Source organism: Protopterus annectens, chromosome 6.part1 (genome assembly GCF_019279795.1).
Source record: "Protopterus annectens isolate FY-2018-M chromosome 6.part1, PAN1.0, whole genome shotgun sequence".
Taxonomy (NCBI): domain Eukaryota; kingdom Metazoa; phylum Chordata; order Ceratodontiformes; family Protopteridae; genus Protopterus; species Protopterus annectens.
In genome coordinates this window covers 236490971-236635149 of record NC_056738.1, presented here as the reverse complement: position 1 = coordinate 236635149, position 144179 = coordinate 236490971, and positions in this window count along the sequence as shown.

The following is a 144179-nucleotide window of genomic DNA, read 5'->3' as shown; positions in this document are numbered from 1 at the left end:
CCAGGTTTCTAACATAACTAAAAAAAGCCTTATGATTGTCTTTGGTGTCCTGTGCAATTTTTCTCTCGAAGTTGGCCTTGGAGGATTTTATGAGGGATCGTAATTTTTTGCTAGTACTGATCAAAGATGACTTCCCTATTAGGGATTTTGCTCTATCATGTAGTAGCTTCCTCCTTCTGTTGTACAGTTTATTTATGGCAGGGGTCCACCAGACTGGATGCCTGCCTTTGGATGATTGGGTCTTGGTTTTGTTTGGGATAGCATGATCCATGCATTCCTGGAGATGCCCGTAGAATGCATTTATATAGGATTCTGCAGTTTGGGCTGTAGTTTCCACTGTCCCTGGGGCCTTGAAGGATTCCCCTTCGGTTTTGAGAAGTGAGAAGTTTGCTTTTGAGAAGTTTTTCACTGTGGTTTTCTGGGCTGGGGGTGGGGTCGGGATATGGACATCCAGTGAAATTAATTTATGGTCTGATCTTACCAATGAGGGATATACTTCTGGTGTGGGGCATAGAGTCCCCATGTTGGTAATGATCAGGTCTAGTATGTTGTCCCCTCTTGTGGGAGTGGTGACTAGTTGTTCCATAGCATTTGAGTTTATAATTTCCAGGAGTCTTTGGGCTAAGGTGCTGGGGCTTGAGTAGTGCTCCCAGTCAATGTTTGGGTAGTTGAAGTCGCCTAATATAATGGTGTTTGGAGAGATCTTCATGTTCTCCAATGTTTTCAGGAAAGCTGAATGGGATTCCTGACTTTGAGAGGGTGGTCTGTAGGATGCTATAAACTGAAAAGCAGTCTTGCCCACTGTTAGTTGCACATGGATGGTCTCCGATACTTCGTGCAATGCCACTAACCTGGAGGTGCGGATATCCTTGATAAATATGGAAACTCCCCCTCCTTTTGTGGTTTGGTCTGGGTTTTGGGGCCGAAAAGCATGATACGAGGTATAACCTGGTAGTGCTGGGGTGCTCTCTGGAGCCTTGAACCAGGTTTCTGTCACTGCACAGATATCGATGTTCTCCATACTGAGGAGGGTTTCGAGTGCGTGCATCTTGAGGTTAAGACTTCTGGCATTTAGCAGCATTACCCTTAGTTTCTTGTTCCTTGTGCTGTCTATGGGGGTGGGTTTGACTTTTGAGCCTTGCCTAAAAAAGGCACTATGGGGGTGGTAAGAGCCTTTGCCAATATCCGAAAGCCTAGTGGTGACAGGTGCAAGCCGTCCCTAGTGAAGCAATGTGGCTTGTCGAGCATGTCATCCCAGGCTGACAGACACTGGATCCCCTTTGAATGACACCAAAATTTTAGCCAATTGTTAAAATCGATCATTTTGTCTTTGTACTGTGGCATCATTCTAGGTGAGGGTAAGATGCTGCTCAGGGTCAGCACTTTTCCTTTATATTTATCTGTGTATCTTCTTAGTTGTTCTGCTTGTGCTGAATTTTTTAGTTTATTTGCAATAGTGCATGATAGCTCTTGGTCAGTTCTAATACTGTGCATTGCATTAATCACATCTATCTTTCATAGTATTTTTCTTGATCAATTCCCCCTTCTATAGTCTTCTAAGAGTGATACTTCTTGTCTTAATTGTGTTATAATTTTCTCTATTTGATACTTCCAGGATTCTATTTGATTTCTCCCCTTCCTTTCCCTCACTACCTTGTGTTCTTGTGGTAGAACTTTATCAGTTATTAATTTAGCAGCACAATAATATATCCTGTTTATTTCTGTTATATCACACGGATCTCCATGGACAGTTCTAATTACTGCATTCATTTGTTTTATAAGACTTCTGATTTTTTGGGTTTTATTGACCTTCTGCAGTCTATTTCACTCATTGATCTTAATATATCTATCCATGTATATTAAATCAAGCAAATCTTCTCTTAGCTCATTTTCTTCCAAACTGAGGGCACATCCCTTGTTTTCCATTTCCTGTGGGCATTCTATAGAAAGTTCTATAGCATCTTCCTGTGGAACCTTCTCTTCAATTTCATCCTGTGCCATCTGTTGTTCTGTCATATGGGAACTCACTGAAATATCACTCCTCAACTTTGACTGCATCAGAGTTTCCACAGTTTCCTGTTCCTTTGCTTGCTGTCTAGCTTCAAGTGAATGTTTATACTAATTTCCTGAGGAAGGCTCCAAAGTATCTTTGATATGGCACCTGACCAATTGCTTTCTGTTTCACTGATTTCCCCTTAATTTGGATATCCATTGTTCTATCCTGTTGTGGTACTTTCTGTATTCAAATTTCTACACTGAATCCTTCACTTTGTAGGTACTCCATAATCTCAGTTTCTGTTCCTTTTACTTCTCCATTACTAATCTCCTTTTCTACTTTTCCTCTTTGTCTTCTTATTTTTTGTTATGTAAAGTTAGTTTTCCATGTCCGGATTCCTTTTCTTGTATTTCTCTTCAAATATCTTTGGTGCTGCTCTTTTTGGATTGGTTAGTTTTGCTTTCTCATTTGCATACATATTACACCATAGTAAATCTCCATCATGCTGTGGTGTAACCAGTATTAGACATTCTACACCAAATCCTTCACTTTGCAGCTACTCAATAACTTCAACTTCTATTTTTTTAACTTCTACTTTACTAATGTTGCCTCATAGGAAGAGGTTCTCCTGTTCAATTCAGGGCTGGAGTGCCTTCTGTGTGGAGTCTGCATGTCTTCCCTGTGGTCGAGTAGTCTCTGAAAGACATGCGTGAATGGGTGTGCCTTCACTGAAGGTTGGGGGTTGGGCTGGCAACTAGGCACCATAAAAAAATCTACTGCCAATCATTAGCAGACCAGAGTTCCGCTGTGGCAACCCCTAACCAGGAAAAGCCGAAAAGACAAACAAACTTTAGTAATCTTCTTTTCTACATTCCATCTTTGTGATTTTTTTTATTGTAAAATGTTCCATATCTGGATGCCTTTGCCTGTATTTCTCTTCAAATATCTTTGGGACTGCCTTCTTCATATTGATTAATTTGGCTTTCAGCTTTGCATAACTATTGCAATATATCAAATCTCTTTCTTTCCCATGTCCTTATTTCTTTTTTATATTGTTCAAATATCTCTAGGTTTTGTTGTTTATATTTTCACACTTCTTCAGATGCTTCTTTGTCCAAATAGATTAACGTTTCTTGATCTATATACTGTTTTTCAGAAATATGTTGTAGTAATGAACACAAATTTTTATTTGAAGCTTTTGACAGTTTTTCTTGCGGAAGTATTTTTCCCTCCTCTAATTTCTTTCTTAATCATTTTGTATATCTTGTGTCTGGTAATTCTTGGCTTTTTGCATAATAGTAACAATACATAATTTCTTACTTGTCCTTAATAGTTCACTCTATCACCTTTATGGATCTTCTTTGGCCTATCAGTTTTTGTGATTTTTGTAGACTGCTACTTCTTTCTACAACAGGGGGGCCATCCTCCCCTAGTTCTCTATGTGGTACATCTAATGATGTTGTAGGTTTGCTTTAATTGTTTTTGTACTTTAATAACAGAAAGGTTAACATGTTGATAAAAACTGACAGGAGGATTTAGGGAAAGGCCTAGAAATTTTTAGGGGGTTACTTGAATAATAGTAACACCTTAATGGTCAGAAAATTGTCAGGAAGAATAGGATACCGAATAGTATAGAAGCAGTTCTAGAGACATTAATTTAAAAGTCAATATCAGAAACTGTGCACATCCAAAAAGCTCATTAGGTTCATTCAGTACAAGTCTATGAATATTGTGTATTACATCCTCTTACTGATGAATATTGTGTATTACACCCTCTTACTGATAGTAATTCAGCAGTATAATGGGCATGTTTCAAAGAGTTTAAGTCAGTTGGTAGATCATTTATTTATTTGTTTATTTATTTATTTATGCTTTGTTGACTGGGTTAGTCCCACTAGGCTAATAACCTCTTTTCTGGGGAAACCCAAGGTTGTATTTATATTACCAGGGGGAATTTGGCCAGGGCATCAGAGAACCCCAGAGGTAGCCTGGAGAAACAGGAAGAAAACATGAAGGCTGTAAGCCAAAGTGAAATGTTGATGAAAAGTATGGAAAATGATAGACAAATGGTAGAATCGCTATCAGAAATGTTCTCAAATAATTTAGGAGCAGAGAAACTGTTTTCACATGGAGAGGAGGTTGAAAAAGAAATGGAGGTGAATGCAGAGCTGGAAATGTTTTCAAAGCAAAATTTCTAGAAAAATATGTTTGAATTGACAGGAACTGTGGAAAAATGCATTATTTCAACTCTTCAGTTGGAAGGGTTGCAGGATGTTTATCTAGAGGAGATGATAAACCAGAGTGAGCTGGAAAGTGTAGCTGCAGTATCTTGAAGTGAGATTATGGAAAGAATAGAAGAAGAAAAGGTGCCAGAGGAGGTTCCAGAGACAAAGTCTTATGATGAAACAGTGGGAAAAGTGGCCAAAGAGGATATGAAAATAAAAGAAACAAAGAAGAAATTTGTTGTTTGGGTGAGCAGTAAAAAAGAAGAAGGTTTGGACTGATATGAGGTATGGGACAATGTTATATTACTGTTGAGTGTTAAAATGGAAGAGGTAAGAGCTTTCATTTTAATTAACAAAGAAACATTTTGTATCTTGATATTTGAAACTGGTCAGGCTATGGACAATTTGGGGGGTTCATAGAAAAAGAAAATAGACTTTCCATGAGTAGAATATGTTGTGCAACTTTTTTTAGACAAAAAAAGGGTTTTGATTCAATTTAGAACAGAAGTTGAAGCAAAAGAACTATAAGACTATTTGCTGAAAATGTCGAAAAAAGTGATGGCCACTACTAAAATATATGATGAAAGAGGACTATGGACTGGGGGATGGGAATGTGGAGTAATTTTAAAAGTGGAAATGACAATGTGATACATATACCTAGTATTATTAATGTTCGTGGTTATAGTGGATTTGTTAATTGTAAAGGACAACCTAAACATGTTATTCTTGTGGAAAAGTTGATTATTAAATTAATGAATGTGATAAAATATGTTATTTATGTGGTCAGACAGGTCATAATGCAAACAATGTGAATTAAAGTGTAAAAAAATGTGGTAATGCATGACATTCATTGTTAGAGTGTGAGATAGAAACACACAAAAATGAAAATAAAAAAGAAACTTTGAATGAAGAGAAACATATAGAAAAGGATGCTGTATAGGAAGATATACCACAACTGAAAAATGTAGAAGGTGTTTTTGAAATTAAAGAAAAAGATAAAGAAAAAAGAAAAAGAAGCAGATGAGACAAGTGAAGAAGAAACAGGGTGGCATGTAGTAAAAAGGCAAGAAAAAATCAAGAAAGAGATTGAGTGAGGGAGAGGAAAAAGAAAGTTAAAAATATAATGGTAAGATAAAATAAGAAAGGGAAGGGATAACAATTTATTTTATATTACTGTTCTATAAAGCTGAAAATGTTAGCTTTAAATGTGAAGAAGGAGAATTAATATTATATATTGGTGTGCTGCTGTAGATGCTCAAATAATTGTGTTAGACGATATTAGATTGTCAATGGAAGAAGAAAGGGTTCAAACAGAAAGGCTTTAGAATGGTACTTTTATTTGGAATATAGGTAAAGAAATGTGTTCAGGTATATGTATGTTATGTAAAGAAAATATAAAAATATTAGCTATAGCAATGGTAGAAATAGGGCGAATAGCTGTAGTCAATATGAGATGGGAAACCATGTATATAGGGTTATATTCTTATCTGCGTATGTGATAAAAAAGAGAGAGAAAAAAATCTTTAAAAATATACTGAATTATGTGTGATTATGGATATAATAATGGCAGATGACTTTCATTGTAACCTAAGGGAGAAAAAGACTGTGATGTTAAAATGGTTATAGAAATTATGAGACATGGACAATTAAAAATATGGTAAAATAATCACTAGACTTATAAAAGAAATGAAATTAAGACAGAAAATGATTACTTCTTAGTATCAGAAAGTTTAAAAATTACTCAAAAAGGAATAAAATACACAGGATTTTCAGATCATGTGGCTATTCAGATTAAACAAATTAATGAAAATGAGGAGCACAATAAAATAGGAAAAGGAATTAAAATAATTAGTGAAAAAGAATTAGACAAAAGAGAGAGAATAGAGCTTATATAATTATGGAAACGGTATATTAGTATGAGACATTTTTTTATGAAAATTGGATTATCTGGAGGAAACAATGTAAAAAGAAATATAAAACGTCTTTTTAAAATGTGTAGAAGAAAAGAGAAAAGAGGAAAAATGGAATATAATGTATTCAAAGAACTTTTTAATGGTTTAGTAGAAAAAGATAGAATATTATATAAAAAAGAAAGAGAAATACATAAAAGAAATCAAGAAAAAAATATTTGTTATATAAACAAAAGTATTGCTTACAGGGAAAAAAGAGGAAGCTGCACCATTTTTATATAAAATAATGAAAGAAAAAAGATTAATAAGAGAATTAAAATAAAGAAGGGAAAAAGTTAAGAATCAAGAAGGACTATATGAAATAACCAAGAGCTATGTACTAGATTTATGTAGCAAAAAGAAGCATATTTGAACAAATTTATAATTGTGAAAAGTTTAATAAAGAAGAAAATGAATATTTAGAGGAAAAATAAATATAAATGAATTGAACGAGATTATGAAAGACATTAACATAAATTCAGCCACAGGACTAGATGTGATAGAATATAATATGTATACAGAGATGAATGACTGGCAATAAAGGTATTTATACAAGTTATGAATGAATGGATGGAAACAGGGATTAAGTACAAGGAAATTTGTATGGGCTGGTAAAATTCAAGTTAAAGAAAGGAAATAAAGATGAGATAAAAACTGGAGACCTATAACTTTAAATAATACAGATTATACAATTGTATGAGAATAATAGCTAAAAAGAGTACAATGTAAAATGGAAAGGTTATATGATCAAAATTTGTTTTCAAGAAAAGGAAAAGGAAGTAGGGACTTGTGGTTAATAAGAGAAATAATTGATGACATTATTAATAAAAAAGTAAAAGTAAACTTTATGGTAGGTGATGTAAGTAAGGCATATGAAAATATCCAACATGAAGCTTTATGGAGAAATTTGGAGGCATATAACATAAGTGACAAAATATCACAAATTATTAGATAACTATATGAGAAAGATTATGTGAAATTAAACATAAATTGTTGGATTGGGGAAGATGTGAAAATAGAATGTGGAATAAAAGAAGGATGTCCAGCCAGTAGTGTGATATTTTCATTAGTCATGAATATAATGGTTATGGAAATAAATGAAATGACAAGTATTGGAGGACATAAAATTATAAAAGAGCTACAAATACCTATAATGCATACTTATGCTGATGACATTGTAATAATTGCTAAAAATAAATTATATATGAAAGGAATAAATGAAAATTAAGTATAATATTAAAAATACTGGTTTGAGTATAAATAAAGAGAAAAGGAAAGGATTTGGTTATGAAGGTATAATAGGAAGTGTAGAATATAATCAAAAGTGTATGGATACATTGGGCATAGTATTTGGTAGAAGTGACTATAAACATGAGCAACAAGAAAAAGTTATTAAAGGAATCAAACATACGATTGCCTTTTGTGTTAGATATTATGAATATAAGGCTGAAATTAATTCTGTTGTAAATATGCTGAAAGAAAAAGTTTGCTTGGATATATGTATAGATTTTAAAATGTGCATTCATACTATATGTATAACAGACAGGCTTCTGTTCACAGCATCAGAATTGGAAAACAAGCATTACATGATTTCCTCATGTTTACAGAACAAATATCTATTAACAGACATCCTTTTTTATAAATTCAGCAATACATGATGTTTTTCCAGTAGGAACAGAACAGACATTTCCTTTCATTCTTCTGTTATTCTGATTGTGTGCATTTGTGCATTTTCACATCAGCAGAACTGCTGACAGGACAATAGATGTGACTATACTAAGAGGAAATAACAATCTATGTGCATGACTAGCACTCTATATAGCAATTGTAGTAGTTCAGTTCTGTGACAGAAGGACAGAGAGAGGTATTTTGTATTTGTCATCATTCATATCTGTAATGAAGGAAAACTTTGTAAATATATGCTACAATCTGACAGAAATAGTACGTGTCATTTGTTATAAAATAAGTTATCTGTAACTGTGCTTATAGCTGCAAAATATATTTCTTAATCAGTATGCAATGTGAAAGGCTTGGTGCTTTAAACAGACTACAGATGGAGTCATGCAAAGCTCTGTGTCTCTGATTCAGCAGTAAACAGCCAGCAAGACTATGTGTCTTAAAAACACTTTGGTTCCAGAGCAGCATAGGAGCAGAGCACTCAAATTAAAATAAAATTTTCATTTTGGAAAACATATACGTTTTCATATAGAAAAAAGCACATTTTATAAATGCAATACTATTGGGTAAAATAACCTATGTATCAAACATTTACATGATACTGGTAAAGTATAAGAAAAAAATAATGACAACAATATTTTCATTTATCTGGGGGTCAAGACTGAACCCTGTAAAGAGAGGAATATTATATATGAAGGAAGATCAGGGGGGACTGGAACTGATAAATCCAACTGTATATGTAGCTTCTTTAAATATCTATAAAGTATTAAAAGGAGTGATGAAAGATGATAAAAATTTGGTGGAGACAATAATATATAGTAAATACAAAGAACTGTGAGAACAAATGGGAATGAAAAAAGAAATAGAAATGCTATTAATGAAGAAAGGAAAAAAAATTGTAGCAAAATTGTGTTATGGAAAATAAAAAGAATGTAACATAAAAGAATGGTATGTTAATATTATGAAGTCTTTTTATTTTGTTGATCCATGGGAAGACTTAGAAATAAGTAAGAAGAGGCAATAATGATGAGCTATAAAAATTATAAGAATAAAAGAATGTAATGATTTTTTTTTTTGGCAGTTGTCCATAGGTAAATTACCAGTAAAAGCAAATATGGCATACAAAAGTAAACAGGACAGAACATGTAATAAATGTAAAGAGTTTGAAATTACAAAACATGTTTTTTTTTTTGTTTGTTTTTTTGAAATGTGAAAGAATTCAAGAGTTATGGAAAGAAGTATGTAAACATTATTTGGTTAAAGCTTATTTGAAATTTGAAATGTTAAATATGGACATGCTAGAATATGATTATTATGAAGTGACATCTCAAAAGAAGGTAAATAAAATGGAGAATTATATTTTATATAACACAGACAATATGGAATGAGAGCTAATGAGATCAAACACAATGAAAAATGGACATTGACAAAAATGGAGAAAATATGGTTTTGGTTGTGGGTAAAAGGGTGGGGGGAAATAGTTAAAAAGAAGTTGATAATGTATTAAGTGATGTTTTATGTAAATAGTGTAAACATGTGAATATGTAAATAACATGAATTGTATAAATGATTACAAATATTAAAAAAAAACTAATCCTTTCATTGTGAGAGGGAGCATTTTTGTGTTTGCAATTCCTGCTTTTGTTTCTGGTATGGAGGATACTCATAGAAGCAGAGAGTTACAGCAATAGAGTTGAAAGAGTTGTTTGATGGTGATTTGGAGCAGAAAGAGGCTGAGCCTTCAAATCAGCTTAAAATATGTTGATAGATAACAGGAAAGAAGAGAAGGTAGTCAAGCCTTCTATATCTGTGCCTGAGGTTGGAGAGTTGAGACAGAAGGAATATATGCATTCTAGTGGAGTTCCAGTGGTTGTAGATGATGGTAGGAAGAACGTCAAGTGTTCTATTGATATTTTTCAGCCACTGGATAGGTGCATAGTTGGAGAAAAGGCAGGTGAGTCTTTTCCAGATTTAGAATAGATTTTCCAGCAGCAGCTATAGAGTCAAAAGAGTTGTTTGATGGTGATTTGGAGTAGAAGAAGGAGGCTGAGCCTTCAAATCAGCTTAAAATGTGTTGAGAGATAATAGGAAAGAAGAGAAGGTAGTCAAGCCTTCTATATCTGTGGCTGAGGTTGGAGAATTGAGACAGAAGGAATATATGCCTTCTAGTGGAGTTCTAGTGGTTGGAGATGATGGTAGGAAGACAGTCAAGTATTCTATTGATATTTTTCAGACACTGAAAGGGTGCATAGTTGGAGAAAAGGCAGGTGAGCCTTTTCCAGATTCAGAATAGATTTTCCAGCAGCAGCAGCTATTCCAGAAAGAGAACCAGCACAGTGAGGGATGTATTATTACAGCTCCCCATTAAGGAGGGTTGAAAGATGTTTAATTAGAGTAATTCCATGAAGAAAGCAAACCTGAGAGTGGCAAGGATGTCACATGAGGACATATAATGGACAAAATTCAAAACACAGAAGTACTTTTGATACAAAACACAGGAGGTGGCAAGACAAAAACTTATGTTATCATGGTTAAGGAAAAAGCAAAAAAGGAACAGCAGAAAAAGAAACTGCTGTGAAACCAAGAAGAAATTATACTGTTAGGATTTTCTCAAACGAAGAAAAAGAAATCAAAAGATATGTGTCCCCATGGTATAATGGTAAGACACTGGCCTCTGAGCAGTAGGTATGTGAGTTTGAAACTGTTTTTATGCATGTAGATAGTACCACAGTGGCCACAATGGTGAGGAAATCCTTTTATGTTGTGCAACTTATAAGTAAGAGCATGGCATCTGGGTCCAAAGAGGTCATTATTTCATTGTACTCCACCCTTTTCAGGCCAGTCATAGAGTACAATGCTCCCTTTGGTATGTACCTGACCAGGTATATGCAGCAACTACCTCAAAGGCTCCTTACAAAAAGAATGCAAGGCATAACAAACCTGCCTTATGCAGAGTGCCTTAAAGCCTTTTCCCTCTATTCAGTCTCCTATAGCTTGCTGAGGGGTGATCTATGCCTGACTTGCAAGGCGTCCATATTCCCCACATGTATGAATCTCCTACATATTCATAAGTCAAAGAGTACCAGAAATACAAAGTCTAGGGACCTGAATTTTGCCTTTGACATAAACCGAACATACTAGAGAGACAAATATTTGGCCCAGAGACTGCCCCTCCTATGGAACAAGCTTCCCATCCATATGAATCTGAGTTTGTTTATTACCCGGTTCATGCACAACCTAGACAAGTGGATGGGGAATAGAACATTTACACTGGACCTGGCACCCATGTCCCTTATGGACAGAGGTAGCTTATTAATGCTTGTCCCTCAATGCCCTATTTGCATGCAGGACATCATTATTCTTTCAGGAAATTTTGGCTAGGCTTAGAAAGGCCCCTTGTGTTATTAACCTAACAGTCTATGAATCTATGATTATATGAAGTATGGGGCAGTATTATTTCACCTTTAGGAACTTCTGCAGCAGAGGTAAGAGCTTTCATTCATATAAGCAAAGAACATTTTTGTGGTATAACTTTTGAAATGGTCAGGCAATGGAAAATGTTTGAATCAATATGAAGATAGTAAAGACTGTACTCCCTGGAATGCTTCTATAGCTAAAGCTTTTTTAGAGAAACTAAGAAGAAAATTCATGTTCAATTTAGAACAGAAATTGAAAAAGAGACTTTGAAATTATATTTAAATAGCATACAGAAATATGTATTGGACATTTCTAATGTTTTTAAAAATCAACACCACAATCCACACCAGCAGCTGATAAACTCCCCAACACTCGAGTCCTTGGATACCAACGAAACAAAGTATTTATTTACATAAAAAGAATAACACTGGAGCTCTTACACAGGGTTAAGCGCTTTCATCTGTCAAATCGCAGATTTCATCAGAACCATTGTGCTCCTACATTTCATTGTATTTAAACACATTTAGGCGCCAAAATACAATTAGATTCAATTAAATTAAATAAATTGAATTGAGTTAGAACCCACTCTGATTTTTTAAAAACATTCTGATATGAGAAACCTTGTATATGTTAAAAACACAGTAATACATATAAAATATAAAATATAAACCTTGGTGGATTTCTACACAATACTTACTCCTCTTTACACTTATACATTATAATATAAAAATGTAATATAAAAATATTTATAAATTTGATATGTTTTATATAAATAATTAAATAAAAATCAAAGTCCTAATTCAATTGCAATCAACCTATAAACTACATTATAATGTTATTATACTGTACCCAATGTACTACTGAATTGAATGAATGAATAAATATAATGAATCATACATATAATTAGTTCTATAATATCTAAACACATATTTGATGCATATAAACAAAACTGTACAAATTTGTGTGATCATACTAAACATGTGTATTATATTGTAAACAGGTTGTTAAATGATTTATACAGGAGTGTATTGCTAAAGGAAGCACCCCTAATAACATGCATTCAGGATGATGCCTGTAGTGGGAATTATGCAATATGAAAAATGAATTTGTACAATATTAATTTAATTCCAAAAAGGGTTTGATACTAATAAAATCATTTATACCAGGTAGTGTAGTTGCATCAGTACATATTTGCCATTTACTTTCTATCCATGACAGGTATGTCTTCCAGTTCCCTCCTTTGTCACTAATCTCTACCTGGTCAATGATAGCAAACTTGAAACTATGCTCATTCCCTTTTTCTATAATGTGTTTACATAAGGCATTTTTTGTATCTCTCTTTTTTATCCTGTACAAGTGCTCATAGATACGTGTCTTCAGCTTCCTCTCAGTTTTGCCTATGTAAAAGGCTGGGCATTTTGTACAGGTTGCTATATAAACTATGCGTTGTGTGTTACAATTTCCATTTTTGTAACGTATAGTGGTGTTCATAATGTTGTCTAACTTAATTTTATGTTGAATGTCTATGTGCGCACATTGTTTACATGTACCACATTTAGTTGTTCCTTTCATTCTTTTGTCACTTATATCTCTTCTTCCATATTCCATTATTCTCTTAATGTTACTCCCCATTTTGAATACTGTATCAATACTTGTTCCAACTATATTGCCTATTGCTCCAGCTGTGTTGATTAACGGCCAATGTTTATTTAATATTTCAATGATAGCGCTGGAAAACGGGTTGTAAGTAATCACACATACTCTTCTATTTCTTTCGTCATTTTTGTTGTTAATAGACACTGTACCACACCCCAATAAGGGGGTATACTTGTGACCCCATTGAGATTTTACATATGAAGTGACATTCTCCAGCAGTTTCTTTGGGTATCCTCTATCCAAGAATAATTTTGTAATTTTGCCCAACTCGTTAGTCATAATTTCCGTAGTGGAGGACATTCTTGCCGCTCTTATGCTCTGTCCCTTGACTATATTCTTGAAAATGTGTTTAGGGTGACAACTGGTATAATGTATATAGTCGTTTGAGAAAGTAGGTTTCCTGTATATCCTTGAGATAAAACCTGTTCCTGTGTTACCAATCCAAGTGTCCAAATAGGCGATACCTTCCTTATCATGTTGTGAAGTGAATTTCAGAAAATGTGTAGTATTATTGAGATACTCCATAAACGAGGAAATAAATTCTTGTGGTCCTGTCCAAATGATAAAAACGTCATCCAAAAATCTAGTGTATAGTCTGATGTGCTTGTAAAACTCACTAGGGAAAATAAATAAATTCTCCCACTCGGGCATGACCAAATTAGCAAATATGGGAGCACAAGAAGCTCCCATGGCTACACCTCGAGTTTGACGAAAATAATCACCTGCATGTGAAATGTAATTGTGTTCGAGAACAAGCCCCATCATGTCCATAATAAGGTTCACTCTATCCCAACTACATCCAGAATATTTACTTAAGCTACTTTGAAAGTACTCCAAACCTATGGATGCTGGTATACTTGAAAATAAATCCTGTACATCTATGGTGAGGAAGGTCAGTTCTTTGTCCCATACATCCACAGTGAGTTTGCTTAAAAAATCCCAGGAATCCTTGACCAAGTGATCCACCCTGGTGTATATCTGCTTGGTCCATTGGTCTATGGTGGTCCCTATTTTGAAGGTTTTGGACCTTGATCCTGAAATAATAGGTCTGAATGGAGGTTTGTTCTTGTTCTTGTGGATCTTAGGGATACCTATGATATGTGCCATAATTGGATATTCAGTTTTCAAATAATCGTATAACTCAGAAGTGATACGATTGTCAATGAGATATTCCTCAAGAGCTAAATCAATTCTTCTATATCCTATGTTTATTTGATTGATGGATGTATGCTCATAATTCCCTGACTCAAGTAATATTTTATTAATTTCGTTGAGGTATAGTTGGCTGTTGTATATCACTATACCCCCACCCTTGTCAGGTTTCATTATTCTAACCTCATTGTTCAATATGAGTTCATCCATACATCTTCTTTCCCCTTCGGTTAGGTTGTCTGCTGGGAATAGGTGACCCTTACGTTTGTTGTTTGATTCCTTATAGAGGTGATAGATGTCTTTGCAAACCATTTTTTCGAAGCTAGCTACATTACCATTCATGACAGGAATGTATGTACTCTTTTTAGCAAGTGTAGTTCTACTCTTTGTAGGGTTGTTCTTGTTGGAATCATCATTGAATTGAATAGCTAGGTTCAACCGTCTACAAAATAGTTTAATTTCTTTAATTAGATCAAATAAATTAAACTTGACCATAGGAATAAATTTCATTCCCTTACTGAACAGGGATATGATATCATCTGTAACTTTAATATTAGTATAATTATACACATTAAACCCTTGATAGCTACTGATTGTGAGATTTCTCTCAGCAGTCTCCCCCAACCCTGGGGTTTCTATTATACATTGTACTTTATCTGTCCTGTTAACATAATTGTCTGAAGATTCACTAATATTAGTAGGGGTGTTGGTAACAGGTGTACCTGGTAACTCAGATGAGAGGGATGGGCACATACCAACTGTAGGATCGTTGTCTATAAAAGCCACCTTTTTCTTTTTCTTAATCTTAGATTTTTTAACATTCAAAATCTTCTTTGTTGTTTTTTTGGAGCTGGGTAATAACGCCCCCCCTGAAAATTTTCATCCTCATTAACTCTGTAATTTCTCTTTCTACCCTTTGTGGATACCACCTCAAACCTATCCTTATCATCATTGTCAAAACGTGGCCAGATGTAAGCTCTATCACAACTATAGAGTTCCAAGTCTCTCTCTATTTTGTGCATTTTCCTATCATACACATTCCTAACTTTCCCTTTCGCTAGGTTGAACTGGTTGGAATAACAATCATACCAGTGCTCAAACATATCATCATGTATTATGGTTTCATTTAAACACTCCACTTCCTGTAAAAGTTCATTCATCCTCAATTCATTACATTTGATTAGTTGTTTCATGTAAGTAAAACCAAAATCGTCAAACATTTGGTTAAAGTCCGTAACAATATTGGGATTTAACTTAATACCCAAAGGTAATTTAAAAAATCTCAATCCCTTAGGAACTATATGTAAACTGAGACACTTCTCAAGATATGCGTTGTCTATCCGCACACTCTTTAATTGTACTAATTTTTTGCCCAACAAATAAATTCTATCTTTAATATCGTCATGTTTGTTGTTATATTTATAGGGTCTCTCATTATGTTGCGATCCAGCCGCTGACACTGGTTTGCTTTTAAAATCAAAATCATCCAACAAAAAATCATTAACCATATTGCCATTGTCTTTATCATTACAGTCCATGGTTTGTTTGTAATTTCTTTTAGGACTAGATAAATATTTGTTAAAACCAGTACCTGAGTTTTTATTTTTTGCCATGTTGGCAACAGATGAATAAGTGCGTATTTTGTCCTGATATAATTTAGGGCGTGCACCCTTTCTGATGTTCTCGTCATTGGTGTGGAACAGACTAAAGTCAAATGTGAAGTCTGCTTCCATAGAGACATCTGCGGTGTTCTCACCTAAGTCTAGTTGTCGCCTACCTCCATCAATAGAGGTCTTGCCCTGTCCATTAGGGATATCGCTCGTGTTCGCACTGTCAATCGCTTCATCCACAAGCACCAACTGTGCTGTGACAGTGCTGTTAGAGTTCCTAGATTTCCTGGAATGGCCGATTGCCCTGCCGTCCGCTACGGTCTCCGTTATGCTATTGTTGGCAGTTTTAGCGTTACCTCCGCTCACTAAAACCGCTTCAGTAAGCTTGTTGACTAGTTCTAAAAGTCTATTGACGTCACCTTGTAGTGATGTCATCTCGGTCCGGAGAGTACGGTATTCCTCAGAGCTCAATGAAGTGCTCGGGGTAGCCTCTTCTGCCATGTCAACGACCAGATAAAACAAGTAGTAGAAAAATCAACACCACAATCCACACCAGCAGCTGATAAACTCCCCAACACTCGAGTCCTTGGATACCAACGAAACAAAGTATTTATTTACATAAAAAGAATAACACTGGAGCTCTTACACAATTACAGAAATTACAAACAAACCATGGACTGTAATGATAAAGACAATGGCAATATGGTTAATGATTTTTTGTTGGATGATTTTGATTTTAAAAGCAAACCAGTGTCAGCGGCTGGATCGCAACATAATGAGAGACCCTATAAATATAACAACAAACATGACGATATTAAAGATAGAATTTATTTGTTGGGCAAAAAATTAGTACAATTAAAGAGTGTGCGGATAGACAACGCATATCTTGAGAAGTGTCTCAGTTTACATATAGTTCCTAAGGGATTGAGATTTTTTAAATTACCTTTGGGTATTAAGTTAAATCCCAATATTGTTACGGACTTTAACCAAATGTTTGACGATTTTGGTTTTACTTACATGAAACAACTAATCAAATGTAATGAATTGAGGATGAATGAACTTTTACAGGAAGTGGAGTGTTTAAATGAAACCATAATACATGATGATATGTTTGAGCACTGGTATGATTGTTATTCCAACCAGTTCAACCTAGCGAAAGGGAAAGTTAGGAATGTGTATGATAGGAAAATGCACAAAATAGAGAGAGACTTGGAACTCTATAGTTGTGATAGAGCTTACATCTGGCCACGTTTTGACAATGATGATAAGGATAGGTTTGAGGTGGTATCCACGAAGGGTAGAAAGAGAAATTACAGAGTTAATGAGGATGAAAATTTTCAGGGGGGGCGTTATTACCCAGCTCCAAAAAAACAACAAAGAAGATTTTGAATGTTAAAAAATCTAAGATTAAGAAAAAGAAAAAGGTGGCTTTTATAGACAACGATCCTACAGTTGGTATGTGCCCATCCCTCTCATCTGAGTTACCAGGTACACCTGTTACCAACACCCCTACTAATATTAGTGAATCTTCAGACAATTATGTTAACAGGACAGATAAAGTACAATGTATAATAGAAACCCCAGGGTTGGGGGAGACTGCTGAGAGAAATCTCACAATCAGTAGCTATCAAGGGTTTAATGTGTATAATTATACTAATATTAAAGTTACAGATGATATCATATCCCTGTTCAGTAAGGAATGAAATTTATTCCTATGGTCAAGTTTAATTTATTTGATCTAATTAAAGAAATTAAACTATTTTGTAGACGGTTGAACCTAGCTATTCAATTCAATGATGATTCCAACAAGAACAACCCTACAAAGAGTAGAACTACACTTGTTAAAAAGAGTACATACATTCCTGTCATGAATGGTAATGTAGCTAGCTTCGAAAAAATGGTTTGCAAAGACATCTATCACCTCTATAAGGAATCAAACAACAAACGTAAGGGTCACCTATTCCCAGCAGACAACCTAACCGAAGGGGAAAGAAGATGTATGGATGAACTCATATTGAACAATGAGGTTAGAATAATGAAACCTGACAAGGGTGGGGGTATAGTGATATACAACAGCCAACTATACCTCAACGAAATTAATAAAATATTACTTGAGTCAGGGAATTATGAGCATACATCCATCAATCAAATAAACATAGGATATAGAAGAATTGATTTAGCTCTTGAGGAATATCTCATTGACAATCGTATCACTTCTGAGTTATACGATTATTTGAAAACTGAATATCCAATTATGGCACATATCATAGGTATCCCTAAGATCCACAAGAACAAGAACAAACCTCCATTCAGACCTATTATTTCAGGATCAAGGTCCAAAACCTTCAAAATAGGGACCACCATAGACCAATGGACCAAGCAGATATACACCAGGGTGGATCACTTGGTCAAGGATTCCTGGGATTTTTTAAGCAAACTCACTGTGGATGTATGGGACAAAGAACTGACCTTCCTCACCATAGATGTACAGGATTTATTTTCAAGTATACCAGCATCCATAGGTTTGGAGTACTTTCAAAGTAGCTTAAGTAAATATTCTGGATGTAGTTGGGATAGAGTGAACCTTATTATGGACATGATGAGGCTTGTTCTCGAACACAATTACATTTCACATGCAGGTGATTATTTTCGTCAAACTCGAGGTGTAGCCATGGGAGCTTCTTGTGCTCCCATATTTGCTAATTTGGTCATGCTCGAGTGGGAGAATTTATTTATTTTCCCTAGTGAGTTTTACAAGCACATCAGACTATACACTAGATTTTTGGATGACGTTTTTATCATTTGGACAGGACCACAAGAATTGATTTCCTCGTTTATGGAGTATCTCAATAATACTACACATTTTCTGAAATTCACTTCACAACATGATAAGGAAGGTATCGCCTATTTGGACACTTGGATTGGTAACACAGGAACAGGTTTTATCTCAAGGATATACAGGAAACCTACTTTCTCAAACGACTATATACATTATACCAGTTGTCACCCTAAACACATTTTCAAGAATATAGTCAAGGGACAGAGCATAAGAGCGGCAAGAATGTCCTCCACTACGGAAATTATGACTAACGAGTTGGGCAAAATTACAAAATTATTCTTGGATAGAGGATACCCAAAGAAACTGCTGGAGAATGTCACTTCATATGTAAAATCTCAATGGGGTCACAAGTATACCCTTATTGGGGTGTGGTACAGTGTCTATTAACAACAAAATGACGAAAGAAATAGAAGAGTATGTGTGATTACTTACAACCCGTTTTCCAGCGCTATCATTGAAATATTAAATAAACATTGGCCGTTAATCAACACAGCTGGAGCAATAGGCAATATAGTTGGAACAAGTATTGATACAGTATTCAAAATGGGGAGTAACATTAAGAGAATAATGGAATATGGAAGAAGAGATATAAGTGACAAAAGAATGAAAGGAACAACTAAATGTGGTACATGTAAACAATGTGCACACATAGACATTCAACATAAAATTAAGTTAGACAACATTATGAACACCACTATCGTTACAAAATGGAAATTGTAACACACAACGATAGTTTATATAGCAACCTGTACAAAATGCCCAGCCTTTACATAGGCAAAACTGAGAGGAAGCTGAAGACACGTATCTATGAGCACTTGTACAGGATAAAAAGAGAGATACAAAAAATGCCTTATGTAAACACATTATAGAAAAAGGGAATGAGCATAGTTTCAAGTTTGCTATCATTGACCAGGTAGAGATTAGTGACAAAGGAGGGAACTGGAAGACATACCTGTCATGGATAGAAAGTAAATGGCAAATATGTACTGATGCAACTACACTACCTGGTATAAATGATTTTATTAGTATCAAACCCTTTTTGGAATTAAATTAATATTGTACAAATTCATTTTTCATATTGCATAATTCCCACTACAGGCATCATCCTGAATGCATGTTATTAGGGGTGCTTCCTTTAGCAATACACTCCTGTATAAATCATTTAACAACCTGTTTACAATATAATACACATGTTTAGTATGATCACACAAATTTGTACAGTTTTGTTTATATGCATCAAATATGTGTTTAGATATTATAGAACTAATTATATGTATGATTCATTATATTTATTCATTCATTCAATTCAGTAGTACATTGGGTACAGTATAATAACATTATAATGTAGTTTATAGGTTGATTGCAATTGAATTAGGACTTTGATTTTTATTTAATTATTTATATAAAAACATATCAAATTTATAAATATTTTTATATTACATTTTTTATATTATAATGTATAAGTGTAAAGAGGAGTAAGTATTGTGTAGAAATCCACCAAGGTTTATATTTTATATTTTATATGTATTACTGTGTTTTTAACATATACAAGGTTTCTCATATCAGAATGTTTTTAAAAAATCAGAGTGGGTTCTAACTCAATTCAATTTATTTAATTTAATTGAATCTAATTGTATTTTGGCGCCTAAATGTGTTTAAATACAATGAAATGTAGGAGCACAATGGTTCTGATGAAATCTGCGATTTGACAGATGAAAGCGCTTAACCCTGTGTAAGAGCTCCAGTGTTATTCTTTTTATGTAAATAAATACTTTGTTTCGTTGGTATCCAAGGACTCGAGTGTTGGGGAGTTTATCAGCTGCTGGTGTGGATTGTGGTGTTGATATTTCTAATGTTTTTGACAATAGAGGATTATGGTCTGGGGGTTGGGATTATAATGTTGTGCTAAAAATGGAAAATGATAAAATGATTCATATCCATAGTATTATAAATATAGAGGGTCAAAAGGGTGTTGTTAAATATTGGGGTCAACCCAAAACTTGTTTCTACTGTGGAAAATCAGATAATTTGATTGTTGATTGTACAAAAAGAAAATGTTATAAATGCAAAAACTGTAGGTCATATATGGATGGATTGTAAGGAAGGGACAGCAGAAATACATGAAGCTACTGTGTCTGAACACATTCAGGTTGTTACAGAAGTAGTAAGTGAAGAAGAACAAGGACAAAATCATGTAGAGAAAATACAGAAGAAACTGCTGAAAAATATTGATTAAAGTATGACACATAAAAAACAAGAATTAAATATAGAAGAATGTATTGAAGTTAGTAACAAGGAATATATTACCTTGACTATAGTAAAAAATAAATAAATCTCCAGGTAAAAGAGTGAGTGAGAGAGAAAAAGAGAAAGAGAGAGAGAGAGAGAGAAAATACTAGATTAAACACAAATGAAAAGAAGAAAGAAAAATTGTAAAGGTTTTATTCTTTTTCCTTAGAACATTTTCCTAAATAGAAATAATCATAATTTCAGGATATTAGCATTGAAAGTTAACAGTTTTAAGAGCATAGTTAGAAGACTAGCTATTATAGACTGGTGTAATACATGTGATAATGATATCATTATACCAGAATATGCAAAAATTTTAAGAAAGGAAGAAAGATTTCAAACAAAATGTCTGTAAGGTAATGAGACATTCTGGAATTTCGGACAAGATTTATGTTCAGGAGTAGCAATACTTATGAAAAAGACAGTTAAGGTGCTTGATGTTACTGCAATGTTAATGGGTAGGATTATAGTTATTGATGTTAGATGCAGAGATAAAGTCTATAGAATACCTGCATTATATGCATATGTAACTAGCAAAGAAAGGGAAGATATGTTTGCCTTAATACTGAATTACATCACTATTAGTATGAAGCTATTATAGTAGGAGACTTCATTTCTACCTTGAGAAACAAAAATAAAGGGAATGATATAAAAAAAGTTATAAGAATTATGAGATGTGGAAAGTTAAGAATATGGAAGAACACGTCAGGGACATATAGAAGAGGAATAAACAGAACACAGATAGACTATTTTTTGTTTTCAGAAGAATGTGAAATAAAAAAATGAAGGTACATTAGACACGGGTTTTGCAGACCATAAAGCTATCTAGATAGAATTCAGAGACACAGTTAGCAATGTTAAGCTAGGAAAAGATCTAAAAATAATTAATGAAGTAGAGTGGGTAGGTGTGAGTGAAAAAATAAAGCTAGAATTATGGGAAGATAACATAAGTATGAGACAGTTCCATAAAAATTACTCTGAACTGTGTGTGTCTTTTAAAAAGAAATATAAAAATGTTACCAAAGATAGAAAGTTAAAAAGAAAAATTTATTTGTATTTTATTTAACATTCATTTACCAGGAAAGTCCAACTTGGAATGGTCAATTTTCAGCAGTGGCCCGGGGAGAAACACTCCAGACACATGTCTTTGTAAAAAGAAAGTGTAAAGGAGTTATAATAAGTTAAGTGATGGACTTCTTCAAAATGTAAAAAGGAATGAGAATGAATATTTAAAGAAAGGACAAGAGTTATATGCAATGAATCAAGACACAATAAAAAAAAATCTGTTGTATAAACAAAAATATTTCCTAAGGGATAAAATAGAAAAAATAGCTCCTTATTCAAATAAAATAGTTAAGGAAAATAGTATAAGGACAGAATTAATAGACCAAAAAGGGATAGTACAGAAAGGCCAAAGAGTTATAATGTGTATTGTCATAGAATATATAAAATATTTATTTAAAGATACTATTAGAGAACAAAGGATATCATGGACAGAAAGAACTTTCTCTGAGCAATAAAATATAGATTTGGAAAAAATATACGATTAGAAAACCTGGATACACATACAGCAGGGGGTCCAGATGACTTAGAATGTTAAATATATAAGAACATGACAGTAAGTGAAAATATATTTCAAAGAAGTATTAAATGAGTGGTTTAATGAAGGGTTTAAATATAAGGAATGATGTAGTAGAATTTTTTAAATTTGTATGGATAAAAAGGAGAGAGAAAAGATATAAGCAACTGGAGGCCTATTGTTTTGAATAATAGTGATTATAAAATCTTTATGAAAATGCTATAGAAATGAATGGAGTCAAAACTTAAGAATATTCTATTATATTCAATATATAGTGTTAAAGGGAAAGAATGTCAAGAATTATTAATGATTTTTAGAGAAATTGTAGATGGCAAACTAAACAGAGACAAGAAAAGACTTTAATTATGGTAGACAATCTAAGCAAAGCTTTTGACACTATTCAGTATAATATGCAATGAGATATAGTCAAAGCTTATAATTTAAGTATGAACATAAGAAATGTGTATGTTACAGCATACACACTGAACAAAACTAAAGTTTAGATTAATTGATGGCTGACTGAAGTAAGTAGTAAAAGAGGTATAAGGTAAGAGTGTCCTTAACGTAACATTATATTTTCACTATTTACAAATGCAATAACTGGTTATATTCATTCAGTAGATGATAATGTTAGATATAGAACAAAGGAAGATATTGATATACCCATGATGGTATCATATGCAGATGACATCATTTTAGTTACTAAGCATTTGAATGGAATGGAAGAAGTTATAAGTAAGTTGAATTTGTGATTATATAAAATGATGTGTTTGAATGCAGAAAACGTAAAGGTTTAGGGCATGAAGGTAGGATTAAAGATATTGAATTCAGTACTCATAAAATAAGGTTTTTAGGTATTACACTTGAAAAACAAGATGTATTACTACAATGGGAAAATATTATGAAAAAAATCAAAATATGTGTTATTTTGGAAGTCTTTTAAACTTTACTTTGAGAAATAAAAACTTTATTTGTTTAACTCTGTTGTGTTAGGAAATATTTCATATAAAGTTAGTGTGTTTAGTCATTTTAATCCTGTAAAGAAAGGTGTATTACATGTAGCAAAAGAGGATGGTTGTTTAGGACTTATAAATCCAGTGGTATTTGCAGTTTTGTTACATGTATATAAAATACTTAAATGGTTAAAGGAAAAATGGCAATTTAATAAGTCTATTATTGGAAAACAAATATAAAAATATGGGATATGAATATGATGAAAAGTTGTAAAAGAGTACACGAATGAAGAAATGAAAGCATATCAAGAGAAAATTGTAATGTGGAAAATAAGCATAGTGGATTTAAATGATGAAAGTAAACAGTTTTATAAAAAAGTAATGGCAAAATATTTTTATGTATACCCATGGAATGAATTGGAGGAAGTAAAATCAGAGCTATAAAAGCAAAAAATGATAGATTAAAAAGAGAGTAGAATGTCATGATTTTGTATGGCGACTGGCAATAAGGAAATTGCCAGTCAAAGCAAACATGCCATATAAGACAGTGAAATCATATGTAATTATTGCCATAAAGAAGAAATTACTGAACATGTCTTTTTTGAAATATAAAATAAATGGTACATTATGGACTAAGTTAGATGAGAATTATTATTTAGATGAAATTAAAGGATACAAAAATATTAATATGGTTATGACTGAATATGGTTTTTATAATGATAAAAGTATTCATTGAAAAGGTTGATAAAAATATTTAATGTTATGTGGATAATTTGGAACCAAAGAGTGAGAGAAATTATCTATAATGCTAAATGGAATTTATCAGAAATGCTAAAAAAAAATAAAATGCCGGTTGTAGAAAATAGAGTGGGGGTCAGATATAAATGTATTTTGAATGTAAAAAAGTGAATAAAAGCTCAGTGTAAATAGTTTGAATCTAACATTATAAATAATGTTAATATTATTCTATTCATTCAATTTATATTGTAAATACTAAAGATTTGTTAAATAAAGGACCCCTACTCTTTTCAATAGGTGCCATGAGATCTTTTACTTCCATATGAGCTACCCCCAGTTCAAGCTTATGGGGCCACAGTTTAACACCTCATCTGAAGGACAACACATTCAGGGGTGTAGTACTCCCGATATACTGCACTGTAGTATCAGCAATCAATCTATGTAGTGTGAGAAGAAAACCAACAGCCTTCTGCACCAAAGGCAAGTTTGCTACCTGTTTCACCACTGGCACTACAAACATGTAAAGCAATTGTATTGCTCCAGGGACTGATCCAGAGAACAGGGTACCAAGAGTAGACGTGTCATAACTGTGCATGACTCAGTTGGACAGGTAGTGATGGAACCATCAGAGGAATATTATCTAAAACAGAAAAGTTGCCTCATTTGGGTATAACTTTGAGATGATTTGCTTAATAAAATGCCATTTTTGTCTGAGTTTGAAAAACTCTTGTCTGTGTTATGGAAAAAGGCAGTGATAGTATTAAAGGGATGGCAAAATTCATGATTTTAATTTGTCTAACATACAGCAATTATTAATGAAAGTGAATATCAGTTTGCGCACCAACTTCTTCAGCATTTTTCAAGAGGTATGGTTTGGTCAAAGGGTGAAAGGCCCCTAGGATGAAATATTACTAACTTTTGAGAAAGAGATCATTTTCATTCATTTTTTTCCTGAGGGATAGTAACAGAGCACCAGTATTACTATTTTTTTTTGTGAAGAACTTGCATGGAGAGTTATATACATTACATTCATATTACCTAAGTTTACATTAATGTGAATGACTAGTACATTAACAAGATCAAACAAATTATATGTTTTCTAAAGGTAAATTACAGCAGCACATAATTTATTTCAGCAATCAAGGGAGGACTATGGGCAGAAAAGAAAAACAAATTTTGCACTTTGATTTTTTAGGAAATGTGCTTTAATTATGATGGGGCAGTCATTTTGATGTGCTCCTTTTGTTTAGATTAGGTAATTGGATATGCTTCAAAATGAAGCAGTTTTGTTTTTCTATGATTTATTTCCATTGGCTTAGAGTAACCTGGAGTGGAGATTTCCCTCCATAGGTTGAGGCAGTTGTTACTGGACTTTGAAAAATGGTACTATTTTATTATTTACAGGCTTTTGAATGGTGCTTTGCAATGTTGATTTTACAAGTGAGAGTATATAATTTAGTTGTTTTTGTGTCAACTGGTATCCCCTATTCCATGTCCTCCCTCTCAGCTATAGACATGACTTTAAGCTTATCCTTGTTTTGCTAGGTTGGCAGCATAGCAGATAACCAAGGATATGAGTTAGTTATGAACTTCTTCCAGTGGATCAGATATAGAGTCCCAAGTCTGTACTTATCTTCCTGTTGTTGACCCTGAAGTAAGTTAAGTATATGTGAGAAAAGGTACATCTGACTTAGTTTGTAGAGTTGTCCAATTGTTTTTTTTTTTTTTTTTTTTTTTTATTTAAGACTGTGACCAGCATTGTTCTGTTGTATGCATTTTTTCACTGATTTTATCTCGTATGCCTGTTCCTTAAGCAACATGTTCATTGTGCTAATTCAGGAAGCAAGGTGGTAGTCCACAGAAAAGTATTATACCTTTCATTGTATTTAACCTTATCATAGTGTTATTTTTTCTGCCTATATTATCACATTTGTTCAGTTACTGCCCAGAAACCCTTTGTTACCTTTTCACTTATTTAGTTTTGCTTCAGAAAGGCATATGTCTCAGCCAGCCTGCATGACATAGTAGATACCAGGCACTTTTTGATGATTGGGCTGTTAGTCACTATCTACATTTTACTCGCTGAGAATATCCCCGGGATTCATGAAGCCTGCGCCAGGCACAGGCGAAATAATGCCAAATATGGCCGTCGAGCAATTCAGGTACGATCCAATACCACGTGCACTACCGGCGTACGCCAGAACTGCGCAGCCCTCGGCATAGGTATGCTAATCACCCCATGCGCAGTGTCGCACCATGCAAATGAAGGCAAAGAGTGATTCATGAAGTGGTGCAGGTGTAGCATAAGCCCACGGAAATGTAAACCAAAAAACACGGTTTACATTTTCCCAAACAGAACATCGGAGCTATGGAAGTGGACCAGACTCATGTATTACAAAGTTAACATATGCTAATGGCGAAATACACAGCCAATGGCATAAGAAAAGATGCACAACACCTAAAAAACAACATTTAATGTCATGTCCACAGTAACGCACAGTACAACCGCAGGGCATGTGCGTGCAAACTGGAACATAAAGAAATTATATAAAAATGTCATAAAATCGCAATGTAATACAAATCAGGTTTATACCATAATACACAATGGTAGGCATGGAATACCACAACCAAGGTGCAAGGGTTGCTAAGGACCTGCGACAGTGTTCGGTGTGGTAACTATGAATTAGTAGTCAATGCCATGCAAATGAGGCAGATAATACTGAATTTCAAATGTCCCACTGGATGAAGGTTGTACCATACGGCGCAGCGCTATAACACCGAGGAGTGGCTCAGAGGAGATACATGACAGCAGCAGAGAGGTGTGCCACTGTAGCAGTAAGCACATTGGAGCAATGCAAATCTGGCCTGGCCGTTGCTAAGCAAAGCTGCAGGACAGGGGTGGGGAGGAAGGTATAGAATCGTTTAGCTGTGAGCACCCATGGTGCCCAAAAGTGCATGTGTACGGGGATGAAAACGTGCCCAAAACCCAGTAAGCAGATGCACGAGCTGCAAACAAAGGCACAAACAGGAAGGTCAGGGGAAGAAAAGAAGGAAATGCCAAAGTAGGGTAATTGGAGTACTAATGAGCAATCAACACCAATCAACTCACGGCAGCCAATCGATGGCAACTGACAAGTCTGCTCGCAGAAACCTGCAAAACAGGATAGGGGAGGCATTGGAATGCAAAGAAAGGAGGGGAGGCATTGGATTGCAAAGATAGGAGATCTGTCATAGCAGAGCAAAGCAAACCGACAGTAGACCGGCAATAGCACACAGTACGCAAGATACGCCAGGTCTAGGAAAGTACAAATGAAAGCAGGCTGCAGGATACATGCCAGAAAATGGTAGGTGGAACGTGCAGAAATGTAAAGGGAAGGTCAAGATGTAATCCACGTCAGCCATATGTAATTCAACACCAAAGACACCACAATAGTAGTTCCGGTAGTAAAACACATAAGATACCCTGTAACTACGATCGTACATACACACCCTATGACATCATCGGTATTCACAGCACAATTGTATAAAGTGTGAAAGCACCCTACACACACCTGTGTATTCCCAAACACTGCACCATAGGTGTAAACACATGGGGAACTTTTAAAATGTACATGTTGGGAGCTGCCATAGCTGTGATTCATCAACATGTGCTAGAGACTGACGGTGTTGTGGAGGATGATGCCGACAACCACCGTAGGCCCTGGAGGAGGAGAAGAGTGTTCAGACCAAGGGTAACCTACCAGGGACTACATGATCTGGAGATAGTAGAGCGTTACAGGGTGGACAGGGACATCCTACAGCAAATAGTGGAGCTGTGCCGGCCACGCCTGAGAACCAGAAACAACAGAGGGGAACCCATCCCAGTGGACACGAAGGTATGTGTAAGCTTGCGAATACTAGCCACAGGTACCTTTCAAAGGCCAACTGGGGATATAATGGGGATCTCACAGGCATCAGCATCCAGGGTACTACACCAGTTCCTGGATGCCATGTTACCACATGCCAATGAGCATATGTACTTCCCCCGAACACAGGAGGAGTTGGCCAGCAATATGTGTCACTTCCACCATGTGGCACACTACCCGGTGGTACTGGGTGCGATAGACTGCACGCACATACAAATCAAGTCACCACCCGGTGAGCATGGTAGGCGCTACATAAATCGCAAGGGATTCCACTCCATCAACTGCCAGGTCGTGTGCAATGCCCAGAGCATTATCATGGATGTGTGTGCTGGCAGCCCTGGAAGCTACCATGGCACCCATATCTGGCATGCCTCACAGCTGTATCAGGTATTTGTCAGGGGGGACATCCTACATGGCCACCTTTTGGGGGATGCTGGCTATGCACTGGAGCCATGGATGATGACTCCCATCAGAAATGCACACACACCCATGCAAAAACGCCATAATGAGGCACACGCGCAAACCAGAATCATCATAGAGCATGGGTTCGGGATGCTGAAATCACGGTTCTGGTGCTTGGACACATCTGGTAGAGCCTTGCAGTACTCTCCAGGCACATGTGCCCACATCGTCATAGTATGTGCCATGCTACATAATATGATCCTGCGGGAACAGCTGCAGCAGGGACAAAATGGTGAAGGCCCTCATAGCCCACCACAATTGCCAAGGCCATCACAGGCACAGAGGGATTCAGATCATGAACACACTGTGCCAGCCCCAGTAGGCAGATGGAGGCGTACCCAATATGCCTATGCCTTGGCAAAGAGGGAACGTATAGCACATACTCTGACAGTGTAGGCCCCTACGGACTGACACACCACTCCACCTGCACACACAGCAAAATGGATTGCACACAAGCACGACCACATGTAAATTGCAATGTATAGGTGGCCCACTGTGTGAATCCTACATAGGCAGCCCTCAAACATTGTACACACAACAGCTATTGGAACATGGAATGTCAACACCTGAACAGTACATGCGCCTATCAGCATATGGTGGTGCTGTGTGTATAGGTTCCCAGGTATATCGGTAGGTACACAGCCGATTGTCAGAGGCCATACACCAAATGGGGCAAACAGTGTCCGCTATTGCCACAACATTGAGTAACCAACTGTCGCTTAGTGGAGCAGAGGAATTGTGGGAGCACATGTGTGTAAGCACTGTTCTGCACACACTCAGCATGGAGACCCTGCTGTGTTAATGAGGGGCTCCACATATAATCATTGATGTTGTGTCAAGGGATGGGGTGTACCCATGACAGGTATTCGTCACCCCAGCATGCTCCACTTATGGTCGTTTGAAGGTGTAGCACAGTATCGTGTGTGGCTCACTGTGATATACATACCCAATGCCAGAGCACATCCAGTAAACATCACATGGACATACCATTAACTGTACTCAGCAATATGTAAACTAACTGAGTTACCCATACGAGTGCAGTATGGAGTAAGAGCCATAGTATACTCCACGTACAAAACGACATAACACGTGTACAAATCCCAGATGGCTATGTGTTAAATGCAGTGACCGTCATGCATGTTCCTGGTCCCACATCCTGCAAGGGATGTAACGTAATCCCGAAGGCAGGCGGATGCAGGTCATCAGATCATATGTGTAGCACACGTTAGCGGGAATATGCATTGCCCACTGCTGGTAAGCGACGTTTAAATATGACTATATGGATATCCACGAAACAGGGATAAGCTTCACCGAATATCGCGCAGATCGTGGTCAATGATGTCCAGAGCAGATGAAACCAGCATTAATCACCCCTGTACTAATAGCGCCTGCTCTGAAGGGTAAAACTACCACTGCCAGGAGTAGAACATGCAATCATGTATAGAATCACCTACCACTATTGCTAGCCAAGATGTACCTATGGTAGGGTTGCCACCTCTTCAAATGACCAGTGTGGGACATACATCAGATGTCTGCAGGCCGACACATACACCCGGCCAGTACGAAATTGAGAACTTCACTGTTTTGCCTAGATAAAAGCTCATCCTTGTAATGTTTACTTACTTATTATGTTTCTAGAACATATAGGTGGTTCAGATACAGAATAACTGTTTCATGCAGCTATTACATAAACTATAGGAAATAAGTATGTTCCAAAATGTCAGGACATTTTCCATGTTTACAAATATTATGCAGGACATAACTGCCCAAAGAGGGACTGTCCCTTGCAGAGTGGGACAGCTGGTAACCCTAACCTACGGCAGGTGTGTAATGGGACAGGTACAGACACAAACGTGCGGAGTCCTGGAAACAGTATACACCAACAAGTACACAATGGAAGGTGTAGCTTGCCTGTCACTTTCTCTGTCAGATATATATATATATATATATATATATATATATATATATATATATATATATATGTACACATATGTACATATATATAATACAGATAGAAAGGACGATAGAGTAATATATGTTGATATATACAGATTCAGCGATATCTGCAAATATATATAGATAGGTCAACGACATTCATAACACCTCGGAGGTACAAATAAATAGGATACCACCAACTATGGAATGTGTAACATACCGACATGCATAACCACGAGGCTGAAAGACTGAAAGAACACAATACCGGAACAGTACAACCGCGAGTAATAGTATGATGATATGAAGGGACATTTAGTTTCCGCTGCTGGTGCTGCGGTCCATGTAGGTACTGTGTTCAACTGTGTTTGTGAATGTCGTAGTCTGTGTATGGGGTGCCATGTGCGTCCCCGTGTGATTGTAATGTGTGTGTGTGTGTCCGCATCATGTGTCTGTTAGTGCCAACCCGGAGGTAGATCATTACGGTAGGTGTGGGTATAGCTAGCCGTAGGCATACGGTTACCACCTGTCCCACATTAGGAGGGACAGCCCCTCCCTGGGCAGGTGTGTCCTGACATAAATCATTACAAAGGGCAAATGTCCGGGGTTGTAGGACATTAATATGTCCCATATATAATGTAATAGTTGCATTAAATAGTTATGCCTGTATGTAAGAAACGTAAATGTTACATGCAATATGATAAGTAGCCAAAGGCCCACAATAGGTATGTATTGAGTATAAAAGTATGTGCTAACCTGTGTACTCACTGTGGCTATGTGTTGGCCTGTAAACACCACTGTACATCCCGCAAGTGTCCAACAATGGCCATATGAAAAGGTGGCAACCCATGGCAAAGAGGTTGTGTTACCAACACAACTGCAATGACTGCAAGTATCTGGGACAGAAATACATGGGATAGCTGTCATTTAGACATATCCCTTTACATAACGCTGCAATTCCTGAGGTATGGAAGTAGCAACCTCATCTGCATACTATATAGAAACCAATTACCAATGGCCCAATGAACAATCCCGTAACATAAGTCTATTAATTGATAGCTCTTTAATTAGGGATGGGGCCCAGACACATATATCTGGAATATGTAGAAATGCAAGCCCCACAAACCTGTATATGCTACGTACACCCACCGACATCCCCCACACTAGAAACCATAGCAATACAGACTGTAATAACAGCACAAACATCCAGTCAGTCAATTACATCTGCAGAACCATCAACATACCTTATGAGAGATGCAATTAAAGGCGCCATGCAAAATTGCAGCCATTATATAATGGAACAAACGGCGATGTTACAGGTTTTGTTTGCAACAGTCCATTATCAGACGTTGGGATGACAGGTACACCCACATGTTGAACCACATACTCTAGCAGTTACACACAATCCACAGGGGACATGAATCCAAAGTAAAATTGTCTCCATGCATAGCAGTTGCAATTACACATAACAAAACACAATACAGGCCATCTCCCCAAAGGTAAAGCAAATGGGCAATGCCTAAGTGGAGAATTCAATTATACCCCACTGTTGCCACGTAATTAGTGAATGGAGTAGCTGCACAGCTGATATGCAAGTAATTAGTCATTCAGGAACACCAATTGGCGGGAGGAAACCACATGTTACAGTTATCGACGTATATAACGATGACTTGCCAGACATTCAAACCGTATTCTCATACAAAATACCTGTTTAAGCAGTGTGAGACAGATAGAGACGAAAGTCCATAACGATAGCAAGGTATGTAGAACACTCGGTATGTACGTTTATGTATAGCATGTTTTTTATTAATTATTTACTGTATGTATAGCCTGGTTTGCATTAATTAAAAGTGTCCGCAATGCATAAAGTGGGAAAAGGTATTTATGTAGTGATGTCTTGCTGAGCATACTAATGCATGTAGAAACTGTGCGTCCAGCAGTGGGCCACAAGGTACACATCACAGACACCACAAGGGATGCTACATGAGGGCTTTAAACAGAATAATTCCATACAACCCGCTGTCAGTGGTAGGGTATGTCCAACAAGTACGTGCCATAGCAGGGGATAGTATATGCTGATATACTGTCACAGTAGGCATGCGTATGGGCATATAACGACAATGACATGTCTAAGGTGGTCCCGCTGTGCAAGTGTGCTTTGCATTATGGGATACTATATGAAATATAGTCCTAGACAGGGGTCCAGGAAAGTAAATAATGTGGGAAGAAATAGCCAGGGAATTGTTATGGCTAGGCTTGTATAGTCCCTAGGGCTGATAGCCTAGTACCAACCTATGAACCTATAAACCTATTGTAGGTAGATATGTCAGATATTCTACACAGCATAACAGGCATATCATGCATACCAAAGGTATTGTCTATTGGCATGTACAATAACAGGATACATATGGCTTGTAGGCATGGGACATTGCAATAGCATGATAGCTAATCTAAATGGAAGGGCTACCAAGTAACCATGCACAAAGGACATGTAATAGCTTCACAGGTTCATAGTGGGGTACTATGCAGTCTGGCAAGTCCATGTGTAAGCACAACTATAATGTTCACACCAGTGGCACCTCTCTAGGGTAGTGTCCTGTGAACAGCAGAGCTATGTGTTACCTGCACCTCTGCACAGCACAGCCACTGCAGTGATCCCTGGCATACATGTGTCTCCCAGCCACCAAGGGAGGTATCACATGAACATTGTTACTGAGTGTCCCTGCGTGATGTACATAGGACTCATGTTCCAAAGCATGGTGAGTGTCCGGTTTGGGAATGTAACCCTCAAGCACATCCCACTCATTGTTGCGTGTGTGCACATATCCATGAGCATGTTGCTCACAGTGGCTTTTGCTTATGTCGCGTATGTGTAATATATCCATTAATATTGTTGTGGACACGGGCTCTGTCTGTTCAGCAGAGGTCACCCCTGAGTATGCAGTATGCAAATGTGTACAGACGTGGTGTCCATAGTTCAGCCGCATACTTTAACTGTCGGAGCTCAATAAACGTCATGGCATGTTAATGGTGTGGTTTGTAAAGCTGTAGCTGTTGTGTAAGGTACACCCTAAATGGGGTGGTGTACCCTTGAATGTGTGTAGAAGTCTTGAGTTCAGAGGTACAATGGGTGCCTATGTACCAGCTACACACCTAGTACAGATAAGTGTGGCCACGTAGAAGGATATCCACGCCACAGTGGCAATACGGTAACCACAGGAGTGGGTGCAACATATGTGTATACTACAAACATGTACAATGTGACATGTATGTAGGGGACTACCACCTATGTGATAGTCAGTGGGTGAATGGTGTAATGCAAAGGTGATGTTCATGCACCTTGTCATGCAGCTTGAGGCCATGATATTCATATCAGGTATCTGTCACAGTGACACCTGTATGGATGGAGTCAGTATCAGCTGGTGGATCAATCATGGCACTTTGTATGCAGGGGCTTGTAAAGCTAGGCAGGGAAAGTCCCTCTGTGCTAGCCTGTACCTCAGGGAAGCATATACTGAACATGAGGGGCCCAATGACTGAAGACTGTGATATGCCAAATGTAACTGAAATGCAGTAGGTACTATGGTATGCTACCCTCATTGTGTGTGTCCTGTCCATGAGCCATGTTGCATAACATCCTGAGACATAGGGTACGATGTGCAGGTGGATGTGTACGTTGTCAATACCAGAATGGAGAACGGTGCTGAAAGGCTATGAGAGGACAATGTAGGATGTGTGGACTTCCGTACCATCATCAACTACCCTGGTAACTGTATGAAAGGAGTCCACCAGGTATAGGGGCCATGCTCTGGCCCTAACAAGTCCAACCCGGGTGGCATCAAAGGGCCGGAGCCCAACAATGTCTCTGTGAATGACGTCCTTGATGGTGTGCCCCATAGCCGTGCAGAACAGTCCAGTCAGGTGTGTTGGACTATAGTCCCACTCGTGCATTGTGGTGTCACCTGTGTGGAGTGTGATAAATGTTGCTGTGTGCCATTCAGGGGCCACAATGTCTGATACAAGGCTATTACTGAATATGGTGGCCTAGTGGGGAGACATGTCATTCAGAGGTTTGTGGACATCACAGTCTGGGACTTTGGAAGGTGACATGGGGCCAGTGTCCCAGGACATATAGAGTGCAGGTTAGTACTGTGTAGGTGTAACCGCAGGGACACCGCAATGTTCCTGCATGGATTGTGACCCTGTAGTGAGTGAGAGGGTGTAATGTTAGCATTGAATCCATCCGCCAGCATGTTGCCAACATCACTTGGGTCTGTAATGTTCCTGAGTGACTGTTGTATGTGAGAGCAGATGTGGGTGTTGCCATCGACTACTGACATACCACCATAATGCCTTGTGGTACACCCCGGAATGTGTCGCAGTAATGTGTACGTAGCTAGTCTTGGAGTATGTGATGAGGGATCCCATGGCCCTAATGAGGCTGACCAGTGAGCTACCCCACCCATGGGATTGTACACCACTGTGCAACAGCCTCCACCTGTTGTTGTACATTATGTCCATGGAACTTGACCACCAGAGTGGCGTCTGTTATCTGGTGTGTACCATCATGGCTCTGTGTGGAATAGCATGATCCATGCATTCATGTACATGCTAATGAAGTGCACTGGGGTATGTTTCAGCATTTGTATGTGCATTGTCCATCTGCACGGGTGTCATGACGTTAACAACCACTGTCATAAGATGTCTGTAGTAGGTGTTGTAGTACTCATGTATTGTGTATGCCGTGAAGGGTGTGGTGCCGGGATGTGGCTAACAAGGTTGATTAGCATATGTTCGGAACCCACCAATGAGGGGATAACCCCAGGTGTGGAACACCAGTCACATGTTGGTAGTAGTCATGTCAAGGTTAATGTAGGTCTTGGCGGTGGTGTGTATGGGTTGATCCAGCAGAGTGGAGGATATGACTCATGGATGTGTCGGTACATGAGTGGCTATCCCAGTTAAGTGTGGGGTAGTGTCAGTCACACATTAGTAGTAGCTGTCTGAGCCCTACTGTCCAGTACACCAACAAATGAGGTCTGGTAACCGTGGGGTATGTTGTTGAATCTGTACCTTATTACAATGTGTATAGCAGTTACGGATACAGTTAGTTGCACGTGGAGCACCTCTGATGCATTTTGCTAAGTAACTAGCCAGGATGTGTGTACAATATAGTGGGATATGGGAACACCTCAGCTGTGGGTGTGCTGGTCCAGGTATGTGCCTGAATGGTATGGTCTGTCCATAACCTGTCATTGCAGGTGTGCTCTGCAGAGCCTAGAGGCAGGTCCCAGTCACTGCAGAGATATTGGAGTGCTGCATTATAAGGTGTGCCTTCGCTGTCTGCATCACAGAAGATGATGCAAGCATTGTGTCACATGACCCCATGTCTTGCTTGCCAGTTCCTGTTCTGCCGGTGACTGTTATTGGAAACTGTGCAAGACAGGCAGTATAGAAGCAGCAAGAGCCTTACATGTGATCTGTACTCCCAGGGCTGACAGGTGCAGGTCATTTGTGCCAAAGCATTGTGTTTGACCAGGTCAGTCAAAGCGGACAGATACCAGATGCCTGTGGAATGACAGCAGAAGCATAGACAACTGTTGAGGTGACACAGTCAGTCATTGTACAGTGGTATCGGGTCCAGATGAATGCATAATGCTCCCCAGGGCTAGGCCCACACCTTCAGGGCTACAAGACTGGTGAGCTATTGCATGTCCCTGCACACGTTGTCTGTAAAGTGGCATCTCAGGGCAGTCACACTAACATGGAGAATGACAGTCACATCGTACCTGGTGAGGTGTGGCATGGGTGCATAGGTTATGTTGCAGAACCAGTTACCCGACAGCAAGATGTAAGCGACTATCGCCTTGTGTAGCCTGCTGTTGTGTAGCCTGCTGTGTGGAACTGCAGTGTGACCGCCTACAGAGTCACCTATGACTGGTGTGTTGTGTATGTTATAACACCCTATTGGCTGTATGTGATGGGCACACATGAGTCTGTGGGCTATAAGTTGGTGATGCTGTGTTCCGTGATGGGGGCTGCCTCTGGTGCCTTCACAGAGTATGGAGAGGTACAGCACAAGTCGTTCTCGTATGTGTGGCCTGTGGTGGAGATCATGTGAGACTATGTGATGAGTGGGGTGTGTTGCGAATGTTACACATCCCCACATGACTGTCAGGTGCAGTCAGGGCTGGTGACAGCATTACCCCCAGCAGGGCTGCATAAGTGCATCCCCCACAGGCTGTAGTGTCATATGTTGGGAGGTGACCATTGAATGTGTACATAAGACAATCGCTCTATTGCCACATGTATGACATATCCATCATATAGACAGGCAATAGCACTGGTATGTGACAGTTGGACATGCCTGTATATACAACCATGTCTCACAGGATATGTGCGTTACGTGTGTACAACAGCTGTTGTACCATAAGCAAGCTGGAAATTTTAGGACAGCCAGTGTACCTGTGGGAAATGGTGTGGAATGGGTGCTATATTAATCAGTAGCTCATGACATGCTCACAAGTTCTGAACAAGTGCCTAGCATGACCATACAATACAGATAGGGTGTTGGATAATATCAACCCAAAAGTGGTGACGACAGTCATAATGGGTGGCACCGCACTATAACCCTGCTGAGTATGGTGTGCATGTCCATGAACCATTATCACTGTAGATGTTAGCAGTACAGATGTACAAGACAGTACGGATGTATGATTACAAATACCTTTGTATGTCACAGGAGTGTTCTACCAGTGGCCTGTTGACAGACTCACAACTACAAAAGGTGCCAGAGTGACATGTGCATATCACACCAGTGCCAGCTACAGTAGAACAGGGTTAATGTGTTGTACTCCACCCTCATTGTAGCCCATACCACACAGACAAATGTTAGCCATCTGTGTATGCAAGGATGTTAATGCCCATGACCTATGAGGAATAGCTGTGTCAGTGTTGTGAACAAAATACAGAATGGGCTGTGTGGGTGAGGTGTGTGACATATGTGCACATTCTGATGGATGATATCAGCATTGTCACCACTAGGTGAATATCCCTGTACCCATTAACTACCACCTAGGCTGTGGTCAACATTATGGACACTGTGTAAGGGACGGTATTGTGCAGTACACCTCCCTGCCTTGGTGATGTCTCCAGGCCACTTGGGTAGTCATACGAGGTACCCATGTCATGACAGGGTGCCATCCATGAGCACGGAGATCATTGGACAGGCATATACAGCACTGGGGTGACCAATATTGGATCACATATTACCTTTAAGGGGTAATGGCCATGCATGGATGGGCGATACCAGCCTTCACAATCCTCACTCCCACTATGCAGCATTCTGTCTACCTTGCATAAAGACATTTGCTACACCATGATGATGGACATGCTACATGTCCATATCCTGATCTGTACGACATACGTCATGGACAGCCACCGTCCTAATACTAGGATCGCCACATGCTGGACAGATCCCTGTGCCATACATGTGACATACTCCCACCAAACCATGCAACCCTGTCCATCACAGCTGCACATGTCATCCCAGTCATACATGGTGTGATGGCCGTATGTTAGATGTAGTACCAACTGTCCGGATCAGTAATGTGGCATTGATGCACCTTGCGGTGGCATAATGGCTGTCTGTTACAGCTAGGAAACCTTGCCCATACATGCTATGGTTGATAACAATCCCTGTGAATGACATCCGACTAGCCATTGTCCCATGTCTATCACATGTGCAACACAGGTGATCTGTGGCAGGATGTTGAACAGCTGTACAGTACTGTGTAGATGTATATGGCAAAACACATGCATGTACAGGTGTCAATGCGTATGTGTGCATTGTCACTGCTCAAGTCCATTAAGGCTGTGTCTGTGTTGATATGTGACATATACACAGCATCAGGGTCAACAGCATTACCATGGACACATCCAGGCATGTGCAGATAGGTAAGAACACCAGTGCAAGCAAATAGACATGCCCACATCAAGACAGCATTCACATGGAGTATGAACACTGTAATGAGGTGACACACATATATGGTGTTGATATCCAATGCATAACGGATGTTACATGTGTGTGACAGAAACACGTCAGTCATGTCAGTGACATGATGATTTGCAAAGATAATTGTGCAGATGTACTAGATATCATAGAAATTTATGTAGCAGTATCTCTGTACATCTCTGAAACTGTGACCTGTCACCATCATTATGTCTTACAGATAATGCCTCGTACACGCCTTCCAGCGTACAGCCACCAGGAGGATGATTTCCTCATCCCGTACCTCCATGAGAACTACGAGGTGTTGTTCAGCCATGTGCCACAGCATGCCCAGCAGTGGGACGACCTGTGGCAGGATCAACGCAGGATGGTGAACGATGTGGGTGGCCATAACCGCACCTACCAGCAGGTGCACAGACACTGCATGGACTTCATACGACATGCAAAACAGCGTGCCACTGCAATCGCCAGGGAACAAGGTGGAACAGGTGGTGGGCCACCAACCCAGCCCCCACTCACACACACACCAAGGAGCTACTGGCCAGTCTGGGGACACCCTCAGAACAGCATCCACACACACTAGCTGCCATCGTGGAGGTGGGTGTTTCCCAACCAATGAACCTGGAGTTGCTGGTAAGTCAGTACTGCACATATGTTTTTTATATCCCACTTAGTTGCATGTGTCACTGTACACTATGTAAAGTAACAACATATGCAAGGTATGTGGACACATGCTGCATACTACACTATGCTCCCCTGTGTATGCACACATGTGCATACTATATGCTGTTATACAGGCAAATGTGTTAACATGCACAGTGCACCCTGTGGCTGTCGTACAGTCATGGATAATGTTCATACTGCTGTGTCACTCCTATACAGGTACCTCTGGCATGCCGCACAGACATGAGTCCATTGCATGTGAGACTGTCATCAGTATCAGGCATATTAAAGCATAGATCTATTTGCCATGTGGCCAGTTAACAGTTGCACACTTGATGTTCGTTCCAGTCACAATTTACAGGTCGCATCACCCATCATTCACACAGGCCACACATGTGCAATATATACAAACGAAGTGATACACCGACTTGAAACCACAGTAGTTGTCATTGCTACATGTGTGGTCAGCTGTGCATACAACGGTGGAAGTGTTCTCCAATGGAGGCATATGTAGTATGCATTGGAGCAACATGTGTAGTACGCAAACAGTACCACACAGTTAGCTGTGATATGGGCAGCCCACAGGTGTCACCATTGTGTTATATGCCCCTGCATTGGGTGCACACATTGTCATGTGCCATCTGACATGTCCCAGACACGTAGTGTTCTGGCTGCAATATTGTCACACTATCCCATGACCCATACCCCACATACCAAACATACAACCCGTTGTCTGCATAGCCCTGTGGATGGTGACATATCTGACATCTATGGGTGTATGTCATATGGGAAAACACAGACATGTGAGATAGATGGCCATCACACACATTTGGCCAACACATGTGCACACATGGCCATGGGGGATGGCCAGAGACACGTAGCCACACAGTAGATGTGATGTGTATACACCCTGTTGCGCATTGTCAACACATGGTCCAATTATAGCCTTAGTTGACTGATTATACATTTGATGTGGTACACTGGACACCCTAAAAGCCTGTGCACAGCTAGTGGAGGTGTCACCGAAATCTACCATATAAGATCTGTTGAACATCACGACTGTGTCATAGCATGACAGTAGTCACCTGTACAGCTTCCACATACATTGACACCACATCAGGCCACAGATACTGTACATTTCCCTTGCTGCTGTAGGACATCACCATTAGCTGTGCACCTCATGTGTGTGGTACATCAATGTCATGTGGGAAATGGTGAATTGACATGTCCGCTATGTGTGGACATGGTTTTCAGGCAGCTAAGACCCTGTAGTTGTTGTGCAGGGGTGTCATCTGTAGGTCCTCCAGTGACCTGTCACTTGACACAGCATGGTTTTGCATGTATACACCTCAGCATCGTGGGTCACAATCCACAGTTATGTCATGGGTATGCATGCAGTTATGGCTATGCAATGTGTACATATTATGCATTGTACAGCAATATAGATGCCTCATGATGCCATGCAATGGCACTGTGTCTGTACTTCACACTGTATAGCAATGTAGACGGCTCACACTACCCTTCCATGCTCATGCACGTTTGCTAAACATGCATTCTATTTGTAGGGCATACTGACAACACTGCAGTGTGATGCCCATTACGATGCTGTACATGTGTCAGGACAGCATTGTGTCAGACATGTATGCATGTTAATGCACACGTCAGCAGATTACATGTCAAGGTCATGTCAGCCATGTGTACTGTTATCCTGTTCTAGTCCACATGGTGTAACATGGGGATGCATGCATACTACCATGATTGTGTGAACTGCATGGCTACTGATATGACACCTGCTTGCTGTAGTGTGCACCCCAGGGAGGTTTGCTTACTAACACTATTAATGTCTGAGCTGCATACCCTCTGCTGTATCACAGGCATGCTGCATGCCATCTGTCAAATCACATGCATGGTGTGTCTGTGTGTGTGTGTCTGTGTGTGTGTGTCTGTGTGTGTGTGTGTGTCTGTGTGTCTATTGTAATTTAGAGTCTTTCTTTGCATTCACAGGTGATGTAGGTGCGTTACCCTCCTGTGGTCCATCTGATGTTAGTGTCCCCACAGATACTAGCAGTGATGAGCATATGCATGAGGTACAGACAGGGTTGTCAGGACCTGACTCTGTGCCAATGGTTGCCATCCCAGCTATGTCCCCCTCTTCCCCTCTCACAGTTCTGTTGCCAACACATACCGCATCACCAGTGGCCATAGAGGAAGGACAGTCAGCATCTGTTAGCGTGGAACAGGAATGTGTGGTGGCTACAGAAGGTGTGTCTACCCACCATGGTGTCAGTGTAATGACTGCAGATGTGCCACACAGGCATGTGGCCGGTGCTGCTCATAGAAGGACTTCTGGCAGACATGCACCTGCAGGACAGAGCACAGCAGCTGGTATCACCAGACGCATGTTCCAGACTGTAATGGCGGCACAGGCACATTCTGAATGGCAGAACAGAGAAGGGAAGAGGCTGCAGAGGGCTGCTATTCGTACCCTAAATGACAACATCCAGGCATTGGCAAATGCTCAACAGCAGATTGCTGATGTTCTGGACAGGTGATTGGGTGACATGGTCGGAATCCTTGACTGTGGCATGGCAATGCGCGAGCGTGAGCTGTCTGTGCTGGAACATCTGGTAGGAGTGAGGAGTAGGCCACTTGGACGTAGGCCAGCTACACCACCTAGTGCAGGTCAACGTGAGCGTGCCACCTCACATGTCTGCTCCCATAGTGCTGGTAGCAGTAGCAGTGCAGCTGGTGCTGCGCTGTCCACACCAGGACACAGCAGGCCACATGGACGTGGCCCTGGACATTCCCAGTGGGGACAGTTCCAGTGGACATGTGTCGTCGGACAGTAGCCAAGCTGTACCTCCGCCTGGTGGTGCCCGTGCAACCCCTGGCAGGCACAGGTCATGTGGCCGGGCACAGTGAGCTGTACAACCTGGTCTGTACAATCTGGTACTGTCAATAATACCCCATGTAGGCCTCACAAAAGGCAGTACTGTGCACACACATACACGCACACAGCAAAGACATCTGTAGGGCACCACAACACCCACATGCATACTGAACAGACATGTCCAATCATATCACTGGCCCTTACCCACACACAAGATGTCATCCATTGTTGCAGCCTATGCACCTGGCAAACATTATCACCCTGTGCATATGATGAAGCCTGTGCTGCATCCCTGTCATCCACACCATTGTTGCAGGGACATGCTCAAATGGTCTGATGCACACCGTGAACAGAATAGTGAGAAGTGTATATTACATTAGTTGTGTAAGAATAGTGAGAGAAGTGTATATTACATTAGTTGTGTGTGAATAGTGAGAGACGTGTATATTACATTAGTTGTGTACTGTTGACACGCACCAGACATACCATGTAGTACAGGTTTAGCATGCATTATATGTTCACAGTATGTGTCTCGGTGACAACAGTAACAGCATGTTGGTAATGATGCCCTGGTTCCCTCCTTATGGTCTACTTGCATGTTCCTACAGGTAGCACTGTTTGCAGTCTCCCATGTGTAACTGTGGAGTACTCACAGGCACATATGGCAATATCAGCATGCTATACGTAGCCTCAGCCTGTCTGTTGGAAAGTCTAACATAACACAGATGTCCACACATATACTGATCCAGAAGCATGTGGGCAGTTTAATAGGCTACAGTGGCTAGAGACGTGACATCCATACCAGATCACATCTCAGGTATGTTGACATGGTGCAGGGGTTGTACACAGCGGTCTGGCCAATGATAATATTAGAGGTCACTTGATAGCATGAGGCCTCACTGTGTAGCAGTAATACCCTGTCACATTACAGGAACATGCTCACACTCATGGGGTCAACAACACTATAATGCACATCCCATAGTGTTGAGGTGAGGACCCATGCCTATGTGGTCATCACCGTCACAGTACTGTGAACCCACATGACGTGACACAGAGAAAGAACATGTACAGGTAGCCAGTGCAGCTGAGACCGATGGCATCAACAGGGTAGTGGACTGCATCACCATGTGGGGTTAGGGATCCTGTGTGTTCTCTATGGTAGCATACACCCTCACTCCATGCACCAGACAGCCATACATACCTACACACACACTGTGGAGACCACACATGTCATACACATATGGATAGCTGATGTGTGTGATACACACACCATACCTGCCTACGTCATGCTTTCCACACTGCAGTATGTACAGATCTCTACAACAGTGTACAGGGGTGTGTAACAATTTGGATGTATTCCCCACCATATGTGGCATATATGGTCACACAAGCAATCACACATGGCAGTACTGTGAATGATACACCTGCTATATGATGATACGTCTGACAGACATGCAGCAGTATTGGCCGCAATATGTGTACCAACGCTACCTTCGGCAATTGTGCTGCTATATGCACACTGGAGGATATAAGTGTTACAGGTGTCAAGTGACGTACTGTCGGAAACACCTGACCACTGTGTAGGTTCTATGTCTCCATCGTCAAGTAACGGTAACATAGCGTACTGTTTGCACATGTAATGGTAGGATGGCGTGTGACGCACCTGTGAGCCATTTCTGGCAAACATCCATCTACACAGGTGGATCACCTCTTTATGTACACACATCCATCCATACCTGCTGCACATCCTACCGTACTGTCAGTATGTCACCATATACAGGTATCAATGATGGGGCTGCATTGCAACTGCATGTTGTAGTTAGGCACAGATGAGTTACTTACATCAGCTGCTGCACATGCATGGTAGATGCATGCACACTACAGATTGTACATATGTGTTGGTCCTACATGCCTGTCATGTAGCCATGTTTGTATGCATTGCAATTGGTGGACATGTGTGTTGACATACATAACACATGGACTGTTGTATGATATGAAGGGTGTCATGGGTAACTAGTACAGAGGGAATGTGTCCTTGGTCAACATTGCTGCCTCATGTACTGTTAGCATTCAACAGCCATGGACCCACCTTCCATTTGCATGCATATGATTGCTGTAGCCACTTGTCTGCACGAAGGACAGCAAAAGCTATGATATGTACATATGTGTTGTGTGTGTGGTCCATGCACATATCCACTGCAATTATATGTATGACATAGCCAAACATGTCTGTTCATTGGTGTACAGTGACAGTCATCTGTCACAGCTGTGTAAGACCCAGGGCCCCTGGTATGTGTAGTGCCGACCTGGTTATGTACAGTGGTATCATTGCAATGCATAACACATGATGGAACCCTGTCGGTACATGTGTAGTCTGCACAGTTGCTGTAGACCTATGTACAGTCCACTGGTCATGAGTCACACAGTGTTGTGTTGATGTATGACTGTGTATTGCTGGTCCAATGACATGGTGATGTCGGAGGGCTACATTGTAGATTGTGGTGTGTACCTCTGTGATATGCACCTGAGACATCTGTGATAGCTCCTGAGTGTGTACTGGTCAATACATGTGAGTGGCCTTCATGTACGTGGGGACTGTAATACTATACTGTGCCCTTCCGTGTTTAAAATCCGTGTGCATGCAAGACGGCCCTTTGCAACTGCTAAGTGTGTGAGCATGCCCAGTACGCCGTTGTGTAGATGGACACACAGTACATTCCAAACAGCACACTTCCATGTTTAGAATCTGTGTGCATGCATGCAAGACGGCCCTTTGCAACTGCTAAGTGTGTGAGCATGCCCAGTACGCCGTTGTGTAGATGGACACACAGTACATTCCAAACAGCGCACTTCCGTGTTTAGAATCCATGTGCATGCATGCAAGACGGCCCTTTGCAACTGCTAAGTGTGTGGGCATGCCCAGTACGCCATTGTGTAGATGGACACACAGTACATTCCAAACAGACATGTGATACTAAGCGTGTGGGCATGGCCATGGACATCCTGTATAGTGATGGTGGTCATCCAGGCAACAAATGTCCATTTTCAATGTCACGATGGATGCCTACATTGAACACACTGGTTGCTGTCTTGAAGGGTGTACTGTCTGTGGCACGTCCTGTATCTATGTAGTGTTGTTGTAATGCTCCGTAGATATTTGGTTGCCCTGATCACACCACTGCCGTGTGTTTGTCTACGTTTACCTTGGGACTGTAATATGCTTTCAGACTGCTCACACTCTATACATTCCCTATCGGCGTTCTTGCCTTTGCGGATGATGTCACCCACCTAGAAGTATGCCTCTGGGTGTGCTGTGCTCAGTAATCTTGGTAGCGCATTCTGTAAATGCGTAATGCTGTAGTGTGATAAGGTAGTTAGGTGTATGTTCGACTCCCAGTCCTGTCAAGTGTGTGTGTGTGTGTGTGTGTGTGTGTGTGTGTGTGTGTGTGTGTGTGTGTGTGTGTGTGTGTGTGTGTGTGTGTGTGTGTGTGTGTGTGTGTGTGTGTGTGTGTGTTTCCAGCTGCCTGGGGACACAGTAATGCTTTTAGATGCCTCACACCACATACATTCCCTATCGGCCTCTTTGCCTTTGTGGATGATGTCACCCACCTAGAAGTATGCCTCTGGGAGTGCTGTGTTCAGTAATCTCAGTAGCGCGTTCTGTAAATGCGTCATGCTGTAGTGTGTTAGGGTAGTTAGGTGTATGTTCGACTCCCAGCCCCGCCAAGTGTGTGTGTGTGTGTGTGTGTGTGTGTGTGTGTGTGTGTGCGTTTGCGCGCATGCTCCCATCCGCCTGGGGACTCAGTCTTGCTTTTAGATGCCACACAACACAACAGTTTGCTACCAACGCCTTTGCCTTTGCGGATGATGACACACACCTAGATGTCTGCCTCTGGGACTGCTGTGCTTAGTAATGTCGGTAGCGCATTCTGTAAATGCGTCATGTTGTAGTGTGTTAGGGTAGTTAGGTGTATGTTCGACTCCCAGCCCTGCCATGTGTGTTTGTGTGTGTGTGTGTGTGTGTGTGGGAATGTGTGTGCGTGTGTGTGTGTGTTTGCGCACATGCTCTCGTCTGCCTGGGGACTCAGTCTTGCTTTTAGATGCCGCACAACACAGCAGTTTGCTACCGACATCTTTGCCTTTGCGGATGATGACACGCACCTAGATGTCTGCCTCTGGGACTGCTGTGCTTAGTAATGTCAGTAGCGCGTTCTGTAAATGCGTCATGCTGTAGTGTGTTAGGGTAGTTAGGTGTATGTTCGACTCCCAGCCCTGCCAAGTGTGTGTGTGTGTTTGCGCGCATGCTCCCGTCCACCTGGGAACTCAGTCTTGCTTTTAGACGCCGCACAACACAGCAGTTTGCTACCGACATCTTTGCCTTTGCAGATGATGACACGCACCTAGATGTCTGCCTCTGGGATTGCTGTGCTTAGTAATGTCAGTAGCACGTTCTGTAAATGCATCATGCTGTAGTGTGTTAGGGTAGTTAGGTGTATGTTCGACTCCCAGCCCAGCCAAGTGTGTGTGTGTGTGTGTGTGTGTGTGTGTGTGTGTGTGTGTGTGTGTGTGTGTGTGTTTCCAGCTGCATGACAACAGTACATTGCTTTGACAGTATTCACTCTCCATAACATCCGTGCAGCGTCTTTGCCTTTGATGATGCTGTCTGCAGGCTAGACGTGTGCCTGTGTGAATCATGTGATCCACTGATCACAGTAGCGCGTTTTGTAACTGCGTAATGCTGTCGTGTGGTACAGTGCTTATGTTTATGTTCTGCTCCCAACCCTGCCACATGTGTGTGTGTGTGTGTGTGTGTGTGTGTGTGTGTGTGTGTGTGTGTGTGTGTGTGTGTATGTATCTATCTACATATATATATGTCTATATATATATATATATATATATATATATATATATATATATATATATATATATATATATGTATGTATATCTGCTATGGCTCTGTGATAGTGCATATACTGTGTGCTGTAGTGATCGTGGGTTATACATGTGTAGTGACTGGTTATTGTGTTGCTGGGTATTACACGCCATTGGAAACAATGTTAGTGCAGCACCTTTGACTGGTCGTATGCAGATCTCGGCAACAGTCAGCAGTGGTTATTACATTGGAGTGTGAGTATGGCTCATATCCGTCTGTAGTAACTGTCAATTCTATGCACCCCAGGTTAACATTACAGATGCACGTTTATCCACAGGTTGTGGTACAGATCCCAGGACTGTATGTGTAGACATTAACAGGTGCAGGACTGGGTTGTATTGGATGCATGGAGGGGTGTCCATGGCCAGTAATGGGCATCTCTACAGCCTGGCAGGTACGGTCTGTGACTGTCCCACGACCTCCTGTATATGGCTGATACATGCTGTACCTGTGTATATGCAGACACACACACTTACTACAAACAACTACGGCTATCACATACACACACCCATTGCACCACCATTGGGCCATGCAATAATCCTTGTCCCTCACACACACACACACACCTACGTGTACATTGGATGGCTCTATGACAGCTCTGGACATGTTAACACCACACCCTGTGCATATGATGTCACCTGTGCCACCACCTGTGATGTGTAACATTGATGCAGGATCTGACTAACCTGGCGCTGCTGCACACAGTGGCTTTATTCCACTGTATTGATGTTAGCATGCTGTTAACACACAGTGTGTTACTTCCAGGTGTACGTCAGCAGGCATGATGCATTGCAGCTATGACCATCACTGTGGCATAGTTTACAGCACTGTTACCTCTGATGATGTAGTCTCCATCCATGTGCCATTTCACTGATGTGTGTGGTATTGGCAGCATGTGTGTCTGTGTGTGCAGTACGTGTGTGATGTGTGTAGTACACATGTATACCTGCTTACAAATGCATACACGACATTACACAGGCTTCACCATTCGTACACTAGCTTACTCGTTCTTCCACACGCACACACGGGCTAACGCGAGCACACATGGTTACACCGGCTTACTGGCGCGCACGGGCGCAGACACACTGTGGCCAGGTTTGCAGGTCACATCAGTGGTATCCATGGCATACGCCGTCAGTCTCCTGATGTTCCCTAGGATAGCTCATGACATGCCTCTTCCACTGAGTACTGACAGCACACATGTGACACAGCTCCGGTGAGGTTGCAGTGTTTTGTACATACACACTCCTGTTGTCACCTATCGTCTACTCTAATAGTCCCCTTAACCTACACTACACTGTAGATGCTTGGCACATATGGCATGACATGTTGTGATTCACTATCCTCAGCCTCACTTGCCTCACATTGCCTACAAATGCTTCGTTACATCTCTGACAGAGCGCTTCCACACATAGGTACCAGTACGCAGTAGTCATGTTGTCTCCAGCTTGCCATTCATCTGCATGGCGTACTAACATCTAGATAAACCTACATTTTGTATGTATATTATCCATATGTCTTGTTTTGAAGCACAGCGCGTTCTCGTGGCGCAGCGCTACGCTTCCACACCAGGGATCGGGGGAGGACAACTACTGGTTCATTGATATCCAAAGGACAAAGCCGCCACTGGCCTTGGACTTGGACATTGGCATGCTTCTTCGACTATATTCATACTGTATTTGCAGCTGTCATTGCTCCGTTTAGCAACGTGCAAACGTTAGTTGCATAACATCCGGGTACATTTCTGCACATAATTCTGCTCTTGCACGGACAGCTTACTGTTTCATGTCTCGCGTAATTACGTAAGGTTACCACCTGTCCCACATTGGAAGGGACAGTCCCTCTTTGGGCAGTTGGGTCCTGCAAAAAATGTGAACAAATGGCAAATGTCCTGAGATTTTAGGACAAAATAATTTTCTATATTTTATGTAATAGTTGCATTAAACAGTTATTCTGTATCTGAAACACCTAAATGTTATAAGAAACAGAATAAGGAACTAAAATGCTACAAGAATAAACTTTTATTCAGGCAAAACACTGAAGTTCTGTCTTTTGTACTGGCCGTGGATATGTTTTGCCCTGCAAAATCTGATGTTTGTAGCACTAATGTCACACTTGGAAAGGTGGCAACCCTATAATTACATCATTTGCATAGCTTACACATACAAATGGGGTATGTTGCAAATCCCAACATTGTCCGTGCAATGTTCGTGTTACGGGCGGTCTTGCACGCCCCTGTAGGTGTTTGTTGAATAGCCTGGCAGTCATCTTTCCTTGCTGTACTCTTACTCAATCCATACACGCTGGAGGCTTCGTGTATCATGGCCTAGGCTTTGCTGTGTGCTATGTCTATTTGTGGTGTATGCATGGCTGTGGGTATGTCCCACTGTCATCATTGGTAATGGTGACACCCTATTGGTACTTCCTGTAGACTGTTGTGTCATTTGACATATCAGCACATACCTGCGGATGAACTTCCTACTGCAGCGCTTTTCATACCTTCTGAGTTATCTTGCAGTCGATAATGCTGTTTCCTCAGACATGTATCTGTTTCTGATCATACCTATCAACCTCCTAGTGCAAAACATCTGTACAAAGCCTAACATGATGGGGGGACAGATAGGGGCAGATTCTACATTTTGCTCTTACAGACGTAGATAGTTGACAGTATTATAGGTTTTGCATTAGTATGACCTTTCTGAGGGATTTGGGGTCTTAAACACATATGTTTATCATTATTTAATGATGTCAGTTCTCAGGTATTTGACAGACAGGTACAGATTGTGAGAGGAACACACCACACATATGAGGCATACATCTGCACATTTGTACAGTTACACCAATACACACAATACATGGCGCCATCACAGGCCAGTTACCATTACATTCCTATTGCAGGACACACCCACCCACTGGGTTATATTCCTCACACAGGCCAACAGGTGCTTATCCACACTACTTATTCCATCATGTACCTTATGTGTACGCTGGTATTTGCGCTTTCTGTCAGTGGCAGAGCTCACGTACGAGTATGGGGGACTGGACACTGTATCGGTGACACTGCATGACACCCTGAGGGACACATGTCATTTGAGTCTATTAACCTTCCACATTGACTTTCACAGGCCATACGTTATAATTCACATTTGTGGACAAACATGCTTATGACTTGTACATGTTTTGTCATTTGTCCTGACGTCTTTCTTCTCACCTGTCCACCTAGTATCACTAGTTCTGTACATTTCATTAGGACGGGTTACCTTCATACCTCTCACCTGTACACATTATGGATATACGCCCTGGGGTTTGACCTATGATTCTGTTACATTTGTCATGATAATGTGCCTTTCTGATAGATTGCTGGCAAGCCATGATGGACTGTGCAGTTAGGTAATCATGACTGACATTTCTATTTCATGATTACTAACTCTCATAACATTCATATTCCCGACTACGCAATTATTCTATCAACGGTCTGACTTTGTCTGAGGTATATTTAATATAATCCCTATTTGTCTGTCGTGTACTATGCCTTAGTCCAGCTGTCTTATTCTGACATTCTGGCAGATATGGTTACCATCTTGATCGTATGCGTGCCCATACTTGATAATCGCCTACATGACACTGATATAGGTCCCTACGTCTTCCCCCAATGGTTTACACAATATCCAGTGGATGGTTTGCACCTTTTTGGTGAATATAGGTGTGTGCTATACCCAAATAGGTATATTGATCACTCCCATGGGGCGTACTTAATAGATCTGTGCCAACCAACACCTTGGCCCAATTCTGCATACCCATGATTCCCATTCCTGACACACCTCCACAGTACCCATTCGACAAGTTTAATGTGAGTGATAATAACGTGTGAGGACACTTCTGAGCACTCCCCACTCTGTGGATATCAGCTCGTACATCATACATTCAATTGACCCATGTGTTATTACCCTTGCACCTGCTACTGTTGCATGTACAGCTATATCGTAGTTGCAGCTGTGACGTCTTTAGCATCAATGATGGTTCGCACTTCGTACGGATCAATTTTTGGGGTCCTGCAAAGGACACCTATATTCACGTTTAGCGTGTAGAACTTGCAGGCCCTGTCACACTGGTAGTTTCTGGGAAATGGTATGGAAACCATTGGTGTATTCTCCTTTCATGCATGTCTGTCTGTCTATCCATATTAGCTATACCGTGACCTATTTATGTACATGTGTTATATGTACAGGGACATATGTTTGTTGTGTATATATCTATTAATGTATCGTGTGTGTATAGATATATATCTGTACATATATACATATGTCTGTACATTCCTCATCTCGTAATTTGCTTTGAATTATGTCTGTGGATATATGTGTATATATATCTCCATATCATACCTTTCAACTGTACTGATTTCCGCTGCATGTACAGCTTTTTGCCTCTTATCTTTGCTCCGTTTTTCATAACCTTGTGTCTATCTGGCAAGTTAGTGGCATATCATTAAAGACTGACGTTGGTAAATAATGACAAACATTTCAGGTTACGACTTCATACCCTTCAGAGAATCCATGCTAGTGACACACCTGTTATTCTATCCACTTTATATGTTTGTTAGGCAATATCTCTGGATTGTCCCTATTTGTACCAGTTGTTGTTATGGCTTTGTCTGGTTTCATACTTTACGGGTTTAACAGGTATGAGCAATATACATAGAACGTGTGGAAAACACCATTCATTTTCTATTCTGTGAGCGGATTACACACGCGCAGGCGCACTTGCATATCCTTATTGTGGGTTGCATATGTTTCATAAATAATTGTGCTTCCGTGAACTTTCATAATTCTGACCGTAACAGTTACATATCTGTATTCCACTTTATGGACTACTGCGAAACACACGTTCACCTTTACATATTTAAATGTGTGCACTGCACGAACGCTTTCATTACACTTTCAAGTTATATGTGCAGTGGTTGTAGGTCAACCAGGACTGCATTCACATTGGCTGGATACCAGAACTACTATTCTATTGGTGTTCTCCCTCATTGATATGCATACCCATAGTACTTAGCTACATCAACATACGCCTCACTGCTTCACCTACGACACAGACATCCATTCTCCTGCTGGGATAAAAGCGGTACTACATATTACACATTCCCTATTGCCTACTGCTGTGGACTCTGGCTGCATTGTTAATCACTCCGAGGATATGCAGAACACCAAGGCATATAGTCCAGCCACATACAGGTCTTTGATTGTCAGGGTGTTCATGTAGTGATCTGGGTTTAGGCTTGACCACCTGGTGAATGGAACTTCCCTGGCCGAGGTCAATTGTCAGACGAAGCATATGGACAGGGATTATCTCCCTATTTTGAAGTTTTACCTGTGTTTATAGACACAGGTGTTTGGGCACCTGTCAGCAGCTTATTCTGTTGGCATTACATATTATGGGTGGGGTTGTTACAGTCCGTACTCCACGGTGAGAAGTGTTCCCATTCACATTTGAATATTACCTGTATACAGTCATATGGGGATTATTATTTTTGGACATGAAGTGACTACAGGTATGCAGTTGTACATTACACAAGTGTGAAGGGCTGTTCCTGTATATATGTACGGACCATACCTCTCAACCTCTTAGAGCACCGAACCTGCGCAAAACCTACACGAAGGGGGCACAATTAGGGACACATTTTAATGATTGCTCTTACAAGCTTAGAACGTTGATAGAATGCCAGGATTTGCATTAGTATGACTTTTCTGCAGGTTGTGGAGTCTTACACTCAGGATATTTCTCATTATTTAGTGATGTCAATCCTCAGCTATTTACCACACTGGTGCAGATTGTTGGAGGTACACACCAACATTATGGGGCGAACCTGTGGTCATTCTTAGGGTTGCCACCATTTCGACTGCCCAAAGTGAGACATGTTCTGTAGAGATGTCAGATTTTCCAGGACAAAACATACTTACAGCCGAGCATAGTACTGAACTTACCTTTTTTGTACATATAATAGCTTATTCTAGTAACATTTGAATTGCTTATTCTACTTCACATAACATATTGAGGAGTCATATATAAAATAACTGTTTTATGCGAATATTGAAGTAAATTAGGGAATAAACTCTCGGGACATTTGCTATGTCTTGATTTTTTTCACAGGACACAACTGCCTACAGAGGGATTGTTACTCGCAAAGTGGGACAGGTGGTGACCCTAGTCATTCTGCAAATATCCGGACAGTTGAGTGGTATGGCACGGACCTCTGTAATACACTGTTGTGTTCTGGCACAGCAGTAGCTCATCATTAAAGACTGCAGTTGGAATGTGCTGACAGACAGTTGGGTTTCAGACTTCATACTCCAGACATTAATGCCAATGTGCAAAAACTGTCATTCTATCGAATTCTGTTTCTAAGAGATATGTTTACAGATTGTCCCTGATTTTGGACCTTTGTCTCACTTATATTCACGGCTCTGTCCAGATATCTTGCTCACACAGGTTGACAGGTATGGTCAGTCATGACTGCACACAGTCAGTGTCCCTAACACTTGATCAGGGTTGACCTGTTTACGTAGTGTCTTCCTCGCCCTCATGCCGTTTTCCACTTTGCAAATGTGTGCATTATATTCTCCCTCCTATTCGTGTCTGGACACGTGCGTCATGGGAAGGTATTTTATCCTGGGTGGTAGGTTATGCATGCCCACTTAGTGCTGGACAGTGTCATGGACCTCCACTGCACGTTCTGACTTGTGTCCAGATATCTACTGGATTGGACATCACGTCGTCATACCCATTCTACTATTTACACAAGTTGGTCATCCCGTGAGGGATATCCCAAAAATTGGTCAAGACCAAAACAAGTTAGATATCGAAGATTTTTTTGGCTTCACAAAAAACGTGCAGGGGGTTTTACCTGCAAGGGGATACATGGTTTGCAATCCTAACACTGCCTAGGTTGACAATACCTACTACATATGCGTAGGGGTCACTGTGTGCAGCTGTTTCTGCAACAAACCAGTGGACCAAGTACGGCTGGATTTGGTGGACGTTCTGGTATGGTGGCAGGTTGTGTGTTGTGGAGGGTATGCTGGGTAGGCTATTATGCATCCAGGTGTGTTGCGTTTGTTATGGCCAGTTCCATCAGGACCCATTTGTGGGTATGTGACGGTGCCGTATCTATACATTTGTCTTGCATATTTCCATATTCATATGTTTGTAGGATTGTGTTCTACACTATGGCCTGTCTGCTTGTCTTGCAGCTGTTTCTACATGAGGTTGTGTTTCTTTCCACTTCACCCGCTGCCCCCTCATACACCTCCGGTTCACCTTTTCTGCATGCGACACAAGTATCGCCTTTGAGGTATTTACCATTAAACACACACCCCTCACACGTGAATTACTCACACCCCATAGAGCACTGCTTTGGTTGTTGGCCCATGACACGGCCACAGTTACACATTGACTACCCTACATGTGTCTGGTACCTTTATGGTTGTGTGGACTACCCTGCCATGTTTGCTTTCCACATGCTATACCTCACACACATGGGTACACGCCCTTACTTCACTTTCATTACTTGGTTGGTGTATCCGGGTACTACCCGTTCGACTGTGTCACATACACGTTCGGATTATACAGCTGCCTTCCAGATTTTGCCAGCCTGTTCTACTCATTGGTAGGATGGCACCTTTTCCTATGTCCAAGCTATTCCTTACACATGCCCAACTGTTATGGACATTGCCTCCCCACAGTCAACGGTTGTGTTTCCACATTTTCAATTGGCCACAGTGTGACATAGGGTTACCAACTGTCTCACTTTGTGAGGGACAGTCTCTCTTTGGGCAGTTGTGTCCTGACATGTAATTGTCAACATGGCAAATGTCCTGAGATTTTAGGACTAACATATTTCTTATATTTTATGTGATAGTTGCATTAAACAGTTAATTCTGTATCTGAAATACCTGACTGTTATGAGAAACAGAATAAGCAACTAAAATGCTACAGGAATACGCTTTTCTGTAGGCAATACAGTTATGTTCTGTCCTTTGTACTGGCCGTGGGTATGTGTCGGCCTGTACAGTCTGATGTCTGTACCAAACATTTCCCACTTTGGCCATTTGTAAGGGTGGCAACCCTACTGTGACAGTTGCAGTGAACACAGCATATTTTGCAGGCCGACACATACCCACAGTCAGTTCAGCAGATAGAACTTACAATTCTTGCCTATATCTAAGCTTATTCTTGTAGCATTTCGGTATCTTATTCTGTTTGTTATGACATTTATGTATTATACGTCCAGTGACCTATGTTTAATGCAACTATTGCATGACGTCTACGGAGGAATTATGTTCTATATTCTCTGGACATTTGCAAGTTTTACATGTTTGTGTCAGGACACATCTGCCCACAGAGGGACTGTCGCTTGCAAAGTGGGACAGGTGGTAATCTTGGTCGACGGTACAGATCATACTGTTCCTTTCGGCCTACATGTGTCCGTGTTGTTATGGCTCATTTATATGCTCCTTCTGTTTCATTTACATGCATATGCTATTTCCTATCACATTTGGTATGTGAAATACGGACATACCTTTTGTATGTGACTATTACATGGCTTGTGGGATATGATTCATACATACGGTCACTACCTATATCTACATTTCTCCTCATGTATTTTGTTATGGACACATCTGCACAGCTATGTTCCCTCCCTCAAATTATGGGTCAGCTGGTGACCCTCTCCATTTTACTGGATGCACATACTGGCAGCGCGCTAACATCTGTTACGTTTCACTTCCACATGGCATAGATATCAACACTACGTTGGACTACAGGCACACGGTTTTCCTGTCATTTGTTCATGGGTAGGGACCCTTTATTCCCTACCGTGCATTTGTATTTGAGTCTTCATTTTCTGTTCGCAGGGACTCTGCTTTGCATACGTTTCAGTCTCCATGGACACTGATAGGTACGATTACTATTGCTGGCGGAATATAATATTCAGCAGTTTAGGTTGCTCCTCGAAAGCCGACATTGACACGCCTCCCTGTGCAATTTTGATACGCCCCTTGCACTCGGACACATTTCCTACGCATGTGGCTGTGGCGGCTGCATGCCTTCATTAATATGCATATGGCGTGACTACTCCACATCTACACCGCACGGCCGGCGCAAGCCTTGTGCCGGACTTGCACTGAGCTTCATGAATCCGGGGGTATGTCTTTCATTGGTCCATACCCACCTTACACATGGCATCTGTTGTACAATATGCAGATGATTCGACCATTATTTGCTCTGCTAATTCAATAATAGAACTTTTGCAGATCTGTCAAAATGCCTTCACCACAACCGAAATATGGATGACTAATAATCATCTAGCTCTAAACCTAAATAAAACAAAAATGCTACTATTCACTCCCAAGAAAAATGTCTCTGTCAACAAGACAGACTTCACCATTCATTCTCAAACCAATACAAGTATAGAAGTTGTCTCTCACACCAAATTGCTAGGAATTATCATCGATGATAATCTGTCATTTGACCTCCATATCCACAATAATATTAAAATAAAAAATTATAAGCTAGGCTCCCTCTACCAACAAAAATACTATCTCATCTGCTCTACTAAAGAACTCTTGCCTTAACTTTTCTCTTACCCTCACTACTCTGTGTTGTTCCTCTCCTAACCAACATCCACTGCACCCTAAAAAACAAGCTTGAGACTTGTTACAACAAGGTTGCCAAATTTTCAACCAAGGCAAAATACACTTCCCATCATTGTATTTCCTTAAAATTACTTAACTAGCTTGAACTTCCCCATCATCTCACCTACCTACAGCTAATCACAGCTCACAAAATTATTTACAAACCTTCAGACCATCCAGCCCTCTCTTCCATCCTCACCCAGTACCACCCTAACAGGCCACTTAGATCTGAAAACCAACTACTAGTGCAAGTACATAAACCTAAACTCCCTGCCGACAACATGCTTTTTTCTTTCTCTGCTGCCAAACTTTGGAACTCTTTAACTTCAGCTATCAGAACCACTAGTAAAATCACTTTCTTCAAAAAAGACTTGTATTTACATCGCTCTTCCCTCTGGCAATACACATGCCCCTATTCTCATTCTTCTATAACTTGAATGCCCACCCCCCCCCAAAAAAACACCCCCTCCCCCACAAAAGAGCAAGTATCTATCCCAGCAGAGGGCTGCCTCCCAAACATCTCTGATGCTCAGGTGAAGGCTGCCCTCTCCAAAGCAAAAAACACTGCTTCCATGGGACCAGATGGCGTCCCAGGTTGCGTCCTACATGAACTCCAAGAGGAACTAATCCCTCAAATAAAACAGCTATACAATCTCAGCCTCACTACAGGATATGTGCCCACAGAATGACGTACAGCAACAGTGGTCCCACTCCACAAAGGTGGAGCCTCTATGGACCCTGGAAACTATAGCCCCATAAGCCTGACTAGCTTAGTCTGCAAGGCTATGGAGAGGATCATCATGGAGCTCATAAACAAAGACATTGGGGACATACAGACACTAGATCCTACCCAGTTCGGCTTTGTCAAGGGCAGATTCTGCCTTTTGAACCTGGTTGACTTCTTCAAAACAGTCACCAAAGCCATAGATGAAGGGAAGGTAGTCCACACAGCCTATCTGGACCTTGCAAAGGCATTTGACACAATACCCCACTCGGGCATCATAGATAAGCTATCCAGCTTAAATATAAACCCCTATGTCACAAGATGGGTCGCAAACTGGCTCAAAGACAGAACCCACAGAGTGAGAGTTGATGGAGCCATGTCAGACTCGAAACCGGTCACAAGTGGCATCCCACAGGGTTCTGTCCTGGGACCACTCTTGTTCGGTATATACTTTTCCGAGGTACAGGCAAACGTGGGAGAACTATGGCTCACCAGGTTCGCAGACGACTGCAAACTGGGCGCCATAATCGACTCTCCAGCTGACACAAACATCCTTCTAAAAGGTCTCACAGAGACAGATAACTGGTGCCAGCACCATGGTTTAAAGCTAAATGCCAAAAAATGTATAGTCATACCCTTTGGCAAAAACAATGTGCCCACAAATTACCACATAGGCGGAAACCCATTAAGTACAGAGAAAGTTATTAGGGACCTGGGGACCCAAGTTGATAGCAATCTCTCCTTTGAAAACCACATTGCCAAAGTGGTTAGAAAGACCTTCTACATAGCCCACCTCATCACGAAGGGTTTCACATCTAGATCAAGAGAGGTAATCGTGCCCCTTTATTCATCCCTCATCAGGCCCATCATATAATACAATGCACCTTTTGGGATGTACCTTACCCGACACCTGCAGCAATTAGAAAGACCCCAAAAGTATCTCACCAAGAGGATCAAGGGTCTCAAATAGATGCCATATGCTGCTCGGTTAAAAAAAATCCAGCTCTACTCAGTTGCATACCATCTACTTTGAGGCGATCTATGCCTGACATACAAAGTTATGTCAAATCCAGAATTAATGGACATGCTCCACCTCAGTAAATCTAAATCCCTTAGAGCCACACGCTCGAGGGACTTGAACCTCAGCACAGAAATAAATAGAATTTGCTGCAGGGACAGGTTCATAACCCAGAGGCTCCCTTCGCTCTGGAATAGAATTCCAGTTCATGTGAGGCAGAGCACCTCACTGAATCTCTTCAAGAAGAATCTCGATAGGTGGATGGGGGATCGTAGGTTTGTCCCAGGGATTACTCCCATGTCACTATTAGACAGAGGCACAGTAAACTAAACCTTAGAAAGGGCACAGTATACTCAAATCAAGGGGTGGTGTAAGCCATACAGAATCGGGCTAGGCTTATAATTGCCCCAGGGCAGATAGCCTAGTATGAACCTATGAACCTATGAACCTAGTTCACTCACATACTATTCCACATCCCTCCCCCTTCAAACTTACTCATACTCACTACCAAAACAACCCTTGCTAAACTTTTACTCTTCTATTCATCTTTTCTACATTACCTCTCACTGCCCCCTTCCCATCCTTCTGACCAGTTTTCACAAGATACCCTGTATACACAATTTAATTATGTTTATTAACTCAATTACTCTTCTAGTTCTGTAACTTATACTAGTTGTTATGCTCACCTATACTCATGTACATATCATCTGTTTGCCACCCTTACATTTATGGTATATTACTATGTATGCATTGTTTTACTTGATTTTATCTAGAAGATGTTTTATATTGTATTTACTGTTTGTGTGTTTTGTACTGTTATACTGTGGAGCTTTTCTCCCCGGGCCTCCACTGAAAATGGGTCCTCCTGGTCCAGTGGACATTCCCGGAAAACAAATGCAAATAAATAAATAAAGAAAATAAATCTCATAACCAAACTAGTAAGTGCTCTAAATTCTGGCAGATGCATTATTGCTGTTAGCTACTCAATGCTATAGAATTAAGGACAGTACAGAATGCATGACATTGATTTAAGCCACCTTGGTAGAGGTATTAAATGTCCATCACATACAACAGACCAAAGATGTTACTAAGACAATAGGGTTGTCACAAGCCCTGGTCTGAGCAGGACACTCACAGTTTGAAAGAAATTATTCTGTCGCCTATAGTAGCAACCAGCAGAGAAAATGGCCCACATTTGCTTTACTCTAAGCAGCTGCACAGCCACAGTTATTTTTGTGGGTTATTCTTTTATTATACTGATATCACCAGCCTGGACTTGCAGGGATAGCTGTTTTCTGTCAGGTGAAGTTAGTAATCACTGCAACCAGGAAAAGCCTAATAAAATCAGCAACCATGATAACAGCAGTTGCATCTCAGTTTTGGGGTACTTAAAACTTTACTGGTATTGAGGCATTAAAATATCTGTGGTTTGTGTTCTTTGGCCTGAATTTGCATTAAGATAATTACAGAGGACAATGGATCAGGGAGTATGGCACCAGTATTCGGAAAGAAGCACATATCTGAGATTAGCAAGCAAGGTAGTTTGTCAAGAAACCACATACCTATTCTCAAGTGACTGTGCAACTCTTCAGCAGCATCTTCAGATAAGACAATGTCTGATTCAGTCAGACTGCAGCTTTATAGGTGGCTTCCGCAAAGGTGAGTCTTGCTTAGGTCTCTGTGACATGTGACATGTAAACCCTAATAGTCCTGCAGGTAATTTTTTTTGCATTCTCTCTAGAATCACCCACCCCTCACCCCCCCAAACACACACGCGTGCACACGCGCACACACACATACACACACACACACACACACACACACACACACACACACACACACACACACACACACACACACACACATTTATTACAAGTGATCTAAGTTAACATTAGATTATTTTTCATTTAGGTCATTTAAGGTACTGTACTGGAACATATGAAATACAATATACTGCCTTAGTGTCTAAGTTTTGTGTACCTTTCAATTATGTGTATGTGTATTTAAATACTAGTACCACTAGTAAGAAAATCCAACCAGTGTATATATGTTAGTTCCACATAAGAAAATATTCATGTATCCGAGTGTGTGTGTGTGTGTGTGTGTTTCTTTATGTGTGTGTCATGCATGACAATATGCTCATCCTTTTCCTTGCACTCACTAGGATAGGCTCCAGACTCACCAGAACCTTGAATTGTATTAATCTGACATTCAAGCAATGAATACCACTGCATCTATATTTATATTTATATATATATATCTATATCTATATCTATATCTGCATCTGTATCTATATCTATATTTATCTCTCTCGCTCTCTCTCTCTCTATATATATATATATATATATATATATATATATTTATATGGATCTAGGGCTTATGCATGAATGTGCAAAGTCCTGAATCCATAATCATCAAACATATATTAACGAAAGCGCTTTCACCGAAAAAGCGCTTTTGTTAATCTATGTTTAAAAAAAAAGGAAGAAAGAAATCTACGTTTATGCAGGGGGGCTTCGTCACCCACACCCCCCTACTTTAATATTCTCACTCTGAGACCACACTACAGTGAGGAAAAGGGAATGTTCCCCTTATCCACACCATAGTGCGGTCTCACAAACAGGCATACTTACACAAAAGTGCTTCTTCGGTGAAAAGGACTTTTGCGCAAGTATGCCAAACCGAAATTAGTTTCAGTGATTTTGTCTTTGGGGATCTGTACGGATCCCATATATACACACATACACACACACACACACACACACACACACACACACACACACACACACACACACACACACACACACACACACACACATCTTTCTATCAATATCTAGCCATCTCTATCATCTAGATTTTTATACATACAATTGCAATATCAGTGTCATAAATGAACAATCAAGTGTTCAAACCACAAAACATGAATTTTACAGCATCAAACGCAAAATAATCAAAAACAACATACAAAAAACAAATCTTATGTTTTGCAGGGGGCAACCTCCTCCACCCCCACACCCAGCTACTTATATAAGCCCACTACATGATCACATAACAGTGGGAAAAGGACAATTTCTCAAATTCTTATATCACACGAAGTAATACAGCACATGATCATATTACTGTTCGATCACTTGTGCCTACCGGAAACACATTTGGCATTCCAAACATTCAACTACATGAATAAATGATTCCATCATATATACATATATATTTATATATATATATATATATATATATATATATATATATATATATATGTATTCTCCCTATATCGTCGAGTGCATACTAATTGAATGCATATTGATTGGATATCCTGCAGCTCAGCAGTAGAATAGGGCAAAAGAGAGCTGTCAGCAACAACACAGGAAGTACAGTGGGATACAGTAGTAAAGCAGTCTTACTTTTCTTTGATATTGAACTATGTTATATGTATCTGTAGATATAAACACACACACACACACACACACACACACACACACACACACACACACACACACACACACACACACACACACACATACATACACACACAGAAAGAAAGAGAGTGAGTTATGGAGGTGCAGTTCTCCAAGTGAGATCTACAGGCGTTGTTTGTTGCTTAATAGCTGATTTAATAAGGTTTTGCTTTAAAGAAGGTGGATTTGGTAAAAAGGCAGTCAGCAAAACTGTCTCCATTTGTTAAACTGACATATACTCATGTGTGGGCTATAGGTAGATAGATAGATAGATAGATAGATAGATAGATAGATAGATAGATAGATAGATAGATAGATAGATAGATAGATAGATACACATATCCCTGACAGAAGACTGAACGTTCACATCAGTGACTGTTGAAACACTGAACCCACATCACTGAAAACCTGGAAGCCAAATGTTATGGGATGTCACTTTGCAGGATCGCTGTACATTGAGGATTAAGGTTTTGTCATCTGTAGGGCAATCTCAGAGTTTGTATATACAGTATAAAAGCAGGGGCTGTGGGTGCTTGCCACCCCCCCCCCACAAAAAAAGAAGCTTTGATCTTCCAGGTTTTCAGCGATATGGGTTCAATGTTTGAACTCCCACTGTTGGGAACATTTGATCTTATGTCAGGGATTAATACATATAAATATCTCTTTATCTATATAAGTAGGAGACCGGAATTTTTGAGAGATCACTGAATACTGGAGATGGGGAAATATTCCCCTTTTTCTGGTATTGTGCAGTTTCAGATTTGGTCTATTTAAGTTAGCAAGTCTGAAGAGGAGGCAGTCTCTATCATGGAGGGTGCAGATGGCTTGCCGACCTACAAAAACACTTATTTTAATTCTTTACTCCATTTTCGGTTGTTCTGTTTTTCAATATTTTTTTTCAGTAATACAGACTTTGGAAATTGTTGTTTATTATAGTGTCATGTACCCATACATAAATATAAATTATATATAAAGTATTTTAATGAAAAATGTTACAAAGACTAATGTAAACAAGAGAATGTATATACACATACACACACACACACACACACACACACACACACACACACACACACACACACACACACACACACACACACACACTCATGCACAAACAGGTGTGTACACATTCTTAGGGACAGATGACTCATTCAGTCTTTCAAGAAACTGACTGTTTTTGTGTGTAAGCATTGTGGACAATGTCAAATCACTTTTAAGCTGTATTAACATTTTTTGAGTTCCACTCAGATTGGAGAGACAGTGAAACAAGTCTTGGGATTCTTATATAAATTCAAGCTTCATATCTTGCGTTGTAGAACAAAACACCTCTCCTATCGCCATGTTGCTAGTTTCTTCAGTTAAGTGAAAGTATGCATTTCACCCAAGACATGTCAATGCAGGGTGTAGGCTTTGTGTATTTAACAGAATGTCACATTGAATGAATTCCTTTTTCTGTTGTTAAAGAATGTCTAGGAATGTTTATTTTGCTTTGTTGTTGTAAATCATCGTGTCAGCACTAACCAATCAGGATGAGTGGTAGAAGGCAAGTTATATCACAGTTCAGGTAAGACCCCTTCAAAATGCCACTCAGAATGACTGGTCCATTGTTTTGCTTCTTTATCCTGACAGATTGCCAATCTTTAAATCTTTTCTAGCTAGAGCTTGACATAGGATTGTATTTTACCAGTCTCTTACCTCTACCAGCAGCACCAGTAAGCCCAGAATGTTGTATATATATATATATATATATATATATATATATATATATATATATATATATATATATATATATATATATCAATGTAAAAATGTAAAAAAGTTTCATTATATTGGCTTCATAAACTTTATAAGCTTTAGACAATGTGGTGCAGCCCAAAAAGTCATACGTGTCAGCAAGTACTGACTAACCCAGGAGTGAGATGAAGTTGGGCATTTCAGGCAGAGGACGTTGGATATTTAGATATGGTTCAGAATATATGTCCCATTCTCGAAAATAATATCTCACCTAGAAAACTTTACTGCATTATGTGTTTTACAATACTCAAACACATACACACGCAATACAGACACAGACACACACACATACACTCACGCACACTCACACATATATAGATATATATATATGTGAGTCTAAGTTAAAACATCAACTATCCAGAATACTGCTGCTCATAACATCGAGCCCATATTAGCGAAATAGCACAACATTGAAGTGAGATTACTGTGAAACTTAAAGCGTTACACAATGGAAGTAGGTGATTGTGCAAAATTGTGGTTTAACATTGATTGATATTTTGCCCTTCTCAGCTATAGTGCAATCTCAGAGTTGGTACATATAAGTAACAACATGTAGGAGTGCAAAAGGGTTTGGTTCCTGCAAAATCATAGCTAGTTAATGTTCTAACATATATATATATATATATATATATATATATATATATATATATATATATATATATATATATATGTTTATATAGGTTCATAGGTAGGTACTAGGCTATTGGCCCTAGAGCCTATATAAGCCTAGCCAAAAAGGTACCCTGGCTTTTGCCACCCAAGAAGATTATTTTCCTGTGCCCCTGTTGAGCAGAACCACTGTTCTGTTTATTGTAGTGACAAGGTTTAGGTCCCTAGAGTGTGTAGCTCGGAGGGATTGAGATTTCTTTAAGTGGAGCATGTCCAACAGCTCTGGGTTTGATATAGCTTTATATGTTAGGCAGAGATCACCTCTGAGTAGACGATATGCGACCAAGTAAAGCTGGAGTTTTTTGAGACGGTCTGCGTAGGGCATCTGCTTGAGGCTGGTAATCCTCTTTGTGAGGTATTTCTGTGGCCTTTCTAACAGAACATGCTGGAGGAATAGATTCCTGTCCCAGAGACTTCCCATACCCTGGAACAGACTACCTATCTATGTCAAACAGAGCTCCTCATTAGAAGTCTTCAAGAAATAGGAAATTCACCCTGGGGATCACTTCTGTGGCTCTGCTTGACAGGGGCACAGGAAAATAATTTTTTTGGGTGGCGAAAGCCAGGGTACCTTTTTGACTAGGCTTATATAGGCTCTCGGGCCAATAGCCTAGTACCTACCTATGAACCTATGTACATTTCTATTCTCTTCCATTAGGGCATACTGTGGTTAAATTTTAAGCTCAAGCAAAAACCTTTTCAACACACACTTCTGTACCAGCAGTTTGATATACACAGGACATACAGTTCTAATACATTTGTAACACAAGCATCTTATATAAATTATGTAGATATTCACAAATGACATACAATTATTTACAAAATTCCAGACAGATGCTGGCAGTATCTTCTTTTGTCACACTTCTTTCCCCTTGAAGACTCAAGCTAGTTTTTCAAGTGACCCTTGAGAAACATTGCTTGAGAGGGATCTGCCTATTTGGGTATATATTACCCCATTCCCTGTCTTGACAGCCCATCTGTGTCGGCATTGCTAACCCCACTGTGGTGCTGTACTGTCATATCATATACCTGCAACCCTAGACTCCATCAAAGTAATTTGGGATTTTGCTGGCTGGCTCCCTCTAGCCATAGATTTCCTTCAGACTCCTCCTGCCTTCTACTGCAAATACTTAGCACCATGCCCTCCCTATCATGGTAAGGTTTCATGGTGTTAACATGGTACAATTTGTGCCCCTGCCTCCTGCCTAGCAGTTCTAAGATGCAGTTAACAGCACTAACCTTCCTTATCACTTTGAAAGCTCCCTCCCGAGCCACATGCAGCTTATTATGTCTGACAGGAATGAGAACCATAACCTGCTGCCCCACAGCATACTCTCTAGCTTGAGCATTCCTGTCATACCAGACTTTTTTCTGCTGTTGGGCTTCTGCCAGGTTCTCCTGGGCCAAGCCCCTGAGTTCCCTGTGCTGTGTCTTCAGGTTAAGGACATATGCCACAACAGACTCCCTGTGGGATTCACTCTCACCCTCCCACTCATCTTGAATTAAATCTAGAGGTCTCCTCACCCTATGCCTATACAGTAACTCGAAAGGTAAAAAACCTGTGGATTCCTGGGGCAGCTCTCTGTAAACAAACAAAAGATGGGGCAAACATTTGTCCCACTCTCTCTCAAACTGGTCTGCAAATGCCCATAGCATGGTATTTAGTGTAGAGTTTAACCTCTCCACCAGACCATTAGTCAGGGGATGGCAGGGGGTGGTCTTTAGGTGCTTTATCCCACCGTGGTTGCAATGACAAGCCAGCAGGTCTGACATGAAATTGCACCTCTGCCAGTCAATATTTCTTTTGGGAAACCTACCCTGCTGTTAATCTCTAACAAAGCATTTGCTACCTTTTCAGCCTCAATGGAGGACAGGGCCACTGCCTCAGGGTGTCTGGTAACATAATCTACTACCACTGGGATGTGTATCTTCCCTACGGAACCTGTGATACTCAGAGGCCTCACAATATCCATAGCTACCCTCTAAAACAGCTCCTGAGTCACAGGCAAAGGCAACAAAGGAGCTTTCACCTTGCCTCCTGCCTTGCCTACCTTTTGGTACTGCTCACAGGTCCTGCAGTACCCTTTTACATCCCTGGAAATCCCAGGCCAATAAAAGGTCTGAATAATACATCCCTTTGTATGCTTTATGTCCATATGACCTGCAAAGGGAATGTCATGGGCTATGGCTAGATGCACCAGACGGTAGGCTCTGGGCAGTAACAACTTCTGTATTTTCTCACCCTCTAGCCCTCCCACAGAGCTCCACTCTCTGTACAGTAACCCTTTGCCCCAATATACAGATTTCCCTTTTCCTTGACAATCAGGTGCTTTCCTGGCTACCTCCCTCAAGCCTTGTAATGTAGGGTGTAAGAGCTGAGCCTGTCTCAACTTTCTCTTTGTAACCCTTCCCAGCTCCCCTACTGCAGGAAGTCTGATATCCTCGGCCAGCGGTGCCTCACTGTCAGCCTGGCTACTGTTACTCACCTCTGCCCTTGCAGTCACTCTGTCCAAGGGAACATCAGTACCCAGAAGCAGCTGCGGCTTACCTTCAGTCTCACAGCTACAGGGTAGCTCCCTCCCTGAAGTAGCCTCCTCACAAGCCCTGGCTTTAAGTGTGCAGTCTGTCTGGGTCCCCCCAGGCTACCAGACACATATGCTTGCCTCCAAACCTGACTTCATGTAACTGCATGCACACAAGGTAATGTATTATCAAAATCATTCCCTATCAGGACATCTGTAGGGATATCTTCAAGTACACCTATTTGTTTGCTTCATTTTCCACCCTCCCAGTCAAGGTGAACCCTAGCCAAAGATATTTGGAATGGGGTCCCTCCTGAAGCTCTGGCTGGAGTAGACTGCCCAAGCAAGTAGTGCTCCTCTTTTACCATTGCAGGCTTCACAACGGTTAGGTTAAACACTGTGTCTCTCTTAGCAGTGGCCTGCTTCACATCTAATAAGATAGGATATAACCTCTTGTGGTAGTTTGGTACCCTTAGTATTTCAAGACAACTTATTGCTGTCATTCTATCATTCCCACTTACTGTCTGTCCCACCTTTTGTTCCCAACCTTGCCTCCATGGACATCTATATGCTACATGGTGCCACTGGTTGCATTTAAAAAAGTTAACCATTGATCCTGGCCATGTACCTGAGCTAGTGGCTTCCCCTGTTACCGGCAGACTCTGTCGGGGTGGTTTAGTATCCCCACCATGGGTTCCCTTACAGCCATGAGCAGCACTGGGTATCTCTTTTCTGTGCAGTGATGCCCTGATTGCTAAGTATAGGTCTCCTTTTTTACCCAACACATCTGTGGTATCATATTCTCTATTTGCCAGCCAGATTGTCATGTCCTCAGGCAAAGTGCAAAGGGCTTGTTCCCTCACCAAAAGGTCTACCAGCCCCTCAAAAGTGGTGCCCTGACACCCACTCACCTACCTATGAAAATAAGTGATTAGTTCAGCAATACATTCACACACTCTTTCATCTGCCTTGTGTCTATGCTCACTAAAGTTTTCTCTATAAGCTTCAGGTGTTAACTTAAAACAATTTAATAAAAATTTTTAACTGTATTATAATTTAAACAATCAGTGTCAGACAATTTAGAAACAGCAATTACAGCTTTGCCAAGGAGTAAGGGGGTCAGGAACTGTACCCAGAGCCCATGGTCAACATTATACTGTTTGCATACCCTATCAAACATATGAATAAAGCTATCAATAGTATCACCCTCTATAAGTTGTGGAAGAAATTTACTGACCGTTATTTCTTCTGGGATTTGGTTATTCCCTTCCACCTTACCTCCATGACCCTGGTGAAGAATCAGCATCCCCTTTTTATGTTGCCTTTGCCTCTCATTTTCTTTAGATTCCAGATGTCTCAGTCTTTCTGCTGCTTCTAATTCCATTTGTTTCTCCTGCCACTGTTTCTCATATTCTTCAGCCTCTAAATGTTGCAGTTTCTCATTTTCTTCAGCATCTAAATCCAGCAGTCTCTCTGCTGATTATATTTCCAACCGTTTGGCCTCCAGTTCAAGTCTCTTTAATTACAGAAGGATTTTTAAAGTCCTCTGTAGAAAGGTTGAACTGTCCATTTTCTGAGAGTTGTACATCCCCAAATATAGTCTGGTTGTCCTCCTAGTTGGTCTGTGATGCAGCTGTGACTAAGGCTGCAATAATTTCAGCTTTAGTCAGGTTGGCATACACCAATCCTTTGTCTTGGCATCTTAGCCAACCAGCTCCTTGATGGCTTGCCATACTCCTCTGCTGACATCCTTGCCTGCTCTCCCTGACTAAGCAAACAAAAAATAAATAAAACTATGCCGATATGAAACTCTGAATTTCTATCATGTTGTTGCTTGAGAGTACAAACATCTTCTTTAGTGAACACTGTTTACAAGCTATAGGAGGTCAATAGCCATACTACTGAATCCCAATCTGTGATGTGGTGATCCCACCACTGCTAGCCAATAATGTGGACCAGTAATCAAGGAGCCTCAATTGTCATCACTGGCAATAGTGGGGGAAGTACACTGGGAAGATAACAGGCACACATACAGTATTTCCAGATGCAGCTCTCTGCGTCAAGTACATTTTCCCATAAGACCACACAGAGACAACAGTCAGTCTGGGGCTGGTTTATCCCTCTTTCTCCAGATCCCCAATAAGACTCCCCACTCCCCACTGGCACAGCTATAGAGCTGAAATCTCAGCTGAGTGGCCAAGCCATAACCTCTAGCACCCCTCTGTCCAACCAGAGCTTTGTACCCCTGCCCAAGTAGCTGACACACCCACTCTTTGAGGTTTGATTTACACACACACACACACACACACACACACACACACACACACACACACACACACACACACACACACACACACACCTGGGAAAGGCTGGCACAGGTTTACCTGCTATGCCCCCTTTTGCCCAGACTATAAGGTAGTTATCACTGCCATTAGCCAACTCCTTATCAGCTACTTAATTAGTTAAATATACAAGTACTCTCAAAACTTAAATATCTCTAGACAGATCAGCCACAATGAAAGGTTTAAATATAGTTAATAATAAACAATAAAATAACAAGAAAATAGTATATAATCACAGTAACATCAGAGTTCAAAATCACTTAATATTGAAAACAACATTGCAGGACAGTTTCAAATAAATAAAGAAAAATATCTAAATTAAGCTTTGCTATATTCCTGACTATATCTAAGAGAATTATATTATTCCCTTATAACTTGCTTCAGCAGAGAAAGGCAGATGAGTGGTGGATTGATCTTCTAGTTGTTGTTGTCAGGTCAAAGACAGAATACAGAATGCACTGTCTCTCTCAGAGAGGTCTCAAATTAATATCTCAAACATTATTGCTGGGATAGCTTGCAGAATGACATCATTTCTTGTCATCTGACTATTCCAAGTGAAACCCCCACTGTTGGAAGCTGACAGAATTTAGCACCTACCTGTGAAAATACATAGATCTCAGATCTTTTGCAGATGTGAAAAGTCATAAAACAATTGCATTCCTTCATACTTTCAGAGGTAGTAATTAGTTTACTCCAAAGACAATGCAGGAAGCTTCTCAGCACAGACTGTGTCTAGCTCATTGAAAACTAAAAGATACTATATTTTATTGCATAGCCATAAAGTAATTTAATTTGAGCTATTTTTCTGATGTTAACCTTCTGTATTCCAGTTTCCACTGTTAAAATATGTACATTTATAAACAGTTACAATACTGCATGTATACTTCTGTTCTCTTCCAGCAGGGCATACTGTGGTTACATTTTAAGCACAAGCAAAAACATTTTCAACACACACTTCTGTACCAGCAGTTTGATATACACATGACATACAGTTATAATACATCTGTAACACAAGCATCTTATATAAACCATGTTGATATTCACAAATGACATATAATTTTTTACAAAATTCCAGATAGCTGTGCTGACAATATCTCCTTTCATCACACCTTGTACTTTTGAGGTGAAGACCTTAACAGTTATGCCAAAACTAAATGTGGATATCTTATGGGACTCCAGCCATATAAAATCCAATAGTGTTATGTCTGGAAATGCAATGATCTCCTATCCATGCTAATATAGCTTTGCATACCAAATTGCTGAGAAACAATGAAGGTGTTGAAAAAGACATACAAACATACCTTCTTTGCACAGTAGTGAAAATCCACTAGAAATGGTGTTCCTTGTGGTGCAGAAAGCCCTCCTACCACATTTACCTCAGCCCTATACAGTGACAATGCTAAGCTCCAAACAATGGGAGCTTTCACAGGTCCAGATCCTCTCATTGCCATGACCCCAGCTCCACTGCCATGCTTGGTGACTATGAAATCTTTATGACTCGCAGGCTGGCATGACAGCACAATAAAGCTATTCCTTGCTTTGCTGTATTGTGATGTCTTTTAATATGGCAGGTATTGAGATGCAGATTTGATTGGGGATGAACTAACAATGGTTTTTATAGTGGTCTGCTCTATACTATATGCTTCTGTGCTCAAGTTGCAAAGAACAGAGGTTTTCTGTTCACTAGTGTGAAGAATCATGACCAGGTCTATGAATCACGATCCTGAATGCAAACATGCTATACACAGTTTGCAGAGGGCATATATGCCTCTGTGAACTATAGATTCAAAGGGTTATACTAAGCCAGCAATATGTCAACCCTTGTAGACTTCACTAATAATAGCATAAAGGAAAAACCCAAGATGGTAGGAGGTAACATTTTTTGGGAGATATAAATGGAGTATTTGCAGCTCAGATTATGCTAGAGGAAAGGGAAATTGACAGAAGTTGGATAAAAGTGAGGAAGAGGGAAGACTGAGATGTGATAATATTTAATTTGATATAGTTAGATGACTGAAACCAGTTACAAAAAAAATGTTAAGTAGTTAAGTTTACTGTTTATTGTTAAGGATGACTCAGGAACAACATCTGCTTGGAGATTCATTAAAAGGCCTAAGCTCATAATAAAAAAGGTCATGCACCCACAATGTTGTAATATGCAGTTCAGAGATGTGTTAGATATGATGAGGCAAGACCTCATTATTTTCTAATTTGCATGTCTCTGAATTGTATTTACTACAGCGATGTGCAGATCATTGTTGATGTTCACATCATGTTAGTTAACTGCTGTGACTATAACGAGTACCATAGGCACACCCTTACCTAGTCTCCTACACACACAAGTACACATACAAATGTACATATACACACACACACATCACAGCCCTTGTACCTCTCCATGAGGTGTCCCCCGATCCCCATACTGCTGTATATATGGTTATGGCACAAGATACTGATAACTAGTGCTTGCCTGACCCTCCCCCCAGTCACTGTACTAGCTGAAGTACTATTATGACACAAGTGTAGTATGCATGGTGGCTACTGTTTACCCTCACCCCACTCCCCATTCCTTGTGCTGCTGTTGGTGCTTTTAAGGTGCAAGTGCATTATCCTTGATAGCTATGTTTCTTGTCATTCTCCTCACCCCCGATTCTCATACTGCTATCGATACTGTTAAAGCACATTTCTATTACCCCTGATAGCTATTAGTCTCTCCAAATCCCTAGTACATGTACTGCTTTAATATTCAGTAGATGAGCATGGCGTTTTAGCCCTGTTCATTACTGTAATGTGATGGAGCCAGCCATGTTGGTCTACACGTTTGAGCAATTTCCTGAATGGTGCAGCATGTAGCAGCCTTCCTGGTGGTGGCCCCAGGAGAGAGAGAGAGAGAGCACATGGCTAATTAGCATACACCTCTCCCTCAGACTACCTCATTAGCATAGAGTATGGCCATGGAACCAGCCTGCAGCAACATGTTAGGGCTGTTTCTGAGTTCTAAAAGGTTACCTTGACATGAACAAGAAGATGTACATGCTGTTGTACCGTTATGAGTCCCCCCAATGGCTGAATGAATTACATCACAGACTAGGCAAATATAGGCTGTATGAATTTAACCAACACCTGATGTAATATGTAGACAGAGGAGGACATAGTCCTAATCCTCTGCTTCAACTTGCCAGAACCTCAGCATCAGACATCTGTGTTTATGAGTACTATAGTGCAATTGTTTGATACATTTAATTACACATTCTAACTATTCAGTTTCCAAGTTGCTTCCCAATCTTTTTTGGTCTGGAGGGGGACATGATTTTCTCAGTTATATATCCTGTTTTGTAGATTTATTTAGATTCATAGGTTCATAGGGAGGTACTAGGCTATCGGCCCAAGGGCTTACTTCAGTAAGCCCAGCCAACAAGGGTCCCTGGCTTACGCCAACCAAGAAAGTTAATTTCCTGTGCCCCTGTTGAGCAGAGCCACAGAAGTGATCCCCAAAGTGTATTTTCTATTTCCCATCTACTCATCAAGATTTTCTTGAAAAGTGCTAATGAGAAACTTTGCCTAACATAGATGGGCATCTTGTTCTAGAGTATAGAAAGTCTCTGGGACAGAAATCTATCCCTCCAGCATGTCCTGCTTATTGTGGTGACAAGGTTTAGGTCCCTAGAGCGTGTAGCTTGGAGGGATTTGGATTTCTTTAGGTGTAGCATGCCCAACAACTCTGGGTTTAACTCCCTTACCACCCTTAGTAAGAAGCTAAGATCCCTCATAAAATCCTCCAAAGCAAGTTACGAAAATAAAATTACTAAAGATTCCAAAGACAACCACAAGGCATTCTATAGTTATGTCAAGAATCTAAATGGTAATACTCAGCTCTGCTCTGAGCTACAACAGAATGGCATTAAATATACTGATCCCAAGGATATTGCCAATATCCTGGCAGTTCGATTTAGTGCCAACTTCACCCCTCTCTCACCACCTAAAGGGCCCATCACAATACCAAAAGATTGCCAAATTCCAGTAATCATGGCCACACAGGTAGAAACCACACTCTCAAAAGCTAAGAATATAGCATCCATGGGACCAGATGACATCCCGGGATGTGTACTACATGAACTACATAATGAACTGGCACCTCACCTAAATGTCATGTTTAATCATAGCCTCACCTCAGGCTTCGTGCCCACTGAGTGGCACACAGCTACAGTTATCCCACTCCACAAAGAGGGATCCACCTTTGATCCCAGGAACTACCATCCCATCAGTCTGACAAGCCTGATCTGAAGAGCATGGAACGCATTATCATGGAACTTATAAACAAAAGCACTGGCAACCTTCAAACACTGGACCCCACCCAGTTTGGGTTTGTGAAGGGCTGATCTTGTGTCCTGAACCTGATTGACTTCTTCATATCAGTCTCCAGGGCTGTGGATGAGGTTAAGGAGGTCCACATAGCCTATCTGGACCTTGCCAAGGCCTTTGACACCATCCCCCACTCTGGAATCATAGATAAACTTACTAAGCGGGGCATAAATCCCTGCATCACTCGATGGTTTGCCAACTGGCTTACTGACAGAACCCAGACTGTAAAAGTAGCCGACTACAAATCCAGCTCCCGACAAGTGACAAGTGGAGTACCTCAGGGTTCAGTCCTGGGACCGCTCTTGTTTAGCATCTAGTTCTCTGAAGTACAGGCCAACACTAAGGGACTCTGGCTAACAAAGTTCGCAGATGACTGCAAACTGGCAGCCATTATTGAATCTCCAAATGATGTGGATATTCTACAAAAGGGCCTTACAGAAACAGATGCTTGATGCCAGAGCCATGGGCTCAAGCTTAATGCCAAGAAATGTATAGTTATCCCCTTTGGGAAAAAACATGTACCCATGAATTACCACATAGGTGGCAGTACACTAAACACCAAAAGTGTGATGAGAGACTTAGGGACACAGGTGAACAGTGGTCTCACCTTTGATAACCACATCGCCAAAATAGTCAGGAAATCCTTCTATGGGGCACACCTCATCACTAAGGGCTTTTCATCCAGAAAAAAGGAGGTCATTGTCCCACTGTACTCTCATTAGACCCATTATAAAGTATGATGCCCCGTTTGGTATGTACCTCACAAGACATCTGCATCAGCTGGAAAGGCCACAGAAATACCTCACTAAAAGAATCACAGGCCTAAAGCAGATGCCCTATGCTGACCATCTAAAAAAACTCCAGCTATACTCTGTGACATATCGTCTACTCAGAGGTGATCTCTGCTTAACATACAAGGCCATATCAAACCCTGAGCTGTTGGACATGCTCCACTTAAAGAAATCCCAATCCCTCAGAGCCACACGCTCCAGGGATCTAAACCTTGTCATCACAATGAACAAAACATGCTGGAGAAATAGGTTCCTGACCCAGTGACTCTCCATACTATGGAATAGACTGGCCATACATGTCAAGCAGAGTGCCTCCTTGGCCCTCTTCAAAAGGAACCTTGACAATTGGATGGGAGATAGGAAATTCACCTCTGGGATCACGTCAGTTGCCGTGCTAGACAGGGGTCCAGAGAAGTAAATATTGTGGGAAGAAATATCCAGGGAATTGTTATGGCTAGGCTTGTATAGGCCCAAGGGCCAATATCCTAGTACCAACCTATGAACCTAAAACTTTATATGTTAGGCAGAGATCTTCTCAGAGTAGGCGATATGCTACAGAGTAAAGCTGAAGTTTTTGAGATGATCAGTGTAGGGCATCTGTTTGAGGCCAGTAATCCTCTTTGTGAGGTACTTCTGTGGCCTTTACAGCTGCTGCAGATGTCTTGTGAGGTACATTCCAAAAGGGGCATTGTACTCTATAATGGGTCTAATGAATGCCGAGTAGAAGGGAACAATGACCTCTTTTTTCCTGGATGAGAATCCTTTTGTGATGATGTGTGCCACATAGAAGGATTTCCTGACTATTGTGGTGATGTGATTATCAAAGGAGAGACTGCTGTCCATCTGGGTCCCAAGGTCTCTTATCACACATTCGGCATTAAGTAGACTACTGTTTATGTTGTAGTTAATGGGTACAGAGTTTTTACCAAAAGGGATGACAATGCACTTTTTGGCATTGAGCTTGAGGCCATGCCTCTAACACCAGGCATCTGTCTCAGTGAGGCCCTTCTGTAGGATGTCCACATCATTTGGTTACTCGACTATGGCTCCTAGTTTGCAGTCATCTGTGAACTTCATTAGCCAGAGGCTTGCTGTGTTAGCCTGTACTTCAGAGAAGTAGATACCAAACAGGAGAGGTCCCAGGACTGAACCCTGTGGTACTCTAGTTGTCAATGGTTTGAAGTCAGATTTGGAGTCTGCAACTTTTACAGTGTGGGTTCTGTTAGTGAGCCAGTTGGCAGCCCATCTTGTGAAGTAGGGATTTATACCTAGTTTAGTGAGTTTAGCTATAATTCCAGAATGGGGGATGGTGTCGAAAGCCTTGGCGAGGTCAAGATAGGCTGTGTGAACCACATTACCCTCGTCTACAGCTTTGGTGACTACCTCAAAGAAGTCAATCAGGCTCAGAAGTCATGATCTGCCTTTCACAAACCCTAACTGGGTGGTGTCCAGAGTTTGGAGGTTACCAATGTCTTTGTTTATGAGTTCCATGATGATACGTTCCATGGCCTTGCAGACCAGGCTTGTCAGGCTAATAGGGTGATAGTTCCCAGGATCAGTGGTGGCTCCCTCTTTGTGGAGTGGGATAACTGTTGCTGTGCAGCATTCAGTGGGCACAAAACCTGATGTGAGATTATGACTGAACATGGTGCTTAGGTGGAGAGCCAGTTAATTCTGAAGTTCATGTAAAATGCAGCCTGGGATGTTGTCCGGTCCCATGGATTCTGTGTTTTTGGTTTTAGAGAGTGCAGCTTTTACCTGCATAGATGTGATTACTGAGACACTGCATTCTTCCTGTATAGATATGGGCCCTTTAGGGGGTGAGAGGGGGGTAAAGTTAGCGCTGAACTTATCTGCCAGGATGTTGGCAATATCAGTTGGTTCTGCAATTTTTGTGCCGTTGTGCTGTAACTCAGAGCAGATCTGGGTGTTGCCATTGGGATTCTTGACATAGCTATAAAATGGTTTGTGGTTGCCCTTAGAATCAGTGGCAATTTTGTTTTCGTAACTAGCTTTGGAGGATCTTACATGGGATCTCAGCTTCTTACTGAGGCTGACCAGGGAGCTTCTCCACTCATGGGATTTTACTCTCTTTTGCAACAGTTTTTTCCTTCTGTTGTTGAGTTTGTTTATGGTAGGAGACCATCAGATTGGCTTCCTTTTTTTGGAGGATAGCATCTTAGTTCTGTTTGGGATAGCACGATCCATGCACTCGTGTAGGTGTTTATAGAGTGCATTTGTGTAGGATTCAACAGTCATAACTGTATTGTCCATCTGCATGGATGTCATGAAGTTTGCCACTTCTGTCTTAAGAAGCATGAAGTTGGCTTTGGAGAAATCTTTTACCATGGTTTCCTTAATGGTGGGTGGGGGCGGGATGTGGATATCTAGGGTGATTAGCTTATGGTCAGATCTGACCAACGAGGAGTTGACTTCGGGTGTGGAACAATGGTCACTCATGTTTGGTAATGACTAGGTCTAGGATATTGTTGCCCCTGGTGGGGGTGTGGATAAGTTGATTTAGGCATTGAAATTTATGAATTCCTGAAAGCGTTGAGCAAAGGAGTTGGTACATGAATAGTTTTCCCAGTCAATGGTGGGGTAGTTGAAATCTCCCATTATTAGGGTGTTTGGTTGAACCCTAATATTTTCCAGTATATCAAGAAAAGAGGAGTGGGAATTCTGGGGCATGGTGGGGGATCTGTAGCAAGCTATAATTTGGATTGCAGTTTTGCCCAGAGTTAGTTGCACTTGGATAACTTCGGATGCATTATGCTGCGCAACTAGCCTGGAGGTGTGGATATCCTTAATGAATATGGACACACCTCCGCCTTTGGTGTTCTGGTCCAGGTAAGATGGCCGAAAAGTGTGGTATGAGTTATAGCCTGGTAATGCAGGGGTGCTCTCTAGAGCCTTGAACCAGGTCTCAGTCACTGCACAGATATTGATGTTCTCCATTTTAAGGAGTGCCTCGAGTGAGTGTATTTTGAGATTTAGACTTCTAGCATTGAATAGCATTACCCTCAGTTTTTGCTTGCCTGTTCCTGTTATGGTGATGAATTTGTCATTTGAACCTTGCCTTAAAAAGGCACTATAGGAGCGACAAGACCCTTAGCCAGTATCTGGAATCCCAGGGGGCGACAGGTGCCATCTCTGGCAAAGCATCATGGTCTGTCGACCATGTCATCCCAGGCAGACAGATACTGGATCCCCTTAGAATGACACCAGAAGCTTAGCCGATTGTTGAAGTCAATCATTTTGTCCTTGTACTACAGTATCATTCTGGGCAATGGCAGGATGCTACTGCTAGGGTCATACCTGCCTGGGCTACAAGATCGAAGAGCTCTTCCATGTCTCTTTTCATATAGTCCAGGGAGGTGTGTCTCAGGTTGTTTACACCAACATGGACAAGAACAGCATCATATTTGTACTTGTTGTGGAATGACCTGAGTGCGTGGGTTATGGGGTGGATCATGGCACCCGACAGGCAGCTGACAGTAATCTTCTCCGTGTTTAGTCTGGTGAGTGGGACATCAGTGTGCGTGACTATAGAGTCACCTATAACTAGTGTGTTGGGTACGTTGTTTTGCCTTATGGGCTGTGGATTATTGGCACACTGAGTCTGTGGGCTATGTATCATTTGGGTTGTGCTGGGGGGGTGGAGGTTGCTTGTGTTTCTGCTTTGGAGGTCTCTGTTGCTTGAGCAGATTATTATTGAGAGTGTCTGCAAATGTTTTTGTGTTTCTATGTGTGGATTTTGGTGGTGTAGGTTTAGTGGGACTATGTGATGAGTGTAGTGTGGTGCAAGTGTTTACCTTCTTCTCTTGACTGTCAAGTTCAGTCTTGGTTGGAGAGAGCTTTTCTTCCAGTTTGGCTGGATAAGAGCATCTCTCACAGGTTGTGGTGTTGGGTGGTAGGAGGAGCGGTTTGTCTGTGTACATGAGACAATTGCTACATTGCCCCAGATTCATCAGATAGACAGGAGAGAACACTGGGAGCTTGGACTTGGACATGCCTTAATAAAAAAACTACTTTCCTCTAGACAAGTGAGGAAAGTGAGTATAAGAGCTGTTTTTCTCTAAAAGTGAGGAAAGTAAGTACAAAAACTGTTTTCCTCTAGGTAAAGAGGAAGGATGAGCGCTGTAGTAATTTGTAGCTTATTTAGTGCTAACAACAGGATCTGAACAAGTACTGAGCACGAATAAGCAAATGCAAGTGCTAAAACTAAGAATCTGCACCTGGATCCTGTGGCAGATAGGCTTGAATAGTTTATTTATTTTGTGCAATGAAACATGTTAACATTCAAATGAAATTTAAATAAAAAGCCCCAGGATAGTTATCTTGCTTTTTCAAATGTCAGACTGGATATTTTTCTATAATTTCAGGAGATTTTATTAGTGTTGAAAAGGTATATTATGCAAAAGGTTAGGCTATCTTTTGGCTTGTGGAGGTGTTGCACTTGTGTTGGTGCTGCATTTTGGAAGGTGGTATATAAGTCCAGAAATGATGGTTATGTCCCAGACAGAGTTTATGTAGCTTCATTCCTACAGTGGTGATGCTGTACATTGATTATGTCTCAAGCATTAGCTCTGTCCCGCTATAGCAGAATAAGCCTGGAGGATATTCCAACACATTTAGTACTTGTGCGTGTAGCTTGAAGTACCATGAGACATTTTTTTTTAATTTTCACTTAGTTTCATGAAATGTGGATAAAATGGCTAGGTTACACATCTGAAATATACATATTTGCATTAAGTGCAAAAACATAATTGGGATGCAAAGCTAGCCATATTTTGTCAAACTAAGTGAAAAATGAAAAAGGCTGGCTCATGGTACTTAGTATTGTGCAAACGCATTAAGTTTTTTTGAATACCCCTCAATGTCTACTATCGACTAGTCTGAAGCTGATCTTGCTCTACATAAATAAAGTACTGGCTGCTTTCTTGTGCTGATACAGTGCAGACAGAACTTCTTGGTGGTTAAGAATATGCAAAAATATGCTTTGATGGGAATTAAGTACCATGCTATCCTCAAACTTCAGTAGAAATTGTCTTAAAGTTTTAGAATATTTCTTGTAATTTATTTTCAGAAGTGTTGAGGAAACATTGTCACTGCAGTTAAAATGCATGATTGAGCTATGTACATGACAAACTATGATGACATGGTTAATGTCTTGCCAGAGGTATTAGCATAGGTTCATAGGTTCATAGGTTCATACTAGGCTATCTGCCCTAGGGCATTTATAAGCCTAGCCAGAGTATGTTTGGCTTTCGCCACCCATTTTAAATTAATTTTGCTATGCCCTTTTTCGAGGTTAGTATACTGTGCCTCTGTCTAACAGTGACACAGAAGTGATACCCGGGGTAAACCTACGATCTCCCATCCACTCATCAAGATTCCTCTTGAAGAGAGTCAATGAGGGACTCTGCCTAACCTGGACTGGGATTTTATTCCAGAGTGAAGGGAGCCTCTGGGTTATGAATCTGTCCCTCCAGCATGTCCTATTTATTTCAGAGCTGAGGTTCAAGTCTCTCGAGTGCGTAGCTCGATGGGATTTGGATTTTTTGAGGTGCAGCATGTCCCTTAATTCTGGGTTGGACATGGCTTTATACGTCAGACACAGATCGCCTCTGAGCAGGCGGTATGCCACTGAGTAGAGCTGGAGTTTCTTTAACATGGCAGCATATGGCATCTGTTTGAGCCGTTTGATCCTCTTGGTGAGGTAATTTTGGGGTCTTTCCAGTTGCTGCAGGTGTTTGGTAAGGTACATCCCAAAAGGGGCATTGTACTCGATTATGGGCCTGATGAGGGATGAGTAAAGAGGCACGATGACCTCTCCTGATCTAGATGTGAATCCCTTCATGATTAGGTGGGCTATATAAAATGTTTTTCTAACCACTTTGGCCACATGGTTGTCAAATGAGAGATTGCTATCAACTTGAGTCTCCAGGTCCCTAATTACTTCTTCTGTACTTAATGGATTACCACCTATGTGGTAATTTGTGGGCACTTTGTTTTTGCCAAAGGGGATGACTATACACTTTTTGGCATTTAGCTTGAGGCCATGGCTCTGGCACCAGTTGTCTGTTTCTATGAGGCCCTTTTGGAGGATGCTTGTGTCGGCTGGAGAGTCGATTATGGCACCCAGTTTGCAGTCATCTGTGAACTTGGTCAGCCACAGTCCTTCCGTGTTGGCCTGTACCTCCGATAAATATATACCGAACAAGAGAGGTCCCAGGACTGAGCCTTGTGGGACGCCACTTGTAACTGGTTTGGAGTCTGACATGGCTCCAGCAATTCTAACCATGTGGATTCTGTCTTTGAGCCAGTTTGCAACCCATCTAGTGACATAGGGGTTTATATTTAAGCTGGTGAGCTTATCTATAATGCCCGAGTGGGGTATTGTATCGAAGGCTTTTGCAAGGTCCAGGTAGGCTGTGTGGACCACCTTCCCTTCGTCAATGGCCTTGGTGATGGTTTCAAAGAAGTCGACCAGGTTTAAGAGGCAGGATCTGCCCTTAACAAAGCCGAACTGGGTAGGATCCAGTGTCTTTAGGTCCCCAATATCTTTATTTATGAGGTCCATGATGATCCTTTCCATAGCTTTGCAGACCAAGCTAGTCAGGCTTATGGGGCGATAGTTTCCAGGGTCCATTGAGGCACCACCTTTGTGGAGAGGGACCACTGTTGCTGTACGCCACACTTTGGATACATATCCTGTAGTAAGGCTGAGATTGAACAGTAGTTTTATGTTTGGGTTTAGCTCTTCTTGGAGTTCATGTAGGATGCAGCCTGGGACACCGTCTGGTCCCATTGGTGCTGTGTTTTTTGCTTTGGAGAGGCCGGCTCTTACCTGAGCATCTGAGATGTCAGGGGGGCAGCACTCTGTTGGGATAGATATTTGCCCTTTTGGTGGTGGGGGGGGGAGTTTGCGCTGAACCTGTCAGCTAGGATGTTGGCAATGTCTGTGGGTTCAGTGTATTTTTTGTCATTTTGGACTAATTCTGAGCATATCTGGGAATTCGCACCCAGGTTCCTAACATAACTAAAGAAAGCCTTGTGATTATCCTTAGTGTCCTGTGCAATTTTTCTCTCGAAGCTGGCCTTAGACAATTTTATGAGTGCCCGTAGTTTTTTGCTAATACTGATCAGAGATGCCTTCCCTTTTTGGGATTTTGCTCTATCATGTAGTAGCTTCCTCCTTCTATTGTATAGTTTGTTTATGGATGGGGTCCACCAGACAGGACGTCTGCCTTTGGAGGATTGGGTCTTGGTTTTATTTGGGATTGCATGATCCATGCATTCCTGAAGGTGTTCATAGAATGCATTTATAAAGAATTCTGCAGTCTGGGCCGTATTTTCCACAAGCCCGGGGGCTTTGAAGGATTCCACCGCATGGTGTACCCCCTCTGCATTCCAGGCAACAGAATCAGCTACACTGAAAATCTTTCAGATAACCAAAACACATTTATTACACCAACACAACCTTACTTTCTTAAACTAGAATTTATTATAAGATTTTTCACTCAGATAAAAATAAAACAACATGAGCAACAATGCAAATATTCAGTTTTCTTTAACAGAGGCTTACTTCTTACGCCTGCAGCTGGTTAGTATGTTGAGTCTCCTGAACTCAGTAGTTCAGTCTCTCTCACGCGCAAAGCATGGTACCATTGGTTCTGAGTAATAAACAGCATTCATTATTCAAAAAAATATATATATAACAGAAAGTGCAGTGGTGCAGTGGTTGCGTTGTCCCCTCACAGCAAGAGGTTCTCCGGTCCGATTCTTGGCTAGGGTGCCTTCTGTGTGCAGGCTGCATGTCCTCCCTGCATTCATGTGGGTTTGCTCTGGGTGCTCCGGTTTCCTCCCACATTGCAAAGATATGCATCTGGAGTGTTTTTCCCTAGGACTCTGCTGAAAATTGGCTTTGTTCCAAGTCGGACTTTCCTGGTAAACAAATGTTAAAAAAATAAAATAACGGAACAGGTCTTCTATTCAGTTTTCTCTCCAAGTTTGTAGACCTTCTTTAAGATAATTTTCAGACTCAACAAAAGTCCTGTTTTTTTCACAAGAATTCACACTGCTGTTATGAGTCCCACATGCACTATACTTATGAAGTACAGCTCAAAATATAACTCAATTTACACATTCATTTCTTAAGGGTTTCTTGTCAGTTAATGAAATCAGGTATTAGTAACCATTTCATAAAGAAAAGCAGCTTCAATCCATTAACTTAATGAGAGTTAAACCTAGGCAAACTTCTAACACCCATACCTCTCAACTATACAGATTTTCTGAAGAATGTTCAGATTTTGGCCTCATATTTTTGGTCTGCTTTTCATAAAATTGTGTTTTTCTGGCAAATTAGTGGCAACTCATTAAATACTGAAGTTAGAAAATAATGACAGACATTTGAGTTTCATACTTCATTTCCTTCAGAAAGTTAATGTTCATGCAAAAGCTGTTATTCTAGCAACTTTCTAAATTTGTAAGAACAATATTTAAAAATTGTCCCAATTTTTGGGTCTTTGTCCCACTTTTGTTAATGACTTTGTCCAGATTTCTTGCTTTAAGAGGTTGAGAGATATGACCCCCCCCCCCATGGTACCTTCTTTGCCCCAAACACAAAGCCAGGAACTGTGTGACAATAGATGTCATTTCATGTGAGCAAGTATGAACATTAGTTTTGTCAATGGCCAGACTCATCCAGTGAGCAACCATATAAGCAAAAGGCTGTAAAGCCAAAAACTAAATGATAATCCACGGGTTGGTGTGTTACTGACAGCTGGGTCATTTTAGAACATGAATGAGAGAGTTGGACAAGAATGAAGTAACAGAAGGCTATGAGGAACAATATACTATCTGCAACAGAGGACAATGGGAAACAGTACAACAGTGGAAGCACATAGCATACCTAACACTGGTCACATTACCTATATTAGTCAGGTTACCATTATAATGTGAACATTTTAGCTACATAAGATTCTGACGACTCATAAGGTTAAAGACTATATTGGTGAATAGTTTCAGGTTAGAGTAACACAGGAAGAGAATACTTGGTAAATTAGGACATGAGTAGTAACTGGTTAGTCACAAGAAATTCCACATTTTTGTTCTGGTTATTTCTTTAGGTCACCCGTGGATGGTCTTCATTAATCCTGTCTCTGGTTTAACTGAGCTCATTCCCATAATGTGCCAAGATAATATATATCATTTTGGTCAATGTCATACCTGCTTCTTCTATCACAGTGTCATGGCTTATAACTTCAGTTTATCCTGGTAAAAAGCAAAGTACATGTTTGTTTTTGCTGATAAACTCCATCATTTTATTTTTATAGCACAGACTGTTTTACCAATTCTTATTTCTGCTTCAGAGTTAACTGTCATTTTCTGTCCCAACTAACAGTTACCAATAATAGTTTCTTCAAGTACACCAGGATCTTTGGTTATCTGCATGAAAGAACTATTGTTGTTTTCATTTGTCATATTAGAACTCTCTAAAATGTTATAGGGGCCTTTATTAGTGACTAATAACTAATTTTATTAGGTCAGCATGAAAACCATCACCCAGTTCCCAGGACATGACTCCTTGAGCTTTACACTCTTATTGTAAGAGCTGGCTTGAGCTTCCTGTGTCTGTCAGTTGGTGAAGAAGGGTAAGGGCGTGAGCTGTACTTCCTGCGGTTGTTGTATCTTTCGGCTTTTCCTGGTTAGGGCACAGCGGAACTCCGGTCCGCTAATGATTGGCAGTAGATTTGTATGTATCGACTTGCCAGGCCTGACGCACAACCTTCAGTGAAGGTACACCCATTCACGCATGTCACACAGAAGACGCTTTAGCTGAGAATCGAACAGGACAACGTCTTACTGTGAGGCGACAACGCTACCGCAGCACCACCACTTCCTGCGGTACAGTACTTTATTCCCTTATTCCTCATTTGTCAGCTGTGTGACCTTCTGTAAGTCACTTATCCAGATGGTCCTTGTGCTAGGCTCTTATGAACTTGTACTTTGGTCATGAGTATGTTTACTAAAGCTAACATAGCTTCTTTGCTCTCCTGCATTCGGAGAACATGGATTGACTAGGAGTATGCTTTTTTCTTAAGTTTGACTTGTTATGTCTAATAATTCCCTGGGTTGGCACCAATATAATAGTTAAAAGAGCAATTCAGTAAAAGACTGTGGTGACACTTCCCTTATGTACACAGTACATAGGATGATACCTGGTTCCATGTATTCCACAAGTTGGTCTATGAACTTATCCAACATTACTTTAATGCCATTTTAGTATAATAGATGGGTATTCTATTCTACTTTACCTGTAGCAGTCAGCATGATGCTGCCACTGCTTGGGGCATAAAAAGATTTCATAGATCAGTTAGGAGCTCTTTTGTATTTCCTGACTCATCTACAAAGTAAGAATATCTTTCTGGCCATTCATAGCAAGATGGCATCCAAGTACTGGATTGCATAAGATATGATAATCAGTATGCATTTATGTTTCATAATTAGCTTAAGTAAAGATCTTTTCATGTCCATAGCTAACCTTTCTAGATGTCTTTCCATTATTATTATAGCTACCAGTGGCCACCACTTGGTTTCTTTGCCAAAGTGTGATGATTCTCGGAGTGGAAGGTACATTATTATTCCACTGTGGCAGATATTACTGGCCAGAATAATCTGTCTAGTTCTATTTATTTTGTTTGTTTGTCCACACTTTATTTATTTATTTATTCATCTACATTTGATAACTGAGTAGTGTCCGACTGGGCCAGAAGCCTGTTTTCAGTGGAGACCCAGGGAGAAAAGCTCCAAGGAATATTACATAATTATACATTTCTACATATGACAATTACAATAGGAGTTCAAATGCAAGTTCCTTGACATTCCATCTAATAACAATGGTAGTACAATAAGCTTATACTATTCATCCAAAGAAAACAAATATATATATATATATATATATATATATATATATATATATATATATTTTTTTTTTTTCAGAATAAAAATATCACAAACCGAAGCTAAGAAGGCTCATTTGCCAAGAAATTTTGACAATGAGTGGTGGAGAGAAGTGAGTTAGACAGTAAGGGGTTAAATTAGTTAGCCTGGTGGAGAACATGAGCAAAGCCAATGTTTGGTGAAATATTCCTTTAGGGACTGTTTAAATGAATGTGTATGAGTGATGAACAGAATATGCTGAGGTAGAGAATTCCAGTGTTTGGCAGTGTATGTGAGCATAAGGAGATGCAGTGAGAGTTTTGGGTTTTGTTAACCTTCAACAATACTTTATCAGCAGACCTAAGATATTTTAGGTTAGTGTAAGGTTGGACAAGGTCAGATAGAGCTGGACAGTTGTCAGGTTTGTATAAGACTGTATGGGCAGTTAGTAGCTGAGTCAGAGTAAGCAGGTGAGGGAGCTCTAACCAGTTCAGCTGGAGAAAGGCAATGCAATTATGAGATTTTGAGACTGATTAGTGAAAAAATTTGGCTATTTTATTATAGCAAGATTCAAGGCTATTCAGTAAAGCAGGGAAGATAAGAGCTGGGTTCTGGCTGTTGCGTGTCTGGCATGGTCAGTAAGATATGATTTAGCTCTATAGAGAGAATCCAGTTTGACATGAACCTTTTTAATTGCTAGTGCAAGGTGTTTGTCAAATTTAAGTCCACTATCAATTGTGACACCAAGAAGTTTTGTATGTACAATGGGTTCTATTTTTGTGCCATTGGAGGAGGAAATAGAGATAGGTGGTTGGTTTGTTGTTGGTGAAGTATTATAGAAGATTATAAGCTTTGTTTTATTGGGGTTAAGTATAAGTTGATGGGCTGTTAAGTAGTTTTCAATATTGCGGAGGGCTGGCTGAGTTTTTTCTTGGAGTTCCTTGATAGAGGGGGCAGAGCTGATTGGGGAAGCATTATCAGCATATTGTATGATTGAGGCTGGATTTGCTGAGGAGTTCAGGTCATTTGTAAAAATTGGGAATAAAAGTGGGCCAATGATAGATCCTTGTGGGTCTCTTACACATATAGGGAGCTGGGGTGAGCATTTATTGTCCCATAAAGTGGCTTGTTTCCTATCTGCCAGGTAGCTACAAAACCAGCTTAGGGCTTCAGAGATGCAGTGGTAGAAAACCAGTTTATTGAGAAGTATTTGATGAGATACAGTGTCAAATGCTTTTGACATATCTAGGAAGGTAGCAGAGACTAGTTGTTTTTTGGTTTTGAGTTGATTTATGGTATAAGTAAAGCTAATTAGAGCTGTACTGGTGCTATGCCTAGGTCAAAAGCCATGTTGTGTATTAGATAATAGATTATTTGACAGAAAGTGTTCTAAGATCTCTTTGCGTATACATTTTTCTAAGATTTTAGCAAGTGGTGACAAAATGGCTATGGGTCTGTAGTTGGATACATCAGTAGAGGGGCCGCCTTTGTGTAAGGGCAGGATGTGAGATATTTTCCAGAAGAATGATACGTAGTGTTCAGAGATAGACTGGTTAATGAGAATAGATATAGGGTAAGCAATGGAAGTAGCAGTTAGTTGTAGAAATAGAAAGGAGATTTTTAACATAACATGTTTGGATAGGTTTGAGATAGAGGAGGGTAGAATTGTTGTTGGAGATTTGAGGTATAGACAGAGGCATATTAGGGGTTCTGTTTAGTAGAGAGGTTATTCAGTTAATAAAATGGAAGTTAAATTGAGTGGCTGTGCAATCATTTGGGCTGGTCAGAGTTGGGGATAGGGGGTAGTGTGTTTTCCTGAGTTGAGAAGGAGGTTGATTGTTTGTCATAATCTTTTGGGATTTTTCTGGTATTTTAGCTGACTTGTTTGGAAGTAGGTTTTTTTTGTCTTGTTTAATTAGTTTTTTGGTTTGATTTTGAAGTTGTTGGTAGGTAATGAGATTTTGTTTACTTATATTATTCTGAAAGAGATACCAGGCTTTGTCCCTTTGTTTTAGTAGAATTGTGTCTTTTGACAACCAGGGAAGCTGTTTGGATTTGGTACAACTTTTTCTAATTGGGGCTGGATCATTAAGCATTTGTAGGAAAGCAGTATTGAAGAACTGTACTGCAAAATCCAATTGAAGAGTTTTTAGAGGTGCCCAGTCATATTGCTGAAGAAGAGTATTAAATAAGGTAGGAAAAAAGTGTTTCTTATTGCGAATGTAGCAAAATGAAATGTTACAGGAATTGTGTCACAAGATGATGACCCAGTGCATGGCCATGTGCTAATTTCATTATCAGACTCCTAGCTGGGGTATCAAAACCAGCTTTACAATCTCTGTCCATTTTTCTAGTTCCTCTATAAACAAACATCAACACATTATGAAGTGTCTAAAGCAACAAATACAGTTCCAATAAGGCAGTGTGCAGAACTGGTGGCATCTGCTGATATATCACTGAAAAAGCATTCGTCAGTCCACAAGGTAGCAACAAAAACTTTTTTAATAAAAGCCAGTTAAAAAACAAGTTGAGCGCTTTCATCTATAACTAATAGACTTCATCAGAACACTTTACATTTAAAAAATACAGCTTATATACTCTCACACATATTCATCTAATTACGTAATTTAATTCAATTATCAAAAATTATTTTAACCCTTTAACTGCTACCTCTGGAAAACTGACCCAAATGTATTGTAAATACATAAATCTAGTTAAAATGTATTTTACACATACATGATAATAAGTATAGTTCTGAAGACATAATAGATGTTTGGAAGAAATCTGCTTTTAAAAAAGTATTTAGCACAGTGTGGTAGAAATTCAGCTGTGATGGCCACAAGCCATGTTAGTTATATTACTAAGATAATGCGAAATGCAGAGGGATGGCAACATGTATCCTAGAATTGTTGGATGCACTAAATTCTGTTGTCATCCAACATAGGCTTTATAGAAATGTAATCATTTAAGCCAGGAAAGACAGTGGCATTTAGTTTAATTTGCCACCATACCTCTCTCTCACATATTTTTTTCTTTATGTTCCCCCCCTGACATTAATTTGTACAATTTCTAGTATTCCAAATATAAACTTGTCACAAGTCTTACTAATCTTCAGATGTTTGCATAGTGCGTTTTTTTCATCTTCCTTTCTAATACAATAGTAGTGATCGTAGATTCTGTTGCGGAGACATCTCTCCGTTTTACCTACATAGTAACAAGTACATTTCGTGCAAGTTGCCAAATATACTAAGCAGGATGTTCTGCAATTTCCTTTCCTAAATTTTATATTTGTGGAATTAATGTCCTGTAATACTAATGAGGTTCTACAATCAATATATGTACACTGATTGCAGTTACCACATTTTACTGTGCCTTTTGTGCCATCATTACAAACTACTCTGTCTTTTTTCCTTTCAAATTCCATCTTTAGATTACTTGCATTGCTGTATACGAACCTTGGCCTGTCCCCATTATTTTTAAGATGTTCATGTCCACCTAAATATATTCCAGTGCCTTTCCATAATTGCCTTGATGTCATTAGAGTTGTACCCATACTGAAGGATACATGCCCCTGTATATTTATTCTCTGCAACCTGATTCACATTGGTCTGGCCTATAAGGACCTCCTCGTGTATGCCTAAAATGGCCTGATATCTGATGTTTCTGTTGCTAATAACATATTGTTTTAATTCAGTAATCAAACTGTCGGGATACCCTCTCCCTCTGAACATATTTCCTATCAGATCTAGTTCAGTTTCCAAATCTGATATCTCGGAGGTCATTCTGGCCGCTCTTATGAATTGACCTTTTACAATACTTTTCTTCTGTTTGTAAGAGTGGCAGCTGTTGAAATGTAGATATGAGTTGCTGAAAGTCTCTTTTCTGTGTATTTTGGATGTAAATCTCTTGTTCCTTATATTTATCTCAGTGTCAAGGTATGATATAGATTTTTTACTTGTGTTGCTTGTAAATTGCAGGTACTCACACCTGCTATTTAAATATACTATAAACTCTGATAGTTTTTCAACACCCCCATTCCAGATCAAGAACAGATCGTCCAAGAATCTGGTGTACATATCTATGTACTTCCACCAGTCGCTGTTAAATATATACTCTTTCTCCCAATCAAGCAAGAATAAATTGGCAAATATGGGGGCGCACGCCACCCCCATAGCTACCCCTTTACATTGTCTGTAATACTCCCCTTCAAAATACACATAATTGTGTTTTAATACGATGTCTGCAAATTCCATAATTAGATCTTTTCTTTCATTGTCAGCAACTCTTAATTCATCTATACTACTACTGAATCTACATAAGCCCTCTTCAATAGGAATACTGGAAAATAAATCTACCACATCAATAGTCACCATAATGATGTCAGATTTGCATAAATTAGGTGTCAATCTTCTCAAAAAGTCCCATGAATCTTTTAGTAGATGTTGAACCTTGTCATAACTTGATTTTAACCATTTGTCCACTACTTTTCCAAATACAAAAGTTTTGGATTTATTCCCTGATATAATTGGATGGAAGGGTGGATCCAGAACATTTTTATGCACTTTCGGTATACCTACTATAGTGGCAATAATGGGGTCACTAACTTTTAAGTAATTACACAAGTCTATTTCAATTCTTTCCTCTATAAACAAGTCTTCAAGGACTAAATCTATTTTATGATATCCTATATTGACTTCATTGATAGAAGAGATGTCATAATTCCCTGAACTGATTAGTAACATATTAATCTTATTAATGTACTCAGTAGTATTGTACAATACTGTTCCACCGCCCTTGTCTGGCTGCATGATTCTTATTTTGTTGTTACTCTTCAACTCATTCAATAACTTGTGCTGCTCATAAGTGAGGTTGTAATTAATTTTGTTCTTGGAACTAGTATTAAAATACTTATACATCTCATCAATAACAAGTTTTTCATAAATAGCCAATAAGCTATTGAGAGGTGGAGTGTAAGTACTTCTAACTCTAAATTCACTGTTTTTGAAAGTCTTGTTCCTGTATAACAGTTCTAAATTCAGTTTCCTGATGTATTTTTTTAAATCAATAATACTGCTGACCACATTAAATTTCTTATATGGAATGAATTTCAACCCTTTTGCAAACAATTCAAAATGTTCTTTATTAATAACAGTATTTGTATAATTAAAGATGTTGTATTCCCCCATGCTGTAATGTACATCATTGTGCTTTAAAATGTTCTGTCCAATTTCCTTCCCATTTGTCTTGAATTGACATGCTGATATATTTCCTTCTGTTCCCTCCCCCTGTGGGTGCTGTTGTCCTTCCATTCTTCTTGGTCCCACAGTCTGTCTCCATCTTCTAAAAAATTCTCATTCCTAATCTGGTGACTGTTAGATTTAGTATTAATGTGTGTAAATTTATAAGAAACAGGTTGCTTTCCATAATATTCACCCTCTTGTGGCTTGTTCACATTCCTAACAGTCCTATAATTGTTAAAAGAAGCTTTACCATTCCTATGTTCCCACTTGTAAGCTTCTTTTTTTGCGTATTGGTCCCTGTCTCTCCGCATTTTCCTACATTTCCTGTCAAACTGCTTGTCAATTATTTTTTCTACCCATTCAAACTGACTGTTGTATAAAGTTTCCAATTCATCAAACAGTACATCACTAGTGATTTTTTCATTTAAAGCTTCCACTTCGGTTAAAAGTTTACATATTTTTTTATCATTACTGGAAATGATGAATTTCATAAACTCCATAACAAAATTATTAAACATACTGTTACATTCATCAATATTTTCATCATTTAAATCAACACCAATGGGAACTTTAAAAAAACGGAGTCCCATGGGGACTATATGAGTGTCCATACATTGTTTTAAGTAACTGTTGTCTAATTGAATACTTTTTAAAACCTTTAATTTACTACCAAAGTTGGTAATACATTCTTTTCAAGTTGCATCCGAACTTCCGTTTGATTTGTACTTGCAATGGTTGTTTTTGATGTTAAAGTCCACCTCTTTTGACAAATATTTATGTATATCTCTCCCTACTTTGCGTTTTGAGCCATTACCATAATTTACAGTACCTGTAATGGCTCCGCTAGAAGCCATAGCATAAGTTCTCTTTGGCACCATCCGTTTCGGTTTGGCTCCTAAATCTTGAAAAACGACCTCCGATCCTATGGTTCCTCGACTGGCGTTGTTGTCAATACCATTGAGTAACTTATCTCTGGATCCATAAGAGGCTCGTCGGGACATATCTCCATCATGACTATTAGCCTTGGCTTCCCCCAGATTCGCGCGCTTCTCCTCTCTCCTCAAGGCGCGCGATGATGTCATGGCGTGACCAGCACCATAGGGAGGCTCCCCTTGAGTCAGCAATTCAATCAAACGTGTTAATTCTCCCTTAACAATCGCCATCTCGGACTGTAATTTGTATATCTCATCCCGCCTGGGTGAGAAAAGAGATGGCATTTCATCCAGAGAGTCCATACTGCCAACGTATCACTAACTGAGTAAATAAAAGAAAAAACGGTACTGGAACCGCAACACAAATGTCTAAAGCAACAAATACAGTTCCAATAAGGCAGTGTGCAGAACTGGTGGTATCTGCTGATATATCACTGAAAAAGCATTCGTCAGTCCACAAGGTAGCAACAAAAACCTTTTTAATAAAAGCCAGTTAAAAAACAAGTTGAGCGCTTTCATCTATAACTAATAGACTTCATCAGAACACTTTACATTTAAAAAATACAGCTTATATACTCTCACACATATTCATCTAATTACGTAATTTAATTCAATTATCAAAAATTATTTTAACCCTTTAACTGCTACCTCTGGAAAACTGACCCAAATGTATTGTAAATACATAAATCTAGTTAAAATGTATTTTACACATACATGATAATAAGTATAGTTCTGAAGACATAATAGATGTTTGGAAGAAATCTGCTTTTAAAAAGTATTTAGCACAGTGTGGTAGAAATTCAGCTGTGATGGCCACAAGCCATGTTAGTTATATTACTAAGATAATGCGAAATGCAGAGGGATGGCAACATGTATCCTAGAATTGTTGGATGCACTAAATTCTGTTGTCATCCAACATAGGCTTTATAGAAATGTAATCATTTAAGCCAGGAAAGACAGTGGCATTTAGTTTAATTTGCCACCATACCTCTCTCTCACATATTTTTTTCTTTATGTTCCCCCCTCTGACATTAATTTGTACAATTTCTAGTATTCCAAATATAAACTTGTCACAAGTCTTACTAATCTTCAGATGTTTGCATAGTGCGTTTTTTTCATCTTCCTTTCTAATACAATAGTAGTGATCGTAGATTCTGTTGCGGAGACATCTCTCCGTTTTACCTACATAGTAACAAGTACATTTCGTGCAAGTTGCCAAATATACTAAGCAGGATGTTCTGCAATTTCCTTTCCTAAATTTTATATTTGTGGAATTAATGTCCTGTAATACTAATGAGGTTCTACAATCAATATATGTACACTGATTGCAGTTACCACATTTTACTGTGCCTTTTGTGCCATCATTACAAACTACTCTGTCTTTTTTCCTTTCAAATTCCATCTTTAGATTACTTGCATTGCTGTATACGAACCTTGGCCTGTCCCCCATTATTTTTAAGATGTTCATGTCCACCCTAAATATATTCCAGTGCCTTTCCATAATTGCCTTGATGTCATTAGAGTTGTACCCATACTGAAGGATACATGCCCCTGTATATTTATTCTCTGCAACCTGATTCACATTGGTCTGGCCTATAAGGACCTCCTCATGTATGCCTAAAATGGCCTGATATCTGATGTTTCTGTTGCTAATAACATATTGTTTTAATTCAGTAATCAAACTGTCGGGATACCCTCTCCCTCTGAACATATTTCCTATCAGATCTAGTTCAGTTTCCAAATCTGATATCTCGGAGGTCATTCTGACCGCTCTTATGAATTGACCTTTTACAATACTTTTCTTCTGTTTGTAAGAGTGGCAGCTGTTGAAATGTAGATATGAGTTGCTGAAAGTCTCTTTTCTGTGTATTTTGGATGTAAATCTCTTGTTCCTTATATTTATCTCAGTGTCAAGGTATGATATAGATTTTTTACTTATGTTGCTTGTAAATTGCAGGTACTCACACCTGCTATTTAAATATACTATAAACTCTGATAGTTTTTCAACACCCCCATTCCAGATCAAGAACAGATCGTCCAAGAATCTGGTGTACATATCTATGTACTTCCACCAGTCGCTGTTAAATATATACTCTTTCTCCCAATCAAGCAAGAATAAATTGGCAAATATGAAGCACGCCCATAGCTACCCCTTTACATTGTCTGTAATACTCCCCTTCAAAATACACATAATTGTGTTTTAATACGATGTCTACAAATTCCATAATTAGATCTTTTCTTTCATTGTCAGCAACTCTTAATTCATCTATACTACTACTGAATCTACATAAGTCCTCTTCAATAGGAATACTGGAAAATAAATCTACCACATCAATAGTCACCATAATGATGTCAGATTTGCATAAATTAGGTGTCAATCTTCTCAAAAAGTCCCATGAATCTTTTAGTAGATGTTGGACCTTGTCATAACTTGATTTTAACCATTTGTCCACTACTTTTCCAAATACAAAAGTTTTGGATTTATTCCCTGATATAATTGGATGGAAGGGTGGATCCAGAACATTTTTATGCACTTTCGGTATACCTACTATAGTGGCAATAATGGGGTCACTAACTTTTAAGTAATTATACAAGTCTATTTCATTTCTTTCCTCTATAAACAAGTCTTCAAGGACTAAATCTATTTTATGATATCCTATATTGACTTCATTGATAGAAGAGATGTCATAATTCCCTGAACTGATTAGTAACATATTAATCTTATTAATGTACTCAGTAGTATTGTACAATACTGTTCCACCACCCTTGTCTGGCTGCATGATTCTTATTTTGTTGTTACTCTTCAACTCATTCAATAACTTGTGCTGCTCATAAGTGAGGTTGTAATTAATTTTGTTCTTGGAACTAGTATTAAAATACTTATACATCTCATCAATAACAAGTTTTTCATAAATAGCCAATAAGCTATTGAGAGGTGGAGTGTAAGTACTTCTAACTCTAAATTCACTGTTTTTGAAAGTCTTGTTCCTGTATAACAGTTCTAAATTCAGTTTCCTGATGTATTTTTTAAAATCAATAATACTGCTGACCACATTAAATTTCTTATATGGAATGAATTTCAACCCTTTTGCAAACAATTCAAAATGTTCTTTATTAATAACAATATTTGTATAATTAAAGATGTTGTATTCCCCCATGCTGTAATGTACATCATTGTGTTTTAAAATGTTCTGTCCAATTTCCTTCCCATTTGTCTTGAATTGACATGCTGATATCTTTCCTTCTGTTCCCTCCCCCTGTGGGTGCTGTTGTCCTTCCATTCTTCTTGGTCCCACAGTCTGTCTCCATCTTCTAAAAAATTCTCATTCCTAATCTGGTGACTGTTAGATTTAGTATTAATGTGTGTAAATTTATAAGAAACAGGTTGCTTTCCATAATATTCACCCTCTTGTGGCTTGTTCACATTCCTAACAGTCCTATAATTGTTAAAAGAAGCTTTACCATTCCTATGTTCCCACTTGTAAGCTTCTTTTTTTGCGTATTGGTCCCTGTCTCTCCGCATTTTCCTACATTTCCTGTCAAACTGCTTGTCAATTATTTTTTCTACCCATTCAAACTGACTGTTGTATAAAGTTTCCAATTCATCAAACAGTACATCACTAGTGATTTTTTCATTTAAAGCTTCCACTTCAGTTAAAAGTTTACATATTTTTTTATCATTACTGGAAATGATGAATTTCATAAACTCCATACCAAAATTATTAAACATACTGTTACATTCATCAATATTTTCATCATTTAAATCAACACCAATGGGAACTTTAAAAAAACGGAGTCCCATGGGGACTATATGAGTGTCCATACATTGTTTTAAGTAACTGTTGTCTAATTGAATACTTTTTAAAACCTTTAATTTACTACCAAAGTTGGTAATACATTCTTTTAAAGTTGCATCCGAACTTCCGTTTGATTTGTACTTGCAATGGTTGTTTTTGATGTTAAAGTCCACCTCTTTTGACAAATATTTATGTATATCTCTCCCTACTTTGCGTTTTGAGCCATTACCATAATTTACAGTACCTGTAATGGCTCCACTAGAAGCCATAGCATAAGTTCTCTTTGGCACCATCCGTTTCGGTTTGGCTCCTAAATCTTGAAAAACGACCTCCGATCCTATGGTTCCTCGACTGGCGTTGTTGTCAATACCATTGAGTAACTTATCTCTGGATCCATAAGAGGCTCATCAGGACATATCTCCATCATGACTATTAGCCTTGGCTTCCCCCAGATTTGCGCGCTTCTCCTCTCTCCTCAAGGCGCGCGATGATGTCATGGTGTGACCAGCACCATAGGGAGGCTCCCCTTGAGTCAGCAATTCAATCAAACGTGTTAATTCTCCCTTAACGATCGCCATCTCGGACTGTAATTTGTATATCTCATCCCGCCTGGGTGAGAAAAGAGATGGCATTTCATCCAGAGAGTCCATACTGCCAACGTATCACTAACTGAGTAAATAAAAGAAAAAACGGTACTGGAACCGCAACACAAATGTCTAAAGCAACAAATACAGTTCCAATAAGGCAGTGTGCAGAACTGGTGGTATCTGCTGATATATCACTGAAAAAGCATTCGTCAGTCCACAAGGTAGCAACAAAAACCTTTTTAATAAAAAGCCAGTTAAAAAACAAGTTGAGCGCTTTCATCTATAACTAATAGACTTCATCAGAACACTTTACATTTAAAAAATACAGCTTATATACTCTCACACATATTCATCTAATTACGTAATTTAATTCAATTATCAAAAATTATTTTAACCCTTTAACTGCTACCTCTGGAAAACTGACCCAAATGTATTGTAAATACATAAATCTAGTTAAAATGTATTTTACACATACATGATAATAAGTATAGTTCTGAAGACATAATAGATGTTTGGAAGAAATCTGCTTTTAAAAAGTATTTAGCACAGTGTGGTAGAAATTCAGCTGTGATGGCCACAAGCCATGTTAGTTATATTACTAAGATAATGCGAAATGCAGAGGGATGGCAACATGTATCCTAGAATTGTTGGATGCACTAAATTCTGTTGTCATCCAACATAGGCTTTATAGAAATGTAATCATTTAAGCCAGGAAAGACAGTGGCATTTAGTTTAATTTGCCACCATACCTCTCTCTCACATATTTTTTTCTTTATGTTCCCCCCTCTGACATTAATTTGTACAATTTCTAGTATTCCAAATATAAACTTGTCACAAGTCTTACTAATCTTCAGATGTTTGCATAGTGCGTTTTTTTCATCTCCCTTTCTAATACAATAGTAGTGATCGTAGATTCTGTTGCGGAGACATCTCTCCGTTTTACCTACATAGTAACAAGTACATTTCGTGCAAGTTGCCAAATATACTAAGCAGGATGTTCTGCAATTTCCTTTCCTAAATTTTATATTTGTGGAATTAATGTCCTGTAATACAAATGAGGTTCTACAATCAATATATGTACACTGATTGCAGTTACCACATTTTACTGTGCCTTTTGTGCCATCCTTACAAACTACTCTGTCTTTTTTCCTTTCAAATTCCATCTTTAGATTACTTGCATTGCTGTATACGAACCTTGGCCTGTCCCCCATTATTTTTAAGATGTTCATGTCCACCCTAAATATATTCCAGTGCCTTTCCATAATTGCCTTGATGTCATTAGAGTTGTACCCATACTGAAGGATACATGCCCCTGTATATTTATTCTCTGCAACCTGATTCACATTGGTCTGGCCTATAAGGACCTCCTCGTGTATGCCTAAAATGGCCTGATATCTGATGTTTCTGTTGCTAATAACATATTGTTTTAATTCAGTAATCAAACTGTCGGGATACCCTCTCCCTCTGAACATATTTCCTATCAGATCTAGTTCAGTTTCCAAATCTGATATCTCGGAGGTCATTCTGGCCGCTCTTATGAATTGACCTTTTACAATACTTTTCTTCTGTTTGTAAGAGTGGCAGCTGTTGAAATGTAGATATGAGTTGCTGAAAGTCTCTTTTCTGTGTATTTTGGATGTAAATCTCTTGTTCCTTATATTTATCTCAGTGTCAAGGTATGATATAGATTTTTTACTTGTGTTGCTTGTAAATTGCAGGTACTCACACCTGCTATTTAAATATACTATAAACTCTGATAGTTTTTCAACACCCCCATTCCAGATCAAGAACAGATCGTCCAAGAATCTGGTGTACATATCTATGTACTTCCACCAGTCGCTGTTAAATATATACTCTTTCGCCCAATCAAGCAAGAATAAATTGGCAAATATGGGGGCGCACGCCGCCCCCATAGCTACCCCTTTACATTGTCTGTAATACTCCCCTTCAAAATACACATAATTGTGTTTTAATACGATGTCTACAAATTCCATAATTAGATCTTTTCTTTCATTGTCAGCAACTCTTAATTCATCTATACTACTACTGAATCTACATAAGCCCTCTTCAATAGGAATACTGGAAAATAAATCTACCACATCAATAGTCACCATAATGATGTCAGATTTGCATAAATTAGGTGTCAATCTTCTCAAAAAGTCCCATGAATCTTTTAGTAGATGTTGGACCTTGTCATAACTTGATTTTAACCATTTGTCCACTACTTTTCCAAATACAAAAGTTTTGGATTTATTCCCTGATATAATTGGACGGAAGGGTGGATCCAGAACATTTTTATGCACTTTCGGTATACCTACTATAGTGGCAATAATGGGGTCACTAACTTTTAAGTAATTATACAAGTCTATTTCAATTCTTTCCTCTATAAACAAGTCTTCAAGGACTAAATCTATTTTATGATATCCTATATTGACTTCATTGATAGAAGAGATGTCATAATTCCCTGAACTGATTAGTAACATATTAATCTTATTAATGTACTCAGTAGTATTGTACAATACTGTTCCACGCCTTGTCTGGCTGCATGATTCTTATTTTGTTGTTACTCTTCAACTCATTCAATAACTTGTGCTGCTCATAAGTGAGGTTGTAATTAATTTTGTTCTTGGAACTAGTATTAAAATACTTATACATCTCATCAATAACAAGTTTTTCATAAATAGCCAATAAGCTATTGAGAGGTGGAGTGTAAGTACTTCTAACTCTAAATTCACTGTTTTTGAAAGTCTTGTTCCTGTATAACAGTTCTAAATTCAGTTTACTGATGTATTTTTTAAAATCAATAATACTGCTGACCACATTAAATTTCTTATATGGAATGAACTTCAACCCTTTTGCAAACAATTCAAAATGTTCTTTATTAATAACAATATTTGTATAATTAAAGATGTTGTATTCCCCCATGCTGTAATGTACATCATTGTGTTTTAAAATGTTCTGTCCAATTTCCTTCCCATTTGTCTTGAAATGACATGTTGATATCTTTCCTTCTGTTACCTCCCCCTGTGGGTGCTATTGTCCTTCCATTCTTCTTGGTCCCACAGTCTGTCTCCATCTTCTAAAAAATTCTCATTCCTAATCTGGTGACTGTTAGATTTAGTATTAATGTGTGTAAATTTATAAGAAACAGGTTGCTTTCCATAATATTCACCCTCTTGTGGCTTGTTCACATTCCTAACAGTCCTATAATTGTTAAAAGAAGCTTTACCATTCCTATGTTCCCACTTGTAAGCTTCTTTTTTTGCGTATTGGTCCCTGTCTCTCCGCATTTTCCTACATTTCCTGTCAAACTGCTTGTCAATTATTTTTTCTACCCATTCAAACTGACTGTTGTATAAAGTTTCCAATTCATCAAACAGTACATCACTAGTGATTTTTTCATTTAAAGCTTCCACTTCGGTTAAAAGTTTACATATTTTTTATCATTACTGGAAATGATGAATTTCATAAACTCCATACCAAAATTATTAAACATACTGTTACATTCAATAAAGTAGAAGAAGTAGATCAACACCACGAAGGATATAACGAACTTTATTCACATAGAATCCACAGAAATAAGCGCTGTCGCGTGCTTCCAATGCACGCTTCTTCAGATTAGTTTAAAATCTTAGAAAAAACATACACTTTATATACCAAAGGACATAATTACTTAATGACTTGATTGATTCAATTATTTGCACATATTATTCAATTTTATATGCATATGGTGTGCTTCATTTTAAAGCACAATCCACAATATAATGATGTAGTACTTGTATCTGGTTACTTTCTATAGCCTGCAAACGTCTAAATCATTTTAAAAAAGGAAAAGAGAAAGAAAACCATCACATCAATCAGCACTATCCACAAAATTATTTAGTGAAACTTTTAAAACTGTGAAGCAATCAATTCATGAAAAAACTGTGGATATAATAAAACTAAATATAGTAGTTCATATTCCGTTAGCCATAGACTAAAAACTAACAGGGGTCATCAGAATAACATGTCAATAACCTATTGAGTCCGTGTAACATCTATAGACAATCATAAGAAAAATTATACAAAATACATTTAAAAGGCTATGAATGAATAGTTAAAACAAATAGTTAAAAATATATATATATAGATATAGTAAATGTATATATGTTTCTCATTAATATGTATAATATAGTAAATAATGTATATGTATCATAACATTTTCTACTAAATTTTTTAGAATATAATATCAAATGTATTTCCTGTCCAGTATATATATACTGGATATGAGGATACAAAGAAAGAAAAATCAAGAGAAACGAAGGAGGAGAGGAAAGGGAAGGGAGGGAAAGGGAAAAGGGAAAAGGATAGTGTAGGGATATTTGAAGGGGGGGGAGGAAGGGGGGGGGAGATAAAATAGAAGGCAAGGGTAGGTAAAGAAAGAAAGAAACAAAAACAATCAATAATGTATCATATATTGATAAGTATGCCAAAAAAATGATCTAAAACTTATAATAAAAGCCAACGAGATGTATATTTTAATGGAAATACTATTCTATAAAGTATTAAACATTATTATTATTTTTACACAAATATATTAAAGATATATACTTGTTAAGGAATAATCTATAATAATTGAATTGATAAAATATGGTGTGTATATATCATATAAATATCTAATGAATCTATAAATAAATAAATAGATAATTAATAAATATCCATATAAATATAAATAAATCTATATAAATATATATATATATATATATATATATATTTATTATAAACATATGATAAATAAAATGAACAACACAAATAGCCTGTAATATAGTTTAACTTCACTATCACTTACATACATGTATTATATATAATATGACATGGAACAAGTGGATATATAGATGATTTGTATTTGATTTGTACTTGCAATGGTTGTTTTTGATGTTAAAGTCCACCTCTTTTGACAAATATTTATGTATATCTCTCCCTACTTTGTGTTTTGAGCCATTACCATAATTTACAGTACCTGTAATGGCTCCGCTAGAAGCCATAGCATAAGTTCTCTTTGGCACCATCCGTTTCGGTTTGGCTCCTAAATCTTGAAAAACGACCTCCGATCCTATGGTTCCTCGACTGGCGTTGTTGTCAATACCATTGAGTAACTTATCTCCGGATCCATAAGAGGCTCGTCGGGACATATCTCCATCATGACTATTAGCCTTGGCTTCCCCCAGATTTGCGCGCTTCTCCTCTCTCCTCAAGGCGTGCGATGATGTCATGGCGTGACCAGCACCATAGGGAGGCTCCCCTTGAGTCAGCAATTCAATCAAACGTGTTAATTCTCCCTTAACGATCGCCATCTCGGACTGTAATTTGTATATCTCATCCCGCCTGGGTGAGAAAAGAGATGGCATTTCATCCAGAGAGTCCATACTGCCAACGTATCACTAACTGAGTAAATAAAAGAAAAAACGGTACTGGAACCGCAACACAAATGTCTAAAGCAACAAATACAGTTCCAATAAGGCAGTGTGCAGAACTGGTGGTATCTGCTGATATATCACTGAAAAAGCATTCGTCAGTCCACAAGGTAGCAACAAAAACCTTTTTAATAAAAGCCAGTTAAAAAACAAGTTGAGCGCTTTCATCTATAACTAATAGACTTCATCAGAACACTTTACATTTAAAAAATACAGCTTATATACTCTCACACATATTCATCTAATTACGTAATTTAATTCAATTATCAAAAATTATTTTAACCCTTTAACTGCTACCTCTGGAAAACTGACCCAAATGTATTGTAAATACATAAATCTAGTTAAAATGTATTTTACACATACATGATAATAAGTATAGTTCTGAAGACATAATAGATGTTTGGAAGAAATCTGCTTTTAAAAAAGTATTTAGCACAGTGTGGTAGAAATTCAGCTGTGATGGCCACAAGCCATGTTAGTTATATTACTAAGATAATGCGAAATGCAGAGGGATGGCAACATGTATCCTAGAATTGTTGGATGCACTAAATTCTGTTGTCATCCAACATAGGCTTTATAGAAATGTAATCATTTAAGCCAGGAAAGACAGTGGCATTTAGTATAATTTGCCACCATACCTCTCTCTCACATATTTTTTTCTTTATGTTCCCCCCTCTGACATTAATTTGTACAATTTCTAGTATTCCAAATATAAACTTGTCACAAGTCTTACTAATCTTCAGATGTTTGCATAGTGCGTTTTTTTTCATCTCCCTTTCTAATACAATAGTAGTGATCGTAGATTCTGTTGCGGAGACATCTCTCCGTTTTACCTACATAGTAACAAGTACATTTCGTGCAAGTTGCCAAATATACTAAGCAGGATGTTCTGGGGAGGGAACAGAAGGAAAGATATCAGCATGTCATTTCAAGACAAATGGGAAGGAAATTGGACAGAACATTTTAAAACACAATGATGTACATTACAGCATGGGGGAATACAACATCTTTAATTATACAAATATTGTTATTAATAAAGAACATTTTGAATTGTTTGCAAAAGGGTTGAAGTTCATTCCATATAAGAAATTTAATGTGGTCAGCAGTATTATTGATTTTAAAAAATACATCAGGAAACTGAATTTAGAACTGTTATACAGGAACAAGACTTTCAAAAACAGTGAATTTAGAGTTAGAAGTACTTACACTCCACCTCTCAATAGCTTATTGGCTATTTATGAAAAACTTGTTATTGATGAGATGTATAAGTATTTTAATACTAGTTCCAAGAACAAAATTAATTACAACCTCACTTATGAGCAGCACAAGTTATTGAATGAGTTGAAGAGTAACAACAAAATAAGAATCATGCAGCCAGACAAGGGCGGTGGAACAGTATTGTACAATACTACTGAGTACATTAATAAGATTAATATGTTACTAATCAGTTCAGGGAATTATGACATCTCTTCTATCAATGAAGTCAATATAGGATATCATAAAATAGATTTAGTCCTTGAAGACTTGTTTATAGAGGAAAGAATTGAAATAGACTTGTGTAATTACTTAAAAGTTAGTGACCCCATTATTGCCACTATAGTAGGTATACCGAAAGTGCATAAAAATGTTCTGGATCCACCCTTCCGTCCAATTATATCAGGGAATAAATCCAAAACTTTTGTATTTGGAAAAGTAGTGGACAAATGGTTAAAATCAAGTTATGACAAGGTCCAACATCTACTAAAAGATTCATGGGACTTTTTGAGAAGATTGACACCTAATTTATGCAAATCTGACATCATTATGGTGACTATTGATGTGGTAGATTTATTTTCCAGTATTCTTATTGAAGAGGGCTTATGTAGATTCAGTAGTAGTATAGATGAATTAAGAGTTGCTGACAATGAAAGAAAAGATCTAATTATGGAATTTGTAGACATCGTATTAAAACACAATTATGTGTATTTTGAAGGGAGTATTACAGACAATGTAAAGGTAGTTATGGGGGCATGCCCATATTTGCCAATTTATTCTTGCTTGATTGGGCGAAAGAGTATATATTTAACAGCGACTGGTGGAAGTACATAGATATGTACACCAGATTCTTGGACGATCTGTTCTTGATCTGGAATGGGGGTGTTGAAAAACTATCAGAGTTTATAGTATATTTAAATAGCAGGTGTGAGTACCTGCAATTTACAAGCAACACAAGTAAAAAATCTATATCATACCTTGACACTGAGATAAATATAAGGAACAAGAGATTTACATCCAAAATACATAGAAAAGAGACTTTCAGCAACTCATATATACATTTCAACAGCTGCCACTCTTACAAACAGAAGAAAAGTATTGTAAAAGGTCAATTCATAAGAGCGGCCAGAATGACCTCCGAGATATCAGATTTGGAAACTGAACTAGATCTGATAGGAAATATGTTCAGAGGGAGAGGGTATCCCGACAGTTTGATTACTGAATTAAAACAATATGTTATTAGCAACAGAAACATCAGATATCAGGCCATTTTAGGCATACACGAGGAGGTCCTTATAGGCCAGACCAATGTGAATCAGGTTGCAGAGAATAAATATACAGGGGCATGTATCTTTCAGTATGGGTACAACTCTAATGACATCAAGGCAATTATGGAAAGGCACTGGAATATATTTAGGGTGGACATGAACATCTTAAAAATAATGGGGGACAGGCCAAGGTTTGTATACAGCAATGCAAGTAATCTAAAGATGGAATTTGAAAGGAAAAAAGACAGAGTAGTTTGTAAGGATGGCACAAAAGGCACAGTAAAATGTGGTAACTGCAATCAGTGTACATATATTGATTGTAGAACCTCATTAGTATTACAGGACATTAATTCCACAAATATAAAATTTAGGAAAGAAAATTGCAGAACATCCTGCTTAGTATATTTGGCAACTTGCACGAAATGTACTTGTTACTATGTAGGTAAAACGGAGAGATGTCTCCGCAACAGAATCTACGGTCACAACTATTGTATTAGAAAGGGAGATGAAAAAAATGCACTATGCAAACATCTGAAGATTAGTAAGACTTGTGACAAGTTTATATTTGGAATACTAGAAATTGTACAAATTAATGTCAGGGGGGGAACATAAAGAAAAAATATGTGAGAGAGAGGTATGGTGGCAAATTAAACTAAATGCCACTGTCTTTCCTGGCTTAAATGATTACATTTCTATAAAGCCTATGTTGGATGACAACAGAATTTAGTGCATCCAACAATTCTAGGATACATGTTGCCATCCCTCTGCATTTCGCATTATCTTAGTAATATAACTAACATGGCTTGTGGCCATCACAGCTGAATTTCTACCACACTGTGCTAAATACTTTTTTAAAAGCAGATTTCTTCCAAACATCTATTATGTCTTCAGAACTATACTTACTATCATGTATGTGTAAAATACATTTTAACTAGATTTATGTATTTACAATACATTTGGGTCAGTTTTCCAGAGGTAGCAGTTAAAGGGTTAAAATAATTTTTGATAATTGAATTAAATTATGTAATTAGATGAATATGTGTGAGAGTATATAAGCTGTATTTTTTAAATGTAAAGTGTTCTGATGAAGTCTATTAGTTATAGATGAAAGCGCTCAACTTGTTTTTTAACTGGCTTTTATTAAAAAGGTTTTTGTTGCTACCTTGTGGACTGACGAATGCTTTTTCAGTGATATATCAGCAGATACCACCAGTTCTGCCCACTGCCTTATTGGAACTGTATTTGTTGTTTTAGACATTTGTGTTGCGGTTCCAGTACCGTTTTTTCTTTTATTTACTCAGTTAGTGATACGTTGGCAGTATGGACTCTCTGGATGAAATGCCATCTCTTTTCTCACCCAGGCGGGATGAGATATACAAATTACAGTCCGAGATGGCGATCGTTAAGGGAGAATTAACACATTTGATTGAATTGCTGACTCAAGGGGAGCCTCCCTATGGTGCTGGTCACGCCATGACATCATCGCGCGCCTTGAGGAGAGAGGAGAAGCGCGCGAATCTGGGGGAAGCCAAGGCTAATAGTCATGATGGAGATATGTCCCGACGAGCCTCTTATGGATCCGGAGATAAGTTACTCAATGGTATTGACAACAACGCCAGTCGAGGAACCATAGGATCGGAGGTCGTTTTTCAAGATTTAGGAGCCAAACCGAAACGGATGGTGCCAAAGAGAACTTATGCTATGGCTTCTAGCGGAGCCATTACAGGTACTGTAAATTATGGTAATGGCTCAAAACGCAAAGTAGGGAGAGATATACATAAATATTTGTCAAAAGAGGTGGACTTTAACATCAAAAACAACCATTGCAACTACAAATCAAACGGAAGTTCGGATGCAACTTTAAAAGAATGTATTACCAACTTTGGTAGTAAATTAAACGTTTTAAAAAGTATTCAATTAGACAACAGTTACTTAAAACAATGTATGGACACTCATATAGTCCCCATGGGACTCCGTTTTTTTAAAGTTCCCATTGATGTTGATTTAAATGATGAAAATATTGATGAATGTAACAGTATGTTTAATAATTTTGGTATGGAGTTTATGAAATTCATCATTTCCAGTAATGATAAAAATATGTAAACTTTTAACCGAAGTGGAAGCTTTAAATGAAAAAATCACTAGTGATGTACTGTTTGATGAATTGGAAACTTTATACAACAGTCAGTTTGAATGGGTAGAAAAAATAATTGACAAGCAGTTTGACAGGAAATGTAGGAAAATGCGGAGAGACAGGGACCAATACGCAAAAAAAGAAGCTTACAAGTGGGAACATAGGAATGGTAAAGCTTCTTTTAACAATTATAGGACTGTTAGGAATGTGAACAAGCCACAAGAGGGTGAATATTATGGAAAGCAACCTGTTTCTTATAAATTTACACACATTAATACTAAATCTAACAGTCACCAGATTAGGAATGAGAATTTTTTAGAAGATGGAGACATACTGTGGGACCAAGAAGAATGGAAGGACAACAGCACCCACAGGGGGAGGGAACAGAAGGAAAGATATCAGCATGTCAATTCAAGACAAATGGGAAGGAAATTGGACAGAACATTTTAAAACACAATGATGTACATTACAGCATGGGGGAATACAACATCGTTAATTATACAAATATTGTTATTAATAAAGAACATTTTGAATTGTTTGCAAAAGGGTTGAAGTTCATTCCATATAAGAAATTTAATGTGGTCAGCAGTATTATTGATTTTAAAAAATACATCAGGAAACTGAATTTAGAACTGTTATACAGGAACAAGACTTTCAAAAACAGTGAATTTAGAGTTAGAAGTACTTACACTCCACCTCTCAATAGCTTATTGGCTATTTATGAAAAACTTGTTATTGATGAGATGTATAAGTATTTTAATACTAGTTCCAAGAACAAAATTAATTACAACCTCACTTATGAGCAGCACAAGTTATTGAATGAGTTGAAGAGTAACAACAAAATAAGAATCATGCAGCCAGACAAGGGCGGTGGAACAGTATTGTACAATACTACTGAGTACATTAATAAGATTAATATGTTACTAATCAGTTCAGGGAATTATGACATCTCTTCTATCAATGAAGTCAATATAGGATATCATAAAATAGATTTAGTCCTTGAAGACTTGTTTATAGAGGAAAGAATTGAAATAGACTTGTATAATTACTTAAAAGTTAGTGACCCCATTATTGCCACTATAGTAGGTATACCGAAAGTGCATAAAAATGTTCTGGATCCACCCTTCCGTCCAATTATATCAGGGAATAAATCCAAAACTTTTGTATTTGGAAAAGTAGTGGACAAATGGTTAAAATCAAGTTATGACAAGGTCCAACATCTACTAAAAGATTCATGGGACTTTTGAGAAGATTGACACCTAATTTATGCAAATCTGACATCATTATGGTGACTATTGATGTGGTAGATTTATTTTCCAGTATTCCTATTGAAGAGGGCTTATGTAGATTCAGTAGTAGTATAGATGAATTAAGAGTTGCTGACAATGAAAGAAAAGATCTAATTATGGAATTTGTAGACATCGTATTAAAACACAATTATGTGTATTTTGAAGGGGAGTATTACAGACAATGTAAAGGGGTAGCTATGGGGGCGGCGTGAGCCCCCATATTTGCCAATTTATTCTTGCTTGATTGGGAGAAAGAGTATATATTTAACAGCGACTGGTGGAAGTACATAGATATGTACACCAAATTCTTGGACGATCTGTTCTTGATCTGGAATGGGGGTGTTGAAAAACTATCAGAGTTTATAGTATATTTAAATAGCAGGTATGAGTACCTGCAATTTACAAGCAACACAAGTAAAAAATCTATATCATACCTTCACACTGAGATAAATATAAGGAACAAGAGATTTACATCCAAAATACACAGAAAAGAGACTTTCAGCAACTCATATCTACATTTCAACAGCTGCCACTCTTACAAACAGAAAAAAAGTATTGTAAAAGGTCAATTCATAAGAGCGGCCAGAATGACCTCCGAGATATCAGATTTGGAAACTGAACTAGATCTGATAGGAAATATGTTCAGAGGGAGAGGGTATCCCGACAGTTTGATTACTGAATTAAAACAATATGTTATTAGCAACAGAAACATCAGATATCAGGCCATTTTAGGCATACACGAGGAGGTCCTTATAGGCCAGACCAATGTGAATCAGGTTGCAGAGAATAAATATACAGGGGCATGTATCCTTCAGTATGGGTACAACTCTAATGACATCAAGGCAATTATGGAAAGGCACTGGAATATATTTAGGGTGGACATGAACATCTTAAAAATAATGGGGGACAGGCCAAGGTTCGTATACAGCAATGCAAGTAATCTAAAGATGGAATTTGAAAGGAAAAAAGACAGAGTAGTTTGTAAGGATGGCACAAAAGGCACAGTAAAATGTGGTAACTGCAATCAGTGTACATATATTGATTGTAGAACCTCATTTGTATTACAGGACATTAATTCCACAAATATAAAATTTAGGAAAGGAAATTGCAGAACATCCTGCTTAGTATATTTGGCAACTTGCACGAAATGTACTTGTTACTATGTAGGTAAAACGGAGAGATGTCTCCACAACAGAATCTACGATCACTACTATTGTATTAGAAAGGGAGATGAAAAACGCACTATGCAAACATCTGAAGATTAGTAAGACTTGTGACAAGTTTATATTTGGAATACTAGAAATTGTACAAATTAATGTCAGAGGGGAACATAAAGAAAAAATATGTGAGAGAGAGGTATGGTGGCAAATTAAACTAAATGCCACTGTCTTTCCTGGCTTAAATGATTACATTTCTATAAAGCCTATGTTGGATGACAACAGAATTTAGTGCATCCAACAATTCTAGGATACATGTTGCCATCCCTCTGCATTTCGCATTATCTTAGTAATATAACTAACATGGCTTGTGGCCATCACAGCTGAATTTCTACCACACTGTGCTAAATACTTTTTTAAAAGCAGATTTCTTCCAAACATCTATTATGTCTTCAGAACTATACTTATTATCATGTATGTGTAAAATACATTTTAACTAGATTTATGTATTTACAATACATTTGGGTCAGTTTTCCAGAGGTAGCAGTTAAAGGGTTAAAATAATTTTTGATAATTGAATTAAATTACGTAATTAAATGAATATGTGTGAGAGTATATAAGCTGTATTTTTTAAATGTAAAGTGTTCTGATGAAGTCTATTAGTTATAGATGAAAGCGCTCAACTTGTTTTTTAACTGGATTTTATTAAAAAGGTTTCTGTTGCTACCTTGTGGACTGACGAATGCTTTTTCAGTGATATATCAGCAGATACCACCAGTTCTGCACACTGCCTTATTGGAACTGTATTTGTTGCTTTAGACATTTGTGTTGCGGTTCCAGTACCGTTTTTACATTATGAAGTGTAGTTTATTTCCTAATAAGAACACACCAAGGTGCATTCTAAGGCACAAAGTGCGTGTGATCCAAGGCCACTCCCATCTCACTCCGTTTCTGATGGCCCCTTCCAGTTGTGGCCAATGCAGTCCACATCCTTTACCTGCTCTGTTTTCACATGTTCCTCTTTCCCACACTGATATGTCATACCAGATTTGGTGTGGCCCAAGTGCAGGATAGTGCATTTGACTGTACTGATTCTCGGCTGCCACCTCTGCTCACTTGATCTGATTTTCTAGATCTTTCCTTAGACTTTCCTTTATTGTGGCACTTTATTCCTTCTAGTATATCTGCGACAAAAACACAGTAAAGACCACTGAATCCAGGATTGCCCCCCCCCCACTGTGTGTACTATCACTTTCCCAGATAACATCTCTCTCTCTCTCTCTCTCTCTCTCTCACACACTAATCTCCTTATATCACACCATTCACAATGCAGTAATCATGTTCCTCAGTCTTTGTCCTTCCTCCCAAGCCCTCCAGTTCTTCAATAAGCCTCTTTGTGGATCTGAGTCAAGGGTCCTTCTGATGTTCAGGTAGACCAAATCTATTTGTATTCCCATGTCAATATCACATCTAATACAGTCATAAAATTCGACCAGGCTTCACTGACTCTTCTTATAAGCAATGGTAATTGTTGCATGTCTCATGTAGTCAAATGTGACACTGAGGCATGAGATGGATTCAAGTAATTTATTGTACATAAACACAACAGGAGCTGTAATTGGAACATACACTTCAAACTTCTTATGCTTACTGACTTACTCATTACTTCTAAAACACTCACATATGCATCTCCATTCAAACTAGCACTCACACTGAATGACTATACAAAATGGCACTGGTCCCGTCCATGCTCGGTAACTTATATGCACATGATCTCTGACTACAGTGGCTGACTAGGTACAATATACACACTGATCTACAGTGCTAATGATTGCTCCTCTAGTAGCACACATTTATATAGATAGTTGAATGCTGACAAGGAATTATGTAATTAAACACATCACAATTAATGATTATTAGGTGAACCTTCTACACCAGGAAAGAATGGAAATGAAGGCAGTGTGCATGTTAAGTGTCCCACTTACCCCCTTGTAAGTTTGCTAACACACACACACACACACACACACACATATATATATATATATATATATATATATATATATATATATATATTGGGTTGCCAGGGCTACAGCTTGAAGAAAGCACCTCACTGGTTCTTTTGAGCTTTTTTAAAGTTGTTTCAGGTTTCAACTTTCTGTTTAGAAGTTAACTTGATGTTTCAGCCATTACACACAGAGCTATCTGAGAAGGAGCAGCTGATCTGTGATATATAGCAATAAGTAGCCTGATTTTTATTTGCTTATTTGTAGTAGTTATTAATTATTCTAGATATTTGTAGCAATTTTATTGTATACTGCATACTTGTACTGTATTTCATAGCTATTGGCTCACTTGTGATAAACATTTCTGTAGTATTCTCTCACCCTCTCTCCCTATTGACATGTTGTCTTTATGCCTTGCCCGCCCCTACTCTATTATCTTGGACCCTCCTCCCAGTCTAATGTCATTAGCTCATTCTATCTAATACAGAGAGAACATCTGAGAAGGCCAACACGCTTACTCTCTTTCCTTCTGTTCCTCCCTTCTACCTTTCCTAAAAAAAAAAAAAAAAAAAAAATTGTCTGAATATCCTTGTGTTCTGACTGTGTTTCTCAACATTTTGGAAATATAGAGTATTTTTAGTGCATTTATTAAAACTGTATTTGTCTTAATATTGCTACAACTCCAGTGCTCTAGGTTGCATTGCATCTGAATTGTTTTAGTGTGTTTTAGCTGCTTTTCTGTATATATAGACTTTTCTGTATATGTAGACTAGCTACTTATTCTACTGTATTACTGCCTCTTAAATCATTTTTCAGTTGTGCACTTGCCTTGCTTCATTTAAAAAGTTTTAAATTGCTAATTTTGTAGAGTTCTAATTGTATTTACTGTTTAGGGCTACACACTCAAGTGTGTTAGCCTTTTCTGTGTTTATTTAGTGTATTATTGCATTGTTTAGTCTGTTTTAATAAAAAAAAATACTATCTTGTTTGCTCGTTTCCTGCCTTTTCTAGCTAGTATAGTCCAGATCCCAGGCTTTGCTGGTTTCAGGACTTTATTTTTTGTGTTCAGAGCTATCCAGACCTTGCTGTGATAGAGGGAAGTCCTACTGCTTACCAGTGGGAGTAGTGAGCATTGCACTGCTTGTCTAACACTAGAGGAGTGGTTTTCAACTCTGAAATTGTAATTTTAGCCATTTTGGGCTGATTTCCGTACCTTTCAACTTTCTGGCATAAAAACACATGTGTTTGTGCATTTTCACACAGTGCAGCACCGTGGGGCTACGGTTAAGCTATTCCAGGTGCCAGAAAGTCTGCTCCTCAAATTTTCCCTTGGAGCTAGCTGGTCTCTCAGTAGTAGCACTAAAATCTGAATCCCTGTGACTAGCACTTGCTCTGGAACCTGCTGGAAAGCATTAGGAAGCCTTAAACTGATGCAAGCACTCAACTCTCCTTGTTAATAATGAGAAATTAATCGTAGGCACTAAACAGCCTAAAATTGCAAAGTACCTTGCAAAGGTAAGGGAAAACAGCTCTTGTACTTTACAAAAAAGCACCTAAACAGGCATGTCCAAGGGTCAGCTTCTGGTGATTTCTCCTGTCCACCTGGTGAATCTGGGCATACTGGGGCAATGCAGCAACTGCCTCAAGTACATAGACAACCCTCTACTCCTACCACCCAACACTACAACCTGCGAGAGATGCACTTACCTAGCCAAACTGGAAGCAAAGCTCTCTCCAGCCAAGATTGTGCTAGACAGTCAAGAGGAGAAGGTTAATACCTGCACTACACCTCAAGCAACACATAGCCCTTCAAAACCCACACCATCAACACCCACACATAGCAACACTAAACCCACATATCCGGAGGCCCATAACATTAACCTCCCCAAGCAACATGGACCTCCGAAGCTGAAATGCAAACAAACACCCAGTCACAACCAAAGTGACACATAGCTCACAACACCAGTGTGCCACCCAATAACAGCCCCTAAGGCAAGACAACATACCCAACACTTTAGTCATACCTGACTCTATAGTCAGGCACACTGATGTCCCACTCACTAGGCTGAACAAGGAGAAAATTACAGTCAGCTGCCTGTCGGGTGCCAGGATCCGCCATATAACACATGAACTCAAGTCACTCCACACCAAGTACAAATATGACTCTGTCATTGTTCTTGTTGGAGTGAATGACTTGAGACGTACCTCCCTGGACTGCATGAAAAGAGACATTGAAGAACTCTCGGATCATGTGACCCAGGCAGGTATGACCCTAGCCCTGAGTAGCATTTTGCCTTCACCCAGAATGATACCACAGTATAAGGACAAAATGATTGACTTCAACAATTGGCTAAGCTTCTGGTGCCATTCAAAGGGGATCCAGTATCTGTCTGCCTTGGACAACATGATTGACAAACCACGATGCTTTGCCAGAGCTGGTCTGCACCTGTCATCCCTGGGATTCAGGTTACTGGCTAAAGCTCTTGCCACCCCTATAATGCCTTTTTTAGGCAAGGTTCAAAGGACAAAACCAGCACCGTAACAGATACAAGCATGCAAAATCTGAAGGTAATTCTACTCAATGCTAGAAGTCTAAACCTCAAAATGCACTCTCTCGAGGCACTCCTAAAAATGGAGAACATCGATATCTGTGCAGTAACTGAGACCTGGTTCAAGGTTCCAGAGAGCACCCCTGCAATACCAGGCTACAAATCTTACCACACTTTTCCACCATCAAACCAAGACCGAACACTAAAGGTGGAGGAGTGTCCATATTCACCAAGGATCTTCACACCTCCAGGCTAGATGCCCAACACAATGCATCTGAAATTCTCCAGGTGCAACTAACAATAGGTAAGACTGCAATCCAAATTGTAGCTTGCTACAGATTCCCCACCATGCCCCAAGATTCTCACTAGACCTTTCTAAACATACTGGAAAATATTAAGATACAACCAAACAACCTAATACTGGGAGATTTCAACTACCCTGCCATTAACTGGGAAAACTACTGAGGTACCAATACCTTTTCCCAATGGTTTTTGGAATTCATAACTTCCAATGTCCTGGATCAACTAATCCATTGTCCCACCAGGGGCTCCATTATCCTAGACTTGGTCATTACTAACATGGGAGATACTAATAGTCACCCCCTCATTGGTCAGGTCTGACAATATGCAAATCACCCTTGACATCCACATCCCACCTCCACCCCCCAGTAAGGAAACCTCCGTAAAAAACATCTGCAAAGCCAACTTCATGCTACTCAAGTCTGAAGTGACAAACTTCATGACACCCATGCAGACGGGAGCTGAAAGTTCGACTGCTGAATCCTACAATAAGGCACTGTACGAGCACATCCACTCGTACATGAATTGTGCCATCCCAAATAGAACAAAGATGCTCTCCTCCAAAAAAAGGAAGCCAATCTGGTGGTCCCCTACCATAAACAAACTATACAACAGAAGAAACTGTTGCAGAAAAGAGGAAAATCCCAGGATGCAAAAAACTCCCTTACCAGCTCAGTAAGAAGCTGAGATCCTTCATAAAATCCTCCAAAGCTAGTTACGAAAATAAAATTGCCAAAGATTCCAAAGACAACCACAAGGCATTCTATAGTTATGTCAAGAATCTAAATGGCAATGCTCAGATATGCTCTGAGCTACAACAGAATGGCATTAGATATACTAATCCCAAAGATATTGCCAGTATCCTGGCAGATCGATTTAGTGCCAACTTCACCCCCCTCTTACCCCCTAAAGGCCCCATCTCAATACCAAAAGATTGCCAAATTCCGGTAATCACGGCCACACAGGTAGAAACCACACTCTCCAAAGCTAAGAATACAGCATCCACGAGACCAGATGACATCCCGGGCTATGTACTACTTGAACTACAAAATGAACTGGCACCCCACCTAAGTGGCATGTTTAATCATAGCCTCACCTCAGGCTTTGTGCCCACTGAGTGGCGCACAGCTGCAGTTATCCTACTCCATAAGGGGGGATTCACCTTGGATCCTGGGAACTATCATCCCATCAGTCTGATCTGCAAGGGCATGGAACGCATTATCATGGAACTTATAAACAAAGACATTGGCAACCTTCAAACACTGGACCCCACCCAATTTGGGTTCGTGAAGGGCCGATCTTGTCTCCAGAACCTGATTGACTTCTTTGAATCAGTCTCCAGAGCTGTGGACCAGGGTAAGGTGGTCCACACAGCCAATCTGGACCTCACCAAGGCCTTTAATACCATCCCACACTCTGGAATCATAGATATACTTACTAAACTGGGCATAAATCCCTACTTCACTTGATGGGTTGCCGACTGGCTTACTGACAGAACCAAGACTGTAAAAGTAGCCAACTCCAAATCCAACTCCAGACAAGTGACAAGTGGAGTACCTCAGGGTTCAGTCCTGGGACTGCTCTTGTTTGACATCTACTTCTCTGAAGTACAAGCCAACACTAAGGGACTCTGGCTAACAAAGTTTGCAGATGACTGCAAACTGGGAGCCATTATCGAATCCTCAAATGATGTGGATATTCTACAAAAGGGCCTTACAGAAACAGATGCTTTGTGCCAGAGCCACGGGCACAAGCTTAATGCCAAGAAATGTATAATTATCCCCTTTGGGAAAAACCATGTACCCATGAATTACACATAGATGGCAGTAGACTAAACACTGAACGTGTGATGAGAGACTTAGGGACACAGGTGGACAGTGGTCTCACCTTCAATAACCACATTGCCACAACAGTCAGGAAATCCTTCTATGTGGCACACCTCATCACTAAGCGCTTCTCATCCAGAAAAAAGGAGGTCATTGTCCCACTGTACTCATCCCTCATTAGACCCATTATAGAGTACAACCCCCATTTGGTATGTACCTCACAAGACATCTGCAATAGTTGGAAAGGCCGCAGAAATACCTCACTAAAAGAATCACAGGCCTAAAGCAAATGCCCTATGCTGACCCTCTAAAAAAACTCCAGCTATACTCTGTGGCATATCGTCTACTCAAAGGCGATATCTGCTTAACATACAAGGCCATGTTAAACCCTGAGCTGTTGGATAAGCTTCACTTAAAGAAATCCCAATCTCTCAGAGCCACATGCTCCAAGGATCTAAACCTTGTCATCACAATGAACAAAACATGCTGGAGGGATAGGTTCCTGACCCAGAGACTCCCCATACTCTGGAATAGACTGCCCATACATGTCAAGCAGAGCTCCTCCTTGTCCCTCTTCAAAAGGACTGATAATCCAAACAGTTAGTGCCAAAAGACCAAAAGAACGTCAAAAGGAACCTTGACGATTGGATGGGAGATAGGAACTTCACCCCAGGGATCACGTCAGTCACCCTGCTAGACAGGGGTTCTGGGAATTAAATATTGTGGGAAGAAATATCCAGGGAATTGTTATTGCTAGGCTTGTAAAGGCCCTAGGGCTGATTGCCTAGTACCAACCTATGAACCTATATATCCATCACTAGCAGATTACCAGCACTTGAACTTTATTCGTGAGGATATACATTGACAGAATTATTTCACATAATTTTTACTCTTCTATAGGCATTATAACCACATATATTTAAAAAGTACAACTTGAAAAATTAAAATTCTTCATCTTGACAATGTCATGCATGCAAATAACATTACTGATATTATGCTTGTGCTGTAAACAGTATACTGCTATGTACAAAACAACAGCCAGCAAAATTACGTTTTCATATATCTTAGTGCCTCGGCAAAGCCTTCAAAGAGTACATAAAACCATCAGTTAGCCCCCATTTAAATACAAAATTATCAAGATCAATTAATCAATTAAAATTCAAACAAGCAGCCTCCAATTACATTCAAGATTAAGCCCTAAAGGGGACAGAGTGTTAAATTTTAAAATGTAAATACTTTATTTATGCATTAGTTTCTTTTTATACAAGCCATCTGAACAAAAACCTCTATGTACTTTTTCTAAAACAGTAACCTTTAAATAACCTGGGTTAGAGTCATGGCATTCTAAAAAGTGGCTGTCCACTTTTTTATTTTTAACATTCTTAACATGTTCCTGCATTCTGTGTTTAAATTTCCTCTTGGTTTCTCCAATATATACCAGATTACAAAAACATTGCAGGGTATAAATAACACCCTCTGTTTCACAATTAAACATTTCCAATGGAAAAAAATGCATGTCCATTTATAAAGTTAAATGTTCTAACAGTATAAGCACAAACATTGCAGTGACCACAGGGGTAAGTACCCATTGGTGCCTTCATATTTCCCATAATATTTAAGACAGGCATTACAAAGTGATTATGTACCAAGATATCTCTAAGATTTCTTCCTCTCTTGTATGATATACCTAAGAATGGACTTAAAATATTGCCTATATCATTGAATTTAAACAAATATTACCAATAATACTTAACTAAATTTACAAATATGGAACTAAATGTTCCATATGTAGAAATAAAATATATTTTGCGTTTATTATTCATTTTCCTCTCTTTATTATACATTGCATTATTATAGTGTGTTTCACGTCGAATATCAATTTTATCCATACCTATAATAATTTTCTTAATAGCAGTTTGTACAATTTCTTTATCATAACCCCTCATTACAAACATACAATACATCCTATTAATTTCCCTGTAGAAATCAGTTTCATTATTACATAATCTCTTTAATCTAAGGCATTCATTGTAAAGTAACAATGAAATAGTGTGAGGTGGATGGCAACTAGTGCCATATAAAATTCTTCCTCCATCCTCAAATTTTCTGTGTATTGATATAAGTAATTTATCATTATTAATACTCAATGTAATGTCCAAAAATGTAGCTCTTGTCCCCATTTGGAAACCATTAAAACCAAAACCAAATCTACTTTTCTTTAACCATTCCACAAACATATTAACATTTGTAGAAGCCCCCCCCCTACACACAAATATGAGATCACCTATGAATTTGTAGTACTTAACTACAGATTCTTTAAAAAAACTCACCATCATATAAGTATTCTACTTCATATAATCCCATTATCAGGTTAGCATACATGGGGGCGAAAGATGCCTCCATGGCAGTACCTTGGAGCTGGTGAAACATCTTGTTATTAAATGTAAAATAATTATTTTCTAAACAAAATTTTAATAATTCCAATATATAGTTATTTTTTGGACTATCTCCTATAAAGTACTTAACTGCTTCAATACCAAGATCATGTCTAATATTAGTGTGCAAACTACAAACATCTACTACTAAAAAAATATATATGATTAGACCATTCAAAATCAGACAATTTTTCCAAAAAGTCCATACTATCTCTAATATATGAAGGTAATATTTCTACATAAGGAAGTATCACTTTATGTAACAGTAGACCAACATTCTTAGTAAAATATTTTTGTGCAGAAACAATTGGCCTACCTGGAGGATTTATGATGTCTTTATGGATTTTTGGAAGGCAGTAAAATACCGCCAGTTCACTATTATCACAACCAAATTTCTTATCCAAATAATTCTTAGAGAAATATCCTAGTCGGTAACCTTTTTGTATAAGAACTTCAAAATCATGTATTGCCTGTCTACATATAGTCACATTACTACTTTTATAAACATTCCTATTATCCAAATGGGACATACACATGGTAAAATACTGTTGCACATTCATTAGAACAATTTTACCACCTTTATCTGCAGGTTTAATAATTAGATTTTTATTTCTTGCCAGCATCTGTAGTTCTTCCCATTCCTGCAATGAAAGGTTATACACCTTATTATTATTATTATTACTCATAAATGCATTAAATTCACATTCCACAGCATAATTAAGCATTTGCGGAAACTGTTTGATGCCATCATGTCTATATGGTGGAATGAAATCACTTTTGCAAACAATATCTTCAGTATTAAATAAACTATATGCATTAAAATCATCACTTTCCTGTATTTTGTACAAAAAACTAGTATTTCAAGAGCAAAAACTATTCTCCAAACTACTATCAGAATTATTACACTCTGTCCCCTCATTCACTTCCGTATTATTCACATTAAAATAATGTAACAAGTGCAGTTTATGGCTTAATCTAAACACTTCACATTTTAATACATGTAAGCGGGGCATTACAGTTGGATTAAATTTTAATCCATAATTAAGCACTTTCTCTTGACATTTAGATAAAACATAGTTTGACATATTCACCACATTAGAGTCCACAAAATCAGTACCATTTAGACTTCTTGTACTGGCTCGTATAATTCCTTCCATGGCTCGCGTCTGGTTGAAAACGACCCCATTTTTGTTCATTCGTATAATCCATCACTGTTCTTTCTCCCCTCTGGAAGTCGTTATTCAGTCTATCTGAATCGTGAGCTGCAGGTAAAGATGGAAACTGTTCTCCATTGTTTTTCACTTCAATGGATACTGACGATACATCTGACTATATACTGCTATGTCCTGTATTATATTCCTACTGGCTTGTGTGCCATTCCCACTTAGATTGTAACTGTTCAGATCAGCCCAGTATATTAAAACATGCCTGATAATTCATCTTTATTTCATAATCAATGCATAGCAACTAAGAGATGTGCTGGAGCATTTCCCCATGAGTGTTTGCTGAAAATATAGTGTCCCCAAGTGAAACTTACAAGTTAACTAAAAAAAGTCAATCAGTAAATAAATATCTGCATATAAACAAACAAATAAATAATTTACTGGTGATGTAACAAAACAGTCTGCACTTGTGATTATAAAAAATTACATTTTGCATTTTGTAAGTCTAGGAGAATTTCCATCTAATGTGGTGTCAATATAGTGTTCTCAATTATCCTCTGGAAGTAAGGTTGTTCCTTAAGTTTTACAATAACTATGCAGTCTAAGATTATAGGCATCTTGGGTACTAACATATTCTGAATAGCCATGTATGCTGCCAACAATTTTAATAATGGACTGCTCCATGATTTTACAACTGCCCAGCTCTTTTCTGTCATTGCAGAATAGATGATGTCTGTGAAATAGGTCTACTACAGGTGCCCACATGCTAGTAGCTCATAATACACTTGCTCACTGTCACTTGCTCAAAAAAGTAAGTGCTTGAACTCCCAGTAGCCTGATCTCCTGTAGCTCTCCCAAAATTTGTATAACCCAACCAGAACTCTAAGTCTAATCCTAAAACTCCCATCCAGTTCTTAACCTAAGCCTTCGCGCCATTACCCTAAACTTCCACTCCCCTTCCATGACCCAAATATCCCAGATCACTTGTTAAACCTAAAACCCAAATTCCCCAGACTCACTGTAACCCTAAAACTCCCCTCCCGCTCCCTAAACCTAAAACTCTCTTCCCACTCCCTAACCTTAAAACTCCCTTCCCCATCCCTAACCCTAACCTAAACTAAGTTTTTACATATGTACACCATTGTTTTAAGTTTGTTTGTTTATTTATTTATTTATTTATTTATTTTTATTTTCAGACCATTATTAGAATGATTAAGGCATTGCATATTTTTATTTATTGTAGAAAAAACTGTCACACAGTTTGCTTATAGTCATACATTATGATAGCACCCAAAATAGTAGCCCAGTCTGTAACTAATCATATTTGTTAATGAATTAGAAACAGGTTATAACCACCATGGACAATGACCTTTCAATAATCATTGTGAGTTATCTGCAAGCAGTCAGGCAATGAGAGATGTCAGTATGTAGGGTGGTAGGGTGGTTGGAGAAGGAGGTACAGTAGGTGTCAAAGGAAGAGGAACTGCACCTTTTAAAGGAAGAGGCTGTTGTTCATTTGAGCAACTTTGGAGTTTCTGTGGAGACAGATGGAGAATGGTTATAATAAAAAATAATCTACTTATTTATTTATTTTATTTATTTATTTATTTATTTATTTATTTATTTATTTATTTATTTATGATTGTTTACCAGAGTAGTGTACTGATGAAAACTGACCATTTTCAAACATAGCCTGAGTGAAGTAAATCACAGTAGATACATGAAATATAATAGTTTAGAAAATTCCACAAACATTAATGTATTTACAAAGTTATAAATGCCTTTATACAAAGTTAATAGATTACACAGCTTGCATACTTTTTCAAAGTAGAATAGTTTGGTCATATTGAAGTAATGACAGTGAGGTAGCATAGGGAAAGAGAGTAGAACAGTTGATTGTAATGCATCTACTTTATGTGTTCAAAGTCCGAGAATATTGAATACGATATTTTCAACATGAGTACACCGAAAGTGCAAAACATCGAAAATGTAAACGGAAATCTCTGTAGGTGGAGATTTCCATTTACTTCAATGTAGTGAGATCTCAGAGTTGATATATTTAAGTAGCGGGGGCTGTGGGGGGAGCAGTTTAGTTTAAATTCTTTTTTTTGTGTAATTTTTTTTTGGACTTCGATTGTTTAATAGTTCAATGCATGTGGTTCGATCCATATGCATTTGAGCTAGTAAGCTTTTGAGGTCCTAAAGTAGACCCGATTGTAATCTGTGTAATATGGTCCTTTTTGGGATAGGTGCATTTGGCTTCCTTAAGGAGGAAATTTTTAAAATGGTTGCAGAATTTATGGTGAAAGGAGAATTATTTTAAGTTATTGTAAACACTGCCAGAGAGGTGTAGCTATAGAAGTGAAGGAGTGTTTAGAGCATTGCAACATTGCTGTGGGTGATAGGAGGTTGAGAATAGTTTATGAATGATTCCCAGGGTTATAAGTAAATGTTTAATTCATTTAGTTTTGATTCCAGAGGTGAGTATTCTTCAAGAAATAGTCATTCAAAGAGCTGTGTGCCAGGAATAAGACCTGTTCTCTGTTTTATAGGGAGCCAGTTGGATTTGGACAGAATGAGGTAGTGATGCTCTCTCTGAGAAGAGTTGATAATAGAGGGACAGATTTTATTGTTGGTAGTTTGTAAGGTGTAAAAATTCTTTTGGAGGATGCAGCAATGATAGTAGGCCATATTTAAGTCAGAAAAAAGGGCTGCTTTTTCTACAACTTTCAGTCCAGGTGAGGTGAAGCATACCTTTCAACCTTTTACAGCAAGAAATCTGGACAGAACCACAAATAATGGGGGGGGGGGCAAAGGTAAAAAATAAGAACATCTTTTAAATATTGCTCTTACAAACGTAGGAAATTGATAGACTAACAGGTTGTGCAGTAACATATATTTTTTAAGTCTATGAACTCTGAAACCTAAAGATTTATTATTTTCATACTGCAGTGCTCAATAATGTGCCAGTGATTTGCCAGAAAACCACAATTTTATGAGAAACAGGCCAAAAATATGAGGCAAAAATCCAGACATTCTGCAACAATCTGGGTAGTTGAGAGGTATGATGGTGAAGTGAAACTGAAAATTTAAGGTTTGGTCTAAACCAATTCCAAAAAAATATGAGCAATGACATGGATTCTATGTTGGTGTTGTTTAGGTCTGTGATACTGATTTTATTTGGGGAGCAAGAAAGTTTTGGGGGTATAACATGTGGCACTCCTGCTCTGGACCAGTAATCAAGGAGCCTCAGTCCTTACTACTGACATCAGTGATGGACATTCACTTGAAGCAAAAATAGATACACACAGTGTTTCCAGATACAGCTCTCTGCACCAAGCACAATTTCGCTTAACAGCACACAGAAGATACACTCAGTCCATTGGCTGCATGTCCCTCTTTTACTCCAGGCCTCAAATAAGAATCCCCACTGCCACAACTATAGAGTTGAGTCCTCAGTCGAGTGTTACAAGCCAAGTCCTCTACCACCTACTCTGTGAAACCAGTGTTTTGTGTCCCTGCTCCAAGTAGCTGACACCCGCACTCTTTGAGATTTTGATTTTCACACACACACACACACACACACACACACACACACACACACACACACACACACACACACACACACACACACACCTGGGAAAGGCTAGCACTGATTTACTAGCTTTGCCCACAATATAAGGTAGTTCTACCACCACCAGAACACTCCAACACCAGGTACTCTAAGGCTCTTACAAGGGTATCCAATTATACTGAGTAACATTAATGCTAATACAAATACTAATACTAATGGCAATGTTTGACCAATGCAGCATGGTTTTCAGGAGTAGCCATGGTGTCACTAAATAAATATAAGTTCTCTCAAAGGTTAAAATATTCTTTAAAGGACCAGCCAGAATGAAAAGTTTAAATATATTTAATAATAAATAATAAAAGAACATGAAAATAGTAAATATCTATTTACAATAAACACCAGAATTTCAGTCACAGGAAATATTAAAAATAACATGGATAGATTCACACAGATACAGAAAAACAGTACTTAACTAATCTCACTATATTTTCCTGACTGATCTAAAGAGTTACTATTCCCTGGTTATTTACTAAAGTAAGGCAAGGTGATGTGGATAAGTGCTCTTCCTTCTTTGTCAGGTTTCAAAAACAGACTGCACTGAGACTTCTGTCTCATCTAGTATTAAAACATCTTTTCAGTCCTGGATTACAGAATGACATCACATACGTCTGATCATCTGACTCTGGTTCACACACTATCCCTTTGCTGGAACCTGAACCAGAATTTAGTACATATGCGTTACCATACACACAGACAGAGCTTTGTTGAGATTTGTTATAGCATCTGGAAACTATAAAACCATTTCAAAACTTCCACCCATCCAGGGTGGCAATTAGTTCACCCCTAAAGACAGTACAGTAGCATTCCTAGTCCTGGTTTTCACAGACAGTTTGTCACTGGTTGCAATCAGAACTGTAAGATACAATCTTTATGGCCTAAACAAGGCAATCACTATTTTTCAAAGTTAGCTGGACTGTGATTTACATATTCTCTTCCAGTATCCTCTGTTACAATATATTTGCTTCAACAGTTACAATACAGTCTGACAAACAGGTGTATTTCCTTTTTGTCCAGCAGGACCCACTGTTCGTACATTTTTAACACAAGCAGCTTTACAAATACATTTTCAACACAAGCATCTGTACAAATCAGTTTGATGTACAAATGACATATAATTCTTTACAAAACTCCAGCTAGCTATGCTGGCCTATGTTATACATTCACTGTCACAATTCTCTTAGCATAGCTGGCAATACCTCACATCATCACATACCAGAAAATCATGGTTTTGGTTTAGAGGCATAAAGTAGTAATTTGTGATTTATGAGTTACTCTTGGAGTGAATGAAGGTCTGCCTGGAGGAGTGATTTTGCACCTGCAAGGTAACAGCTAGAGCTCTATCTAACCATGTCATCAGCATGTAAGATAAGAGATGGGTTTGGGAGGTCATATGATAATATGTTAAGTTGGCAAATAATAGAGGAGCAAGGAATGAACATTTTATAATTTACATAAGAAGATGGGCAGTGTCAGAGGGGAAGAAGCTTATCTTGACTTTGAAGAAGTTGTTTGCAAAGAAGATTTTGGATCATGGGGTTTTGTCTGGGCTGATATGTACTTTTAATAGTTTGTCAAATTTGGGAGGTCAAATGTCTTGGCGAGATCTCCTGGGAAGTGCCTTTGTCAGCGTTTAGCAGTATGTCATCTGTTAGTGTTCATAGAGTTGGCTTTGTACTATAACTTGACCAAAAGCCATATTGCTTTAGTGAGAGAAAATTGTATCAATTGGTGTATTCTGTTAATTGTGAACATGCAGATTTTTTTCTATAATTTTTCTTAGAGTTGGTAGGATCAAAATTGATTGGCGGTTTGAGGATTTTGAGTGAATTGTTCAATTATATTATCTGCATGGCATAAACAATCCTCTCAAATTTCACATTTGATTTCTTAGTACTTTCAAACTATTTTTCACCTTTAAAGCATTTAATCTTAGCATTTTTCTCAGATCTGTAGTTGCTGATTGTGCAACAGTATTGCTGCCCTTCTCTAACTCACAGCTTTGAAGATATGATGAAGTATTAACCATATGGAGCTGTCAGATAACTTTTTACTTGTTTAACCAGTTGAATAAGATAATATAGCATCCATTACATAAAGGAAGCTCTTTCTACATGAAGATTGTATATACTGAAAAGATAATTGCTTGAAACTTCACAGGCAGAATAGAATATAAAGAAATAAGAAATTAGAAAAGGTTAATTAACTGAAGGTAGAACTAGGAACTAAACCTTCTATTTAAGGAGTAAAACAGAACATTCCTAGGCTTTACTGGAAAAGTTCACTCAGACTCTCCCATAAACTGCTGTGAGTGAAAGTTTAGTTTGTTTCTTTTTTCTTGAAATTAATTTTGCTTCATTGTTTCCTTCTATTTTGTATATTGTGGCATATTTTCATTACACCATGTTTTACTTGTATTCTGATTTCACCTGCATATTTAAACTAGGAAAGAGACCTAAGCTGTGTCTCTTATGAGCTACACATACATTAAATTTCCCCCATCCTCTCACCCTGTTGGTGTTGTGTTTTTAAAATTAAGTGTCTCTCCAGTTGCCACCCCTGTGTTAATTTCACCACGCATTTCCTTCCCTTTCCTCTTTCATTGGCTATTGTCAGTAATCACAAATTTATCCTTTTGGAAACTCACTCTACTTCATGTATTTAACTTTATAGGCAAATTAGACTAGACTAGCTGCCCCTTTGGGTCATTTTAACTCTAGCCACTTTCCCTTTAATGAGAATCAACTCATTTCCTTGTGTTTGTGAGGTAAACACCTTAACTATTACACCAACCTCCCAACCCACTGTATTCCATAAAGAAAGAATACTAAGTGTCCACTCCCTTCTAATCCATCTTGCTCTTTTAAATTTCTAAAGCTTGAGTTATCTTCTCTTTCACATCTAACTGCTTAGTGCACACTTTAACTCTTGGATATTTACTAATTCTTCCATATTAACTTTAAAATCTGCAACATCTAATCCAAGACCACCAATTATTGCAGAGCCCATATTCTGCCCCTCAGCAGTCATCTTGGGATTAGTGTTTCTGTTTTGCTCCTAGTGGAGAAAAGGAACATAGGGACATTATGTTGTGGAGACCACCAGCCACCAGAAAGCCTTCATGGGTGCCAGCTTGGAATTTGTGCTTATATATTGCTAGTAGTGAGAGAAGGAGCAGTGGGCATTGATTCTTGCCTGTCTCAGATTGTCTCAGACTGGGCAGTGAGTGTCTGTGTGGGATCTTCCTGACTGGTCTGGTTGTTATTCAAGGCATCTGCCAGGAAAAGGCTACAGCAAGCCTACAGACCCCAACATCACCTGGAATAAGACTCTAGATCACCAAATAGTCTGCTGCCTGCCTCTCATCTTGGGGTTCATGCTACTGTTTTCTTCTAGTGAGGGAAGAAGCAAATGGGCATTGTATCCCAGCAGTGTGAAGATTTGGTGAGATCAGCACTAATAGTAGCCAGGCAGTAGCCAATCAGGCAAATCCCTTCTTTTTATTATTTTTGACAAAGCTACTTCTTTCTTTTCAGTAATTGATTGGCTGCTGTCTAACCTAACTTCAGAATAGCTCCATAAATACTTCATCCATAAATCATGAGGGTCTACTTTAGTAGTTGTCCCTTAACTGTTTAGCACTACCATCTATAGATGCAGACACATTGAGTTGACATTTTACCTCTAAAAACACCATTAAGATTTCATCATTACCTAGTTGCACACAGGGCAACTAGTTTGCAGTGACAAGCATTGCTCCCAGAGTTGCAAACCAGATACTTCTGACATTACGTTTTACTCTCACTGCAACCATCTAATCAATAAAAAAGGCCTGTTGCCATGTATATGCCCATGGATTTACTAATCTTCCATGCAGGACTAGTCTAGTCCTGCACGGAAGTGGCCGCTTAGGAGCAGGACAGCAGGGCGCCATGCATAGTAATGAAGGTGTGCTGCATGAGCCCCCAGGCTTACACAGAGCATGTACTAGTGCAGGGGGCATGTCTGAGAGCAGAGCCCACAGAATAAACATGCCCCTGCAATGTTGAACAGCAGAAAGTGGAAATAAATGAGCAATATTGCTCATAGGTGTCCACATATCCCCACCAACTGTCCCCCATGTGTGCAACAGCAATAGAACATAAAGATGAAAATAAGAAACCCCTGTATTGGTGTCTAAAGCTCCGAGTACAGCTAACCGTAGGTGTACGAATGTGCCCAATGCTTAGCCATGGTGAAAGAAGCCTAAAAGGCTGAAGAGGATCACTAGGACGATATATGCAAATGAAGAATGTCAGCAATAGTGTAGTGGGCAGAGTGTTCGCCTAACAAGCAGGCCTTCCCAGTTCAAGTCCCAGTGCAGCACAGTCCATTTTACATGGCAAAGCATGGTCGAACCAAAATCTGTAATGCAAAACCCACTAAACAACACATTTTTATGAACAGGAGTATTGCAGGAAATGCACATGTGAAGAGTCAGTATCATAATGAGTAAAGCAGCAGTAAGCAGGCGTAAGCACAGATAAGCAGTAGTAAGCATATGTAAGCATTAGTAAGTTTGTGCAAGTGCATTTGCATGGGGTCAAGCACTGCCGACACAGATTAAACAAAGGAGAAGCTAACTGGGTGGAAGACACTGTGGCCGGAAGTTAGCAGTACTTACCTCCACATAAACCCACTTACAACCGCTATAAAGTGCCTTAAGTACACTGTATCCAATGGCTGGTGTTCTGCCCAGTAACAAAACAAACAGCTTCTGCAAGGTCGGAACCCAGGACCATGCACACCATACACAAGAATATTTACAACTAAGCCATGCCAGATATGCATAAATCGTATGTTGTCAGAAACATAATCCCAGCCCAGTCATGCAACAGCACAGAGAATGTATCCCTACAGCTAGACGGACGTCTGCAAATATAGTACTATCTAAATGGATACAACATATCTATAGATGTAGTTTTATATATATATATATATATATATATATATATATATATATATATATATATCTATATCAACATCCATATGTCCACATATACACAGCAAGTTACATATATGTACGCAGATATATGTCGCAGTAGGAATATACGGACATAGTTAGAAAAATGTAAGCGAATATATTTATATATATATATATATATATATATATATATATATATATATATATATATATACCCACAGAGGTATATATGGCCAGACATCTGTAGATAGCAATGGTAGATGAACAGAAACATATATGTCCACATGCACCATTAATGGGCTTGAGAGGCCCCAAACAATATACGTCACGTATGAAGTGGCATATCCCCCGCCCAGCCAAACATGTCCGCCCTGCAATACACTACCCAGTTCATTGTACTGTATGTGTGTCATTGAAATAGGGATTTAAATTAACCCTATGTTATGTTACACATGTTGACATCACATGCCCCTCTCCCCCACCCACTAGGCAGGCCAAGCAGTACAGGCCCATCCAACCCAGGCAATCCCTGACCCATTCATTCATTACCCACAGTTCTGCTTTCCACACTGGCTGCACACACGCAGCCATCATCCCTACCCTGGTTACTGGCCCGTAGCTACCACACCACCACACATTACCTCCCCTCGGGACCCATCCCATATGTTGTCTCGACCCAAGTATCCCAGGTATGGCACACGCCGTAGACCATGCACATAGCCATGGGTACCTATGTAACTCTGGTTGTAGACGAAAGTTGAATACCCAATTTCATGTGTAACTCTGTGTACACTAACAGATTTAGTTGTAGGTATCGCAAAGCATACTTGGCACACAAGGTTGGCCGGTATGCACACGAAACACAGTATCCAGCAATACCAGTCAACATTACAGGATATGTAGCTAAATATTAGAGGTATGTGTGTGTATGAGTATGTGTGTGTGTGCGTGTGTGTGTGTGTGTGTGTGTGTGTGTGTGTGTGTGTGTGTGTGTGTGTGTATATATATATATATATATATATATATATATATATATATATATATATATATATACCCATAACTAAATAGATATATACCTCTCCCTCTCTGTAGTACAAATGTATACATACATAAACAGACATATGTATAAATACCCACATATAGATATGTACATATGGAGACTCCCATATAATTCACATGTCATTAGATATATATACAGCAATATATATATGCATACATATACATGTGTACATATATATATATATATATATATATATATATATATATATATATATATATATATATATATATATATATATATATATATATATATAGCTATGATATGATACAGCATGTCAGAAATACATTTGTTCACAGGCCGTGCCAATGGGAGTGAGAGGCCCAATCAACAAACCTGTAACAGGTAGCATCAACCCCCCCCCCCAGCCAGACAGGGGGAACATACAAACAAACACACAAACAATGTAAACAATCTACTGCTCCCCAAACCACAGGCAAGATACAACCGGGGGGGGGACACAGTGGACCCACTAAATCTAATCTTGGAACAGAGACAGTCTGGAGCATCCCTTGCTGGGCACCCCAAAAATTGTCTTATAATTGGAGGCAGCCCGTGCAATTATTTTTCAAGGTGGGTATGTACCCGGACTACAAGGGTGGGAAAGCCTGATGACCCATGGGTTGAGTCAACGTACGAGATGGGTCCCATGAAGTGGAGAGTGGGCAGTGTGTACTGGTGTGTTTAGACCCGACCTACACCCAGAGTATGGATGAGTGCTGTAGAGGAGGTGCGGTACAGTTTATACAAAAAACATGTTACAAGCATTAGATAAGATATTTTAGACTTTATGTACAAGACTTCATTAGTAACTAGAAAGTAATTGTTAAACAAATGCATACTTCAAGTTTCAACAGTTCAGCAATGCTCACATTTTAAACAATACTTGTTGCCTGCCTTAGGTAGGATGCTTTAGAATTATATGCAGAAGAATTTAACTAGGTATTTTAAATTATCTCTATCAGGATAAGACATGTTTTTGCCAAGGATAGGCCTTGATCTAAAAAGACACAGATAGAGCAGGAAGTAGGTCTTAAGAGAGGATATTTGGGATATAGTATGAGATTAGTCTGGATTTGTACAGGGAAATAACCAATGGGTTTTAAGATAGAGTTTCAGATTGTTTTTAAAAAGTGTAAATGAAGACAGTGATGTAAGTTCATGGGGGAGTTGATTCCAATACTTTCCAACTGCATTTGAGAACAGAGCATCTCCTGCCATGTTATTAGATTTACATGTTGATACAAGTAGATTATTAGATGAGCGTAAAGTTGAAAGGTTCTTATATTGGGTAATGAGACAAGCAAGTATTGGGGTACTGGTAGGTTGGAAAAGGTTTTTTTGTGCAATGGTGAGTTGTTTAAAGTGAATCTGATTCAGAAGCTCTAACCAGCCTAATTGTTTCAGGTTATGGCAGTGATGGGTCCTAAAGGAGGAAGCAGTAGGAGATCTGGCAATGCTATTGCAAGCGTTGGCTAGCTTGTTAAGGTTATTTTTTGGCAAGTTCGTATATATGGAAGAAGCATAAAGAAGTGTGGAGATAAGGTGGAAATAGGCAATAGTGGTTCTGGCTAGTGGGTAGAGAAAGGGTTTTATCCTACAGAAGAAGCATAGTTTCCTGTTGACAGTTTTTATGGCATTGTTGATATGAGTTTCAAAGTTCAGGTTGTTATCAATGGTTACCCCTAGCAGTTTAGTTGTTGGATCGGGAGATATGAGTGTACCATTATTGGATAAGACTGAAAAGTTCATTGGGAGTGATTTATGGGTAGGAGTGAAGAGGAGGAGTTTGGTTATTTTGGGGTTCCAGAGGAGGCAGCGTTGTAGAAACCAATTGTCTGTTTTATTGAACATTATCTGAGTTAAAGTCTGTAGTTGGGATTGAGATTTAGCTGAGCAGATTATTGTCGAATCATCTACTTATTGTACACAGTTAGTTAAAGGAATAGCTAGGTTGTGGTCATTGATAAATATTGAGAAAAGGAGGGGGCCCGATATAGAGCCCTAAGGTACACCTAGGGTAACTGGGAGATGGGATGAGAGATTGTTGTCCCTTAGCACTGCCTGCTGTCTATTATCAAGGTAGGACTGGAACCATTTTATAGTCTTTGTGTCCAGAGAGAAGGATTTTAGAATATTGAGAAGTAAGTGGTGGTTGACCATGTCGAATGCTTTTGAAAGGCCGATGAAAAGTGCTGAAGACAGAAGATTGCTATTACGGTTTTTATTGATGCTGTCAGTGAAGGATAGGAGTACAGTTGTTGTACTGTGGAAAGGCCTGAAGCCATGTTGAGATTTGGCCAGTAAATTGTTCTGGAGTAGGTGGTCTAGTAACTGTCTATGGATGCACTTTTCCATTAATTTAGCTAATGGGAAAAGTAGAGCTATGGGACAATAATTAGAATATTCTCTGGGGTTTCCACCCTTGTGTAGGGGCTAATGTAGGAGATTTTCCAGATGGTGGGAATAGTGCTTTCTTGTATGGTTCTATTTATCAGCAATGATACAGGATAAGCTATGACTTTGGATACCTTTTGCAGGTGTTCAGCAGGTAGCTGGTTAGCTGAGGGGGTAGTAGGTTTTAGTTTACTTAAAAGGTTGCAGATGAGGGAAGTTGGGACAGGTTTCAGCTTTAGAGTTGGGAGAGAGTTAGTATTGGTTGGAAGGGCAGCGCTATCAGCCATTAGTTGATTAGCAAGTGTTTGGATCGTCTCAGTGAAGAAGGTATTAAAAGCATTAGCAGTTTGCTTTGGATTGTCGGAATTTGATCCTATAGGGGGTGGTGTTGTGAACTGGCCTGGTTGAAGTAGTCTGCTTATGCTAGCCCAGAACTTTTGTGGATTATTTTGGTTGGTCTGTTGGAGGTGGAAGTAAAAGTTTTTTTTTTATCTATGAGTATAGCTTTCTTAGTCTCATTTCTTTTTTGCCTGAATTGTTGTAGGTCTACAGGGTTTTTAGTTGTTCTCCACAGTGCCCAAACTTTATTTCTCTGTAGAATTTTCTGCCTGGTTTTCTTTGTAAGCCATGGGGTGGGTTTAGATTTAGTTTTGATGGAAGCTTTGGTGCATGGTGGTTACGGATTGTTAAGAATTTTGAGTTAAAGTAGTTTGTTGCTTCGTCAAGTGAGAGGTATTTTATAGGTGACCAATCACATTCTTTTAGTTCAGCTTCAAAGTTATTGGAGTTAAAGTTTCTGTTGCTTCTTATTGTTTTATATATGGTTGGGTTGTGTGAGCTCGACCTTTGCCTAATTATGTAAGCAAGGGAATGGTCACTTACATCATCAGGGAGGGTCCCTACATTATACAGTTGTTTGTGATTATTTATTAGAATCCAGTCTAGGATGGATTCTTTGTTATTGGGTTTATTAATTCTGGTTGGGGAGTTAATTGTTTGTGAGAAGCCATTAAGGTTAATATGGGAGGTTGGTGATTCAGTAGAGCAGTCCTTCCAGTCTATATTAAAGTCTCCAAGAATTATTGTCTCTTGGGGAATTTTTGTGGAGAGTTCAGCAAGGATACCTTCCAGAGTGGTGATGTTGTTACCAGGGGGCAAGTAGATACATATTATGTTTAGGGATTTGCTGGGATTAAGTTGAAGATTGGTGCTAATGATTTCTGCATTGTTTTCAGAAGAGGAACCAAGATCTAGTATATATGTTTGTAGCCCTTCTTTATAGAGGATAGCAACACCCCCTACTTGTTTTACTTTGCGGTCTTGTCTCAAGATGTTGTACCCAGATGGAATAATTTCAACATCTTGTGTAGTGGGTTTTAGCCATGTTTCTGTTAAACAAAGTATATCAAAGGAATGAACATCCAGGAGAGCATGGAGGTGGGCAATTTTATTATTTATGTTGCGAATATTGAGGTGAGCTATAGAGAGTGAGTTGGGAGATTTAGATTGGATATTTGGGATAGCAGGAACATGAATTTGTGGTTCTGTGCTTGTTTTTTGCCCTGCTCCTGGGTTAGGATGAATGTCCCCATCTAGTAAGGAAAGGTGTAATAGTTTGTTTAAGGGATTGTGGAAGTTAAAGTAATGGTGAAGAGGTTTTTTAGGTTTTAGATAGTTGTATTTGATATGGGTCAGTCTGTGATATTTAGCAGGTAAATAGCTAGGTAAAGATGTTATATGTATGTGTTCTGGGGAGTTAATTAGAGGTATAGTACTTGTTTGTGCATTAAGGAAGTTCAGCTGTAAATATTTTGACTGTTCATATGAGGTTAGCAGGTAGGTTGCTGTTAGAGAAAGTAGGAGAAAGACAATGATTAGGAGCCTTAGTTGGATTTGGAAAGGTTGCGTTTGCATAGTGACTAATAAGCTTACTGGTGTTTTTTAAAGGGGAAGAGTTATACTAGGGGTGATTAGAGAGAGATGTATATATAATGTTAACAAGATGACTATTGTGATTGGATTGGAGAGGAAGAGGGTGTGGTGAGGATGTATAAGCTTAGGAGCAGTAGGGTGGGTGGGAATTGGGGGTAGGGTAGGGGTGCAGAGTGAGCCCGCAGGGCGAACGGAGCGGGTAGAGACAAGAGAGGTAAGGAGCTGAAAAGAACAATCAGTTGAAGCAGGGATTACAGTAGGTAGGTAACCCTAAATACTGGAATAAAGTTAAAAGAGTAGATAATAGAGCTATTTGGAGGGTGTGTGAGAGCTAGCCATAAAAATAAATTGATGTTATGGACTACAGTTTAATAGAAAGTCGGTGGATAATCAGTATATAGCAAAGGTGTAGCACAGGTCAGGAGAAGGCTCAAGGCCTGGAAGGGACAAGTCTGCCACCTGGTGGCCCAAATTAATTTATTGTAAGCAGGGTAAAAAAGGAGGGAGTTTAGGTTCCTAATGCAAAAAAAGGAGTAGTGGTTCCGAGTGTCTTTAAATGGTGGAAAAAGTAGATTATACTGGTTTGAGAGTGGGGAGGGAGTAAAGCTGCTAGTTTTCCTGTCTAGCACTTTATAACCACCTAGATCTAATAATAAGTTATAGGGTATACTGGCCGTGATAGTTTAGACACATACTTTCATGCTCCCTTTACTGAGAAAGTACAGGGATAGGTTGCTCAACTGTGGGGAATGAAGGGAGTTTGGACAGGGTCCTTGTTCTTCAGGTTGTTAGTTTCTGTGTCCTAGAGCAGTGTACTCAGATTGGAGAGCTGGGATTGTTTTAGGAGGATAAGTGAAGAGACAAATAGTAGAAACAAGATATTTAGTTTAGTATCAAAGGCATTGTAATTAAACAGAATATTACAAGCATATAATCACGTAGAACTTTACAAAAATGTAGTTCAGGCTATCAAGTTCTCAAGTTGTCTAGAAAGATGCATCACTCCTTACAAGTCTTCTCATCAGTATTATAGCAAGTCCTTATCAAAAGTAAGTCAGCAAAATTCTGGTCAAATTTTATTATTCTAACTAGGCTAGGAGCAAGACAATAGGAAGCTACAAGGTATATCTCCAGTTAGGTAACAATGATAGCTGTAAAGTTATCATTAGCGCTAACATTATAGAGCAATAACTATAACTATACCTTACATTAATAATGTAGTTCACACTTTTTATTAACAGCTCATATATATAAATAAATAATGCATATAGTAACTATATATGTAAGCCTATATGTGCTTAATGAACATAAGTATTGTAAAAGCATAGCATGGTTAAATAAGCATATACAATTATTCCTGTATGAATGCTATCTGCCAAAACATTTACAATTGTTACAGCACTCCCAATGTTTTTAATCATAGACCTGAAACAATAACCTTAGGTGGACATTGCAGGGAAGTAGATTTCTCTAACTTAACTCAGGGACCTTGGACATAATAAATATGTGGGAGCGTTAAGAAAAGTAAAGACTCAACCATTAAAAATACTACGTTAAATGACCACTCATATGGGGCATCTGATTTAAGGTGGTTCAGTTTTTACATCAATGTTTAAGATTAAGAACACCCTTCAGGTACTGTACTGTAAAAACAAATTCACTTAGTAATATTTAAAGTCAGTATGTCTAATGGTACACTAATTCACTGAGGACGAACCTGAATTCTAATGTAGAAGCTGTAGGTGTGGATATTTAGCTAAGGCAAAGCTCAAGTTTAGAGTTAGCCTCTCCGTTCATGTTTTCTTTTATTGTTATCTATATTGGCTAGTTGTGGTGCAGTCCTAGAGTTCTCGCATATACCTCTTATCCTTGTTGAAATTTACAAATGCTACTTGTGTAAAAATCAGCCATGTTCATACGTTTCACATTAAATTAGTTAGTAGAGGTGCGGTTAGTGATTACCATAAGCACCTATTACTCTAGATGCAATCTTAAATGTAGGCAAGTACATCTCCTCATTTATTTCTTAGTCTGCTTTTAAACTATATTGGCTAGAGTATTCCATTATGGCTTTCTGGACACTCTGCTAATCTGTAGTGAAGATGTAAGTGAGAGCCAAATTATGACTTCACACAGGTATCCCAGCCCTGATACCACTCTGTTATTGCATTCTCTAAACGTACATGGAAGTTACAGCAAATTGGTCTTATTGTGAAGACAACAATGCGGAGACCAAATTTAGTAAGATGCTGTTAAAATAAGGTTCTTATGCTTAGAGCAACGTGAGTTAGGGAAACAATAATAGTGTGGAAAACAGCTGTGGCTGAGCACAATTGTACAAACTCTACATGTACCTTAAGGTAGTACCATATCAGATATACTGAATATAGTGAGGTGTCTTACAAAAGGTGGAAATTATGACAAGTTCCTTTAAATGATAAAAACAAAATTGAAGAGAAAGTGTAATAAAGTACTTCCTAATGGGGTTCTTAGAGGTAGAGCATCATAGGTTTAGAAGCTATTTAGTTCTTCCAAGTTCCTTAAGTGGAGTTGGTCGCTAAGGACTCTCCATGTGGATGGTGCAGTTTGGGAAGCCTAGGTTTAAATTGTTCTTAAAATGAGATGTAAGATACCCTTTACTCGGCTTCTCAGTGCCACGTTAGCAGGATTGCATATTGGTCAAATCTATGTAAACTACAGCAACTAGATAATATTGCTTTGCTTAAGAAACATAGAAGTCTCTTTGTGTATGCACCAGAAGTTCTACAGAAGCTCACTTTGAATTACAGTAATGCTACACTGTTAAGGCTAGCACTCTAACACACTGGAGAATAAACGTGCACCATTAACATAGAATTCTCTTAGCATATGCACCAAAAGTTCTACAGAAGCTCACTTTGAATTACAGTAATGCTGCACTGCTAAGGCTAACACTCTAATACATTGGAGAATAAACGTGCACCATTAATGGGAGACAACTAAAAACTACCTCGCAAGGGAGTGTAGTAAAATGTTAAGTATTCATATATGAATCTACACCAAAAGAAAAATTAAACATATGTTACCAAGAAAACCTCACTTCCTTCTTAAATAGTACATACTACTCAGCAATAAGGCAATAGTTCAGTAATTACATTAGCCAGGATGCTGGGCCAGGAACACACAGCAGCTGGGGGCAGTTCTATAAAGGAAATGGCAGCCCAGGACAGCATGTATTTATGGGAAAAGTGGAAAACATATCAACCAGTCCAGTAGTCATGCAACTATACAGAGAATGTATACCATCATCTAGATGTACCTGTGCGTAAATATATTGCTATCTATACTGCTACATGTATGTAGATGTATATATATATATATATATATATATATATGTACAGCTTTCTAACACTGTATACATATATATCACTATATATGGACATATATATACATGCTGATGGCTACATTGACACATATAAGTGTCTACACCTATATGTCTACATATACACAGCACTTTACATATGTGTATGCAGATATACAGTTATGTAGGTATATACGGACATAGTGACATACATGTCAGAGGATATATATATATCTATATCAGTACATATGGCCATACATCTGTAGAGAGCAATGGCAGAATAACAAACACACATATATCCACATGCACCATTACTGGGGTTGAGAGGCCCTACACACTATACGTCATGTGCATGCAGGCATCCCCCCCCCATGGCCATATACACATCTGCCCCACAATACACTACCAAGTGTTGCAGATATCGTAACCAGGACCTGACATGACATGGGAACAGGAAGTTAAGAGTACAACATCCCACCTGTATGGTGTCAGGCTGGTATTGTTGACATATCATGCAGAACAGCCTGCCTCCCATAGGTAATGTAAATTGTGGTAGCCAGCAACATCCCCAGGATACAGATACACAGACACAGATATGCAGATACATACATACATATGTATATATATATATATATATATATATATATATATATATATATATATATATATATATATATATATATATATATATATATATATATATATATGGATATACATGTGACTACACATACACACTCAGATATATGTACAGTAGGTTATATATGTAGTTGGTGCACATAGTATGGAACAGCCACTATGCCTACAGCTAATCCCTGAATGACAGGACACTGTATGGGCCACCCATACAAATGACGTCCGTCGCCTGCAACATATACCCACAGAAATGTCATTGGGAAAACTCCACACACAGGTATGCAGAAACGGAATACCTCTCATTGTGTACCATGACAGTTCTACATGCCATGTCATGTAGCTGTTCAGACAGTGACATCCATATAAACAGAGGACTGCAACTGTGAAACAATTACACTAATGCAGTAGGAAAGGTTCACAACTGTCACCGCCCAGGCCAAGTCCTTAGAGTTGTTCAGTAGTGAGGACTGACTGGGCCACAGGATACCAAACGATCAATAGTGTGTAATGCAGGCGTATAGTTCAGCAGCCACTATCTACGCTCTGTACGACAACAGTGGGAGGTAAGGACATCATGTGACCACATGGGTTGTAACTGTGACATAACAAGGCATACCTGACACCATCACATGCACACTGACAAACAAAATAGTCCATCTGGATGGTGGCAGTAGCCTTGCAGTAACCGAATATATGTAATGTGATGTATATATAGGTGAAGTATACGGCACTTTACATCCACATACCTCATGGCAGCTCACACTTGATACCCCTACATATTTAACAGCCAAGGTCATTTATGGTGCAACCTCCAGATCAGCCTCAAGAATACAGGACCTCCATACCACTGTTACATACACTGGCCTCTGGAGTGCATAGGAGCATGCACGTATTGCGTAGGTAACGCCCACACATATATGGCCCCAGCCCCAACATATGTGTGGGGGATACAACAGATGTGGACTGGTGGCAGCAATGGCAGTGTGATATACTCGCAGCCTACTACGGAACACCCGACCACAGCATGTCATATGTGCAAAGCATGATATATAGGTCATGTACTGACACACACTGCCAGTGGGATATCAGACACAGGACCTGTGTGGTGGACTGACAACACATGTTAGGCACATCTCTGGCCACAAACAGGATATGCCCGCAGTTGAGGGATATGCAGACAGACTGTATTCCAAGGTAAAGTAGTATGTACACACACACCCTATAACACCAGTACTATACAAAACATAACACGGCTCTACTCACACTCTGTCAGCAGTTCCTAAACCCTCTACACATATGTAGCTGCCCTGAGTGTGCCGGTTCCCCTGTAGAAGTTAATGCTACCTGCTGTCTGTAACACTGATGCCCATACACACACACACATAGGACTGCACAAACATCTATAGACTTTCCAGATTATGTCATGAAATATAACCCCTACTGTACATAATATGTGGGGCAGTCTGATATCTCACTGGCATGTCAGTGGATATGATGAAACTAATTATGGTGTATAGCAAATATGCACCATGTCATGCACGACATATGTACACAGGTTGGCAGAGTTGTGGCTGGCAGCACATACACAGGGCCACTAATGACATGTTGCTGTGATATCCTCATACATTTTCTGTTGTAACAGGGTTTGTGGCAACATATGTCCTATGAGGGATAAGACGCCAGTAACTGTCACAGCATTCACCATCTACAGACTGCAAACCTCACACTACGTCTGCAGTCCACAACACACTACCCTGTCTGCAGATGACCCTGCAGATGGGGATTCCACATAAACATGGAACTGACATGGCAGGTATGGAGACATGTAGGAAAGACTGATCCCCACACACACACACACACACACACACACACACACACACACACACACACACACACACACACTGTTAGACCAACAGTACGCCACATGCAGTATAGCAGCACTTACAGTCTGTAGGCGGGTCAGGCACATCCCCTTCCTGTGTGTTGCCCTGCTTCCACAGTGTATGTTGTAGAAATTAAAACCCCAATCCATCGCAGATGCTGGTTGCCAACCAATGGATCTCGTTCCTGCTCACAGTGAATGACAAGGGGCAACACCAACATAATGTTCCTAGATGTCGGAGTATGTTTCCATGCAATTTGGTATGGAACTGTTACCACAGCTGTTACACATGCAATCAGCTAGGGGATGGTTGCGATTCATGCAGAGGTCATCAGCTGATCATGAGCATCACTTAAAATACACATGCTGCTGCCTAAGTAAAGCTGGTGTAGGTCTCCACATCCACCAGAGAGGGAGTGGGAAATGCAGACAGAGGCAAAGACATGTCAGGGAGGGGTGGTGGAGTAAAACTGCAGCTTGTTTGTGTCACACACCTACCAGCAGAGGGTATCAAATCCCTGACAATTATGTACCATGTCCACAGCTCGATGCAGTTATTGGATGCGCCACATGGGTTACCTGTTGTGGAGCCCTCAGAGCATATCTGTGATGGTGTGTGACATCTGCAACAGGGATACGGTAGCTATATGGTAGGTGACATACATGTGCCTGTCAGCATGAACAGGTGCCAGCATCTACACAGCCACACTCTCACAGGGACACACACACATCAACACACTTGGCAGGGTCAGGGGTACAGCACATCAGTAGCGGGATTGCCACAACACATCAATATGCAGGTACAACATGCACCACAAGGGTCATATGGAGGTGGTATGGGCAAAGGGCATGAGGATGTGTCTGACATCTGACAGCATGCCTCTGTATGTGCAAGGGGGTTGTAGTGAGTGTGGCTGTGAACATATGCACCATACAACACACAGACAGACACACAGAGTGCCAGTACTGACATGCATGAGTGCATGTCTGCATGGGTGTGTGGTGGCCGACTGTGGCAGCAGGATGTACAAGGGTAGGTGATGGGTATAGGTCATCAGGCCACATCAAGCCACATGACAATGGTCAGCATTGTGTCTCAGGGCTGTGGTTTCCACTCTTGCCCACACAGGTGGGTATTGTATACCCCATCCAGTCACCTGGGTGACTATTGTGTGTGGCCCATGCTGTGCATCACTTGCCATGTATGTGTTCCTTACCCCATGTCATGGACGGCATCGGGGATGTGCACACCTCCCACATGCATGTACAGTGACATGTGGATCTCTATCTGGGGCATCTGGCCCATGTTGTGCACACATATTACCATCATATGTGCCAATCTTGCCCCCTGTGGCAGGGACCGGTAATGGACACCAGGTTTACATGCACCTACATTGATGGCATGCTGACAGCATTCCCTGGTGTCAATGGCAACTGTCCATGCATGGCATTCTGTTAGGCATGGTATGTCCATTGTGAAACACATGTGATGGCACCACAGGTGGTGCAGGTGTCCATTGGGGAACATGAGGGAGGTGCACTGTCAGCATGTACATGCATATTGGATGGATGGACAGGGAACATGCCCTCTGTAGCCCACTGCTATCACTCCATGGATACTATCTGTTGCCAATATGCAGTGTACTACCCACATATTGGCTGTTGCCTAGAGGCATGTGTGTGCATATGTTACATGTGTTGAGACTGTGCCCTGGGTAAAACTGCGGTTGTTAAATGTGATTGCCTGGCCTTGATGTCACATGTATGGGTATGGCTTTGCACCCCAGCCTCTTAGCTATTTCACATCTGTTATCCCTGCACAGTGAACATTGTGCTGTATAGTAGGGCCGCCATATAAGAAGTATGCAAAATTTGCTCCACATTGGCCACAGGCTTACAAACACCTCTACACAGGATATGAGATATGAACACACACACACACACACACACACACACACACACACACACACACACACACACACACCTGTTATGTCTGGGAGTAGAACCCCTACCTAACTAATTTATTACACCTCAGCAGTACACAGTTGTATGTGCCGTGCACATTACTGACATATTCCTTCCCCAAGGGTGTATTCTACAATGACTGACATCAGCAGGATTGCCAAAGTAGACCATTTGAAATGTATTGTGGGTGACTACCCTAAAATGCATTGCTTCAACACAGACAGTGAGACACACACAAAACATCCACAACTGACATGTGTGGGTATAGAACCCCTGACAGAGACCCATACCACACTACAGCATGGAGCTGTTATAGGATGCACCATGGGGATTACTAGGGAACACTTTCCCCAAAGCTGTATTTCACAAAGAATGGCATCAGCTGGATTGCCAAAGTGGGCCATGTGAAATGTATTGCGTGTGACTAGCCTATAATGTATTGCTCCGTATACAGACATGGACACACACAAAACACCCGAAGCTGCCATGGGTGGGGATGGAACCCTGCCACAGCTCTAAATCACACTCCAGTGGTACGCAGTTACAAGACACGCCATGGAAATTACTGGACTACAATCTTCCAGGAGGTGTATTTCTGGGTGGGTGACATCAGTAGCCTTGCCAATGTCGAGTATGGGCATTGTAATTCGTGTGGCTACACAAAAATGCATTGCTCTCTACACAGACAGAGACAGACAGACACACACACTAACGCGCCCACACACACGTGCCACGTCTGGGGTTAGAACGCCTACCTAGGCTACTTTATCACTCTACAGAAGTACACAGTCACAGGATGCACTACGGAGGTTACTGGGCTACAACCTTCCCGGAGGTGTATATCTGGGTGGGTGACATCAGCAGACTTGCCAAAGTCAAGTATGGGCATTGTAATTTGTGTGGCTACACAAAAATGCATTGCTCTCTACACAGAGAGAGACAGACAGACACACACACTAACACACACACACTTGCCATGTCTGGGGTTAGAACACCTACCTAGCTACTTTATCACTCTACAGCAGTACGCAATTATGGGCTGCACTATGGAGATTACTGGGCTACACCCTTCCCGGAGGTGTATTTCTGGGTGGGTGACATCATCAGCCTTGCCAAAGTCGAGTATGTGCATTGTAATTCATATGGCTACACAAAAATGCATTGCTCTCTACATAGACAGAGACAGACAGACACACACACTTACCACGTCTGAGATTAGAACACCTATCTAGCTACTTTATAACTCTACAGCAGTACGCAGTTATGGGACACACTACAGAGATTACTGGGCTACAGTCTTCCCGGAGGTGTATTTCTGGGTGGGTGACATCAGCCGCCTTGCCAAAGTCGAGTATGGACATTGTAATTCATGTGGCTACACAAAAATGCATTGCTCTCTACACAGAGACAGACACACACGCACACACTTGCCACATCTGGGGTTAGAACACCTACCTAGCTACTTTATTACTCTACAGCAGTACACAGTTATGGGACGTGCTATGGAGACTACTGGCCTACAAGATTCCTGGAGGTGTATTAGTGGGTGGGGTGCCATTAGCAGCCTTGCCAAAGTCAAGTATGGACATTGTCATTCGTGTGGCTGCACAAAAATGCATTGCTCGTTACACAGACAGAGACAGACAGACACATACACTAACATGCACACACACAGACTTGTCACATATGGGGTTAGAACACCTACCAAGCTAATTTATCACTCTACAGCAGTACACAGTTACGGGATATGCTACGGAGATTACTGGGCTACAACCTTCCCAAAGGTGTATTTCTGGGTGGGTGACATCAGCAGCCTTGCCAAAGTTGCGTATGGGAGTTGTACGGAGTGTGGCTACCATAAAATGCATTGCTCTCTACGCAGATAGGCATGAACAGTAACACATACACACACACACATGCACACACTTGCCACATCAGGGGTTTGAACACCTACCTAGTTACTTTATCACACTACAGTTATGGGACGCGCTATGGAGATTACTGGGCTACACTTTTCCCAAGGGTGTATTCCAATGTGGTAGACCTCAGCAGGTTTGTCATAGTAGGGCTATGGAGAGGGCAGTGTGTGTGTACCTGGGCCATAACCTATTCATCTAGAGGTTGACACACCACATGCAGGCACACGCAGGGTTATATTCCACAGGTACATGTATACAGCTGCTAGATGACTACTTCCTTGTACAGTCATGTTGTACAGTTAGCACGTACACCTCATAGTCCATAATGCTGACAGATACCAGTGGCTAATGTCTACAGTGAGTGACATCTGAGCATCATGTGGTTGTAGTCATTTGGCTGTGTGCTGGGTGGAACAAGCATCATAATGGTTGGCTCCTTGTCACAGTCACTCTCTCCCACACATCTATGTACGTGTATGTTTGGCATATTATAGTGTATTGTCCTTGGATATATGCATGTATTCCTATCTACTGTGTGTGCAACACATGGGTGGGGCATACTGAGGAGTGTCCACTGTTGTTTGCAGACATGGGCTTCTTTTGTTTACGTGTGTGAGCATGCTCAGTATGACCTTTCAGTATGTTGTTGACTGACATTGCCTTCATTTCTCTAAGTGTGTGAGCATGCCCAGTATGCCCTTCTGTATAGAATGTGTGGATCAATACTAGGTAGTTTGTACTCCAGTGCAGACCTTTGTGTTGTACACCTACAGGTAGCAAGGTGTTTCTGCTGGGTATCAGGCATTCATTTGGCAATATGGGGACAAACTGTGCAGGGGATAGTGTGTACTGCAGGTGATTGTGTCTGTGATGCTTCAGCCACATGGTATCGCTGTTAGTAGAGATATTCAGACATGAGTACTGTTATACACAGTGATGGTTTCTGTCTCCATGTACTGCCAGGTGGCCATTCTTGTGGGGACAAGGGTGACTGCAGCAGTGTCCAGTATTGTGGGCAGACACCTACATATTCATGGTAGGTTATGCCATTCTAGAAGAGGAGCTGCAGACACCTGCTGCTGGGTCTGTGTATCCGGTTCAGCACCTTGGTATAGTGCTGGCAGGGGATCCCATACTTGTACACCCATTGACAAGACAGTCTGGACTTATCTTGCTGTGGCAATGCCTCACAGCTGTACAGATTCACAGAGGTTGCCCTGAGGCAGGGGCCATGGGTCAGACATTAACCCTAGTGTGGTGCATGGGCAGGTGTGTCACCACCCATTTATGTGTTTGCAGCCAGGGATAGTGTGAGCATACAGCTTGGTGTCAGACCCTGCACATTCCATGCTGCCCATGCACCCACCCCCCCTCTGTTATTCTAACCTCTTCCAGACATTATGCATACATTATCTAATGCTTTCATACTTTCGCTAAGGATATCACCTCATCACAGGTGTGTGTTAGTGTTGGTCCACAGTTCATGCAGTGGGACATGGTGGACATATTAGTGTGGTTTGTCCATATGGCCTTGTATATGGCTGATGTGGAGTGTGTTATGCTGTTATTTGGGTGTCCATGACTTCACATGCATAGGCAGTACATATGAGACACAGGTCTTTGGCTGAGACCTGTGGGGCATTAGGGGTTGCTGTGGGCAACATGTGGCAGGCCATTGCATTCTGTCAGGCCTACAGTCACAGACCACCACTCAGTATATTTCCCTGGGGTGACAGGGTAGGTGTGATAGGTGTTCATGCAAATTCCTTCTATCAGTCTTGATCAGGTGGTGTGGATTCTGGCAGGGTGCTATGTACAGCTACAGACAAACCTGCATGGGACACCTGCACTGCATGCTGCATTCTTCCACTATTGCCATGT